At 36.6% G+C, this 144,179-nt stretch overlaps 3 protein-coding genes across 3 annotated transcripts; all 3 read left to right on the top strand.

The window, feature by feature from the left end:
* The first annotated feature begins 28,523 nt into the window (after positions 1–28,523).
* LOC141674448 (uncharacterized) lies at positions 28,524–29,171 on the top strand. Its single transcript, XM_074481157.1, has one exon. It carries the CDS (start codon positions 28,524–28,526, stop codon positions 29,169–29,171), a length of 648 nt encoding a protein of 215 aa, XP_074337258.1.
* An 842-nt stretch (positions 29,172–30,013) lies between these two features.
* On the top strand, positions 30,014–31,379 carry LOC141674447 (uncharacterized). The gene is made up of 4 exons (XM_074481156.1): positions 30,014–30,320; positions 30,372–30,766; positions 30,827–30,895; positions 31,152–31,379. Exons 1-4 carry the CDS (start codon positions 30,014–30,016, stop codon positions 31,377–31,379), a joined length of 999 nt encoding a protein of 332 aa, XP_074337257.1.
* A 12,107-nt stretch (positions 31,380–43,486) lies between these two features.
* On the top strand, positions 43,487–138,545 carry LOC141674446 (uncharacterized). The gene is made up of 2 exons (XM_074481155.1): positions 43,487–44,082; positions 138,431–138,545. The coding sequence occupies exons 1-2, from the start codon at positions 43,487–43,489 to the stop codon at positions 138,543–138,545; spliced, it is 711 nt and encodes a 236-aa protein (XP_074337256.1).
* Positions 138,546–144,179: the final 5,634 nt, after the last annotated feature.

Below are 144,179 nucleotides of genomic sequence, written 5' to 3'. Positions count from 1 at the left end.
TGTTATCCGTCGAATGATGAAAATCCTCATCCGTCGGCTGTGAGCAAACCCATTAGCAAAACCAAATTAATCAAGCTAAATGAGAAGTATGGGTCTGTTTCCAAGAATTTTGTTTCAGGAGAGTCAAGTCAAGCTAAGAAAGGGAAAAAGGCTAATGTTGGTCACATGACTGTCAAGCAGTTAAGTGACAGACTTGAGAAAATTGAGGTAAAAACAGAGACTAAAAAGAAAAACAATAGGAATGGTAAAGTAGGGATTAACAAACACAATAACTACACACCTGATAAATATGCTCCTAGAAAAATCTGTGTCAAGTGTGGTAGTGTCAATCATTTGTCTGTTAATTGCAAATCTGCCATGCCTACTCCCATGTCTGTTCAATCTCAATTTCCAAACATAAATGCCATGCCTGTTAATGCTATGCCTACACAGAATATGAATGCACAGTTTGCTAATATGCCATTTGCACCTAATCCATATTATGCTGCATATAATATGCCTCAAATGCCATTCAGCATGCCTTACTGGAATAACATGTTTGCACCAAGCATGTCATTTCCCGTTAGCCATAATATGCATGATAATTCTGTTGCATTAAATGGTTTCAAAGGCCCAACCCAAATGACTAAGGAAGAATCTGAAATTCCTAAGTCAAATGAGTTAAGACTAAGAAACAGAAGAAGAAAGCTAACAAGGCAGGACCCAAGGAAACTTGGGTACCAAAATCAACTTGATTTGATTTTGATGTGTGTAGGGAAACAGAAAGAATCTTTGGTAGTTGGATAGTGGCTGTTCAAGACACATGACTGGTGATTCTACCCTGTTTACAGAGTTTAAGGAGAGAGCTGGCCCAAGTATTACTTTTGGAGATGACAGCAAAGGTTATACTGTGGGATATGGCTTGATTTCAAAGGACAATGTCATCATTGAAGAGGTTGCCTTAGTGGATGGTCTCAAACACAATCTGTTGAGTATCAGCCAGCTTTGTGACAAAGGCAACTCAGTAACCTTCAACAAAGAAGCCTGTGTTGTGACTAATAATGAAAGCAACAAAGTGGTTCTCACTGGTGTGAGAAGAGGAAATGTGTACCTAGCTGACTTCAACTCAACTAAAGCAGAATCTGTAGCTTGTCTTCTCAGTAAAGCAAGTCAAGATGAAAGTTGGCTATGGCACAAGAAGCTATCCCATTTAAACTTCAAGACCATGAATGAGCTGGTAAAGAAAGAACTAGTAAGAGGCATTCCTCTAGTGGAGTTTACAAAGGATGGACTGTGTGATGCCTGCCAAAAAGGGAAGCAGATCAAAGCATCATTCAGGAAGAAACTTGATTCAGCAATTGAAGAGCCTCTGCAATTGCTTCACATGGATCTGTTTGGACCAGTCAATGTATTGTCAATTTCAAAGAAAAGATTTTGCCTAGTAATTGTAGATGATTTTTCAAAGTTCTCTTGGACATATTTCCTAAAGTCTAAAGATGAGGCTAGTGAAATCATCATCAATCACATAAGGCAAGTTAACAATCATCCTGATTTCAAAGTTAGAAGAATCAGGAGGGACAATGGAACTGAGTTCAAGAACTATATCATGAGAGCATTTTGTGAGGAAAATGGAATCTTACATGAGTTCTCAGCAGCAAGGACTCCACAACAGAATGGAGAAGTGGAAAGAAAGAACATATCACTTATTGAAGCTGCAAGGACAATGCTTGAAGAATCAAAATTACCAACATATTTCTGGGCTGAAGTTATAAACACTGCATGCTACACTCAGAACATCTCTCTGATTAATCAAGCAAGATGCATGACTCCTTATCAATTGTTCAAGAACAAGAAGCCAACTCTAATCTTTCTTCATGTCTTTGGCTATAAATGCTATATTCTGAGAAATCAAACTGATCAAAATGGGAAGTTTGATGCTAAAGCAGATGAAGGAATTTTTGTTGGATATGCTGTTGGTAAAGCATATAGAGTCTACAATCTAAGAACCAACATTGTTGTGGAATCTATACATGTTGTGTTTGATGATAAAAAGATTGAAGGAATGAAAGATGGAGATTACCATGAGAGCCTCAAATTCGACAATGTTGAGATGGTCAGTGATGAAAGTGATGATGAGAGTGATCAAGAAACAGTTTCTAAAGATAATGCAGACAAATCTACCACCAATGAAGCACAAAACTCAACATTCGTCGAGTTGCATAATGCTTCATCCGTCAGAAGGCAATCTATGTTATCCGTCGGAAGACAACCTGCCTCATCCGTCGGTACTCAAAATTCACCATCCGTCGGGTTATCAAAAGGAGCAGGAAGTCAAGGTAGATCACCCATAGAAAGTACCCCTTTCTCAAATCAAAGATCCACAAACTCAGGAGGAGTTTCTAGCAATCAAAACTCAATCACACATCAAGACAACATTGAGGTCTCTTCATCTAGAGCTAATCTACCTCAACCAAGGAAATGGACAAAAGATCACCCCTTTGAACTGATTATTGGTGATATTTCTTCTAGAGTTCAAACAAGGAGAGCAACTCAGGAAGAATGTCTATACAGCAGCTTTCTGTCAAAGGAAGAACCAAAGAAGGTAGAAGAAGCCTTGTTAGATACTGATTGGATTTTAGCTATGCAAGAGGAGCTAAACCAATTTGAAAGGAATAAAGTATGGAAGCTGGTACCCAAGCCTAAAGGAAAGAATCCAATAGACATCAAATGGGTATTTAGAAACAAGATGGATGAAAATGGCATAGTAGTAAGGAACAAAGCCAGATTGGTTGCTAAAAGCTATTGCCAGCAAGAAGGAATAGATTTTGATGAAACATTTGCTCCTGTTGCAAGACTTGAAGCCATCAGAATCTTCTTAGCCTATGCAGCCCATGCCAATTTCAAGGTCTATCAAATGGATGTCAAAAGTGCCTTTCTGAATGGAGATTTGGAGGAAGAAGTGTATGTTAGTCAACCTCCTGGCTTTGAAGATCCAAATTTTCCAGAGTATGTCTATTACTACTGAAAGCACTTTATGGACTGAAGCAAGCACCTAGAGCCTGGTATGACACTTTATCAAAGTTCCTTTTGGAAAATCACTTCACAAGAGGTACTGTAGATAAAACTTTATTTTTCAGAAATGTTAATGGCTCTAGCATACTTGTCCAAATTTATGTAGATGATATTATTTTTGGCTCTACAGATGAGAAACTTTGTAAAACGTTTGCCAAACTGATGCAAAGTAAGTATGAAATGAGTATGATGGGAGAACTAACTTACTTTCTTGGTTTACAAGTTAAACAAGTTAGTGATGGAATATTCATTAGTCTAACTAAATATATTTTTGATCTTTTAAAGAAGTTTGATCTAATGGATTGCACATCTGCAAAAACTCCCATGGCCACTGCAACTAAGCTTGAATTAAACACTATTGAAAAGTCTGTGGATATTTCAAGCTATAGAGGCATGGTTGGCTCACTTCTGTACTTAATAGCTAGTAGGCCAGATATAATGTTTGCTACATGTTTATGTGCTAGATTTCAGGCTGATCCTAGAGAATCTCACTTGATAGCTATTAAGAGAATTTTCAGATATCTCAAGGGGACACCAAAACTTGGCATTTGGTATCCTAGAGATTCTGGTTTTGATCTAACTGGTTATTCATATGCAGATTATGTAGGTTGCCGAATTGACAGAAAGAGCACAACAGGAACTTGTCAATTTCTATGAAACAAGCTTGTGTCCTGCTTCAGTAAAAAGCAAAATTCAGTTTCTACTTCTACAGCTGAAGCTGAATATATTGCTGCTGGCAGTTGCTGTGCACAGATTTTATGGATGAAAAATCAATTGCTAGACTATGGTTTGCAAGTTGAGAGGATTCCTATTTTCTGTGATAACACAAGTGCAATTGCCATCACTGAAAATCCAGTGCAACATTCAAGGACAAAGCACATAGACATCAAGTACCATTTCATAAGGGAACATGTAATGAATGGTACTGTAGAGTTACATTTTGTTCCAAGTGAGAAGCAACTTGCAGATATCTTTACCAAGCCACTGGATGAATCCAACTTTTCAAGGTTGGTAAGTGAGTTAGGTATGCTTAATTACTCTTGAATTTATCTGAGTTACTTTGCAAGTTGAAATGTAGCCAGAAATTTAGCTGATTTTTAGTCATGGATGAAATTTTGGCTGTCAAAATTTGCATCTCGACGGATGACCATTATCCATCGAGTTGAGTCATCCGTCGATATACTATTTGTAAATAAAAATCAATTACTTTTCTGGAATCTTTTAAAACTCGATGGATAACAGTTTATCCTCATCCGTCGAATTGTCTAAATCTTAACCGTTAATTCCCTGAACATTATCCATCGAGTATACTTACAGTTTGTAAGCATTACACGACGGATAATGGGTGGAATTTTTACAGTTTATTTTTAAACGGCTATTTTAAGAAATTTCTATTGGGTAATTTACTTTTCTTTATTATTTTCATCCGTTGTTTTTGAGATAGTATAAAAGCTTATTTCATTCCAATTATTTTCTTTTATCATTCTCAAATTCAACTGTTTTTATTTCATTCTCTCTCAAGCAAATATCCTCTTTCTCTTCAAGGTTTCATTTTCTAACAATGGCACCTGTAGTAAAGATTATGTCTCAAACTGGGTTCATTTATGAGAAGAACAACTTCACTGCTTTGGTCAATAAGGGTATTCAGCAATCAGAAGACTATCACAAGATGATGGACTTTGTGAAGAACTGCAAGTTAAGTTATGCCATGCTTGAATCACCCACAATTTTCTGTGAAGTTGTTGAAGAGATGTGGACCACTGCAATCTACAACTCTACTGACAAAACCATCACTCTAACTATTAAAGGTAATGAGTTCTGTATCAATAGTGATGTGATAAAAGCATGTTTCAAAATTCCTGATGATAATGTAACTTCACCACACAATGACACTGATATTATCAATATGCTTAATTCTATGCATTATGCACTTCCTACTACTAAGCTAAGTGATATTAGAAGATTAGGTCTTAGGAAGGAATGGAGTTTCATGTGTGATGTTGTGACTAAAGTTTTCTCTGGAAAAATCAGTAATTTTGACTCTGTGAACATTTCCATGCTTAACATGCTATACATGCTAGTTACAGATAAATTTTGCAATTTCAGAGACCTTGTCTTGTATGAGTTAGGTTTTAAACTAGGTGAGTTAGCCAAAAGGGGAAATAATGTATATTATGCTAGATTTTTCATGCTATTGGCTAACCATCTTTGTCAAGAGATTGTACTTGAGAACCCAAATAACAAATTGACTTGTTGGGTTCAAGAGAGAAGAATTATTGCAGATTTGAATAGAGCCAACCATCATAGGGATGTGCCAATGTTCTACTTTCCTGTAATGCAGACACCTCAGGTAAGTGAGGTAAGTTCATCCATACCCTCAACTATTCCAATCTCCTCAATTTCTTTGAGTTCAGGAGTAGCTATGACAACTGTGACAATGACCAAACAGTTGCCTACCAAAGCTACCAAAACAACTGTAATTTCTAAATCCAAGTCAAAAAAAACCCCCTCTGGTATCTCTCAAAAGGTACCAGTTGAAAAATCCACCAAAGCCAAAGAGGGGAGTGTGAAGGAGGGTCAGTTAGGTGAGGGAAGGGGTGAACATCAAAGAAACCCCAAGGATAAGGTTGGAGAGTTGAGTGAATCCCAGCCTAGCCACACTGCATTTCCCAACAAACTGCAGTGCTTAAAAAGGACAAAAGCTCACTTCTAGCTACATCCTCCCAAAAGGATGTGGCTATTGAACAAAGCTCTCAGCCAAGAGCACAGGCCAAAAGGGTTAGAGACACAAGCTCACCCCAAACTTACACAAGAAAGAAGAAATCCAAAACCACTGGGGATGCACAGGGCATACACACAGTGCAAACTAGTGCTAAAGACATAGTCCCTGCACTTTCTCAAATTCAGTTTGATGTGGCTCCAATAAATATGGAGTCACAGCCAAAATCTCTTATAATAGAAGCCTCTGAAACACCATACTCACCAACAAACTCTCTGGAAGTGGATATGATAAACACTTCAATTCCTGATTCCCCTTCTTTAACTCTGTTGGGGAAGCCAAAATCTAGTACAAGTGAGCATCATCTTTTAGATGATTTGTTGGCTCACTTGCCAATTCTTTCAGATACTATTATGACATATGTGCCTCAAATAACTTCAATCAACACAAAGTCAACAATAGTTTCTCTTCTCACCTCAGTCATTCCTACTCTCTCGATGGATATTGCTCATCCGTCGAGTAGTGATTGTATCCCGATGGATAAGCTTAACAGTAGTTATCCGTCATATAGCTTTACCACTCACCCGATGGATATCACTTATCCATCGAGTGTCTCTGCACAACTTCAACCATCAATTATTTCTAGTGCAGAAAATTTAGTGGTAATACAGTCACTCTTAGGACTGAGAGAGGAGAGTGCATTGAGTGAGAGGCTGGGTTGCTCTCAGGCAAAAGGAGAGGAAAAGAGTGAATCTCCGCAATCCATTTATTCAGGATTGGCGAAAGTGAGTGAGAGGAGTCCCACCTTAGTAGGTGAAGGTGAGGGTGGGGAGCCAGGGTGAGACCCTGATGCAACAAAAGAGAGATTATGAGAAAAAGGAAGGTACATGAGAAATAAGGGTGGATCCAACCATTGCTAGTGAGTCAATGATTGTGGGTGATGCTGAAAAGGAAAGACAATTTCAGCAACATTACAAAGCTGAAATTGATAATATTTCCTTGGATGCTGACACTTTTACTCATCCTGTGTCAGCCTATCAATTGTTGGCTGCTCAGGGCAATGTGGAGGCAGAACAGACTTTGAATTTAGTACACACCTCAGAATCTCTTCAAAGAGATAAAGCTGCTGTCAATAGGATGCCTTCTCAAGCTGGTGAGCCATCTGAAGAATTTGGAGTAAATTCTAATGATGATGACTCTGTTTCTTTGGATGGAAGCATGAACTTAGGGGGAGATGAAGGCCCAAATTCTGTTTCAAATTTACCTGGATGGGCATGGATAAAGGAATCTATACCAGGACAATTTGGTGTATCTTTGGTCAAGCAAGTGATGGTTATTCAAAAGGCCCTTCAGGAAACTTCAGATGTTGGTACCAAGGCTATTCTTCAAGCTCACCTAGACTCTCTACATCTCATGAAAATCCAGCAATTAAGACAGAATCTGAGTGTGGATGAACTAAAAAGAGATATAGCTGACTTGAAGACCTACAATTCTGAGAAGCTGGATTCAGTAATGCCATATGGTACCATGCAAGATCTATTACTAAGATTGAGGAGAGAATCAGATTCTGAAAAGAAGCTGGCCAAGCTGGAAGACAGAGTTCAAGTTATTGAGAATTCAGTGGCTATCCTTCTTCAAAATCAATAGACTCAGATAAATCTTCTCATGCAACTGGCTAAAGCACAAGGCCTAACTCCTCAACTTGATGATAACAAAAAGGGGGAGAGAGAATCAAGTAAGGGAGAGAAAGGACCAACTGAGGGGGAGAAACTTCAAGTACAAATCAGCAAAGTAATTGTACCTTCAATTACTGTCTCCAAGCCAACAGTTGCAGATGGTATAGATCTAATTAAAGCAGCAACAGCAGAGTTGAAAGTTGCGGAAAAAGGAAAGTTGAGTTTGATCAACTGGGATAAGATTGATGAGGATATACAGAAAAAGTTTGAACTAGTCAAGGAGCCAGTTAAGTCAGCCATCCATCACTCTCATGTCAAGCCAATCAGTGTGAATGAGATGAGCATGAACTATCTGGAAAAAGGACAATCTTCCTGCATCAAGTCTCCAAAGGCTGAAACAATTCTTAAACCAAGGGCAAATTATCCAAAATCATTTTGGAAGAACCCTATGGACACTGTGTATGAGACACCCAAGCCTGATGAAAAGAAGCTTCTGTCAAGATCTATTGTCTTCTATAAAGATCCAGCTGATTCAGCTTCAAAAAGGAGAATTGCTAAGATATTTAGAAATGGAAAGGAAATTTGTTTGGTAGCTGGACATCCACAATTTGCTCAAGCAAAGAAAGAAGAAAAATCCAGATTAAAGCAGGAAAAGAGGCAAGCTGCTCTAGATGCAAAGAAGTCTAAACAAAAGAAAGAACAAATTGCTATCTTGGCCAAGCTATAGGCTGTAAACTCTTCTCAACAAATTCCCTCTCAACCATCTGAAGCTGCTGAATCAAAGAAGAAAATTAAAGAACAGAAGAAATCCCCAAGGAAGAAAGAATTGGCTAGAAGAACAAAAAGGAAACTGGATGTTGTTGACAAGGAATTGGAAGATCAATTTCCTAAGGAATCCACACCAGCTACAACTCAAGCATCAAAGCCCTCTGTGGTATTTGAAGACATAAGGGTGGTGGATCCTTACAGGAATATACATGGTGAACCTATTGTGCCAAAGGATGAGCCAGTAGAGTGGGATAACATATCAATTCCTGACTTCAGCTTACCAATCCTTAGCAAGACAAAAAGGACAAAGTCAAGGGCAGTCAAGAAAGTGAAGCTGTCACCTCTCAAATCCAAGTCAGTAGTTAAAGCTCAACCCAAGGTCAACAGGGGAGACTACTTGTACTTGTGTGACATCAAAGAATTTTCAGATCTAAATCTTTATCTGGATGAACTGGATGAAGTAAGGGCAATTAATGCATACAGAAACCTACCTGAAAGGTTGGTGTTCAAGTACAAAGGAGGAAGGGAGATTCAGTGGCCACTTCACAGGATTCTTCAAGAGAGCCAAGCTGTGCTGATAAAAGTTTATTCATCCTTCAAGAAAAACTTTGGGTTCAATATAACTGCAAGAAGATTAGTATTGAAGAAGATTGAAGAACTAAGGAGTGTTAGAGCTAAAGATGCACTCCCAAAGACTCTAATCATCCCATACACAGGGAGAAGAGTGCATCTAAGGCCCTGCTGGCTGATGGAATTCGAGGATGACAAGGGTGTGAGAAGATTCTTCAGATTAGAAGACCAACTGAGCATCTCTAGCAATGAGACTCTCTTGGAAGTGCAAGAAAAGCTAGATCTCTCAGAATCTGATGAACTGGAATTCCACAGGAAGCTCCAGAATCAAATTAAGGAAAATAACAGAAAGCTTGGAAGAAGATCCAGACCTTCAAGGAACTAGAAAAATCTGCTCAGGCTAGAGGAGCATCTTGAATTGAATGTGAGCCAAACCTTGTACATTTTGTTTAATTCAAGCACTTTCAGTTTATCTACTTATCTTTAAAGATGTATGTTCGAGATGTTTTGTTATCATCAAGTATCTCTTAATTTATGGCTACAATTCCAGTAGACATAAATTGGGGGAGATTGTTGTGCATATGTTGTGTACTTGATGATTACATAAACAAAACATCTAAGTAGATTTTACTTAGTGAAATTATGTAGCACTCGACGGATAAGAATTCAGTCCCGACGGATAACTCATTATAGTCCCGATGGATGATTAACTTATTATCCATCGAGTGAGTAACTTATGTAATAATAAGTCTGTAGCACAGTTATGTATGCACCTTTGTATAGAATCTGTAGTAGCATATAAGTCATGTTGACTTTAAATAGATATGCAGAATAGGTTGATTAATTGTACATAAATGATGTCTTGTAATTCTGCATAAGTGAAATAGAGTCAAGTGCCAAAATAGCTACCGACGGATGATTAACAAAGCCATCGACGGATGATCAAATGACTATTAATGGATGTTTAATATAGCAATCGACGGATGTTCAATTAAACCATCAACGGATGTTCTGAAAGTCGATGGATGATCATATGAAAAATTCAAACAACAGTTGAACAGTGAAAGCTGACACACAGCCGTCGAGAAGTATACAAACACACTGTGGAAGCCCATTAACTGGGTAATAGAGGACGAAAAGCAGCAAAGCTTAAGATTGATAGTTTTTATATTTGTTCAGTCTTTTTGACTTTGTAATCTTGGTGTTATATAAACCAAGAGTATAGCAAATAGAAAAATAACTGAGATAGCTGAGAAACATAAAAACAGAGAAATCTTTGTAAGCAGAATTATTAGCATTTCCTGTATTCTCAGTAGTTCTATTTGTAAGCAGCTGTGAGCATTCCTGCACACAGAGTCCTCTCGATATATTATATATCTCTGGTGGAATTGTTTAAATCCACCAGAAAGTTTTTAAAGACTCTTGTTTTAATTACTTATGTTTTAATTCAATTAAGTTTCTACTCCGCATTGTGCTAATCAAAACATTATATCTATATTCGAGTTGAACATTTTTATTTCGAGAAAAAGGTTCAAGAATTCCATTCAACCCCCCTTCTGTAATTCTTGCTATATTGTTAAGGGACTAACATAGATCTAGGGGTAATCCTGAAAAATCTCTAGATAGCTCCTAACATTTGAACCACAAAAAAGTCTATAAATCTAGATTTATTCAAACCGATTTGACAGGTAAGCAGGAGAACTTCCTTGTAAAAAAGGTGCTGAATTAGAGAACTGCTAGCCTAATCACCAATCCAAATTGGCCAGGTAAGTGATATACTTGTCTTGTCACCAAAAGTTCGAATAATTCCAAATTTTCTTCCTCTTTTAGGTACCTTCCTAATTGAGCTCGAAATCTTAGGGGCTAATGTCTACTTAATTTTATTAAGGTATGTGAATGTAAGATGAAGGAATTAGTGATTTGTGGGCCAAGGAAAGGGTGATGAAATCCCTCGCATTATCTTATAATGGGGTGGCACCCTTAAGATTGATTAGATGATGCAACACACAAAGAACGAGATAATAAACACTTATGGATGCACTACACTATTATTCTAAATTGTACGTACCTCTTTCCTCCAGCAATCACCACAATTGTATAAGATGGAAAGTAATAAATATAAAAAGAAAATCTAGATAATGTGATCCTATGTGAGAGAATGAATTATTCAACAAATTAGTTTTAAAAATTAAATAACTACTAGTTTTGGCATTTTTCAAATATTTAATTTTTGTTTTGGATTTTTCAATAATAAAAGTGAGGAAAAGATAGAGAGGTGATACGGAATAACGAAAAGCGCTTTCAAAAATTCCAAAAGAGATGGTGAGGCTTTCTTACGATCTTCTTGTCCAAGCTTTCCTCCGCTTTACGATTCCCTAAGATAACAAAGAGAAAACAAAAAAACTAGTCCGAAGGATTAAATATCAAGGAGTGAAAATTAACACTAGTCCCCGGCAGCAGCGCCAAAAACTTGATGTATAAAACTATAAGAACTGCAAGCGCACAGTGTTTAGTTGTAACAATTACAGGTCGATCCACAAAGACTACGAATTTTCAAAACCCTAACCATTTAAATCAGGTGAACTAGACAAATAGATTTGAGATGAGATTTGTTTAACCTAATTAGAAAATAACATATAATATGAAAAACCTAGGAATCCGAATCCGTTAATCAATCACAATAAATATCAACTTGCCCTAAAATCAATTTTCTTTTCTTCACAAAAATATTGTATATCAATTAACGAGACAATCATATACTATGAAATTTGTTATCAAACAATAACCCATCAAAAAAATTCATGGAGCAAGGATAGGCTATGAAAATAAATTCGGTAATAATAATATATCAAAATCACTTTGTCAATTGAATAATTAAGCACCAAGAGAAATCACGAGAATCAAATAATAGGAACGAGAATATATCAAAACAATTAAATTAACTTAATCTTCATCCTAGGGAATAAATTTAGCTACACATGACACAAAGTTGAACAAAACAAATAACTAATTGGGTGTCTTGGGGTGTGTAAAATACAAGAGGGGAGACCCTTATATATAGGGAGAATATGAGAGTTTGGGTCTTGGAATACAAGTAGGATTCTTAAAGTATTTCCTTCTTCTCCAATAAGTATTCTATTTATCTTCCAATTCCTTTGACTTCAAGAATAGTCCACCTCATTCCCTATTTGCACATTTTCCAACTCAAATTCTGATTTTATTTATTTTCCTAAAAAATAGAGTAAAACAATTTATTTATTAATAAAATTATGAAAATGGACATAAAATAGATATTAAAAATATGCAATAATATAGACCTATCATAAATCATATGATACCTATCAACAAGCACTCGCTTGGGACACTTGAATATAAACTTCAAAAATATGATAGGATTCTTTAAGGACTAGGAGGGGTATACTTCAGTACTACGTGTGCTATAGCGACTAGTAGTGTGCCACATGTAAACATGTGAACTATGTGGAAAACCCGGATGTATGGACCACACATAATATGCCCGAATGCGGCAAGGGTCATGTATGAGATTCGTCATTCTACTAGTAGAAAACAATGAATAATTACTGTTATACGAATGATCATCGTATCTCAGGGACTCCGGTGAACATCTTATTCTTCCAAGTGGAATTGTTATGCAATACTGTAACTCAAGGCTAGGTGCTGGGTTTACTGAAAGTATTCGCAGAATATGTGAGAAGATAAAATATGTTATTTTAAAAAGAGGTACATATCATCAAGAACGCTATTTCCCAAATATATATTATTATACGAGATTATATAATTTCTTTAACAAAATTTTCATATTGTTGACTATTATTGCTGAGCATTATTGCTCACTCTTGCTTTCTTTAACTGTCACAACACAACAGATAACTAGTATGCTAGTGAGGGAATTAATCACCTAGAATCATGGGAAAAACACATAGGCTTTCCAAAAGTCCTTGCCACTTTTTCTCAGGTGGGACAGAGCATTCAGATAGTTATAAGATATTAGCAGAAATTATTGTAACTTCATGTAGAGGTTATGAATAATAATTTGAGATCTTGTAAAGTACACTTGAGTTGTGATGACAGATGTTACATTTTGTAAATAATTTCTAAGACTATAACTTATGTGTGCTAGAGATTGGGGGCCTGGGATGTGAGTTGTTGGAGTATTAAGGTAATACAGGTTTCAGATGATTGGATGATTGCGTGACAACCCAGATTCCTGATCCCGGATTTTGGGGTGTTATAAATAAGTACAAAGATGTTTCTTTGTATGAAGGATATGTGTTGTGTATTTCCTAAGTCGGGATCAAGGGCTTGAGATTTTGCCTCAAGTCCTTGACATAAACAAAAGCATTCTAAAGGCATTGACCTACGGAATCAACGCCTTGACTGGAACGATCTAAAGGCCTTGAGTTCCAGAGTCAAGGATTTGACCTGAATAGACATATAGATATATAAATATTGATATTAATATATGGAAGGATATTATTATATAAATAATAATAACTGGGTTCTAAATTATAAACACATACACACACACACACACTCCTTGATAGAAAAAGAAAAAGGATTGAAGGGAAAGAATAAGAACCTTAGCTAGCCTATCTTTTTCTCTCTCCCAAAATATGCATACATTTAAATAGATTTTCTAGGCGGATTGAGGTGTGGTCGCTGTTGAGCTTTTACGATATGTGACGAATTGCTCTGTTATTGTTTTATCCTAGAAGTGATTTCGCGGTATCTCAACACAACATATGTGGGGCGAATATCTCTTCAAGAACCGTCGTGTCTTTTACAAGATTCGACGACAGCTATTATACAGTATTAAAGATACAAATTGATAAACTTTTTTTCTCGTTATTGTTTAATATTATTGTTTTTATTACTAAATTTTTTGGACCTTCGTGATTTATTTTATTAATTTGTTTTGATTTTCTTTTCTTGAATTTTTATTTGTATAAAATATAATTACCCTTTTATAGCGTTTGGTAAAAACACATGTAAATAAATCTAGTAGGTCTAGTAATTAGTAAACTGCAAAAAAAATAAATGGCCCTAACATATTGCTCTAAAAACTAATGCCAAATGTAGGTTGGACATGTGACGGAGTGGCGAGTGAGTCTATATATCATCATGAGATAAAACTTGATGTCAATGTCTTTCGAAAGATCCATGGAGAAGGTAGTACTTCTTTACTAACAACCCTGAGATGTAGCAGCCTAGCGGGTTAATTCTAGAATCATAAAGATTAGAGTAACAAGGAAATAACTTTCTAGACTAAGCAAAAATGTTTCAAGCAATTCTTTTCACTATTCAATCATAGTGTATCGGTGTTGGACAAATTCTCAATTAAGAGAATCAATAAAAGAAAAATAGTTGATTTTAACATACACTTATAGTTTCTCATTTTAACTTTTATCAATAATAAATTTTGTACTTTTAGCATGAACTAGCTCTATATCCCGTGCAAAGCGCGAACATTCTCTAAATTCCACGAATATGTTATTTTAATTTGAAGTTGTTGATGGTATATTCTGTTAGGTCACACAACATTAGAGAAGGGGGTTGAATATAGTGTTCATATAATCAAATCAATTTAGAACACAGGTAAGTAACAGTAATCAAGTTTATTCAATATAATAAGCTCTGTTACAAAGTAGGTTAAACTACTCTCTCAGTGATGAACAATATCACTAAGAGCTGCTAGGTTATAATGAATAATATTCTCGTTAATGATAACACTTATAGTGTAAATCCTAAGCTGTGTTTATATAGTACACAGTTACAAGATATCTTCTAATTGATATGGAATATAATTCTGTCTCCTAAAATATATCAATCAGATATTATCTTCTACAAGTCTTCTAGTTGTACAACTCTTCATGCATATCTTCCTTTGTATTAGTCCAGATCCTCTCCTGTAAATCAGCCGCATTCCTTATCTGAAGTACCCGCAATTAAGTCCTGATATAAATCCTGACGGCCTTAAGTTCTGATATAAGTTCTAACTTCAGTAAGTTCTGATTTCCAGTAAGTCCTGATATTAAGTTCTTAACTAAACACAACAGATTAGACATGACATCACAAATATATCTAACAATCTCCCCCAACTTGTAACTTATGAAAAATATACAAGTTAATAGATTTGATGATGTCAAAAACATTTAAGTACAAATGTAATGAGAGTTTATTTAAACAACTAACTACAACTTACAATCCTTGCAGCTTTTACCAATTTTACTGAGTCAATCTTAATCCAACGTAATTCTTGATAAAGTTTGATATCAGCTTCTCTTCTGCATTTCTCAGGACTTGAGCTAATGTAGCCTTGACTTGCTTCATTTCTTCATCTTGACTTCCAATCTGGTAGATTGCAGTCCTAAGTGCTGAGATGTGATTTCTTTCTAATCCATCACCAAGTCTGATTACCCTTGGGTGAGATGAGTCTTCATTATAGCACAGATATTTCTCTTTCAGAATAACTTCTAGCTTAGCAGAATTTTTCTTCATTGGAATTTCACATCCATCATCTTCAACTATATTTGGAATAAATTCTGCAACCCTTGATCCAGAGATTCTGGCTTTATCCCTTATGGTCTTCATTATGAAATTTGACCATCTTCTGGTATTCTCAGACTTTATCTCCAAAAGATAATGAAAGAATTGAAGTTCTTTCAGAGATTTGTTTAGCACATCTGATCCCGACATTCTGTATGTTCTTCCATCTTCAAGAAATAGAATCAGCTTTTCTTTTACATTACTCTTATCATGAGCATCCAGTACCACTTGAGCAGATATAACCTTGTCAAGGTGTTTCTGTGTAACTTCCTCAAAAGGTTTGTCAGTTAGTAAGAATGGATCTCTGATAATTACTTCAACTCATGTTTTGATCTCGGCTTCTTTAGAACCTAATCCAGCTATGTCTCTTGCTTCTATGGCTTTCAATCCAACAGTCATGAAATCAGATAGCAGTTGACTTTTCTTAGGATCTGATGGTTTAACATTCTTCCATAGGAGTTTCTTCTTATCAGTAACTGTCATCTTGTTCAAATCAACTTGAGCTCTGTCAGAGGTTGATGTCTTGATGACTTATTCAGGATTTGCAGATTCTTCTGTAGCTTGATATTCTTCACTCTAAACAACTTGAGCTATGTCAGAGGTTGTCTTAGATTCTTCTGTTACCTTTCTTCTTTTCAGAGTTTCAATAGTTTCATCTTCTGCAGCTGTATCATCAAAAACCTGAACCATTTTGCACACAGGTTTCATCAGGATTTGAGGAATCTTTATCTCCCGTTTCTTTGTTGGTTCATCAATCTTTCCTTTCCCTTTTGCCTTGGGATCAATTTAAACTTGTGATCTTGTTTTGGGCTTTGAAGCCTCAAAAATTGACATTTCCTTGATCACAATGCCTTTTGCCTTAGGCCTTTGAGGTTTCTTTGCATTAAAAGCTTTAGATTTAAGATTTGTCTTCTCAGCTGCAAATCTAGCTTCTTCCTCCTTTAGAGTCTCTAAATCCATTCCAGGATTATGCTTGAGAAATAACCTTTTAGCAATTTCTTCATCAAGTGTCTGAATCTTGGGATCTTTATAGTAGACAGTAGTCTCCCTTCCCTTAAGCTTCAGAGTTTGTAAAAACTTCTGAGAGTCTTGACTTTCTCCTTGAATGAGAATATTAGAACTTGATATCAGACTTTGATTATTAGAACTTGATATCAGAGTTTGAGCATTTACAGCTTCAGAACTTGAATTCTTCTGTGTAGAAGATTTGCTAGAATCAGAAATTAGTTTCTTTGAAGAAACTTTGCTGCTTTCCCCTTGAATTGACCTTTGCCCTTGCTAGGGTTTCCCTGGTCATCTCCTGAATCATCCTTTTTCTTCATAATTTGACTAGTTGAGCATTTGGACTTAACTACCTTCTCCCCCTTTTTGGCATCATCTGATAGGAGTAGAGAGAGAAGAAGTTCTACTGAAGATTGGATCTCAGTCAATTGAGTCTGTTGAGCAGCTTGATTTTGCAAGACCTCATCCAGTTGGGCCTGCTGCTTTTCTTGAACCTTTTCAATAGCTTCCACTTTCTCATGAATTGGTCTGATAAACCTATTCTTGTCTAGCTTGAGCATCAGGTCCAGCTTATCAGCATTTTCCTGAAGTTTATAAACCTTGGCATGAGTAATGGAGTGTTGACCTTGAAGACTTTTAGCACTGAGAGCTGTGACTTTAAGTTGAGTTTTGAAATCAGAACTTGTCAATAACTCATCAGCTTTTGCAATATGATCTGACAGAACTTTTGAGCTGGGAATGAAGTCAGATTCATTCCACTTATTGGTCCATTCAACTCCTCTGTGAGTTTCTTCCCAAGGAACAGGAGCATCTTCTTCAACAAACTTTTTAAGCAGTGCCTCCTTTCCAAGAATTTGAGCTGGAGTGTTTACTGGAGATGACTCTCCAGAACTTGCTAGAAGCTCATCATCTTCTTACAACACAAGAGTGTGTGTAGCTGTTGGAGATTCTGGTACAACTTCATCTATTTCCACATCCAGAATTGGAGTACTTGGTATTTCAGCATTTAATGGAGAAACAGGTGGAGTTGTTACTTATCCTTGTGGTGCTTCCAGAAACAAGATAGATGGAATGTTCAGCCTATGAATGTCAATTTCAGGACTTAATCCTGAATCTTTAACTGTAACAGGTTCTTTGAGTGGAGAGACAGGAGGTATGATCACTATATCTTGAACAGTGTCTGCAGCTTGAGGTAGAGGTGGCAAAGCTTCAATCACTATTGGTTCTAATGAGATCAGAGATTCTTGATCCCCTTCCTCAGCCTCTTTAGCATCCTTAGATTGAGGTTGTGCCATATGCCTACCTGCTCTTATCTTCTTTGATCTTTCGGATGATGGAGGAGTTGCTTGAGCAGCATCAGAACTTGAAGTTCTTTTCCTTTTCTGAATTCCAGACCCTTCAGCTTCATTTTCTTTCTGAAGAGTTGACTCTTCAGCTTCTACCTCCTTCTGAAAAATTTCTTTTTCAGCTTCTACTTCTACAAGTTCGGATAGTAGGCTGTGGTTGTGGTTGAGAGGATTGAGCTGGTTGAGTATTGGTAGTAGGTGTTGATGGTTGTGAAGATTGTGCAATATCAGGAAATTGGGTTGTATATGTGTTGGGGTCAGAGTTTACTAAGAACTGTTTTACTGATGTAGGAATTTGAAGGGGTCTTAGTATCTCTTTCTTATTATCAGTAGATAACAAGTCTGTGAAGGCCCTTTTAGCAAGTTTAAAAGGTTAAATTATCTCACTAAAGTTTTGGGGCTTATCAGGACAACAAAAACTGTAAATGAGTTGATAAAATCTAGCAAAGTAAACAATATTTAGGTCCTCCTGCATCCTATCCCCAATAAAACCCAAAATAGTAGTAGCATAATCAAAGTGAGTTTGATTTAGAAGTGCATACCCTATCTGCTGACTCAGAATGGGAATGACATCAAAGTTGGAGCATTTGTTGGCAAAAGCTCTGGTGATGCAGTCAAAGAAGTAGCTCCACTCCCTTCTGATGTATGGCCTCTTCAGCTGTCCCAGCTTGGACAGATTTTTCTCATAGCCAAGATTGTCCATCATACCCTGTAGAAGTGGTTCTCAAATCTGAGCATTAAAAGTACAATTTTCTGGCAAATGCAGAGCTTGTCGAATAGTAGATAAGGTAACCAAATGCTCATCTTCCCTAGTTGTGAAAATAATACTTGGGGACCCAGCTTCACCACCATCATCATAAACGCCACTCCTCCAAAACTCCAGTATCTGTGTTCCTGAGAATAATTGTGGTTGGGTCAAAGCATACCCAATCTCACTGTTAGCCAGAAAATCTTGAATAAAATGAAGATCTGATGGAGCATCATCCTTGCTGAGAATAACCATGTAGTTATTGGGGACAAACTTGACTCCATTAAAGATGATGTCCTTGGATGCCATTTCTGTAAAAAATTAAGTGAAAAGTTGTGTGTATGAATGGTGTTTGATAAAATGCCTGTAAGAGAGTCCGTCAGAAAATAGAGAGAAAGAGAGAGAGAGAGAGAGAGAGAGAGAGAGAGAGAGAGAGAGATAGAGAGTACAAGAAATAATAGATAAAGTAAGAGTAGGTAAAAGATTGTGAAATCTTTTAACTCTAATATTTATACTCTTTCCACTCAACGGCTCTTTTCGGAAGTAGAACAAACATTTTACACCTGGCAGCATGAAAACAGTCAAAACATTATTAGTGGGCACGGTAAACATGTAGTAATTATTGCTCACATGTGATTACCAAAACAAACACGCAACTCATTAACCAAATGATTAGCAATGTTTTTATCTCACTTAAATATTTTCTGATAATATGACTGTTACAGTAAACAAGTCAAGTAATTAAATAATGCCACATAAGCATCAAAGTTTCCATCAGGATTTGCATTAGAACTTGACTATTATCAGAATTTAATGGTCATCAGAGAATGGCTTCTGTACTCAAAAAGTGAATGACTATTTCTGTGATTCTTCATACAAATACTGACTGGTTTCTTCAGATTTTAATCATCAAAACTTTCATCAGAACTTGTCCTCAGAATTTATGCAAATAATATCTAACTGTTTATCTGAAACAACTTAATCACCACATTAATTTTCATAATTCATATGGAGTGAGAGTGTGTGTGTGTGTGCAAATGATCAGATAAAGATTGAAGTCTGATAAACTTCTTTATATCTTAGAAATAAGGCATAACTAAGAAAAGTGCTTAAAATTTGTCTTGAATTGTGAAGTCTGCTATAGAATAAATTTATGCAAGAGTCCACCTCAACTGTTTGTGCTCATTTTATGCATCTTTTGAAATTCTTTTCACAGTGGCTTCTCAGTTTAAATGAGTTACAACTGCTGTCATAATTTCTGCTGTTATCAGAATATTTCTCCAGTAATCAGAGAATGTGAAAAGTCACCAAGAAAAATTTGCCTTTCTAATGCATATTACTTAATACCAGCAATGCACTTGGGTCTTCCCTGTCGCATATTTACTCTAGATCTCAAAGGAGTACCTGATTTCAATTTTTCTGTTCTTTTGTTTTCTTCAAATAAGTGAGGCTTATCAAGCATGTAGTTCATCCTTAAGATTTACTGACATTAGAATTTGACAGATAAGAAGCAATAATCTAGTTTGTTACTTAGTAATAAGATACACAAAGTAAATTTGACTAAGATCAAAATCATAATTTGCTTTTGTTATTAATTTCCATATAAATAACTAATTCAAACATGGGATATATAGTTTGTTAAAGATTATTAAGTCAACATCTAACAAGATAATCCTCATTGGATTGAATAGTCATAGAACATTCAAAACACTATCAGAGTATATAGAATCACATCAGATAACAATCAGTATTTAATATGTAACAATTTAAGCACAGATTACATTGAGATAAAACAATCTGTAAACACTGATCATAAAGTCTGATGTATGAGAACAAAAGCTAAGCAGATTTTGAGAAAGAACCTGAAACCATTCCAAGTTCATTTACCAGTCTTGTAAAAGTAGCTTCACATAGTGGTTTTGTGAAAATATATGCTAGTTGTTGATCTGTTGGGACAAAATGCAATTCCACTGTACCTTCCATCACATGTTCCCTTATGAAATGGTACCTAATGCTGATGTGCTTTATCATTGAGTGTTGAACTGGATTACCTGTCATTGCAATAGCACTTTGATTATCACAGTAAATGGGTATTTTAGAAAATTCTAACCTATAGTCCAGTAACTGATTCTTCATCCAAAGAATCTGTGCATAACAGCTTCCTGCAGCAATATATTATGCTTTTACAGTTGATGTGGAAATTGATTTCTATTTCTTGATAAACAAGAAACCAATCTGCCTCCAAGAAATTGGCAGCTTCCACTAGCGCTTTTCATGTCAATTTTGCATCCTGCATAATCTGCATCTGATTAACCTATTAGCTTAAAATCTGATTCCCTAGGATACCACAATCCTAGATTAGTTGTACCCTTGAGGTACTTGAAAATTCTTTTCACAGCTATTAGATGAGGTTCTCTTGGATCAGCTTGAAATCTTGCACAAAGACAGGTAGCATACATGATATCAGGTCTACTTGCAGTTAAATAGAGTAAAGAGCCAATCATACCTCTGTAGTTAATAATATCTACTGATGCTCCAGTATCTTTATCTAACTTGGTGGCAGTGGCCATGGGAGTTGATGCAGTTGAACTTTCTTGCATTCCAAATTTCTTGAGTAAATTTCTGGTGTACCTGGATTAATTTATAAAAGTGCCTTCTTCAGTTTGCTTGACTTGAAGTCCCAGAAAATAGCTAAGTTATCCCATCATACTCATTTGATATCTTGACTGCATTAGCTTGGAAAATCTTTCACAAAGCTTTGTATTTGTAGAGCCAAAGATGATATCATCAACATATATCTGTACCAAAAGTAAGTCCTTTCCATGGTTGAGGTAGAACAGAGTTTTATCAATTGTGCCTCTGGTAAATCCACTTTCCAAAAGGAATTGAGCCAAAGTCTCATAACATGCTCTTAGAGCTTACTTAAGGCCATAAAGTGCTTTGTCAAGCCTGTAGACATGATTTGGAAATTTTGGATCTACAAAGCCTGGAGGTTGTTCAATATATACCTCTTTTTCTAATTCTCCATTGAGAAAAGCACTTTTCACATCCATTTGAAAGACTTTGAACTTCTTGTGAGCAGCGTAAGCTAAAAAGATTATTATGGCTTCCAATCTAGCAACTGGAGCAAATGTTTCATCATAGTCAATACCCTCATGTTGAGAGTAACCTTTAGCAACCAGCCTTGCTTTATTTCTTGTAATTATGCCATCACTATTAGTTTTGTTTCTGAACACCCATTTTGTGCCAACAATGGATCTGTTCTTTGGTCTTGGCACTAGGGTCCAGACTTTATTTCTTTCAAATTCATTTAACTCTTCCTACATTGCTTGCACCAAATCAACATCTTGAAGAGCTTCTTCCACTTTCTTTGGTTCAGCCTGAGATAGAAAAGAATGAGAGAGACATTCATTTGTTGTTGTTGTTCTAGTTCTGACACCTGCTTCAGGATCTCCAATTATTAAGTCAGGTGTGTGTGATTTAGTTCACTTCCTTGCAGATGGAAGTTGATCTCTAGAACTGGATCCTCCCCCATGATCCATGCTGTCTCCATCAACATTTTCTGATGCTCCCCCTGAAGTTATGCTCTCTGAAATTTCAGAATTTGAGTTGGATCCTTCAGGAATTGAAGAATCAGAGTTTCCAGAATTATTAGAAATTGGCTCATCAGAACTTGATGAATCAGAACTTGAAGAGCCAGTGACTGGTTCTGATGCTTCTTGAGAGTCTTGATATGTGGTATGATCATCAGATTGCTCCCCCTGAAAAGGTGCATTTTTCTTTGGAGCAATTACCACTGTTTCAATGACATCAGAATTTAATTCGTCAGAACTTACAGGATCAGGATTTAGGTCATCAGAATTTACAGAATCAGAATTTACATCTTCATTTTCAAGTCTCAGCTAATCTGATCATTGAAATCTTCAAGTTCAGTAATCTTTTTATCATCAAAAGATACATTGATAGATTCTATGACAACCCTTGTTCTTAAATTGTAGACTCTGAAGGCTTTTGTGGAAGTGGATATCCAACAAAAATTCCTTCATCAGCTTTTAGATCAAATTTTGACAGCTGTTCATGATGAGTCTTAAGAACAAAACACTTGCATCCAAATACATGAAAGTATTTTAGGTTTGGCTTCTTTTTCTTCACCATCTCATATGGTGTTTTTCCATGCTTGTTTATGAGTGTAGCATTCTGTGTAAAATAAGCAGTCTGTACAGCTTCAACCCAGATATAGGTTGGTAGCTTTGCTTCATCAAGCATAGTTCGTGCAGCTTCAATAAGAGTCCTGTTCTTTCTTTCTACAACTCCATTCTACTGTGGAGTTCCAGGTGCAGAAAATTCCTGCTTTATTCCATGCTCTTTGCAGAACTCTTCCTTGATTGAATTCTTGAACTCAGTGCCATTATCACTTCTTATTATTTTAACAGAATCTTTGACCAACTTATCCAGCTGTCTGACATGATCACTTAGAGTAGATACAGTTTCATTCTTCTTGTGCAAGAAATACACCCAAGTGTATCTTGTGAAGTCATCCACTATAACCATAGCATATTTCTTCTTTGCAATGGACATGACATTAACTGGACCAAATAGATCAACATGCAGTAAGTGATAAGGCTCAAGAATTGAGGATTCAGTTTTGCTCTTGAATGAAGATTTTCTTTGTTTTGCATTTTGACATGAGTCACAAAGATCATCAAGAGCAAATATTAATTTTGACAGTCCTCTCACAAGATCTTTCTTTACTAGCTCATTTATGTTATTGAAATTTAAATGAGAGAGTCTCATGTACCAATTCCAGCTTTCTTCAATTGATGGTTCTGTAATGAGTTTGTTGAAAGTCTGGCTTCATATATGTTACCATATCTGTAACCTTTCGGAAACCACTTTTCCTGTAGAATTACTTACAACTTCACAGTGTTCTTCAAAGAAATCCACATGATAACCTCTACCACAGATTTGACTTACACTTAACAGATTGTGTTTAAGTCCTGAGACAAGAGCTACTATTTCAATTATGACATTCCCAAGATTGATATTTCCATATCCCAGAGTCTTTCCCATGTTGCCATCTCCGTAAGAAACTCCTGGGCCAGCTTTCTCCACAAAGTTTGATAGCAGGGCTTTATTGAGTTTGATGGAATATAACTAATTCTTTTTCTAAGTAGTCATTTCTGTCTTTAAGAGCAAGTCTTTCAGATTTTAATCTCTCATTTTCTAAAGTTTGATCTCTAAAACTAATGAACATGGTTTTCAGATATAATCTTAGCTCAGAAATATCATCAGTATGAAAAGCAAGAGTTGAATGAGGTACCTTCAATACATCAGTTTGAGAACTTCTACCAGCATTTGCCATCAAGGCATAGTTCACCTCTTCTTCAGGAATCTGAAGTGTCTGCCCAGTTTTTCTTCTTTGTGTTAAGTGCCTGGCCTTTACCACTTTTTCCTTTCTTGCAGTCAGGAGAGATGTATCCTCTTTCACCATAATTGTAGCATTTAACATTTGAGTTGTCTCCTCTGTCAGAGTTTCCTCCTTTTCCTTCAGACTTTCTGAACCCTTTCTTTTCAGAACTTCCACCTTTCCTGGAAAACTTCTTGCCCTTTCTGAATTTCTTGTAGGCTATCTTTGTGATACCCTTCACCATAAGAGCACACAGTTGCATCATCTCTGCATCAACATCTACTTCAGATAAATTTTCAGATTCTGAATCATCATCATCAGAATATGATGACTCTGAATCAGACTGTATGATGAGAGCCTTTCCTTTGTCCCTCTTTGAGACAATCACTTTAGGAGATTCCTCCTCAGCTTTAAGTGTAACTGTCTTTGACTTTCTTCCATGCCTTTTGCTCCTTTGATTCATCTCAATTTCATGAGTCTTGAGCATACCATAAATTTTATCAAGAGTAGTTTCAGCAAGGTCATAGTTGTCTCTTATGGTAGTAGACTTCAAATCCCAATTTTCAGAAAGAGCTAAAAGGAATTTTAAATTTGAATCTTCAAGATCATATTCCTTGTCCACCAGTGACAGGTTATTCAAGAGTTTGGCAAACCTGTCATATAAATCAGTTAATGACTTATCAGCTTTTGAGTCAAAATGCTCATACTCTTGTGTGAGTATAATCTTCCTGTTCTTTTTGATGGCTTCAGTTCCCTGGAATCTTGTCTCCAAAGCATCCCATATTTCCTTTGTAGTCTTGCATCCAATTACCCTGTTTGACATGACATTGTCAATTGCACTATGAAGCAGATGCATTAGCCTTGCATCCTTGGAAATAGATGAGATGTCTTCAGGTGTGTAATTACCTTTCTCTTTTGGTATCATCTTTGCTGGTTGATCAGCAACTGCAACAGAGAGCTTGGTAGGCTTATATGGCCCATCATTAATTCTATCAAGGTATTCTGGATCTGTGGCTTCCAGAAACATAGCCATCTTTACCTTCCATATAGGATACTCAGATGCTCTTAGTGTGGGAACCTTAATACTCTCATATCGACTGTGTGTTTGATTGTTTTGAGTATCTTGAGTTTTGGCGGGCTTAGGTGGAGTTTGTGTTTCTTCATACATGATTGTAAACTGGATCTCACTGTTTGTATATCAACAGAGAGGCTCCGATACCACTTATTAGGTCACACAACACTATAGAAGGGGGTTGAATATAATGTTTTTACAATCAAATCAATTTCGAACACAAGTATGTAACAGTAATCAAGTTTATTCAATATAATAAGCTCTATTACAAAGTAGGTTAGACTACTCTCTCAGTGATGAACAATATCACTAAGAGCATCTAGGTTACAATGAATAATGTTCTCGTTAATGATAACACTTATAGTGTAGACCCTAAGCTGTGTTTATATAGTACACAGTTACAAGATATCTTCTAATTGATATGGAATATAATTTTGTCTCTTAAAATATATCAATCAAATATTATCTTCTACAAGTCTTCTAGTTGTACAACTCTTCATGCATATCTTCCTTTGTATTAGTCCAGATCCTCTCCAGTAAAATATACACAGTTACATTTGATACAAAAATCTTACTATAATTATTTGTTTTAATCCTTACCATTCGTTCACGTTATGGCACGTAGGGACGCATTTAAACACGAATATAAACCAGCATGATCACATATTTAATGAATACTATAAGTTAAACCATATATATATATACACACATTCATACTTAATACATATTTTTTCAGTTGATATTTTAATATTTAGTGGATCTTAATATTAAAATTAATATGACATACAATATATCTCATCAAATCGTGTGATAAATTATCATAGAAACGATGTGATGAAATTCATTAAAATTTATGACAAACAATTATATTTTTGTAATAATAAACTATAAAATCATTTAAATGTATTGCTATTTATTTATAAAATAAGAGAAAATAGCCAATATTCTCATTTTTTTGTTATACTTTGACCCAATATACATGTTGTCAGTTTGTTGGTTATAGATACACATGTAAAGCTCTAACCACAATAGCGTATTTAATTTATGTAAATATATACAGAAATTTATACTCATATCTCCGCTCAACCTCATACCTTTACTTTTTGCGTCATAGCCGCCTTTAACGACCTATGTCCAGGTGGTTCATTCTATCTTCTTTTTCTTTTCCATATTTAGGCTTAAACTTATTAACTTTTTTTACAAGTCATTAAAAGAATTGAGTCAATTTAGACCTCAATTAGCACAATTAATTCTCCACTATGTACAGTTGATATTCTTTTTTAACATTCTCTTGTACTCGTAGATTTGTTGGATGATTTAAGTACTCAAATGATAAATTTACATAAATTTATTGGAATGGATATAAACTTCATTGCCATATCTTATATACATGTGTACCCCATCCTAAAGTAGCATTCTGCATTTCATGTGTACTCTGTTACCTCTAATGTTTTGAAATTATACATGATTATGTTTAGCGTATTATTGATGTTTGCATATGAGAGTTGTTCGATATTTGAATTTGTGTGATACGAATATATGTTATCTGGTGTGACGTATTTAGTTGATACGAAATTTGATTAATTTGTTATATTTGCTTAATATTTTGGTCACTTGCACCCTGATCCAGCAATTTGGACAACTTTTATTTGTTATTATTATTTTAGTTATATAGAGACATCACTCATAAAATATCATGATTTATAATCAAGTTTCTCATATATAGTTACTATGTATTAGTATTGTTATTGTTATTATTATTGTTATTATTCTTATTCTTATTCTTATTCTTATTCTTATTATTTTTCTAATTATATAGACCTACTATTCAAATAAAAATCTAATTCAAATCATGTATTTTTAGGTCTCAATGAAATTTAAATTTTTAAATATTAATATTTATTTGTACTTTTCATTTATAATTCACTTATTTATATTATTAATTTCATAATTAATAATGTTAGAACTCGTGTTCAAATATTAAACTAAGGTTAAAGATAAGTACAATTTTATTTAATATCATAAAAAAATCATTACCTAAAATGTTATTATATATGTATATATTTATGTATGTATGTATCAATGTTAAGTGTATGTATGCATGCATGTATGCATCTATATATGTATGTATGCATGTATATATATATGCATGCATGTATATATGTATGTATGTAAATATATATGATTATGTATATATGTATGCATATATGTATGTATATATGTATGTATGTATGTATGTATGTACGTACGTATATATGTATGTATGTATAAGTATGCTGATATGGATAAAAATACGTCCTAAAGACACATTAATATCGCATTAATCGCACTTGGACTTCTTGTCCGAAAAGTCCAACACAGGCCTGTCTGGTCCAAGCTTCGTAGCAGGCCTGTCTGGTTTAAGCTTTGTAGCAGGCCTGTCTGGTTTAAGCTTCGTAACAGGCCTACGACGGCCCAAGAAACCAAGGCCCACCAGCGGAGGTCATCCAAGTCCACGAACACGAGCTATTCACGGACTAGGCCCAATACGGCTGGAAAAGTAGAGACATGTGGTCTAAACGGACTCAAAGTCCTACAGAGAAGGTTCTGGATCACCTTCCCCAAGAGGACTCCTATTCACCATCTAAGTTGGAGACTTGTCCACCAAGTCTCCCAACAGAAGTCTAACCCTAGACTCACCACTATATAAAGGGCTCTACCCCTCAATCTAGAACTACGTTTTTGGCTTGATTCTCTACAACACAAAGATACGTAGGCATCTTGCAAGGACCGATAGTCCCGAACGCAAGAGCAGCCATTAAAGCTCGAAGCTCACCAACCCTAGAATTAAATACAAAAGTAATTAGGTTTTTATTCCACAATATTTGGCGCCGTCTGTGGGAAGCTTACAACAACCATGGTGAATACAAGGTGAAGAAACAATAGTGGAATAGACACTCCTGTTCCACAACGAATGATCGCATCAATGGTGGAGGTACCATCACACTCAACTTATGCCTCCCCCCAAGGAGGAACCCTGGTGGGGGCAACTGAGGCTCAACCACAAGGGTTGGATCCCCCGACTCCTCAAGGGACGAATCCCCAATTGCAACAGGTGCATGCACCTGTGAGCTCTCAGCCCATTGGGTATCAGTACTCGACAATCGTGACCACTAACCCCCCTTACGGGATGCCTCTATATCCTGAAGTAGGAGGGAGTGGACACTCTGATAAGGGTGAAGCACAAGGGCGGACGCCCCAATACATACATGGCTTAGCTCCTATTTCAGAGGATCAAGAATTCTCCGGACCTTATACTGAAAGAGACTTTGAGTCATCTGATGATGATGTCGCTCCAAGAAGGAGACATGCTGGCAAAGAGCCGATGGCTGATACAGAACTACGCTCAAGGAGGACTCAATGGACGATTTCCCAAGACGTTCAAGAGAGGATCAGGGCTCATGAAGCTGAGATCCAAAGGTTGAAACGTGACCTAGAGGCACAACTGACTCCAAGACCTCCACTTGCTCAAGAGGAAGAGGTCCTCCCCCAATCATAGACCTGGATGGTCCAATACCAAGAAGGGCAGTTGCTCCAAGGGCTGATTCAAGTGATCTTATGCCCCTAGGAGATCCCGATGATCTAAACCCACCATTCACTGATGAGATAATGAACGCTCACATCTCGAAGAAGTTCAAGATGCCCATCATCAAAGCATACGATGGTATTGGCGACCCTGCTAACCATGTTAGGACGTTCTCTAACGCCCTGCTCCTACAGCCCGTGAACGATGCTATTAAGTGTCGGGCCTTCCCTCAAACCCTATCAGGGATGGCTCAAAGGTTGTACAGTCGTCTGCCTCCGAACTTTATTGGATCCTTTAAGGACTTGAGCCAAGATTTTATCAAGCAATTCATAAGTGGCAGAGTACACGAGAAGAGTTCAGCCTCTCTCATGGGCATAATCCAAGGAGCAAAGAAGTCCTTGAGAGAGTATCTGAATCGATTTACAAAAGAGGCTTTGAAGGTCCCTGATCTTGATGATAAGGTAGCTATGATAGCCCTACAGCAAGGGACTAGAGATGAGTTCTTTAAGATGTCCCTGGCTAAACGCCCTCCCGAGAGTATGTTACAGCTCCAGGATAGGGCCGAAAAGTATATCAAGGTGGAGGAGAGCATGAAGAAGACAGTTGTGAATAATGAACCTACTGGGAACAAGAAGAGGAAGACGGATCAGGAGTACGACGCTAAGGAAAAATATCTATGAATTAGCAAAAACTCTGACTCCTCCTCTTCTAAGAAGAATCAGCAACCAAATTTTGCTGAGTATGCGAGATTGAACGCTCCAAGGAGCCACATCGTTATGGAAATTGAGAAGGACAAAGACTTCAAATGGCCGAAGCCACTAAGGGGGGACCCCGAGAAAAGAGACAAGAATAGGTACTGCAGGTATCACAAAGATATCGGTCATGATACTGACGATTGTAGGCAACTCAAGGATGAGATTGAGTATCTGATCCAAAGGGGAAAGTTTGGACATTTCACCAAGGGTGAAGAGGCCGGAGGCCAGAAGAGAGATAATGATCGAAGAGATGATGATCGGAGGGGTAACGACAGAGATCACAACCCACAGCCTCGAGGGCCAGTAATTAATATAATATCAGGGGGGGGGGTCCTACAGTAGCTGGCACTACAAGGAACTCCCGAAAAGCATATGCAAGATAATTAATGAGCATAGTTGGGGAACCATCTAAGCGTTCCAAGTCAGAGATGACACTTGAATTCGGTGACCCAGACCTTGAAGGTTTGAAATTTTCTCAGGATGATCCTCTGGTTATCACTCCGATAATTGGAAATTGTCCTGTTATGAGGGTCCTAGTGGACAATGGAGCTTCCGTGGACATCCTGTTCCATGATACATTCATAAGGATGGGCTATAATGACTCTCAGCTAACTCCATCTGACGCACCCATCTACGGGTTCAACCATGTGGAATGTAAAGTCGAGGGAGCAATACAACTTCCTATAACTATCGGGGAAGAGCCCAGGGAGGCCACACAAATGTTGAACTTTCAGGTTGTCAAGGCAGCCTCTACCTAAAATACCATCATGGGTAGGACAGAGATCCACGCTTTTAAGGCTGTGACCTCCACTTACCATATGGTAATGAAGTTCCCAACTAAGAACGGTGTTGGAGAAGCAAGAGGAGATCATAAAATGGCCCGCAGTTGCTATGTTGCAGCACTTAGGCCCGATAGAACCGGGGGGCAGGATCTCCCCATAGAAGACATGGATGTCCGAGAAAATGATGAGTTACGAGGAAAGCCAGCTGAGAACTTGGTCCCAATTCCCTTAGATCCCTTAGACCCAGAAAAGGTCACATACATTGGGGTAACTTTGGAAAAGCCTTTGAAGGGTCGGATAACAACTTTCCTCTAAGAGAACAGTGATGTATTCGCTTGGACAGCAGCTGATATTTCTGGCATTGACCCTAACCTGATAACTCATAGGTTGAACGTTGATCCAACTCAAAAAGCTGTAAAGCAAAAGAAGAGAACTTATGCCCCTGATAGGCTGGAAGCCATTAAGCAGAAGGTCGGGAAGCTTTTAGAAGCAGGATTTATTGAGGAAGTGCAATTCCCTGAATGGTTAGCCAACCCCGTAATGGTTAAGAAGGCCAATGGGAAGTGGAGGATGTGCATTGACTTCACTGATTTGAATGATGCATGTCCCAAAGACTGTTATTCCCTACCAAGGATTGATACCCTGATCGATGCCACTGCTACACATGAGATGCTAAGCTTTATGGATGGTTTTAGTGGTTACAATAAGATAAGAATGCATAAGGATGACACTCCTAAGGTATCCTACATAACTGACTTTGGTGTATTTTGTTATCTTGTTATGGCTTTTGGACTTAAGAATGCAGGAGCTACTTACCAAAGACTGGTAAATAAGATATTTGCCCATCTAATTGGGAAGACCATGAAGGTCTCTGTCGATGACATGTTAGTCAAAAGCCTAAGCAAGGCCGATCTTATTAGCCACCTCAGAGAGGCATTTGAAGTGTTGAGACACCACAAGATGATGTTAAACCCAACCCCGACAAGATCAAAGCCATCCTAGACATGGAGCCACCACACTCCATCAAGGACATTCAGAAGTTGACAGGAAGAATTGTAGCTCTAGGGAGGTTCATCTCCAAGTCTGGAGATAAATGCCTACCCTTTTTAAAACCCTTAAGAAGGTGAAGGACTTCGAGTGGACCGCTGAGAGCCAAGAGGCCTTCGAACAGCTGAAGAAGTACATGACTGAAGCCCCGTTGTTGGCTAAACCAAGTCCAGAGGACACTCTCTATTTATACCTCGCGGTATCTGAGCAAGCCGTGAGTGCGGTTCTCGTGAAGGAAGAGCAGAAGCTCCAAAAGCCTGTATACTATGTAAGCAAGGTGCTCCATGGAGCAGAATTGAATTAATCCACTATGGAGAAGTTCGCACTTGCTCTCATCACAACCTCGAGGAAGTTGAGACCATACTTCCAGGCTCACAAGATTGAAGTCCTGAAGGACTAGCCATTGAGGAACATTCTTCATAGCCCAAAAGCCAGTGGAAGGCTCATCAAGTGGGCAATTGAGTTAGGATAATTCGATATTAAGTATAAGCCTCGAACGGCCATCAAGGATCAGGCCTTAACAGACTTCGTTGTCGAATGTACTATTAACGACCAAGAAGTCGGGGGAAAGATATAGTAACCCCGGGAGAAGGGGAGAAGGATGAAGAAGCAACTTGTTATGGATAAAAAACCAAGGTTATTACTTGCTGTATTTAATACTAAGATTCGGGAGCTCAAGGCCTTTAATGGCTGCTCTCGTGTTTCGTGACTCAATCTGCCTTTACGAGATGCCTACGTATCTCTGTGAATTAGAGAATCAAGCCAAAAAACGTAGTTCTGATTGGTGGGGGTGAGACCCCTTATATAGATGTTGGGAGTCCTTGAATTGGACTTGGTATAGGAGACTTGGTGGGCAAGTCTCATAATTGGAATGGACTTTGGAGTCCTAGATAGTAGGAAACTGATTCCTTATCCTTTTAGGTCCCCTTGAGGCTAATCTCCAAGGATTTATATCCTTATCGGGACTCTTTTCAACATCTGATTTATCCCTTATTAATCAATTACGAAATTAATTAATAATCAGGGCTTTTGGGCCTTTTTTATTCCATCAGGCCTGATCTGGTCCATCAGGCTTAACCTTTCTGGTCTGAGTATCATATATCTTTTTATTGGGCCTGGCAGCCCACAGTTTGTATAATTAATACAGTATTTAATTATACAAACATAATTTATTTATCCCTATCATTTGCCCCCCAACTTTTGGGAAACATTGATTAGGTTTTGCAGAAGTTAAGTCTATTTGTTCCCTTACAGGGTTTCGTTTTTCCGTAAAGTGTGGAGCGACCTACACATTTACAACGAATTTTTCCTTTTATTCATGAATTATCTTAATTTCCAGGAATTTTTCCCTTATTTCCGGGATTTTTCCCTTATTTTCTGGAATTTTTCCCTAATTTTCTGGGATTTTCCCTAATTTTCTGGGATTTTTCCCTAATTTTCTGGAATTTTCTGGGATTTTTCTTTATTTTCTAAAATTTTCCCTAATTTTCTGGAATTTTCTGGGATTTTTCCTTATTTTCTGGAATTTTCCCTAATTTTCTGGGATTTTTCCTTATTTTCTGGAATTTTCTGGGATTTTTCCTTATTTTCTGGAATTTTCAAATTTCCAGCCCTTTTTTCGACCAGGATCCAGGTCGAAATTTCGACCAGGATCCTAGTCGAAAAATGGGGCCAGCCTTGTCATCCTGGTCGAAGGAATTCGACTAGGATCCACGACCTGGAATTCGACCAGGATCCTAGTCGAAATTTCGACCTGGATCTAGGACCTGGAATTCGACCAGGATCCTAGTCGAAAATTCGACCTGGATCGAGGTCGAAAATTCAACCCCTTTTTTTTTTTTTTTTATAAGCCTATCGACTAGGATTTCGACTAGGATTCTAGTCGATATTTCGACCTGAATCCTGTTCGAAAATTCTTTGGTTTTCTTGCTTCCTGGTCGAAGGATTTCGACTAGGATCCACGACCTGGAATTCGACCAGGATCCTAGTCGAACTTCGACCTGGGTTTTTAATCCCTATTTTTTGAAAGATGCTTGGTTTTATTCGACCTCATTCCTGGTCGAAACTTCAACCTCAATTCAGTTCCTTTATTCCAGCTATTTTCGGGTGTCTGCTCGAAAGATTTCGGGCAGGATTCACGACCTGGAATTCGACCTGGATTCTGGTCTTTTTTACCCGCTATTTTCGGGTGTCTGCTCGAAAGATTTCGGGCAGGATTCACGACCTGGATTTCGACCTGGATTCTGGTCTTTTTTACCCGCTACTTTCGGGTGTCTGCTCGAAAGATTTCGGGCAGGATTCACGACCTTGATTTCGACCTGGTTCCTGGTCTTCCACTAGCCTTCTTTATTTAGCTTTAATTTAGGGTATTGTATTTTCCAAATCCTAATTGGATTTGGGCCTAGCCTTTTTTGTTGGGCCTTATTAAATTTTTCTGAGCCTCTATTATTGGGCTTTTCCAAATCTTATTGGGCCTCTTTTATTGGGCCTTTTCAAATCTTATTGGGCCTCTTTTATTGGGCCTTTTCAAATCTTATTGGGCCTCTTTTATTGGGCCTTTTCAAATCTTATTGGGCCTCTTTTATTGATATGGGCTTAATACACCCTGTTAAGAATGCTCTAGAATTCCTTGGAATATTCTGGAATATTCTTTTTTCTGGGCTTTTTCTTATGGGCTTTTGTCCTCAATGGGCTTTTCGTCCCTTCAACTTCCTTTTCCTCTTATATAAAGGAATGAGGAAAGGCTATTACTCCTCACTTTCTCATTTCTTAGTTTTCTTCTTCATCTTCCTGCTAAGATTCTCAGAGGAATAACAGCAAGTCGGAGCTCAAAGCCTTTTTTTTCAGGAGCGCTTCTTCAGGTAAGATTCCTCCCTTTGCTTTTCATTATTTTTCCATTGTGTGCCATTTTAAGATAGCCTATTTACGTGCCTCATACTTTTTTTCAGATGGCTGACAAAAGAATGACTCGTTTGGCCAAGATGAACGTGGCTAGAAAGTCCAATGATTTTCCTATTCGATCGAGGTATACTTCCTTAATCGACATGATCAACACTCGAGGGGACGAGTATCCGTCTGATGCGCATCTGGACACGCACGATCACATCAGTGCTTTACGGGATCCCAAGGAGCTGGAAAAGTTGAGCAGCTGCTTCAAAATCAAGGAGCCTTTTAGGCTGGTTCTTGCGGGTCCGGCCGACAGGGCCTGTCAGTGGAAGAAGGACGCGCTATGCGTCTATAGGGATACTCTGAGGGCAGGTATTAGACTCCCTTTTCATCCATTCATTCCTTTGCTACTGGCTGATGTGGGCATCAGCCCTTGCCAACTTCCCCCTAATTCCTGGAGGTTGATTCTGTGTTATCTGTCGCAATGCGCCAAGCACAACGTCCCCACATCTGTTGCTGTCTTCAGGAAGATTTTTCAGTTTCAAAACAGCCCTGATAAAAGTCCGGGTTGGGTTTCTATCAACCAGCGCCCCACTATCCCCCATATCGTAAATGGGAAGTCCATCCCTGACAACAACTTGGGGTGGAAGAAAGATTTTTTGTTTGTTATTTGGGAAGGTGGAGATTGGGGCTCCCTGTTTCGATCATCCTTTGGGCTGGCCGTAGACGGGAGCCCGAATGACATAACTTTGTCTGAGGAGGAAGCTAGAGGTTTCAACCTCCTTACGCAAGACAACGGCACTTCCCATTGTTGGGACCTTATCCGGGAGACCGTCCTGGTAGAACGCGGCCTTTCGCCCGTTAATAAGAAAAGTAAGTTCCCTTTCTTATCTCCTTTATTTCCTGCACTTTTATTTCATTGATTTTCAACTGACTTTGTTTCTTGCAGTGGCTGAGAAGATTGAGGAGGCTACCAAGCCGAAGGACCTGGAGACAACCAGGATGAAGAGGGCCGGGAAGATCTTTAAGGACCCTCGACTGGGTGACCGCTTCCCGGAGTTCCTTCTTCAGGCGACGGAGCCAGATGAGGAAGGCCCCAGCCAAGTTCTGCGCACCAAGCAGAGGCCAGGTGCCTACTTTCAACCTGCTTGGGGGATCCGGGGCAAGGACTCAATTGTGGGCAGCACGGCCCTGTCCAAGGAATGGTCTAAGCATTCCATTTCCCCGGTGGATTATCAAGATTTTGTCCTTCAACAGGACTTGGAGGGGAATGAGCTGTTTGGAGCCCAAGCTCTGGCGACGGTATGTACTTTACTTATGCTTTTTACAATTCTCTTTTCTTTCTTTTCTAAACCTTTGCTATTTTCTCCTGCAGGCTAACGCCCATTTTCAAGGGGCTATTCACCAAGCCAAGGCTTGGAAGGTTGGCCTGGAAGATGCCAACAAGAAGTTGGAGGAGGCCAATCAAAAAATTGAGGCCCTTGAAGCTCAATTGGCCTCTTCCACTTCTGACCTGGAGACGGCCCGGGCTGAAAATGTCATCTTGAAGGCGCAGAAGGAAAAAGCCTTTGATGGCTGGATGGACACTCAAGAATTTAAAGACTTGATGGTGGAGCATGACGCCCTTCTTCATCCTGTTAGCTATAAGGAAGGCTGGGACGCTGCTGTGGAGGCCATCCAGGATGAGTTTCCCGAGGTCCTTGAGCAGTTGCCCTTTCCTTGCCCAGTGCGGGTTCCAAAGCTTGGAGGTGTTACTGAAAAGCTTGCTGGTATGATCAAGGATGGAGAGGAGGAAGATTCCCCCGATGAGGAATTCGAGCCTGTTGCTAAGAAGGCCAGGGTGGAAGAATCTCCCAAAGCAGCGCCTCAACAGCCATCATCTTCTGCCGAGGGAACTTCTACAGGGACTTCGGAGGGGACGACCGAGACGTCCGAAGAAATGACTGAAACTTCCGAAGAGACTTCGGATAGTGGTTCTGAGGAATCTCATCCTTCCAAGGCCTAGCTTTTTGTATATCTTCTTTTTGAACTTTATTTGTATCAGAACTTGTTACCCTTCGGGGTTATGTTTTATACGTTGCTTTTCTTGCCTTTTTCTGTTTTATCTTTACAATCTTAATATGCATTTGAACCTTAAACATCCTTAGATAGAAATAATTCCAAACTCTTTAATATGAAGTCTGGTTTTCCAAAACCTTACATAGCATGGGTTTGACCCTAATCAACAATAACTAGACAATGTAAATTCTACTGGAATATAAAATCCTATGCAAGCAAAGCTTCAAGGTGCTTTTAAACCTACTTGTCAATGACAAGTGAGAATCATACTTCTCCTATCTTACATATAGTAAACCTTCAGGTTTTGTGCGTGCCAGGTCCTCGGGACTTCAAAACCTTCCATAGTTTCCAGCTTGTAGGTTCCTCTACCCTGAACGCTCTTGACTCTGTACGGCCCTTCCCAATTTGGGGCAAGCTTTCCTTTCTGTCCAACACCAGAAGCCTCTATTTTTCTCAAGACTAGATCTCCTTGTTTAAAAAATCTCTCTTTAACCCTTAGGTTGTAATAGAATGAAGCCTTTTTCTGATATTCTACTATCTTTGCATGTGCCTCATCTCGCACTTCATCAATTAGATCCAGGGCTAACCTCTGCCCTTCCTCATTTTCTACAGCATTGAAAGTCTGAATCCTTGGAGAGGAATGCGATATCTCCACGGGAACTACTGCTTCTGCCCCATATGCCAACATGAAAGGAGTTGCTCCTATCGTGACTCTACAGGTAGTCCTATAGGCCCATAATATTGGAAGTATCTCATCCACCCAATTATTTCTTGACTTCTCGATCCTCTTTTTTAGTCCATCCAGGATTATCCGATTTGCTACCTCTGCTTGCCCATTGGCTTGCGGGTGAGCCACAGAGGTGAATCGTAACTCAATTTCATTTTCTTCACAATACTTCTTGAATTCCTCATTGTTGAATTGTGTTCCATTGTCAGTGACGAGGATACGGGGAATTCCATATCGGCACATAATGTTTTCCCACAGGAATTGTGCAACCTGCTTAGTTGTGATTTTTGCCAAGGGTTTGGCTTCGATCCACTTGGTGAAATAATCAATGGCTACAATCAGAAATTTCCTTTATGCCGTGGCCATAGGAAAAGGCCCTAGAATATCCATCCCCCACATGGCAAAGGGAATAGGCGAGTTGATAGAGGTCAGCATCTCGGGGGGTTGTCTAACAACTGGTGCATGCTTCTGACAGCGATCACACTTCTTCACATATTCTTTGGCATCAGCCATCATTTCTGGCCAATAGAAGCCTAAACGGGTTATTTTATGAGCCAAGGCCCTGCCCCCCAGGTGTTGTCCACAAATACCTTCATGCACTTCTTCAAGAGCCAAGCGTGCCTCATCGGGCCTGAGACACCTCAGGTAAGGAACCACGAAAGATCTTTTATATAGAATCCCATCTATCAAAGAGTACCTTAGTGCTCGAACAGTTAACTTCCGTGCCTCAATTGCATCGCTTGGCAACCAACCGGTCTGAATGTGAGCCTTGATGGGATCAATCCATGACGTCCCCAAGCCTACGGGAGCCACAAGCTTAATATCTATGCTTCGTGTCTTCAAAACACGGAAGTACACACTTCCTGAATTTTCTTCAATCTCAGATGAAGCAAACTTTGATAGCGCATCTGCTTTAGCATTTTCTTCCCTTGGAATGTGTTCAACATGGCATTCATTAAATTGGGTCATCACAGCCCTTACTAGGCGAACATACTTAGCCATCGTATCATCCCTTGCCTCAAATTCTCCCTTTACCTGGGATATGATCAGCTTCGAGTCTCCACGGACCTTTAAGTTTTTGACTCTAAGTGTCCCAGCTAGACCAAGGCCAGCAATCAGGGCTTCATACTCTGCCTCATTGTTTGTTGTTGGGAAGTCTAGCTTCATGGCATACTCAATTAAGAATCCATCAGGGCTTTACAAAACCAACCCTGCTCCACTAGAATTTGTTTTTGATGCTCCATCAAAATAGAGAACCCAATATTCTTTCTCCTTGTCCCCATTGTCGACTCCCTTGTCTTGAGGTATGGTATCTTCCTGCCCCCCGACTTCTTGGTTGGGTATGGTACATTCCACCAGGAAGTCAGCTAGTGCCTGGGCTTTTATGGCCGTACGTGGCTTATACTTGAGATCGAACTCTCCCAACTCTATTGCCCACTTAATCAGTCTCCCACTTGCCTTGGGACTGTGAATGATATTTCTCAGTGGCTGATTTGTTAGCACTTCAATTTGGTGAGCTTGAAAATAAGGACGCAGCTTTCTTGAAGCCATTACCAAGGCTAAAGCGAATTTCTCAATGGCTGAATAATTCAACTCAGCACCATGCAAAATTTTGCTGACATAGTATACGGGTTTCTGGACTTTCAGTTCCTCCTTAACCAACACGGCGCTCAAGGCGCTCTCTGAAACAGCCAAGTACAAAAATAAAACTTCATTCAGAACTGGCTTGGCCAACAACGGGGCCTGGCCCATATACTTCTTTAACTCTTCAAATGCCTTCTGATTTTCCTCATTCCATACAAAGTCTTTGATGTTCTTCAATGACTTGAAAAATGACAAGCACTTGTCTCCTGACTTGGAGATGAATCGTCCTAACGCAGCAACCCTTCATGTGAGCTTCTGAACATCCTTGACAGTTTTGGGGGGTTCCATGTCCAGGATCGCCTTTATTTTATCGGGATTTGCCTCAATTCCCCTCTTCGAGACTATCAATCCCAAGAATTTTCCAGATCCTACTCCGAAAGCACACTTCGTCGGATTCAACATCATCTTGTGGTACCTCAGGACCTCAAAAGCTTCCCTTAAATGGGCTATATGATCAGTCTTTACTAGACTCTTGACTAACATGTCATCAACATAGACTTCCATAGTCTTACCAATAAGATCCTTAAAAATTCTATTCACCAACCTTTGATAGGTGGCTCCTGCATTCTTGAGACCAAACACCATAACAAGATAACAATAAACACCAAAGTCAGTGATAAATGATACCTTTGGAATGTCATCCTTATGCATTTTGATCTGGTTGTATCCGCTAAACCCATCCATGAAACTCAGCATCTCATGTCCAGCGGTAGCATCAATCAAAGTATCAATTCTAGGCAGCGGAAAACAGTCTTTGGGGCATGCATCATTCAGATCGGTGAAGTCTATACACATCCTCCACTTTCCATTAGCCTTCTTCACCATTACAGGGTTTGCTAACCACTCCGGAAATTGAATCTCCTCAATGAATCCAGCCTCTAAGAGCTTTTCCACTTCCTGCTTTATAGCCTCTTGTCTTTCCGGGGCAAAATTTCTTTTCTTTTGTTTCACTGTCTTCCGGCTTGGATCTACGTTTAGCTTGTGAGTAATTAACTTCGGGTCTATGCCTGGCATATCAGCTGCTGACCATGCAAACACATCACTATTTTCTTGCAAAAATTTCACTAACTTCCCTTTAAGGGGCTCCTCTAATGTGGCTCCAATGAAAGTCGTCCTCTCAGGATTCTCGGGGTATAAAGGAACCGAGACCAATTCTTCTGCTGGCCTTCCTCTATTCTCATCATTTTCTCGAACATCCATATCTTCAATAGGAAGAACCTGCCCCCCGACTCCATCTGCCCTCAAAGAGGCCACATAACAGCTTCTAGCCATTTTTTGATCTCCTCTCTCTTCTCCAATCCCGTTTCGGGTGGGAAACTTCATGACTGAATGGTAGGAAGAGGGGACTGCCTTGAAGGCATGTATCCCTGTTCTCCCCATGATAGCATTATAAGTTGAACTAGCCTTTACCACTATGAAATCCAGCATCTGCGTTGCTTGCCTTGGCTCCGTACCTATGGTGGTTGGCAACTTGATTATCCCTTCCACAGGACATTCTACTCCAGCAAATCCATATATCGGCATGTCGGTTGGTGTTAACTGGGAGTCGTTATACCCCATCCTTAGAAAGGTGTCGTGGAGCAAGATATCCACAGAAGCACCATTATCCACAAGGACCCTCTTAACCGGGCTATTTCCTATTATTGGTGTTATGACCAGCGGGTCGTCATGGGGAAACTTCACACCCTCTAGGTCGGAATCATCAAAAGCCAATGTTACTTCTGTCCTGGCCCTCTTTGGGGCTTCTCCAACAATATGCATAACCTCTCTAGTATATGCCTTTCTGGAATTTTTGGACAATCCAGCAGCAGTTGGACCTCCAAAGATCGTGTTTATCACAGGCCCTCGAGGTCTCGGCCCTCCACAAATGGTGTTTATAACTGGTCCTCTAGGCTGGGGGTTTCGTCCCTGATCGTCTTGGTCCCTCCTACGATCTTCAAAGTTCTTCCTTCCATTATTATTTCTATCCCCTCCATCTCCAGTATACTTGTTCAATCTTCCTTTTCGAATCAAAAACTCAATTTCATCTTTCAATTGCCTACACTCATCGGTGTCATGGCCAACATCTTTGTGAAACCTGCAATACTTGCCCTTATCTAGCTTGGCGGGATCAGCCTTCAAGGGCTTAGGCCAGCGAATATCTCTGTCTTTCTCAATCTCCATCAAAATCTGACTTCTGGGAGCATTCAACTTAGCGTATTCAGTGAACTTTTGCCCAGGTCCTCCCTTCTTGGGGGTTGAATCAGGGTTTTGTTCGGTTCTAGGATATTTGTCCTTAGCGATATACTCCAAATCAGTTTTTCATTTCTTGCCTCCAGTGGGCTCATTACTTACTACGGTCTTCCTCATACTTTCTTCAACCTTGATATACTTCCCTGCCCTCTCTTGGAGCTGCAACATGCTCTCAGGGGGTCGTTTGGCCAAAGACATCTTGAAAAACTCATCCCTAGTTCCTTGTTGCAGTGCTATCATGGCTACCTTATCATCAAGGTCTGGGACTTTTAAAGCCTCCTTTGTAAAACGATTCAGGTAATCTCTTAAGAATTCCTTAGCTCCCTGCACAAGACTCATAAGAGATGCTGAACTTTTCTCATGGACTCTTCCACTGATGAATTGCTTAATAAAAGCCTGACTTAATTCTCTGAATGATCCAATAGAATTTGGGGGTAGGCGACTGTACCATCTTTGAGCCATACCCGACAGGGTTTGAGGAAAGGCCCGACATTTTATAGCATCGTTCACGGGTTGCAGCAGCAGTGCATTAGAGAATGTCCTAACATGATTAGCGGGGTCTCCCGTGCCATCATAGGCTTTGATAGTGGGCATCTTGAATTTCCTTGAGATATGGGCATTCATTATCTCTTCTGTGAAGGGTGGAGTTGGATCATCAGGATCTCCAAGGGGAAGGAGATTGCTTGGATCAGTTCTTGGGACAGCAACCCTTCTTCTTACCGGACCATCCAGGTCTATGATAGGAGGAGGATTTCTCCCCCTAGGAGGTATGTGGGTTCTGGTGGCTTGGTGAGCCTCCAATTCACGCCTCAGCCTTTGGATTTCAGCCTCATGAGCCCTGATCTTTTCCTGCACTTCTTGGGGATTCGCCCCTGGGGTGCTTTGGGGGCGTTGCCTTCCATCGGCCATTGGCTCTTTTCCAGGACGCCTCCTTCTCGGGGCCACTTCATCATCCGAAGATTCGGAGTCTCTCTCAGTGTATGGACCAGAAAATTCCCGATCCTCAGGGATATGATCCAAACCTCGTATATAGGGGGGCGACCGCCCTCGTGCTTCGCTTCGCCCAGCATATCCGCTTCCTCCAACCTCAGGATGAAGGGGCATCCCATAAAGGGGGTTAGTAGTAACAATAGTTGAATATTCATACCCGACGGGTCGAGAATTCACAGGTATATGTATTTGTTGAACTTGAGGATTCGTACCTTGAATAGTCGGGGGAGTTGTCCCTTGTGGCTGAGGATGAGTTGCCCCTTTCTGGGCTTCCCCCTGAGTAGATGCATAAGTTGAATGGGGAGGAACCTCCACGGTTGATGAAATCACCTGGGTTGCCTCTAATGGTGTTCCTTCCTCTAGAGCTCCAATTGTTCTCCGTGTTCTCGCCATGGTTGTTGTTATGTTTCCCACAGACGGCGCCAAATGTTATGGATAAAAAACCAAGGTTATTACTTGCTGTATTTAATACTAAGATTCGGGAGCTCAAGGCCTTTAATGGCTGCTCTCGTGTTTCGTGACTCAATCTGCCTTTACGAGATGCCTACGTATCTCTGTGAATTAGAGAATCAAGCCAAAAAACGTAGTTCTGATTGGTGGGGGTGAGACCCCTTATATAGATGTTGGGAGTCCTTGAATTGGACTTGGTATAGGAGACTTGGTGGGCAAGTCTCATAATTGGAATGGACTTTGGAGTCCTAGATAGTAGGAAACTGATTCCTTATCCTTTTAGGTCCCCTTGAGGCTAATCTCCAAGGATTTATATCCTTATCGGGACTCTTTTCAACATCTGATTTGTCCCTTATTAATCAATTACGAAATTAATTAATAATCAGGGCTTTTGGGCCTTTTTTATTCCATCAGGCCTGATCTGGTCCATCAGGCTTAACCTTTCTGGTCTGAGTATCATATATCTTTTTATTGGGCCTGGCAGCCCACAGTTTGTATAATTAATACAGTATTTAATTATACAAACATAATTTATTTATCCCTATCACAACTCTAAAAGAATATTGGGTTCTCCATTTGAACGGAGCGTCCAAAACAAAACTAGTGGTGCAGGCCTAGTGTTGCAAAGCCCTGATGGGTTTATGATTGAGTATGCTCTAAAGTTGGATTTTCCAACTAAAAACAACGAAGTAGAATATGAAGCATTGATAGCTGGCTTAGGCTTGGCTAGTGCCGTGAGGGCCAAAAACCTGAAGGTCTATGGAGACTCGAGACTTGTAGTTGCTCAAGTTAATGGGGAGTTTGAGGCCAAGGATGATACAATGGCCAAGTACCTAAGAGTCGTAAAGGGAATACTGACTTAGTTCGATTGGTACGCAGAAAATGTTCCGAGAGAGGAGAACACTACGGCGGATGCCTTATCTCAGTTCGCCTCATCCGAAATCGAGAACTATCCAAGGAGTATTTACTTCAAGGTCTTGAAGACCCCTACTATTCATGTCATAAATCTGATAGCACTGGTCGGTGTGGCTAGCTGTTGGATATACCCAATCAAAACCCACTTAGAAATTGGGTGGCTCCCCGACGATGCCCAGGAGGCTCGTAAGTTGTCGGTTAGAGCATTGAGATACTCACTGATTGAAGGCCTTCTTTACAAAAGGTCCTTTGTTATTCCGTACTTAAAATGCTTATGACCTCTTGAAGCAGAGGAGGCAGTAAAAGAAGCCCATGAAGGGATATGTGGACAGCACTTGGGGGGCAGGACCCTCGCTCACAAGATAACTCGGTTGGGGTTCTACTGGCCAACTATGTTAGCCGATGCGAAGGCTTATGTGAAAAAAAATGACAGATGCCAGAGGCACGCTCCAATAGTACGATAGCCCCCAGAGAGGCTTACGTCGATCAGCACACTAATCCCTTTTGCAATGTGGGGAATGGACATACTTGGACCATTTCCTGTAGCATCGGGACAGAGGAAGTTCATTGTAGTAGCACTAGACTACTTCACGAAGTGGATTGAGGCTAAGGCACTAGACAAGATAACCACCAAGCAAATTACTCAATTCTTCTGGGAGAATGTGATATGCCGATATGGAATCCCCCGCATCATTGTCACAGATAATGGGAAACAATTCGATAATGCAGAGTTCAAAGAGTACTGCGATGATAATAGCATAGAAGTTCGCTTCATCTCGGTTGCACATCCTCAGGAAAACGGGCAAGCGGAAGTTGCTCACAGAATCATCCTTGATGGACTTAAGAAGAGGGTGGAACGCTCAAGAAACACTTGGGTGGATGAGTTGTTTCCTATACTATGGGCATATCATACCACCTATAAAGTGACAACTGAAGCTACCCCATTCATGTTGGCTTACAGAGCCGAGGCAGTGGTGCCCCTTGAGATCACTCATGGATCCCTTAGGATCGAAGCTTACGAGCCAGAGATAAAAGAAAAAGGCATGAGGCTCACCCTCGATCTCATTGACGAGGACATGGACGAGGCCAACGCCCACAATGCAGAGCATCAACGAAGAGCCTCCCTCTATTATAATAGACGGGTTAAAGAAAGGTTCTTTCAACAAGGAGATTTAGTTTTGAGGAAGATTGAGGCATAATGAGTAGGGGAGAGAGGAAAGCTATCCCCTAACTGGGAAGGACCTTACAAGGTCAGAAAGACATTGGGATGAGGATCCTACAAGTTAGAGACCCTGAATGGTGATGAAATGCCTCGTACTTGGCATGCTTCGAACCTGAAGGCTTATTATGTTTAGGACATGAAAGACATGTTCCTAGTACTTAGTAGTAAATGGAGGAATAAGGTCTACCAATGCACGGGCATCTAATGAATAAAAGTCCATGAAGGACCGTAAATAGATAAAATCCACACACGGCAAACAAAGCCATGCAAGGCCTAAACACTGAAGGACAATCCATAGTCCAAAATCAGATGATTGGCCAATAGTGGCAACCTCAGAAACAACCCAAAGGCTAGGAAAGCCCCACAAATTTATCATATTTGGGTAATAGCTATGAATAGAACCAATGGACATATTAACAGAGTGCACCTCATCATCATGTGTGTCCATCATCTTGAATAAGTCTTCCGGCTATTGATAAAAGCTAAGAGAGCTCTAGAATCCCAATCCTGAAACTTTTTCTCAAGATTCTTCATCAATGCCTCCAAGGCCATGTGATCCCTCCTTCATTTTTCATTCTTAGTGAAAGAAGCTGCGAAGTAGGTGTTGAACTAATAAGAAAAAAGATATTAGAAATCTAACTTCACGAAATGTATTTGATCGACTAAAGTCTACACTGCAGAGTCTAGCCTACCAAAGGAGGTTGATCAGCCTCCATAAAGGCCCTTGACCAACTGGATATCCCTCGGAAAGGGCTCCAGCAGACCAGCCTCCAAGAAAGGTTTTAAGCCAGCCAGGCTCCTCCTTAAATTTGATGTGTTGAAAGTTCCAAAATGAAGAGGTGTACCTCATACAAGGCATGAGCCCCACACATCTCCATTTCAGGAAGCTGTTCGTCTAATTGGAACAAATTTAATCAATGATCAATTAGGAGGAAGATAGGAACCCTCGACATAGAAGCCTCTAAGGCCATCTTTAACAAGCTTTCTTTGAATTATAAGGACCCATCAAGAAGACGAACATGATAGTTTATGTTCGAGGCCCGTCATGAATGTGATCGAGACGTGTTGTCCAAGAAAGCAAAAATATTTTCCCCTGACCGACCAGAGGGATCATGAATGGACCCCTTGGCCGACCAGAGGAGGCCGAGTAGCTATCCATGAAGATCTTTGACCATCTAAAGGGTCCTCTGATGAGTCCCCCACCCGGAAAGGCACTCCTCGAACAAAAAAGAGAGAAGAAAGACTAAGCCATGACTTGATATTGAGAAAATTGAAGTTCAAGAACTTCCACGAAATAAGGTCCCGAAGGGCCAAGAAGCTCTAGAAATTGAGGTTACGGTCGACTAGGGCCTCAAGTGCTTGGTCTCTATGGCTGACCAAGAGTCCTTGAAGCTGACTCCTCCACATGAAGGGGTTAGGCCGACTAGGACGTCCTCGAAAGAACGTCTCCAGACATCCGGAACTAATAGGGATATCCCCCAAATGAAGGTTCTAAGAAAACCATGAACTAGAGCCAAGGGATGCTCCTGGTGAAGACAAGAACTTCCACGGAAATAAGTTTCGTAAAGAACAGAATGTTCACGAGAACAAGTTTCATGAAGAGTAAGATGCTCACGGAGGTGAGAATCTGGCATACCAAGAGTTAGTGATGCTTAGTCCTCCACAAGGAAGGATTAGGCCGACTAGAACCCCCACGGAGGGAAATATGTTTCGTGAAGAGTAGAACACTCAGGAGAACCCTGTAGGTTGATTTAGACCCTCCTGAAGGATTTTCGGTGTAACTCATTTGAAATTCCTTGAGAATTCTTGAAAAAATAGGCGCCCAACGAGAACAAGTTTCGTGAAGACTAAAACGTCCACGAGAATAAGTTTCGCGAAGGCTAAAGAATTCATGAGAACAAATTTCATGAAGACTAGGACGTCCATAAAAGCAAGTTTCATGAAGAAAAGGACGTTCAATAGGAAACGATCAGAAAAGCATGGTTGAGGCTAAACACAAGTCGTTAGTCTTATTTGAGGATTGATTACACTAATCACCATGATTATCAAAACTTATAGAAGTTAGAATAAGATTATATTTTCAGCTAAATAAGTTCCATGAAGGCCAGAGTGCTCACAAGCAGTGGACATAACGTTCTCCTCCTGACGGATCAGACTACCCTGCAGGAGGCTCCCAAGGTTTATTAAGACCACTCCCGGCCGACCAACCCACAAGTGGGGGCATATGGCTGACCAGGAGCCTTCCTATCAGAGCCATGACGGCCACAACTTACGTGCGGGGAAGCCACGGCCGACCAGGCAACAAATGGAGGCCTTTTGGCCTACCAGAAGCCCCTGTATCAGAGCCGTGATGGCCACAACTTACGTGCGGGGAAGTCCCGGACGACAGGCAACATTTGAAGGCCTTTTGGCCTACCAGAAGCCTCTCTATCAGAGCCATGACGGCCACAACTTACGCACGGGGAAGCCTCGGCCGACCAGGAAACATTTGGGGGTCTTTTGGCCTACCAGAAGCCTCTGTATCAGAGCCTTGAAGGCCACAACTTACGCGCGGGGAAGGCCCGGCCGACCAGGCAACATTTGGGGGCCTTTTGGCCTACCAGAAGCCTCTGTATCAGAGCCTTGACGGCCACAACTTACGCGCGGGGAATGGCCGGCCGGCCAGGCAACATTTGGAGGCCTTTTAGCCTACCAGAAGCCTCTGTATCAGAGCCTTGACGGCCACAACTTATGCGCGGGGAAGCCCCGGCCGACCAGGCAACATTTGGAGGCCTTTTGGCCTACCAGAAGCCTCTGTATCAGAGCCTTGATGGCCACAACTTATACGCGGGGAAGCCCCGGCCGACCAGGCAACATTTGGAGGCCTTTTGGCCTACCAGAAGCCTTTGTATCAGAGCCTTGACGGCCACAACTTATGCGTGGGGAAGCCCCGACCGACTAGGAAACATTTGAAGGCCTTTTGGCCTACCAGAAGCCTCTATAGCAGAGCCTTGACGACCACAACTCACCTCCGTTGTGGCATTGGCCTATCAGCCAACAAATTAAGGTCTTTTTACTCACTAAAGGCTCTTGTGGAAGAGCCTTGAGACCCTAAAAAAACTTCTCTAGAGGCCTCCTTGAGTTGTCCTGTGGAGATGTTTGGAAAAGGATAACTCCCAGTGGAACTAAGTTTCGTAAGGACTAGAACGTCCACGAGAACGAGTTGGTTGGAGTGCATAAACATCCTGCAAGATAAGTTTAAGCAAATTTAGTGAAGCACAAGACTTCCTACAAAGGAAAAGTTCGGTAGAACATAGAGAGGTTGGCAAGAACGAGTACAGAACTTCCATCAGGATGAGTACACAACGTTCGTTGAAACAGCCGTCGCTGAACCCTGAGGAACTCAAAGGCAGCTTTGAAATTAATTCCATGGGCTATCAAGGACCACAAGAGCATAACAAGGTTAGTAGAAACCTAGTACTCTTAGTGAGAAGTTAAAAAAAAGTGGGGGGCAGGAACCCCTGGGCAACCACCTCCAGGCCAACCAAGAACTGGCCGACCAGGAGGTGGCCGACCAGAACCCTCTACCCCAAAGTGGCCGAGCAGCCCATTTTAGGGGCTTGAGGCCGAGCAGAGCCTCTTGCCCCAGGAGTTTCTGCTCGACCCCGAGGCCCCCTTTCGAAATTTTTTGAAAAAATAAGAACAAAATAAGAAAAAATCAGAAAAATTTTGAAATTTTTTAAATTTTCAGGATTTTGAGATTAAGCCCAGATTAGTGCCGATTAGTGAAATTAAGCCCCGGTTAGGGCCGATTAGTGTATATTAAGCATAATTACCCTAAGTTAGGGAAAATTAGTGATTTGTATGATTGAATTAGCCCCGATAAGGGCCGTTTAACCCATTCACTCTTATAATTAGTATGAATTAGGGATAATTAGTATCTCATACATACTGATTAGTCTTGATTAGCCCCGATTAGGGCCGATTAGCCTCGATTAAGGCCAATTAGTGCATTATAGCTTAAAATTAGGCTCTTTTGAGCCTAATTAGCAACTTGTACATGGAAATTAACCCCTATTAGGGTCAATTTGCCCCGATTAGGGCCGACTAGCAGCTTTCACCCTATAATTAACCTTGACGAAGGTTAAGGGGTGATAAACGCTCGCATTATATTCCCGATTAGGACCGTTTAGTGTTGAACACCATCCAAATAGTCCCTACGTGGCCCTTAAGTGTGTATTCACACGATAATAAGCCATTGTAAATGTGTAGGTCGTTCCACACTTTACGATAATACGGCGATACCCATGAAGAGCCGATACCCATGAAGGGCCGATACCCGAAAAGGGCCAAAAGTACCCGAGTCGCGATTAGACCATTATAACTTCCACGAAAACTTGAGCAGTATTCACGGAAGTTGAGGGGCAAATGATATGGATAAAAATACGTCCTAAAGACACATTAATAACACATTAATTGCATTTGGGTTTCTTGTCCGAAAAGTCCAACACAGGCCTGTCTGGTACAACCTTTGTAGCAGGCATGTCTGGTTTAAGCTTCGTAGCAGGCCTGTGTGATTTAAGCTTCGTAACAGGCCTACGATGGCTCAAACAACCAAGGCCCAGCAGTGGAGGTCATCCAAGTCCACGAACATTAGCTGTTCATGGACTAGGCCTAATACGGCTGGAAGAGCAGAGACATGTGTTCTAAACGGACTCAAAGTCCTACATAGAAGGTTCTGGATCCCCTTCCCCAAGAGGACTCCTATTCACCATCTAAGTTGGAGACTTGTCCACCAAGTCTCCCAACAGAAGTCTAACCCTAGACTCACCACTATATAAAGGGCTCTACCCCTCAATCTAGAACTATGTTTTTGGATTGATTCTCTACAACACAGAAATACGTAGGCATCTTGCAAGGACCGATAGTCCTGAACGCAAGAGCAGCCATTAAAGCTCGAAGCACACCAACCCTAGAATTAAATACAAAAGTAATCAGGTTTTTATTCCACAACATATGCATGTAATAATAAATGTATGCATGTGTGTATTTTTAATCACTATATAATATGTATAAGTATGCATGTACTAGTAAATGTATGCATCTGTGTATTTTTAATCACTATACAAAATGAGTAATAAACAACTATTCATATTATTTATGCAACAATGAATAGATTTTTAATAAATGAATGATTAGATGAAATAAATATTAATGTAATATTAAAGATTTGAAATAAATATATGTATTTTTGATCAAATATATAATAATAACTTAGATATAAATTTGCATATTAATGATGTGTTAATTAAGGGAATAAGTGTGAAATAAATTTTATATAAGTAATAATTTTTGAAATAATATTTATTAAATATTAATGAAATTATTAATAATTAATTTTGTTATATAGTAATGAGTTTGAATAAATATAAGCATTAAATATATAATAATGAATGTGTACTAATGGTTGAAATGAATATTTTTATAGATATTAATTAGAGTATTTATGATTAAATTTGTCCACTAAACCCCTAAATTGTTGTATTATAACTCAATAGCCCGTGCACAGACATACTCTAGATTGTGCTAATTGAAACTATTTTCGCTGTAATTATTGACGATATATTTATGTTGTTACCTAATGTATGAATAATTTATTTGTTTATGCATATAAGCACAAGTGATTGAGTTATGTTTGTAATGGTGCCTTCGCAGGAAGTAACAAATTATGTTAGTATACATTTTTTTCACTTCATAATTAAATGGTAACTATAACATGTTTATTCTTAGAAAGTAAAATAAATACAAGTGATTATGTGTGTCTGATGTATATCAATCACTTTAAATATAAATAATTAATAACTTATTTATGTAATATACCTTAATTTTTAGAATTAGATTAATAATTGAATAATAGAATAAAAGGATTAAAATTAGATAAGGACTAGGATTTAAAATTGAATTAGATTTATGGGCCTAAATTTGGATCAGATTCTAATATAAATAACTTGTAGGTTAAGATATAGGGTTTTGTATCGTTATAAATGCATCTTTTCGTCTTCCATAAAATTCGTAGGGCTCTTCTCAGCAAAAATCAACAATCTTGTAAAATCCGTAGAAAATTTATCGTAAGTCAGAATTCGTTGATTCTGGACTTTTCGGAAAGATCTTTTCATTATCTACAACTTTCATGTTTCGTATTTTCCAATAAAACATCGTTTAAAGGGTCATAAAGAGTAAATTCAGATATGATCAGGTTTAGAGGTAAGTTTTCGATCAATCTTGCTAGTGTTTTCAAAATTGTGCGATACATGTATTTTTGATTATCAAAACTTGGGCTAAGTGATGATATATTTGAAAGTATTATGTGTTACAAGTATACGTATTGTTGTATCTCGGTGGTGTCTAGATGATAATTCTGGATCTTTGATTTGTGCCATGGTTTGTGAAAGTATCGAATAAGAACTTAGGACCGGAGTCACCGGATTGTAGTGATAGCTTTCAGAAAATTTAGGACCGTTATCACCGGGTTGTAGTGGTCGTGCATGAGTTATTGATTTTGAATTATTATTGTTTATGTGGTATGGATATTGTGTGTATCGAATAAGAATAAGAATATGTATTAAAAAATTTTGTTTTGTATATCGTATCGTATAGATTATCGTATTTGTTATATGTGTACAAGTTACTTGGCCAACTAGGATCGATTATTTTCTTGCTGGGTTATATAGCTCATTACTTATAATTTCAGGTTTCGCTTAAGAGTTCGAGTTTGATAGCATTGGAGTTCGAGGACCTTAGATTCATAGTAGATTAACTTTTGGACTTCCGCTTTTACATGTGCTTTTATAATAGTCACCATTGTAATAGAATTTTGTATTAGTAAATTTGTTTTATATTAGTTTTGATATAGAATTAATAGTTCGGAAGTGCGGGCTGTTACAATTTATTAACTATTTAACATATTTATGTGTTAGAAATGTGATTGATGAGTCATACTATAGAGGAAATTGACGTCAATATTGTAAGTTTACTCACTGAATGACACATGATACTTTCCGTCCCAATAACTTCCTATTTTGGGATGTTCCAACAAATTGTTAACGTTTCCTAAAATAACATATTATCTTTATAATGACTCCAAAATTTACCTCCGCTTTCTTAATTTATCTTCAACATAATTCATTTTTTTAATCTCCGTGTTTAACAACGATGTTAACAATCTATGAGACCGTGGCAGTATATGATATATGTGATAAATGATTAATAATGAAGTATAAATCATACATATATGTATAAGTAATTTATTTTATTTTTTATTTCATTGAATTTAATATAATATTTTGCTATTTCATTATGTTTGAGGACGAGGTTAGATTGATGACAAAAAAGAATATACGAGTATGTATGTGTGTGTATGTCCCTATATTGTATTAATTTTTATATATGTATATATTTATTGTATACATGTATATATGTATGCATATATTAATTATACAACAATTGATAAGTTTTAATAAATACATGATGAGGTAAGTTAAATATTATATAGATATTAATATAGGAGTATAATTGTCATATGAGTTAATTTATTCAACAAACCCTTCTTACACGATGTTAACAACCTATGAGACGACGTGGAGTATATAATATATGTCACATAATTATTAATATTGAAGTATAAATGGTACATATGTGTTTAAATAATTTATTTTATTTTAATTTCATATACTTTAATATAATATTTGGTCATTTCATTGTGCTAGAGGAAGATGTTAAATTGATTACAAATAAGAATATACGAGTATGTATCTATGTGTGTATATGAATGTATGTATACGTGTGTATGTGTGTGTATGTTTGTTTGTATCCATGAATGTATGTATATATGTATGTTTGTTTATTTGTATGTATGTATATATGTATGTATGTATATATTATATATATATATATATATTTATTATATGTATGTATATATATATGTATGTATATATTAATATATGTATGGACATATTAATTAGACAATAATTAATAATTTTTAAAAAATGAATGAAAGTGAAATAAATGTTATATAGATATTAATGTATATTAATGTAGGGGTATGATCATCATATAAATTAAATTGCTCATGAAACCCCCATATTGTTTTATTATGTATATAATAGATAGATATGAACAATCTATATAAACAAATCATACGTTATACCCTTATAAAAACTAATAAATTAATATTAAGTAAATATAATTAATTCATGTAGATGTAAATATCATTAATAAATATTATTTAAATATATAGTGTTAGATATAGTTGATGATATCAGGATATAAACTATCAGAGTTTATTATCAGGACTTAATATCAGTATTTACTAAAGTTAACGTCATCAGTACTTGTCTATTAGTACTTGATGATCAGCATTTTCGATCAGGATTTAGTCACTTCAGTAGATATCCAAGAAGAAAAGGCATTGCAAAATTCAAGGCGGTAAAGGACTTTATTTCAGAAGCAATCATACATGGATATGTATTAGGTTTCCTTATTGTAATAGAATATGATTCCTTACTAATTGTGTAACTGTGCAATATATAAGCACATATTAGGTTTACACTATATGTGTTACGAATTAATATATCTCACTGATAACCTAGAAGTTCTCGAGGATAATTGTTCATCCTTTGAGAGAGTACTTTTGTAATCAGTTTTTATCTGTTAATATAAAAATTGTTGATATCGTTAAGCTTTATCGAATTGTTTGCATAAAATATATTCACCCCTCCCCAGTTATTTCACGGACCTAACAATTGGTATCAGAGCTTTCTATTGATATACAAATAGTTTAAGATCTAAAAATCAATCTTTAATGGTAGAAAAAGAATAACAACAGAATCCACCACCACCACCCCTAGCTGTAACGCCCTTCAGACCCGGGGTATAAGTTTGGGGGTTACTAGCTAATCACCAAACCTGTACAATCTGATTAACACATAATCAAGAAATGAATTGAAACCCCTTTAACACTAACTAGGATCTTTTTAGGTTGAAGTATGAAAATAAGAACCAGTAATTACTTTTATTACAAACCAAATTCAAAATCTCACAAACTCTCTTTATTACAAACCATTGTCTAATCAGTTTTAAACTAAGTTCATCTTTTATTCAAACACACACTAACTATCTACACGCCACCTATTCGGGAAACTCAAAGCTTTCTTCCTGGATTGGGATCAACACCTTGGGTATGAGAGGATCCCGAGGCTTGACCCGCTTCTTTACCACTCGAGTCTGATGGGTTTCATATTCCTTCTTAACTGAAAACAAGAAGGTGGATAACAATAAAAAGGGTGAGCCAAAAATTGCTCAACAAGTCCGCAAAATATAAATAGTGTTAAAGCAATTTAAATGAATCCGTAACTCGGGTATATCTGCAAAGATATAACCCCGCGAGAATAGAAAGAAGGCCATTACTGGCGAATATAAACGAACTAAACTGGACACAAGTTCGCATCTATACCCTGCTGATCAGCCAGGATACAAGGCAGATCTATATCCCACTATATAGATATTATCGGGTACCCAGGAACTACGGCCCATCTCAAGGATCCGGTTATGTCCCGGTCCTTAGGATTAAGTAAACTTAATCCCCAAGTATCATTATCCAGTCCACGGAATAGCAACCGGAACCATCGGTATACTTTGATATATTCTAATCACCAGAATATATCAATAATTGTGAGTAACAATTGGAGTATGAACAATGAATTCAAATGAAAAGGATAAATCAAGAATCGAAATGAAATATGAACAAGGGAATCAAAAGAGTACAAGCGTGATAAAAATCTGAAGAAATATATCACTATTCTGAAAGTAGAATATGGGAAAAACTTGCCTTCTGTGCGACTCACTGCAATTAAGTCACCTTCGTCTATCACTTACTTGACCTGCCTTGTTGGCTTAGCTTCTGTTAGCAAAAATAGACTGGTTAAGTCATTTCGTACTTCAATTGCATCTTGAATCGACTTTACATCGTTCCTATTATCTACCCATGCGCTTATGACTGACTCGTATATTATATATTAGCAAGTAAGACTCGATTAACCACATAATACACATAAGCACATAATCATTTTTATAGTTAAAATAATTTTTAGAATCAAAATCGACTTGCTGATCGCTCAACTGATCACCATCTGACTCATTTCCCATTTTTCCGGAATTTTTCGGACTCGTCTCGGTACGCACTTCGACTAATATTCAACAAATAACAAAGTCAACTAATTTCTAGAAGAAATTAGACTTTAATATTATTTTTAATGAAAAGAATTCATTTTTCTGAGTCAAAGGGCTTTCGTTTCGCTCAAATCGGTCTAACGGTCTAATTAATATCAGTTAAACACTGATAATTCAATTTATTATTCAATATAAATAATTATTATTAATTTTTAGAACCCTAAAATGATTTTGAAATAATTATTTAAGAAAAATCAGAGTCAAAAATGATTTTTCTATAATTTTTGGAATTAAAATGAATTTGTTATGATTTATTGAAATTATTTGATTAATTATCGAAATAGTTAATCATTTTTAAATAATTAATAAATAATAATTAACTAATAAATAATTAATAAGTAATTATTCAATAATTTAAAATAATTAATCCCTAATTATTAGGATTAATTACAATTTATTACAAATATTTACAATTTATTATTACTTACTCGATTAGATCGATTATTTACAAATAAATAATCGATACAACTAGCTGTTACGTTATTTATCGAATAATCAGTTGTTATTCGAATCATATTCCAACTCAACGATCAACTACTTGTATAATTACGAGTTGTTCACCTTTCTCGTATAATTATTGTATTATTACGATTATTATTACAACTTATACGATTTAATCGATCATCTGTATTTAATTATTCGTTACGAATAATTATTCTGATATTCTTCGTATAATTAACTATCGCTCGAATAATAATAAGAATCTAACTCGTCGTTCAATTATTCATTTGGATACGAGTTACTCGTTTTATTCGACTAATTATCGAACCATTAAGTATATGATTCAATTATTTTTATTCTTATTTATTAATTAATTATTTAATTATTAATTAATAGACAAATAAATAAATTATTAAATAAATAATTAAATAATTACATAAATAATCAATTTCGACTTTCTAAATTAATAAAATAATTTAGAAATTAATTATGGAAATTTTCAGAATTGAAAACTAATTTTTAATAGATATTTAGAATTAATAAAACTGATTTTTAATTTTATAAAATATAATTAAATAATAAAAATTCAGAAACAGAAACAGGAACAGGAAACTGATTTGGGGCTTTTTAGGATCAAACCCGGGTCGTTTCCCGGGTCGTAACCGGGTCGACTCGGGTCGCTCAAGAACAGCGGCGGGTCGTCGGCCGGAGAAGCAGATTCCGGCGACCCCTCCCCAGTTTTCGGCAGCCATCAAATCTCGACCAAAACGAGATGAAATCGAGTGATTCAAAGAGGGCTTTCACTCAGTTTCATCCCAGGAACTCGACCCTAACGTCCAAAACAACCGGCGATTGCTGAATTGTCTTCTCCGACCAAAAGCAGAGCTTTTCTGACGGGTTAAACCGGAAAAACGGATCTTCTTAAAATGGAAACTAAACTCGATGATTCGGATGTTAAATCAAAGCTTAAAACATTTACAATCGATCCCCCACCACCACAACAGTCACAGATCAATCAATAATTCAGAAAATTAAAAACAAAATCATCAAAATTTCAAGACTTCGTTTATCACTTTCAGGGAATCGTGGTCCAAATATATACTCGAATCGATTTTACACAACCTAAAGAAGCTATATCAATCATCAATAACATCTAATAACCCCTGGAATTAAAAGCCCTAATTCGATGCATAAACCCTAAAAATTAAATTGAAAAATGATGCAGTTAAACATGAAATTGATAGTAAAATCAGATAGTAGAGCTCAAGAGATTTCGATTGACTACTTACATGTCTGATTTGGAGGTCGGAATCACGATCAAATCTCCGGTTGAAATTAAGAACACCAAACCCTAATTTCTGGAAGTTTGGGGAAATTGCAGAATTTTTCTGATTTTTAATTAAATAATTAAGAATAATTAGGGTATTTATAATATGAAAAATAATACCCCTAAATAAAATTAAGGGGCTAATTACACATCTAATAAAAATATTTGGCCCTAATTTTTATACTTTTTGAGTATTAAAATTTAATTTATAAATATTTTATATATACAATATATATGCCAAAATTTCCCAAAAATTGTGAATAATGCAAAAATACAAAGAAATGGTATAAATAAAAGTCCTATAATTTTATAAAAATAAAAATGTGATTTTTGTGGGGTTTTTAACACCCAATGGGGCCCGGAAAAGTCATTTTTCGTAAAACGAGAAAATTTATAAAATACCTAGATATTCAGAATAATATGATGTTAAAAGCCGTTTGATGAAAAATAAGGCCCATTATTTTATTTAAAATACTTGCTTTAAAATCATGGTTTGGGTCGTAAGACGTTTGAAATGAAAGCGATATATGCAAAATAAAATATCTGAAAAATATCTTAAAAATACCGGAATGACACAGAATGCACGTAACATATAGCAATTAGGGTTTGACAGATAATTACATATAATGACACATTAATACACATAATTTATTATAAATATGATATAATACATACATAAATTTCTTAGACGTTACATCCTTCCCCCCTTAATAGGATTCTGTCCTCAGAATCTCACTATCAAAACAAATGAGGATAATTCTCTAATATTTCACTCTCAAGTTCCCAGGTTGATTCTTCAACCATAGGGTTTCTCCACAAAACTCGCACTAAAGATACAGACTTATTTCTCAACACTTTCTCTCGCCGATCTAAAATTCTTATCAGCTGTTCTACAAATGAAAAATCAGGTTGGATATCTATCGGTTCATACTCGATTACATGTCTAGAATCAGGATGGATATCTATCGACACGTGAAACTGTAATATCTGGGATATATCGTGTAATTATTTTTGCTAAATAAATAATTAATATATGTGTTCAGTATCTATTCTGTGAATTAATTGTTAAGTGTTAAATGTGTTTGGATGTTTAAAAATATTATTAATTGAGTATTTTAATTTTGATATGTCCAAAATAAAATATAGATAATTTTCATATCTTCCTAATTATTTTTATGTTGATTTATGGATTTATAAGGATCATATGAAATTTATAAAATCTTTTTCCGAGTATTTAAAATCTATTTTATAAAAACGGGAACCAATCGACGTCATCCGTTGTTACGTTTTTGGAACCCGAAACTCTTCCGGGAACTCCTTCCTAACCTAATTGTAATATTCCGAGCATATTCCATGTTTCGACTTTTTCGATCCGGCGTACGGTTTGTCCTGCGCGGGTCCCCGCGCAACATTTTCGATACAATATTTATTTCGGTAAATCAATAAAACTCGTATTTTCGATAAACGGGAGCTTTTTATTAACCTATCCCAATTATCACCTCGTAGTACGTGTAACTAGGCGCTGAGACCAAGACCGCAGTACAAATTGTACTGGTTTGGAGAATTATCCCGAAAATCGATACCGTTTGGATCAGTTTTTATAAATAAACGTACTGTTTTATATCCGGAATGATCCAACGGGATACTAATTTTCCGTAATTATAAATAGCCTTTACCGTATTTTATTTCGTATCAAAAATCATTTGCAGTCAGTAATTATATAAATTTCCAGAGAAAATTCATATATTCATAAACCTTTCTAAGAATCAAACCAACAATCGGAGGTGTTACCGGAGTCCGTTTGAAAAGCTCGAGTACTCAATCCAAAGGTCTTGAGGTGTTATATCAGATTCTGTGTTCCAAATCACTGCAGAAATCAAGGTTTATTTTCTGAAAAATTATTTATTTTTGAATTAATTTTATTAAAAATATGAATTTTTGTTTGGATGATTGTTTGTATGATTTGATGCTTGCATGTTGTAGAGCTTGTTTTCCTGATGATTTTCATATGTCATACGTCTAATTTGGAGTTCAATAACATGTTCAAAATTGAGTTTGATTTTCGAATTTTGAAATTAGGGTTTATAACCCGTATGAATGTTTTCAATTGAAATTTGAGGGTTTTTGATTTAGGGGTTATTAGCTGTTGATTTATAGTGGATTATGTTCCTTATGAAAGAATGAAAAGTTTATATGGAACGACAAGTGCGAAGAAAGTTTTCAGAAATTGAAGCAACGATTAATCACATCACCTGTTTTGTCACTTCCAGACGATCAAGGGAATTTCGTAATTTATAGCGATGCTTCTCATAAAGGACTAAGATGCGTTCTTATGCAGCACGATAAGGTGATTGCGTATGCGTCAAGGCAATTAAAACCACACGAACAGAAATATCCTACTCATGATTTGGAGCTAGCAGCCATAGTTTTCGCTTTGAAAATTTGGAGAATTATCTATATGGAGAAAAGTGCGAGATTTTCACGGATCACAAAAGCTTAAAGTACATATTCACACAAAAGGAACTTAATATTAGGCAAAGGAGATGGTTAGAATTGATCAAGGATTACGACTGCTCGATTAATTATCATCCTGGTAAAGCGAACGTTGTAGCAGACGCGTTAAGTCGGAAGGAAAAGTTAAATGTGTTATCAGTACCTGAAGAGATATATAAGGAGTTTCATAAACTGGAATTGGAGATTAAAGTTTGCAGGCCTAATAAAGCAAAAGTGTACAGTATGACTTTTCAGCCGGAGTTGCTAGAGAAAATAAATAAATGTCAGGGAGATGTAATGGATCAAGATATAAATCCTTTGGTAGGTGAGGAATTGTGCACGCAGAAGGATCATCAAGGTATTCTGAGGTTTTTTCTAGAATTTGGATTCCACCGGTGATGGAGCTGAAGAATGAAATTTTACAGGAAGCACATAATTCAAGATATTCCATCCATCCAGGGAGTACCAAAATGTACAGAGATTTAAAGGAAAGTTATTGGTGGCCAGATATGAAGAGGGAAATTGCGGAATGGGTTAGCAGATGTTATATATGTCAGAAAGTTAAAGTCGAACATCAAAGACCAAGTGGATTTCTACAGCCATTGGAGATTCCAGAGTGGAAGTGGGAACATATTGCCATGGATTTCATAGTTGGATTACCAAGGACCAGGGCTAATCATGATTCCATTTGGGTTATAGTGGATAGACTTACCAAGTCAGCTCATGTTCTGCCTATAAATGAAAGATTTTCGCTCGACAAGTTGGTCCATATGTACCTAAAGGAAATTGTAGTTCGTCATGGAGTTCCTGTGTCTATCGTATCTGATCGAGATCCAAGATTTAATTCAAGATTTTGGAAAAGTTTTTAAGAATTTTTGGGAACGAGATTGAAAATGAGTACGGCTTATCACCCCCAGACGGCCGACCAAAGTGAATGAACGATTCAGACGATTAAGGACATGTTACGTGTTTGTGCTATTGATTTCAAAGGAAGTTGGGACGATCATTTACCTCTCATAGAATTTGCTTATAACAACAGTTATCATGCCAGTATTGGGATGCCACCCTATGAAGCCCTTTATGGACGTAAATGCAGATCTTTAGTGCATTGGGATGAAGTAGGAGAACGCAAAATATTTGGACCGGAATTAGTACAACAAACAAAGGAAGTGGTTGAAATTATCCAGAAGAGATTAATAGCCGCACAGGACCGTCAAAGGAAATATGCAGACCAGTCCAGGAAAGATTTGGAATTCGAAGAAGGAAACTTGGTATTACTAAAAGTATCACCGTGGAAAGGACTAACGAGGTTTGGAAAGAAAGGAAAGCTGAGCCCAAGATATGTCGGACCTTTTGAGATTCTAAAGCGTGTTGGCAAAGTAGCTTACGAGTTGGCGTTACCTCCGCACATGGAGCACATTCACAATATTTTTCACGTATCAATGCTTAAGAAATATAATCCAGACTCCAGGCATGTAATAGAATATGAGCCAATAGAGCTTCAGGCAGATTTGTCATATGTAGAGAGTCCGATAGAGATTTTAATGAAAAGAGAGAAGGTATTGAGAAATAAAGTGGTGAAGCTAGTAAGAGTGTTATGGAAAAACCCAAAGGTTGAAGAGTCAACCTGGGAGTTGGAAAGTGATATGAGAGAAAAGTACCCTCATTTATTTTCTTAGGAGATTCTGAGGACATAATCCTTTTAAGGGGGGAAGGATGTGAAAGGTATATGTCCTAAGTCCAATCATGTATTAGGATTTAGGAATAACTTCCTGTGTAATCTGTTTTAATTTCATTGATATTAATAAAAGACTAGTTTTGTTTTTATTACGGGCTCTATCTATTTAAGTGTTTAAATAAGATATACCATAGTTTAGAGTAAAGCTTTTTATGGATTATGATGAGATTATAATAGTGAGACCTAAAAGATGATAACTATAAACTTAAATAGTTCCTGATCATAGGATTACTAACAGGTAATTAATAATCCGCAAAGATCGGTACATACTATGCTTGCTTCATTATGAAGGATGTCTGTTCTCATAGACATTTGTGTGGTGACACTATAGCTAGTATGTAGGTGCTTATTATAGAATAAGTTTACTAAACATGACTTGCACAGCTGAACAACTGATGGAGTTCACTCACGTGTCAGCAGTTGTTCACATAGTGATAGTTGTACAAGTATCCTTAGACTTGAGGTCATCATAGTCATCTTCTGTACACTGAACTATGCTTTGGTTTAGTTCTTAGTCTCTAGGGACAATTATTAGGGCTCTACTGGGTATAGGAATTTGTACACGAAGATAGTGTATGATCAATAAAGGATCTACCCCTTCCAGTGAAGGAAGCGAATGTTCAAGGCTGATCCACTTATGCTAGTTCAGGAATCTCTGGCCAGAGTAAATGAAATTAAAAAGGAGTTTCTGATTTGCATAGAACTAAGCATAGTAAATGGTAAGCAGGTGATTAAATTAGATAGGCTTGACACGAGATCCATGCCTTGTATTTAATCGGGACATTGTAGGGTAGAAAGAGTTTATTGTACGGTAACTATTCACTAAATAGGTTCTTGGTATTCTAAGTAGTGAATTCGTATTATCCAGATAGTCGCGATATGCTGAGAAGTATCCCTCACGATGTAGAATAAATATGATTAATTAATTAATCATATTTAATAAATTTGAGAATTTATATAAATAATGATAAAATAGTTTTATTATTATTTATTTCTACTACCGGCTTAATATTGAACCTACAGGGTCACACCATAAAAAGAGAATAATTTACTGGTGGAGGAATTAATTAATAATGGCTAATAATTATTTATTTATGAAATAAATAATTAATTGGAAAATTTAATAATTGATTAAATGAGATTTAATTGATTATAAATTAATTAAGAAAAGTTCTTAATATTATTAATTAAATGATTTAATTTTTGGAAATTAAATCAAGAGAGAGAATTATTTCTAAAGTGTTTAGAAAAAGGATTAATAATTAAAAGGTGTTTTAATTATTAATGAGAATAATAAATGGGATAATAATAATAATATTTATGGGAAAATTTCAGCTGCAAATTTTGCCTATAAATATACTATTATAAACCCTATTTTGATTCCAACCCCAAAATTTTATAAAACCTAATTCTCTCCACCTCCTTCTCCTCCTTAACGTCGTTTTCTTGGTGGATACCGGTGGAGTGCTTCACGTTTGAGGAGCAACTGCTAAGGATCTCCGATCGTTGCTTTTGGATCGCATATTAAAGGTTAGTAATCGATCCCTATGTTTTTAATCATGATTTATATGCTTTTATTTGGATTTTATATGTGTAAAAGTGTTTTACCATGCCTCCGGTGCGATTAAAATTCAACAATGGTATCAGAGCATAGGTTGTATGCATATAGATCTGTGGTAAAAATTTCAGAATTTTATATGCTTGTATGAATTAATTATGATTTTTACAAGTTATATCATGGATTAATTTTGTCTGATGTGAAATCGTTTCTCAGAATAATTTTGAATGTTGATCTGGGTTCTACAAGTGTTGTAGATCGTCTGGATATTTTTTTCATAATTTTATGATGTATAGATTTTTTATTATGAATTTTTGAAGTTCTTACAATTAAATTCAAAATTTAATAAGTATAAATATATGTATATATAGTATATATATATATATGTTTGTATTGTCTGTGTGCTGTGTTGAATGCACGGAGAAAGAAGACAGAGCACAGTACGGCGACACAACACTCGAGGAGAGAAAAAATGGCGACTGAGTGAAAAAGGAGGGAGGACCGCGCGTCGACCACGCGCGCGTGGGGCTCACGCGCTGGCGTGCCACGCGCGGCGCGTGGTAGACACGCGCTGATGACGTCAGCATAGGTGTTAGGGCGCATGGGGCGCGTGGGGCGCGTGAAGCGCGTGGTTGGTTGTCAGACACGCGCTGTCAGACGCGTGTGCGCGTGGCCGCGCGTGAGGGAACTTGTTTCGGCGCGTGCGGGCGCGTGGCGGCTCAGAATTGGGCGATTTTGGTGTTGTTGGATTCGTCTTTACGAGACGCTTCTAATGGTATATTATATGATATTTTATGAAATTGTTTCGAACTGTTTATAGCTAATAGAAGTGTTTTAAAGCTGTTTTTGATCGTTTGAATTGATTTTAAATGCTTCATGTGATACATAGAGATGTATAATGGTTAGACTAATGTGCTAGATGATATAACATGCCTATCTTGATGTTTATTCATATTTATATATGTGATATATGCTTAGTTTATCATGTGATGATAGTTCTAGGTGAACTTAAATGAACATAAGGCATTTGTTAGACAACCTAGTATAATGAAATTGTTTCATAACCTTAATAATAATATTTTGAATACAATCATGAGATTCTTGTGTTTATGAAACACGTAATTGAATATGAATTTTCGATATGAGAGAAAGGATGATTCTGTCAACAACAGATTTCTATCTGTAAGAAAGGGTTATTAAGTGACGCCTCTTGACAATGCTCCACCCGATCTGGGAATCATCTGATTATTGATTATTGATTTGAAATATTTAATTTAAAAGGAAGAATCTCTTTATAATATGATTATGATTGTAACGTAATATAATCCCTCTAAAATTAAATAATATCAAGTAGAAATTGGCCAATGACACAACGGGCTTGTGTCGGTCATAGCCTTCCAACATGATAGAAAAGTAGTTCTTATTTTTGAATCATTGTCGTTTCGTGCTACAGCCGAGGGCTTTGATTTCGAAATAATAAATACTTGTCTATTACATAGAGATGTGTACATTGAATAAAAATCTAAAGGTCATTACGTGCCACAGCCGTGGGCCTTTGGGGACTGATTCAATTGTACGGAATGTTGGGTTAGACTTGACTTAGAATATTGAGTTTGTCGTGCCACAGCCGTGACTCAAGTATTCAAGAGGCTAAAGTTTGATTAGGGAATAACATAAGATGTAATTGACAAGAGTTGTCTGCCTATTGAACATTACATGGCGGTTTGTGCCACATCCGGGGTTGTGTAATGGAATGTAGGATCCCTATTCCCACTAGCATTATGAATGCTTAATTTTTCACATAGGGGGTTGAATAAATTAGATAAACTAGTGGGAGCCACTTATGAATAAAGACCCGATTCATATAGTGTTTTGAAATGAAATTGAATATTTGCTAAGTGTTGTTATGTGTTTATCATTTACAGATTTACAATATACATTATGTCTTCTGCACTATCACTCAGGAGCATACTAGATGCTCACAAATTGACTGGTCCTAATTATGCTGACTGGCTTTGAAACTTGAGAATTGTTCTCAGGATTGAGAAGCTGGAATACGTGATTAACTCACCTAAGCCTACTGAACCTGCTAGTGATGCACATAATGATGAACATGTTGTGTATCGTAAGTGGGTAGATGATGCAAATGTTGCTCAATGCATCATGCTAGCTTCCATGAACATTGAGCTACAGAAGCAACATGAGCATATGGATGCTCACACTATCCTCATACATCTATAAGAGTTGTATGATGTGGCAGGGAGGACAGCTCGATATGAGATATCGAAGGAGTTGTTCAGTTTTAGGATGTCTGAGGGAACATCTGTGAATGACCATGTACTAAAGATGATCAATTTGATTGAACGTCTTGGACAACTTGGTTTTGCCATGGATGGGGAGCTGAGCCAAGACTTGGTCTTGCAATCGCTTCTGAGTTCGTTCTCGCAGTTTGTTGTGAACTTTCACATGAATAAGTTGGATGTCAGCCTGCCTGAACTCCACAACATGTTGAAGACTGCGGAATCGAATTTTCCCCCTAAGAAGAGTTCTGTTCTTCTAATTGGTGAAGGTTCCAATCCTAAGAAAAGGAAGAGGAACTCTTCCAAGAAGAAGAAAGTAGGTGAGAAAACGCCGATTCCACCAAAAGCTGAAGACCCCAAGAGCAAAGTTGTTATGCTTTCACTGTAACAAGTTAGGGCACTGGAAGAGAAACTGCAAGGTTTACCTTGCAGAATTGAAGAAGAGGAAGGGTAGTAAGACTACCGCTTCTGATTCAGGCATGTTCATGATCAAAGTTAATATGTCACTAGGTCAAATTTCTACTTGGGTATTAGATACCGCCTGTGGTTCTCATATTTGCAATTCATTGCGAGGACTAAAGGGAAGTAGGAATCTTGAAAAAGATGAGGTGATTCTACGTATGGGCAATGGAGCAAGGGTTGCGGCCATAGCTGTAGGATCATTTAGTTTACATATGCCTACGGGCAAGACTATTATTTTGAATAATTGTTATTACGTTACCTCTATTGTGAGGAATATTGTTTCTATCCCTATGTTGGGTTTGGATGGTTTTTCATTTATTATTAAGAATAATGAATGTTCTATCCTCAGAGATAATGTTCTTTATGGATGTGGAATTTTAAATAATGGTCTGTATGTATGTGACGTAGAGCATGATCTACTTCAGATTGAACAAACTAATAAAAGAAAACGAGATGATGAAAATCTGACCTATTTATGGCACTGTAGGCTAGGTCATATTAGTGAAAATAGACTTCGGACATTGCATAAGGAAGGGTTACTAGACCCCTTTGATTTTGAATCATATCCTACGTGCGAGTCTTGTCTATTGGGTAAAATGACCAAATCTCCATTTAGTGGACATGGAGAGAGGGCTGCAGATTTGCTAGGATTGGTACACACAGATGTATGTGGACCAATGTCTACGCAAGCCATGGGAGGATTTTCGTACTTCATTACTTTCATAGATGATAGATCTAGATTCGGATATGTGTACTTGATGAAACACAAGTCTGAAGCCTTTGAAAAGTTCAAGGAGTATAAGTATGAAGTGGAGAAACAAACCAAACGTAGTATTATAATTCTTCGATTAGATCGAGGTGGTGAATACTTGAATGGAGAGTTTCTGGATTATCTCAAAGTAAATGGTATAGTCTCCCAGTGGACGCCTCCAGATTGGTATCTGAAAGGAGAAATCGAACTTTGTTAGACATAGTTCGGTCCATGATGAGCTATGCAAATCTTCCAGTATTCCTATGGGGTTACGCATTGGAAACCTCAACATATTTACTGAATAAGGTGCTTTCCAAATCTGTTCCTCAAACTCCGTATGAGATATGGAAAGAAAGGAAACCGAGTCTTAAACACGTTAAGATTTGGGGATGTCCAGCTTATGTCAAGTAAGTTGACCCAGATAAGCAGGAATATCGATCCGTAAAATGTAGTTTTGTGGGATATCCTAAAGAGACTTTAGGGTATTACTTTTACACCGATCATCGGGTGTTTGTCTCCAGACATGCTACCTTCTTGGAAAAGGAGTTTATCCTTGAAGGAAACAGTGGGAGCAAAATTGAACTTGATAAAGTTCAAGAAGCACAAACTACTACGGATCAAGTGAAAACACCTGTTCTGACTGAACAACCTTTTGTGGAACAGCCCATTCATAGAACAGGGAGAGTGTGTCGCCAACCTGAGAGGTAATATGGCCTTGTCATTAAGAATGACAATGAGTTGTCGATCATTGATGATGACGACCCTGTGACCTATAATGAGGCTCTGAGTAGTGTTGACTCAGAGAAATGGCATAGTGCCATGAAATCCGGAATGAAATCTATGTATACGGGATACAAAAGAATGATTAGAGCAAATGGCCAGGTGGAGACCTTTAAGGCCAGGCTTGTGGCAAAAGAATTCAAACAAAGGCAATGGATTGACTTTGATGAAACCTTTTACCTGTAGCCCTGTTATAATCAGTTCGGATTTTGCTTGCGAATGCTGCTTACTACGACTATGAGATCTGGAAAATAGCCAGATGGTTTTCTTTCCAAGAGAAATGAAAACCTAGTGTGTAAGTTGCTGCGAACCATATGTGGTTTAAAGCAAGCTTCTCGTAGATGGAACATCCGTTTTGATGAGACAATCAAAGAGTTTGATTTTATCAAAAACGTAGATGAACCATGTGTCTACAAAAGGGTTAGTGGGAGCGCGGTAACATTTCTTGTATTGTATTGAAATAGAGTTGACACACATAACAACATAGCAGACCCACTCACAAAGCTACTTTCTGAAAGTCACTTTGAACGTCATAAAGACAAGATGGGTATTAGATACTAGAGTGATTGGCTTTAGTACAAGTGGGAGATTGAAAGGAATATGTCCTAAGTCTAATCATGTATTAGGATTTAGGAATAACTTCCTGTGTAATCTGTTTTGATTACATTGATATTAATAAAAGACTAGTTTTGTTTTTTATTACGAGCTCTATCTATTTAAGTGTTTAAATAAGATATACCATAGTTTAGAGTAAAGCTTTTTATGGATTATGATGAGATCATAATAGTGAGACCTAAAAGATGATAACTCTAAACTTAAATAGTTCCTGATCATAGGATTACTAACTGGTAATTAATAATCCGCAAAGATCGGTACATACTATGCTTGCTTCATTATGAAGGATGTCTATTCTCATAGACATTTGTGTGGTGACACTATAGCTAGTATGTAGGTGCTTATTATAGAATAAGTTCACTGAACATGACTCGCACAGCTGAACAACTGATGGAGTTCACTCACGTGTCAGCAGTTGTTCACATAGTGATAGTTGTACAAGTATTCTTAGACTTGAGGTCATCATAGTCATCTTGTGTACACTGAACTATGCTTTGGTTTAGTTCTTAGTCTCCAGGGACAATTATTAGGGCTCTACTGGGTATAGGAATTTGTACACGAAGATAGTGTATGATCAATAAAGGATCTACCCCTTCTAGTGAAGGAAGCGAATGTTCAAGGCTGATCCACTTATGCTAGTTCAGGAATCTCTGGCCAGAGTAAATGAAATTAGAAGGGAGTTTCTGATTTGCATAGAATTAAGCATAGTAAATGGTAAGCAAGTGATTAAATTAGATAGGCTTGACACGAGATCCATGCCTTATATTTAATCGGGACATTGTAGGGTAGAAGGAGTTTATTGTATGGTAACTATTCACCGAATAGGTTCTTGGTATTCTAAGCAGTGAATTCGTATTATCCGGATAGTCGCGATATGCTGAGAAGTATCCCTTATGATGTAGAATAAATATGATTAATTAATTAATCATATTTAATAAATTATAGCGATGCTTCTCATAAAGGACTAAGATGCGTTCTTATGCAGCACGATAAGGTGATTGCGTATGCGTCAAGGCAATTGAAACCACACGAACAGAAATATCCTACTCATGATTTGGAGCTAGCAGCCATAGTTTTCGCTTTGAAAATTTGGAGAATTATCTATATGGAGGAAAGTGCGAGATTTTCACAGATCACAAAAGCTTAAAGTACATATTCACACAAAAGGAACTTAATATGAGGCAAAGGAGATGGTTAGAATTGATCAAGGATTACGACTGCTCGATTAATTATCATCCCGGTAAAGCGATCGTTGTAGCAGACGCGTTAAGTCGGAAGGAAAAGTTAAATGTGTTATCAGTACCTGAAGAGATATATAAGGAGTTTCAGAAACTAGAATTGGAGATTAAAGTTTGCAGGCCTAATAAAGCAAAAGTGTACAGTATGACTTTTCAGCCGGAGTTACTAGAGAAAATAAATAAATGTCAGGGAGATGTAATGGATCAAGATATAAATCGTTTGGTAGGTGAGGAATTGTAAACGCAGAAGGATGATCAAGGTATTCTGAGGTTTTCTTCTAAATTTGGATTCCCGGTGACGGAGCTGAAGAATGAAATTTTACAGGAAGCACATAATTCAAGATATTCCATCCATCCAGGGAGTACCAAAATGTACAGAGATTTAAAGGAAAGTTATTGGTGGCCAGATATGAAGAGGGAAATTGCGGAATGGGTTAGCAGATGTTATATATGTCAGAAAGTTAAAGCCGAACATCAAAGACCAAGTGGATTGCTATAGCCATTGGAGATTCCAGAGTGGAAGTGGGAACATATTGCCATGGATTTCATAGTTGGATTACCAAGGACCAGGGCTAATCATGATGCCATTTGGGTTATAGTGGATAGACTTACCAAGTCAGCTCATTTTCTGCCTATAAATGAAAGATTTTCGCTCGACAAGTTGGTCCATATGTAGCTAAAGGAAATTGTAGTTCGTCATGGAGTTCCTGTGTCTATCGTATCTGATCGAGATCCAAGATTTAATTCAAGATTTTGGAAAAGTTTTCAAGAATGTTTGGGAACGAGATTGAAAATGAGTACGGCTTATCACCCCCAAACGGCCGACCAAAGTGAAAGAACGATTCAAACGATTGAGGACATGTTACGTGTTTGTGCTATTGATTTCAAAGGAAGTTGGGATGAGCATTTACCTCTCGTAGAATTTGCTTATAACAACAGTTATCACGCCAGTATTGGGATGCCACCCTATGAAGCCCTTTATGGACATAAATGCAGATCTTTAGTGCATTGGGACGAAGTAGGAGAACGCAAAATACTTGGACCGGAATTAGTACAACAAACAAAGGAAGTGGTTGAAATTATCCAGAAGAGATTAATAGCCGCACAGGACCGTCAAAGGAAATATGCAGACCAGTCCAGGAAAGACATGGAATTCGAAGAAGGAAACTTGGTATTACTGAAAGTATCACCGTGGAAAGGACTAACGAGGTTTGGAAAGAAAGGAAAGCTGAGCCCAAGATATGTCGGACCTTTTGAGATTCTAAAGCGTGTTGGAAAAGTAGCTTACGAGTTGGCGTTACCTCCGCACATGGAGCACATTCACAATATTTTTCACGTATCAATGCTTAAAAAATATAATCCAGACTCCAGGCATGTAATAGAAATGAGCCAATAGAGCTTCAGGCAGATTTGTCATATGTAGAGAGTCCGATAGGGATTTTAGAGAAAAGAGAGAAGGTATTGAGAAATAAAGTGGTGAAGCTAGTAAGAGTGTTATGGAAAAACCCAAAGGTTGAAGAGTCAACCTGGGAGTTGGAAAGTGATATGAGAGAAAAGTACCCTCATTTGTTTTCTTAGGAGATTCTGAGGACATAATCCTTTTAAGGGGGGAAGGATGTGAAAGGAATATATCCTAAGTCCAATCATGTATTAGGATTTAGGAATAACTTCCTGTGTAATCTGTTTTGACTTCATTGATATTAATAAAAGACTAGTTTTGTTTTTATTACGGGCTCTATCTATTTAAATGTTTAAATAAGATATACCATAGTTTAGAGTAAAGCTTTTTATGGATTATGATGAGATCATAATAGTGAGACCTAAAAGATGATAATTCTAAACTTAAATAGTTCCTGATTATAGGATTACTAACTGGTAATTAATAATCCGCAAAGATCGGTACATACTATGCTTGCTTCATTATGAATGATGTCTGTTCTCTTAGATATTTATGTGGTGACACTATAGCTAGTATGTAGGTGCTTATTATAGAATCAGTTTACTGAACATGACTCGCACAGCTGAACAACTGATGGAGTTCACTCATGTGTCGGCAGTTGTTCACATAGTGATAGTTGTACAAGTATCCTTAGACTTGAGGTCATCGTAGTCATCTTGTGTACACTGAACTGTGCTTTGGTTTAGTTCTTAGTCTCCAGGGACAATTATTAGGGCTCTACTGGGTATATGAATTTGTACACGAAGATAGTGTATGATCAATAAAGGATCTACCCCTTCCAGTAAAGGAAGCGAATGTTCAAGGCTGATCCACTTATGCTAGTTCAGGAATCTCTGGCCAGAGTAAATGAAATTAGAAAGGAGTTTCTGATTTGTATAGAACTAAGCATAGTAAATGGTAAGCAAGTGATTAAATTAGATAGGCTTGACACGAGATCCATGCCTTGTATTTAATCGGGACCTTGTAGGGTAGAAGGAGTTTATTGTACGGTAACTATTCACTGAATAGGTTTTTGGTATTCTAAGCAGTGAATTCGTATTATCCGGATAGTCGCGATATGCTGAGAAGTATCCCTCACGATGTAGAATACATTTGATTAATTAATTAATCATATTTAATAAATTAGAGAATTTATATAAATAATGATCAAATAGTTTTATTATTATTTATTTCTACTACCGGCTTAATATTGAACCTACAGGGTCACACCATAAAAAGAGAATGATTTAATGGTGGAGGAATTAATTAATAATGGCTAATAATTATTTATTTATGAAATAAATAATTAATTGGCAAATTTAATAATTGATTAAATGAGATTTAATTGATTATAAATTAATTAAGAAAAGTTCTTAATATTATTAATTAAAGGATTTAATTTTTGGAAATTAAATCAAGAGAGAGAATTATTTCTAAAGTGTTTAGAAAAAGGATTAATAATTAAAAGGTGTTTTAATTATTAATGAGAATAATAAATGGGATAATAATAATAATATTTATGGGAAAATTTCAGCTGAAAATTTTGCCTATAAATATACTATTATAAACCCTATTTTGATTCCAACCCCAAAATTTTATAAAACCTAATTCTCTCCACCTCCTTCTCCTCCTTAACGTCATTTTCTTGGTGGATACCGGTGGAGTGCTTCACGTTTGAGGAGTAGCTGCTAAGGATCTCTGATCGTTGCTTTTGGATCGCATATTAAAGTTTAGTAATCGATCCCTATGTTTTTAATCACGATTTATATGCTTTTATTTGGATTTTATATGTGTAAAAGTGTTTTACCATGCCTCCGCTGCGATTAAAATCCAACAGGATGTAATATTTGGGATATATCGTGTAATTATTTTTGCTAAATAAATAATTAATATATGTGTTCAGTATCTATTGTGTGAATTAATTGTTAAGTGTTAAATGTGTTTGGATGTTTAAAAATATTATTAATTGAGTATTTTAATTTTTATATGTCCAAAATAAAATATAGATAATTGTCATATCTTCCTAATTATTTTTATATTGATTTATGGATTTATAAGAATCATATGAAATTTATAAAATCTTTTTTCGAGTATTTAAAATCTATTTTATAAAAACCGGAACCAATCGACGTCATCCGTTGTTACCTTTTTGGAACCCGAAACTCTTCCGAGAACTCCTTCCTAACCTAATTGTAATATTCCGAGCATATTCCATGTTTCGACTTTTTCGATCCGGCGTACGGTTTGTCCTGCGCGAGTCCCGGCACAACATTTTCGATACAATATTCGTTTCGGTAAATCAATAAAACTCGTATTTTTGATAAACGGGAGCTTTTTATTAAACTATCCCAATTATCACCTCGTAGTACGTGTAACCAGGCGCTGAGACCAAGACCACAGTATAAATTGTACTGGTTTGGATAATTATCCCGAAAACCGATACCGTTTGGATCAATTTTTATAAATAAACGTACCGTTTTATATCCGGAATGATCCAACGGGATACTAATTTTCCGTAATTATAAATAGCCTTTACCGTATTTTATTTCGTATCAAAAATCATTCGCAGTCAGTAATTATATAAATTTCCAGAGAAAATTCATATATTCATACACCTTTCTGAGAATCAAACCAACAATCGGAGGTGTTACCGGAGTCCGTTTGAAAAGCTCGAGTACTCAATCCAAAGGTCTTGAGGTGGTCTATCAGATTTTGTGTTCCAAATCACTGCAGAAATCAAGGTTTATTTTCTGAAAAATTATTTATTTTCGAATTAATTTTATTAAAAATATGAATTTTTGTTCGGATGATTGTTTGTATGATTTGATGCTTGCATGTTGTAGAGCTTGTTTTCCTGATGATTTTCATATGTCATACGTCTAATTTGGAGTTCAATAACATGTTCAAAATTGAGTTTGATTTTCGAATTTTGAAATTAGGGTATATAACCCGTATGAATGTTTTCAATTGAAATTTGGGGGTTTTTGATTTAGGGGTTATTAGCTGTTGATTTATAGTGGATTATGTTCCTTATGAAATTTGCAATCGATTGATATATAGCTCGTTAACAGAGGATGTCTGAATCAAAGGGAGTTGTGTTTTGAAAATTCCCGATATTCGCCGGAAACCGGCGATGTTCTTGGTCATTTTCCATCTAGAACAGGGATGATTGTTATGTTTTGATTGCATGAATCAATTCCTGGTTGCCCGAAGATCATATCTGGAGCTTGTGGTGGGGTGAGGATGCCGGGAATGTATTCTCCGGCCATCCCCGAAGTTTTTCCGGCGACCCTTGTAAAATTACAGTTTAGTACCTGAATTATTGGGGAAGAAATAGTTAGGTCCCTGAACTTTCCAGAATTTGCAAAAATAGGATTCCTGTTTTAAAAATATTCAAAAATCATATTTCCTATTTATTTTAATTAAAAAAATTCGATTTTAATTTCTGAAAATTCCAAAAATTATTATTTTAATTCCAAAAATTATATTTAATTCAAAAATAAATCTGAATTAATTAGTTAATTAATTTCAGTTAATTTTTAATTGATTAATTAGTCAATTAATTCGAAAATTAATTGATTTAATTAATTATTAATTGATTTTAATTAATTATTAAATTAGATTTAATTATTTAAAAATGATTTAAAAATTCCGAAAAATAAATTCGAGTTTTAAAATACTATTTTAAATTGTTTTCAAGGCTCGATAATTATTATGAAATTGTTTTGAAGCCAGAATTGGGCAACCGAACCCTGTTTATTACTCTATAATTGATCTAATGACTCATTTTAATTCCGAAAAATGTTTTAAAAAGCATTTTAAATACCAGAAAGCTTATTTATGACCCGAGATTTATTTATAAATGATATATTATTGATTATATGACGTGCTATGTGTTATATGTGACTTGTTGGTTAACTGTCGGTCTGTATATTCGATATTTACTTGTTTATTGCGTATCTTTCAATTCGTTAATCGGATTTGGGTGAAACGAAGGGCAGATAAAAGTATGTCTCGAATATAATCGTATGAGTTAAATATTGATAGATGCTTATGATATATGAGCAGAAGAGGCAAGGCGTAGGAAAGGGAAACAAATAGTCAAGGAGTAAGACAGTGGTGATTGAGAGCAAGTGCAGTGTAGTAAGCTAGTACCAGGCAAGTGTTCTGAACTTTCTCGAGATATTGTAGTAATTGATATTCCTGTTTTATATTGCAAGTGCTTTGAAGCACTGAACCCTAAACCTTGATTCCAGTTATTGATCTTGAGCCGTAAATCTGATTCTTTCTAGACCATTGATTGTTGTATACCCAAATACGAACCTCAAATATACGATACTACTCCACAAATACATACAAACTAAAAATTAAACATTGAACCAGATTGCTTACACATTCAAACCATTGTATCTTATGCTTTGAAAGACCAAATCCTTGAAACCTGAAATGTTGATTCCTTTGTTACCCAATTCTTTCATTACCTAACAGCCAAGCTTTGAAAATGCCATATGGATCTTTATACAGATTGAAACCATTTTCATTATTGAATGTCCAATATTGTTAATGATCCTGTTTATTGTTTATTACTGCTTATTCTGTTATTATGGTAGAATTGGATTGTTTTTATAAAATTGTGGACCAGATTCGTGGTCAGACCATTTAATGGTCAAGTTAGGCCAATGTGTGCCTTGGATGAAGTAGTTAGAGCAGTGTTGTGTGCTCTGCTCGGGGTTACTGCGTGACTGATCAGCAGCCTAACCTTGGTTTTTAAAATGGAAATATAATATCCAATTCTAAATCATAATCCATTGTTCACTTGATATCGTATCCATATTTCCCTGATGATCATTATTGTCAGTTTTGTCATTGTGACTTGCTGAGCTAGTTAGCTCATTTGTGCGATGTTGTTTATGTTTTTTTCAAGTTAAGAAGGAACCGGTTGGTACCGAGGATCCCCAGTCCAGCGCGAGAGCTAGGGGTTCAGGTTGATCGAGTTGAGCTAGTAGGCTTCTTTTGGCATAATTTTAAGTTTGTAAAAAGTTTGTAATAATGTTTAATACTCAGTTCTGAGTTGGATAGTTGGGATTTGAACGGTTTGTAATATAAGTAAGTGTGGTTGGCTTGTGTGCATACTTTAACCTGTTGCGATCCGTGGTAGTTGGTAAGTAGGGTCACTACATATTATTATTATTATCTTTATTATTGTTATAAGCAGGTTATAAATAGTGTGTGTGTGGACCCCAAACTTCTGACCCGGGTTTGGAGGGCCCCACAGAAACACATTGTGAATATGTTGTATATGAGGCGGTAAAGCTAATTCGTACGCAACTTTTTCCACTTTCTTCAAAATTTTAAACGGTCCGACGTATTGTGGTTTCAATTTACCCTTGTTGCCAAATCTGATCAATCCTTTCCATGGCGATATTTTGAGTAATACGTGTTCTCCTTCCTGGTAGTCCATATCCTTCCTTGCTTGGTCTGCATGTTTGCGTTGCCTGTTTTGTGCTGCATCGAGTCGTTTCTGAATAAGTTCTATCTTTTCTTTAGTCTGTTGGATTAATTCTGGACCCAAAACCTTGCGTTCTCTAACTTCATCCCAATGTACTGGTGATCTGCATTTTCTTCCGTATAATGCTTCATATAGTGGCATTCCAATGCTTGCGTGATAGCTGTTGTTATAAGAAAATTCAACCAAAGGTAAATTTTCATCCCAGCTTCCTTCGAAATCAATCGCACAAACTCGTAGCATGTCTTCTATTATTTGGATAGTTCTTTCACTTTGCCTATCGGTTCACGGATGATAAGCGATACTCATGTTTAATTTAGTTCCAAGACATTCTTGAAATTGTCTCCAAAATCTTGAATTGAAACGGGGATCTCGATCAGACACGATAGATATTGGAACTCCATGTCGCATCACAATTTCCTTGAGATACAAGGGCACTAACTTTTCGAGTGAAAATCTTTCATTAATTGGTAGAAAATGTGCCGACTTCGTTAGTCTGTCAATGATTACCCATATCGCATCATGATTAGCTTTAGTCCTTGGTAGTCCTACCCCAAAATCCATCGCTAGATGTTCCCATTTCCATTCTGAAATATCTAATGGTTGTAATAATCCGCTCGGACGTTGATGTTCCGCTTTAACTCACTGGCATGTATAGCATTTACTTACCCATTCTGCTATCTCCTTCTTCATGTTCGGCCACCAAAAGTTTTTCTTCGGATCGCGATACATTTTTGTACTTCCTGGATGAATGGAATACTTCGAACTGTGCGCATCTCGCAATATTTCTACTTTTAATTCTGCCACGTTAGGGATCCAGATTCTTGATGCAAAGCGTATAATTCCTTCATTATCCTTTTGAGTTGTGATTTCTTCTCCGGTTAAGTCATCATCTTGACTCATCACTTCTTCTTGGCAACGGCGAATCTTTTCTAATAACTCCGGTTGAAAAGTCATAGCGTAGATAGCTTCTGTAGATTCATTAGGAACACGAATTTTGATTTCCAACTTGTCGAATTCCTTTGCCAATTCTTCGCATGAGGTTAACAAATTCAATCTTTCTTTCCTGCTCAGCGCATCTGCCACAACATTTGCTTTCCCTGGATGATAACTGATCGTAACCTCGTAATTTTAATCAATTCTAGCCATCGATGTTGTCTCATGTTCAGTTCATTTTGCGTAAAGATGTACTTCAAACTTTTATGATCTGTGTAGATTTCGGATTTTTCACCGTAGAGATAGTGTCTCCAAAATTTCAACGTAAATACGATCGCTGCTAGTTCCAGGTCATGAGTAGAATATTTCTGTTCATGAGGTTTGAGTTGTCTCGAAGCATATGCAATGACGTTACCGTGCTGCATCAGTACACATCCTAATCCGCGATATGAAGCGTCGCTGTAAATGACAAAATTCCCATGCTCGTCTGGTAATACGAGTACCGGTACGGTTACTAACCGATTCTTCAGCTCTTGAAAACTTCCTTCACATTTGTCGTCCCATACGAACTTTTCACTTTTTCGAGTTAACTTGGTCAACAGCGTTGCTATTTTCGCAAAATCTTTAACAAATCTTCTATAATATCCTGCCAATCCCAAGAAACTTTGAACTTCTATCAGTGTCTTTGGTCTTTCCCAATTTAACACAGCTTCAATATTTACTGGATCGACTTGGATGCCTTCTCTACTAATGATGTGCCCTATAAACTGTACTTCTTTTAACCAGAATTCACATTTCGAAAATTTCACGTACAGTTGCTCTTTCCTCAGAATTTTTAAAGCTATCCTCAAGTGCTCAGCATGCTCTTCTTCCGCCTTGGAATAAATCAAAATGTCATCAATGAATACGATCACGAATTTGTCCAAGTATTTCTTAAATACCCTGTTCATCAAATCCATGAATACTGCTGGCACATTGGTCAAACCGAATGCCATTACTAGAAACTCGTAATGTCCATATCTCGTACGAAACGCAGTCTTGGGAATATCCTCAGCTTTAATCTTCAATTGATGATAACCTGATCGCAAATCTATCTTCGAAAACCATGCGGCTCCTTTTAGCTGATCGAACAAATCGTCAATTCTCGGTAAAGGATACTTATTCTTAATAGTTAGCTTATTCAATTCTCGATAGTCAATGCATAATCGCATGCTGCCATCTTTCTTCTTCACAAATAATATCGGTGCACCCCATGGGGATACACTAGGTCTTATGATGCCTCAGTCAAGAAGATCTTGCAATTGCGTTGATAATTCCTTCATCTCGACTGGAGCAATTCGATATGGAGCTTTCGAAACTGGTTCTGTACCTGGTGCTAGATTAATTGTGAACTCAATTTCTCGATCTGGCGGTAACCCTGGAAGCTCGTCCGAAAAGACGTCCCAAAACTCACATACAACTGGAATGTCTTCTATGTTGAGACTCCCTTTCTCAGTATCTAACACGTAAGCTATGTACATCTCACATCCCTGTCAAAGCAATCGTTTGGTCTGCATCGCAGTCAGAAATTTCTTCCGCTATTTTTGGCCTTTGAATATTACCGTTGCATTTTCCGCAGTTCGCAATTTGACTTTCTTGTTCGCACAATCGATCTGAACATTATGACAAGCTAACCAATCCATTCCCAAAATGACGTCAAACTCTCCTAACTTAAAAGGAATCAAGTCTACAGAAAAAATGATGTCCAGCTATTTCTATATCGCACGCAGGAAATACTCGATCTACTGGAACTTGGTCGTCATTCGCTAATTTTATAATTTACGTCTCGCCCAATAATTCGATTTTGCAATGCAATTTATCAAGAAATTCTTCAGAAATAAATGAACGGGTAGCTCCAGAATCAATTAATAATTTTGAATCTACGGAATTCACCAAAATCGTACCTGCAATTACACTAGGACTATGCACTGCTTCTGTCATTGTCATGTTAAAAGTTCTTGCTCTGGGTTGATTAGGCGGCGGTGGCGGAGGTAATGCCAATACTTTCGGAATACTTGCTGGAATTGCTGGTCCTTTTCAATTCCTAGCGATATACCCTTTCTTTCCGCAATGGAAACAAGTTATTTATGCTGTCTTTCCCGTTGGACATTCGTTAGAATAGTGCCCTTTCTTCTTGCATTTGAAACATGTCACATCCGCTTTGATACATACGCCGGTGTGCTTGCGTCCACAAGTTCTGCAGTACAGCACTGGGATTTTGACAATTCCCTACTGTTTGGGGGCTTGGAAACGATTACCTTTTTCTGGATACCTGGTCCTATCCTTTTAAAATTCAAATTTGTCTGGGCTTGAAATCCCGGCTTCCTGCTGGAGCGGTCTTGGAAACTTCCCTGTCCTCTATCCCTTTGAGATCTTTCACTTTCCCCTTCGATGATCAAGGCTTTCTGGACTACGGCGGTATACGTCGTTAACTCAAAAACTGCAACTTGTCCACAAATCCATGGTCGTAATGCTTCTTGAAACCTTTGAACTAGCTTTTCTTCAGTATCAACCTGTTCTGAAACAAACCTAGCCAACTCAGTAAATTTAGCCTCATACTCTGCCACGGACATACTTCCCTGCTTCAGTTCCACAAACTTTATCTGCATTTGATTTCTCACATAGCGAGGAAAATATTTTTCTAATAACAACTCTTTAAACCTATCCCAGGCAATAATAACTTCACCCTCTAAAGCCTTTTTAGATTCCCACCAATAATTTGCTTCTCCTTTCAACAAATAACAAGCAAAGTCAGTCTTCTGGTCTTCACCTATCTTCACTAGTGCAAACGCTTTCTCTATTTCTTTTAGCCAAGTGGTAGCCTTAATAGGATCAGTTGTCCCATCAAATTCTGGAGGTTTAACCGACTGAAACTGCTTAAAAGTAACAACATGTAATGCTAGTGGTATTTGGGGCTCAGGACGAAGTGGCTGTTGTAATATCTGCTGTTGAATCTGCTGTTGCTGTTGCTGCATTTGTTGTTGCATCATTACCATCTGTTGTTGCATCAGATGGAACATTTGGTTCATGGTCTCATTAGTCTGTCCTTCAGAATTGCTGTTAGAAGTCTCAGTCCTAGTCTTTCTTTTTGGTGCCATCTTCTGATAATTAAACAAGTGATGTTTCTTTAACAGTTTATTACATAATTGCCAGTAGGTAATAAAACAATTTATCCTGTATGGTTCAAATAAAGAAAACAGTTGCTTAATATAAAAATAGGAAATATAAACAGTTAAATAAAATGGTTGTTCTCTCTCTTTTTTTTCCGACAGAATTTATAGTATGAAAAGCTGTAAAACAATAAAGTGAAGGTAAATGCTGTAAAACTGTAAAGACTAAAATTTAAATAAAAGAAATTTGAAAAGGTTCATTTTATATATATATGACACCAGCCTCAGGTGTAAATGCTTGATACAAAAAGTCTCGCTCTGCTGGTTATCACCGCGGCCACAAGTTACACTAACTACTATCAGTCAAACTACTACTATAGGTTAAACTACTAATCCACACATACACACTACTCACTATATTATACTAGTCTGCATCTATATACATCTGCATTCTATAGTCACTGTCTCAAAACCCAGGCAGAATACGCCTCAGCTCCTCCCTAAGTGCCTGAACCAAAGTCTGTGTCAAGCGGAATATCCTGTAGAACTCTGCGAAAGAAGGCGGTCCCTCATGGGTCAAATCATCTAGCTCCCAAGTGGTACTCATCAAAACCGACTATAACCTCTGCCTCATATAGTAATCCGGCTGTAGGGCGGCTAACGGTCCTCGATATCTCTGGTCAAATATATGCATGATCTCTATGTACTGTGCTCTCCAATACTATACATCATCTCTCATAACCCTGTACTCATGGTATGGTACCATATGTGGCTGTGCATGTAATATCCGGGATATATCGTGTAATTATTTTTACTAATAAATAATTATTATGTATGTTCAGTATCTATTCTGTGAATTATTTGTTAAGTGTTATATGTGTTGGGATGTTTAAAAATAATATTAATTGAGCATTTCAATTTTTATATGTCCAAAATAAAATATAGATAATTGTCATATCTTCTTATTTATTTTTATGTTGATTTATGATTTTATAGGAAATATATTGATTTTATAAAATCTTTTTCTGAGTATTTAAAAACTATTTTATACAATCGGGAACCAACCGACGTCATCCGTTTTTACATTTTTATAACCCGAAACTCTTCCGAAAACTCCTTCTTAACCTAATTGCAATATTCCGAGCATTTTCCATGTTTCGACTTTTTCGATCCGGAGTACGGTTTGTCCTGTGCGGGTCCCAGCGCAACATTTTCGATACATTATTCGTTTCGGTAAATCAATAAAACTCGTATTTTTGATAAACATGATCTTTTTATTAAACTATCACAATTATCACCTCGTAATACGTGTAACCAGGCGCTGAGACCAAGACCGCAGTACAAATTGTACTGATTTGGATAATTATCCCGAAAATCAGTACCGCTTGGATCAGTTTTTATAAATAAACGTACCATTTTGTATCTGGAATGATCCAACGGGATACTAATTTTCCGTAATTATAATAGCCTCTACCGTATTTTATTTTGTACCAGAAATCATTTGCAAACAGTATTCACAGAGTTTTTACAGAGAAAATACTATAATTATATTTTGTTCTTCGTAATCAAACACAAATTTGGAGGCGTTATCGATATCCGATTTTGGCGTACATATACTCAAAACGAAGCTACTGAAATATGGAATCCAAATCTTTCATCAATTTCAACCCAGAAACATCAGGTGATATTCTATTTAATTATTTATATTCGAATTTCTTGGTATTTAAATTATGAATTTTTGTTTGAGAGATTGTTTGTATGATTTGATGATTGTATGTGGTAGAGCTTGTTTTCCTGATCATTTTAGTATATTATACTCTTGATTTGGAGTTCAATAACATGTTTAATTTTAGGTTTGATTTTCAGAATTTAGAAATTAGGGTTTATATTACTTTGAATGTTTTCAATTCGATTTGGGGGAATCTTTGTTAGGGGTTTTCAGTCGATCTTGATGGGTGCTTTGTGTTCCTTATCAAATTTACAATCGAACCATGTATTTACATATCACAAACGATTTCTGATAAGCACATAGTTGTCTTTTAAAGTTTTCGCCGGTTTTTATGAACTTTTAGCCGGATTTTGAATTCCAGGCAGCGTTTGAATTGATGGTGAGTTGATTTGAGTTCCTGGAGTGAAATAAAATGAAAACCCCATGAGAACCAAGTCCAGCAACCCTGTTTTTGTTGAAATCGAGCCTCGCCGGATTATTTTTCGGCCACCGGATTCTGCAGTTCGTCCGGCGGGTTCTTCAGTTGTTGGGTGACCCGTTCGGGTCGATTTTGACCCGGGGATTGACCCGGTTTCGATCCATTTCCGTTCTAAAAAATTTCTGAAATTCTGTTCTTGCACTTTAACTCCTGAAGTTTCCAGAACTTTACAAATTCTGGATTCCTGTTTTATATTCTTTTAAATTTCGGATTTCTTTTTATAAATTATTCTCAAAATTGTTTTTAATTTCAAAAAAATCCGAAAATGATTATTTTAATTCCAAAAATTATTTTTAATTCAAAAATAAATTTGAATTAATTAGTTAATTAATTTTAGTTAATGATTAAATGATTAATTGGTCAATTAATTCAAAAATTAATTGATTAATTGATTTAATTATTATTAATTGATTTTAATTAGATTTAATTATTTAAAAATGATTTAAAAATTCCGAAAAATAGTTTCGAGCTTTAAAATATTATTTTAAATTATTTTCAAGGCTCGATAATTATTATAAAATTGTTTTGAAGCCAGATTTGGTCAACCGAACCCTGTTTATTACTTTAAATTTGATCCAACGACCCGTTTTAATTCCGAAAGATTATTTTAAATACCCAAAAGCCTGTTTATGGCCCGAGACTTCCTTATAAATGAAATTTCATTGATTGTTTGACGTGCTTTGTGCTATATGTGACTTATTTGTTTTACTTTCGGTCTATGTGATCAGTGCTTACATGTTTTGGTATAACTTTTAATCCGTAAATCGGATTTGGGTAAAATGAAGGGTAGATGAAACCTTATGACTTCCATGTGATGATTAGAATAATGTGAGATGAATATTGATAGATACTTATGTTGCCTAGCAGAGTAAGCAAGGCGTAGGAAAGGGAAACAGGTGATCAGAAAATGGAATCGACATGTGGAAAATATAGAAAGTGATCAGAAAATTGAATCGAGGCATAGGAAAAGTAGACGAGTGGTTGTTGAAGAGAGTCATTTGACGAGTACAAGTGAAATTGGAATTGATTATGATAAGGCAAGTACTTCTAAACCTTTTTCGAGATATAATGCAAATATTTCTAAACTTTCTCGTAACATATTGTTAAGTGTTCAAAATAGCTCTGTTTTATATTGTAAATACATTGAATCATTCAGCCTTGAACCTGAGCCACATCATTTGATCTTTGAGTCGTAAGACTTATTCCTTGTGAACCATTTCTTGTTGATTTCCAGATACTAAACCACGTAAATATGACACTACTCTCCAAATATACAACAACCAAACACCAAACACTGGAATAGAATTGTTTGAACATCCAGAAACTTTTATACTCAGCCATACCTTGTGACATCAAAGAACTAAACCTTGTAAACCATTGTTCATCTAATACCCGATTCTCCTACAGGCTGAAGGCCATTTATTATACATACTTCGATACCCCTTGTGATACTCATGAAATGCATCATGCCTTTATACAAATATTTCATCACTGTTGATTATGATCTTGTTTTATTGAATTATATTGTTTATCATATTGAACTACTTTAGAATTGGATAATTTTTTTTATATAGGGACCAGATTCGTGGTCAGACCATATCAATGGTCAAGTTAGGCCAATGTGTGCCTTGGATCCAGTAATTAGGGCAATGCTGTGTGCTTTGGTCGGGGTTAGTGTGTGACTGATCAGCAACCTAACCTGGGTTTTAAAACTTAAAATGAATATCCAATTCTAATGATTGTTAAGCAATAAATTTGATTCCTCTGAACCATTTCGTTTGATCATTGATTAACCTCAATTATTGTCATTGTGACTTGTTGAGCTAGTTAGCTCACTCTTGCGAATCTTTTTATGTATTCTACAGTTAAGAAGGATACGGTTGATCGCGAGGTTTTCCCAGTTCAATGTACGAGCTAGGATTCGAGATTATGTTGGATCGAGCTAGCAGGAGCTTATTGCAGTAATGAGATAGTAAGATTGTAAGAATAATTTCATTATCAGTTGTAAGTTAAATTAGTTGGAATTTGGTAAGTTGTAATAAAAGTTAAGGTTGTGGCCTGTTTTCATACTTTAACCTGTTTCGATCCGTGGTTATGTAAAGCAGGGTCATTATAAATAATATTTCATATACAGGTTTATATATTGTGTATGTGTTATGGACCCCAAACTTCTGACCCGGATTTGGAGGGTGCCACAGGTTGGTATCAGAGCTACAGGTTATGAGTCACTGAGATAAGCCTAGATTGTCGGGATTGGGTAGAGGGTTAGGATTAGGAATAGGAAATAGAAAGATAAGTCATCGTGAGGTTGAGTGCGACTGTATAGTAGGTCTCCGGCACGGTTCGTGTTGTGATTCAGGATTCTTAGCTTGCGACGTAATTTCCAGACAACGACATTGGTAGATCCTGATTTCCCTGCATCATCTAATCATTTGGAGCCTTCCGTTTAAGGATCGTCATCTTCTTCTAAATTTGATTTGCACTTTGTTCTTCCATCGGTATTAATGGTATTACCATCTGTTATGACAGTTGCGCCTCTCCAAGTTATTCCACGCTATTCTATCACCTCTTGATAAGAGACTACCTATTCAAGAACCTCAATTTGCTAATTCTTGTTCTTCTGTACATTCAACTATGAATGTATCTTTTCAGTTTACTCTACACCATGTTCTATACCCCCAGTTTAAAAGCCTATCTTATGGAACAACAGTATTTACGAGAAAGGATACGATATCTACAGTAAATGGTAAGTACATGAGATATTAATAAAGGTGAGAAGGAGTTTAGAAAGAAGATTCACGTGTTTCGGAGGATGGCTTCTACCAGATTAAATGAGGCCACTAGTGAATAGACCACCCTTGATTAGTTGTGGAATGGACTAGAGGAATTTTGAAAGAGTTAGAGAGAAAAGTATAGATCTGGAATTTTCGTAGAATTAGATGATGGTGCTATGATAAATGTGATATATAAGTAGTGATGTGACGTGATATAAGCAAACTTTGTTCTATGAAATAGACTTGTTGGCTGTTGGATAGACCTGTTCCACTTAATGACTGCAAAGATGATGATAGGCGTACTACTAGTATGGGAGCTTTGAAATGAAGCTACGAATAAGACAATATGCAACGACAGCTAAAGTTTTCATCGATTAAGGAAGGTAATAGACCCAAGGAAGGAGAGGAGATAAATGGAAGTGAATGGACCTTTGCGTGATTGTTTCTTTAACTTGGTATCTGGTTATAAGAATGAAAACAACCAACTCATATAGTAAGGACAACCAGATGTGTGATTTTCAACATTTTTTTTTAAAACAAGTTTTCGAAAAAGATTTTTCCCTTATAAAAATTTCTAAAAACCTTTTTGGAATAAAATAAGTTTTAAACATCGGTTGTCAAGTTACTACTTGAGTTTCTTGTTTGTTAAAAGACCCGGATTACCTGGAAGGATGTTGTTTCAGACTTAGTATTGCTAATTCGGAGAACGAAGTAACCTGCGATTATGAAGAAGTTGATTATTCCAAACAGTAAGGTGCAAGTATTGTTTGATAAGATTAACAACAGAACCAGCGTACGGAGTATCTATTCATGCAATTACTGGGACTATTAGAGTTCAAGGAATTCATTGATTTAACGGAAGCCTGAGCATGACCGAAGAAGATCAGGAAGATTTCCAGACTTTTCTAAAAGAAGAATACATTTAACAAAAGGATTGTTATGTTGAATGATTCTTGGTTATTCTAAATTAAAAAGAGGAAACTCGAGGTTATCTGATAAGAATGCCATTATGATCAAATTGTTAAAGTATTATACGTGTAGATACGATGTTACAGACGCAAGACTTAACAAGTAAGAATTTACCATAATACTTAGTTCGCGAAGGCATTTCTGCGTACCTTCTAAAAGTTGCTATAGGACATAATTGGGATATAATTGAACAAGCTCGAAAGATGAATACAAGTGAAATGTGGATGGTGACCAATGGTATCATTCTTGTCCCCAATATTACAGCGTATATCCATTTTTAATTCCTAAAAATGTATGAACTTCTTTTCTTAATAAATTCTTTCTGATGATATCAAAAAGGAGGACGTTGCATTCCTTTCAAATTTAATTGTTCCCCTCAAGTTTTGCTCTCTGATTGGGACAAATAGTGTTATGGTGAGATGCTTTGTCGGAATGACGAAGAGTCAGGTGGGACGCCACCTAATCATGTGCTGTATGCCATATGGTATGAAAGACTGGCCATCTTAAGTACCAATATGGTTGTCTCATTCATATTCAAATCATTACTTCTTCTTTCTTTTCAACTCTAAGAACTCAAATGGATCAAACATCTCTATAGGGTCATGGACTATCCCCTGTACTAGAGGTAATGGCTCTTGTGGTAATGGTGGTGGAGGTGGTAGAGGAGGAAACATGAACTCAGATACTGGAGGTACAACTGGTGCTACTAGCCTGGTGACAGTCCTCTCAGAAGAAGCCGAATAACCTGACGACGCCATCTGATAATATAAAGAAAGAAGAAAGGTCACTAAACAATCCTAAGATTTATACTTTCCTATTCTAATCTGACCTGCATCCTAACACTACTCTTCATATCTGACTATTCCTATCCTATGCGATCTTCCTATCTTATCTTAACTCTAATGTTCTTGTTTTCAGGGACCAAACCTACAGCTCTGATGCCAAACTGTAACACCCTCCAGACCCGGGGTATAAGTCTGGGGGTTACTAGCTAATCACCAAACCTGTACAATCTGATTAACACATAATAAAGAAATGAATCTAAACCCTTTTAACACTAACCATGATCTTTTTAGGTTGAAGTATGAAAACAAAAACCACTAACTACTTTTATTACAAACCAAATTCAAAATCTCACAAACTCTCTTTATTACAAACCATTATCTAGTCAGTTTTAAACTAAGTTTTGTTGTGCATATGTTGTGTACTTGATGATTTCATAAACAAAACATCTAAGTAGATTTTACTTAGTGAAATTATGTAACACTCGACGGATAAGAATTATAGTCCCGACGGATAACTCATTATAGTCCCGACGGATGATTAACTTATTATCCATCGAGTGAGTAGCTTATGTAATAATAAGTTTGTAGCACAGTTATGTATGCACCTTTGTATAGAATCTGTAGTAGCATATAAGTCATGTTGACTTTAACTAGATATGCAGAATAGGTTGATTAATTATACATAAATGATGTCTTGTAATTCTGCATAAGTGAAATAGAGTCAAGTGCCAAAATAGCTACCGACGGATGATTAACAAAGCCATCGACGGATGATCAAATGACTATCAACGGATGTTTAATATAGCAGTCGACGGATGATCAATTAAACCATCAACGGATGTTCTGAAAGTCGACGGATGATCATATGAAGAATTCAAACAGCAGTTGAACAGTGAAAGCTGACACACAGCCGTTGAGATGTATACAAACACACTGTGGAAGCCCATTAACTGGGTAATAGAGGACGAAAAGCAGCAAAGCTTAAGACTTATAGTTTTTATATTTGTTCAGTCTTTTTGACTTTGTAATCTTGGTATTATATAAACCAAGAGAGTAGCAAATAGAAAAATTACTGAGATAACTGAGAAATAAAAAACAGAGAAATCTTTGTAAGCAGAATTATTAGCATTTCCTGTATTCTCAGTAGTTCCATTTTGTAAGCAGCTGGGAGCATTCCTGCACACAGATTCCTCTCGATATATTATATATATATCTGGTGGAATTGTTTAAATCCACCAGAAAGTTTTTAAAGACTCTTGTTTTTAATTACTTATATTTTGATTTAATTAAGTTTCTATTCAGCATTGTGCTAATCAAAACATTATATCTATATTCGAGTTGAACATTTTTATTTTGAGAAAAAGGTTCAAGAATTCCATTCAACCCCCCTTCTGTAATTCTTGCTATATTGTTAAGGGACTAACAATTGGTATCAGAGCAAGCTCTTAATCTACAAAGAGTTTAAAGATCAAAACAATTCAGCAAGATGAACAAGAAAGATGTTGGAGTCAAGATTCCTTTTTCTTGATAAAGATAATTACCATCATTGGAAGGTAAAGATGCATCTTCATATGCTTTCTCAAGATGAGGCCTATGTGGACTGCATAGAAAAAGGCCCTCATGTTCCAATGAGAGCTGCAACAGGAAACGAGCCATCTATTCCAAAGCCAAGGCATGAATGGTCTGATCCTGCCATTGAACAAGTCAGGAAAGATAAAAAGGCCATGAACATTCTGTTCAATGGAGTTGATGCAGACATGTTTGATAACATTATCAACTGCAAAACTGCCAAGGAAGTTTGGGACACAATACAGATAATTTGTGATGGCACTGAGCAAGTAAGAGAAAATAAAATGCAGCTCCTGATTCAGCAATATGAGCATTTTCACAATGAAGAAAGTGAGTCACTCACTGACATTTTTAGTAGATTCCAAAAACTACTAAATGTTCTTAAGTTGCATGGAAGAGTCTATCAGACTAAAGACTCCAATCTGGAATTTCTCAGATCTCTTCCAAAGGAATGGAAACCAATGATAGTCTCATTGAGAAACTCACAAGATTATAAGGAGTTTACTTTGGAGAGACTGTATGGCATTCTGAAGAACTATGAGCTTGAGATAGAGCAGGATGAAAGAATGGAGAGAGGAAAGAAGAAAGGAGGATCTATTGCACTAGTTGCTGATCTGGAAAAGGAGAAGGAAGTGAAGATGAAAGCTGTAGAATCAACTTCAAAGGTCTGTGAGAATAAGGGTAAGGGGCTTGCAGCAGAAAGTGAAGATTCGTTGAGCCAAGATGACATGGAGGACATTGATGAGCACCTAGCATTTCTTTCCAGAAGATTTTCCAAGCTCAAGTTCAAAAGAACTTTGGAGCAGCCAAGCCAAATAGAAACATGGTGGATAAGTCAAAATTCAAATGTTTCAAATGTGGCTTGGCAGGGCATTTTGCAAATGAGTGTAGAAAGTCAGATTCCAGTAAGAAAAGGTTTGATTCTGTGGATTATAAGCAAAAATACTTTGATCTACTCAAACAAAAGGAAAGGGCTTTTATTACACAAGAGAATGACTGGGAAGCAGATGGTTTGGATGAAGATGAAGATGTTAGCTATGTCAATCTAGCCCTAATGGCCAAGTCTGATGAAACAGAGACAAGTTCCTCAAGCAATCAGGTAATCACTACAAACCTTGCACATTTATCTAAAACTGAGTGTAATGATGCCATAAATGATATGTCTACAGAATTATATCATTTGCGTGTTACACTTAAGTCTCTCACTAAAAAAAATGCTAAAATCAAAGAAAACAACTTGTTTTTAAGTGAGAGGAATAATGTGCTTGAGTCTCAGTTTGTTGAGTTTGAGAAACTAAAAATTGAGTGTAAGATTGCCAAGGAGGAATTAACTGAGTCCTTGAAAAAGGAAGAAATTTTGAAGAAGCAACTCGAGCGTAAACAAGAGGTGATTAAAGCATGGAAAACATCTAGGGATGTTCATGCTCAAATCACAAAAGTTCAAGGAATTGAGTCTTTTTGTGATGAAGCCTGGAAAAGGAATAAAGAGAAACTAGAACCTATTTTGGTAGATGGGTTGCTGACAGATGTAGACTCGGCGGATGATGAGGACTATCCGTCGGATAACAAAAAGTGTTATCCGTCGAATGATAAAAATCCTCATCCGTCGGCTGTAAGCAAACCCATTAGCAAAGCCAAATTAATCAAGCTAAATGATAAGTATGGGTCTGTTTCCAAGAACTTTGTTTCAGGAGAGTCAAGTCAAGCTAAGAAAGGGAAAAAGGTTAATGTTGGTCACATGACTGTCAAACAGTTAAGTGACAGACTTGAGAAAATAGAGGTAAAAACAGAGACTAAAAAGAAAAACGATAGGAATGGTAAAGTAGGGATTAACAAACACAATAACTACACACCTGATAAATATGCTCCTAGAAAAATCTGTGTCAAGTGTGGTAGTGTAAATCATTTGTCTGTTAATTGCAAATCTGCCATGCCTACTCCCATGTCTGTTCAGCCTCAATTTCCTAACATGAATGTCATGCCTCCCATGCCTGTTAATGCTATGCCTACACAGAATATGAATGCACAGTTTGCTAATATGCCATTTGCACCTAATCCATATTATGCTGCATACAGCATGCCTCAAATGTCATTTAGCATGCCTTACTGGAATAACATGTTTACACCAAGCATGCCATTTCTTGTTAGCCATAACATGCATGATAATTATGTTGCATTTAGTGGTTTCAAAGGTACAACCCAATTGACTAAGGAAGAATCTGAAATTCCTAAGTCAAATGAGATAAAACCTAAGAAACAGAAGAAGAAAGCTAACAAGGCAGGACCCAAGGAAACTTGGGTACCAAAATCAACTTGATTTGATTTTGATGTGTGTAGGGAAACAGAAAGAATCTTTGGTACTTGGATAGTGGCTGTTCAAGACACATGACTGGTGATTCTACCCTGCTCACAGAGTTTAAGGAGAAACCTGGCCCAAGTATTACTTTTGGAGATGACAGCAAGGGTTATACTGTGGGATATGGCTTGATTTCAAAGGATAATGTCATCATTGAAGAGGTTGCCTTAGTGGATGGTCTCAAACATAATCTGTTGAGTATCAGCCAGCTTTGTGATAAAGGCAACTCAGTAATCTTCAATAAAGAAGCATGTGTTGTGACTAATAATCAAAGCAACAAAGTGGTTCTCACTGGTGTGAGAAGAGGAAATGTGTACCTAGCTGACTTCAACTCAACTAAAGCAGAATCTGTAACTTGTCTTCTCAGTAAAGCAAGTCAAGATGAAAGTTGGCTATGGCACAAGAAGCTATCCCGTTTAAACTTCAAAACCATGAATGAGCTGGTAAAGAAAGAACTAGTAAGAGGCATTCCTCTAGTGGAGTTTACAAAGGATGGACTGTGTGATGCCTGCCAAAAGGGGAAGCAGATCAAAGCATCATTCAGGAAGAAACTTGATTCAGCAATTGAAGAGCCTCTGCGATTGCTTCACATGGATTTGTTTGGACCAGTCAATGTATTGTCAATTTCAAAGAAAAGATTTTGCCTAGTAATTGTAGATGATTTCTCTAAGTTCTCTTGGACATATTTCCTAAAGTCTAAAGATGAGGCTAGTGAAATCATCATCAATCACATAAGGCAAGTTAACAATCATCCTGATTTCAAAGTTAGAAGAATCAGGAGTGACAATGGAACCGAGTTTAAGAACTATGTCATGAGAGCATTTTGTGAGGAAAATGGGATCTTGCATGAGTTTTTAGCAGCAAGGACTCCACAACAGAATGTAGTAGTGGAAAGAAAGAACAGATCTCTTATTGAAGCTGCAAGGACAATGCTTGAAGAATCAAAACTACCAACATACTTCTGGGCTGAATCTGTAAACACTGCATGCTACACTCAGAACATATCTCTGATTAATCAAGCAAGATGCATGACTCCTTATCAATTATTTAAGAACAAGAAGCCAACTCTAAACTTTCTTCATGTCTTTGGCTGTAAATGCTATATTCTGAGAAATCAAACTGATCAAAATGGGAAGTTTGATGCTAAAGCAGATGAAGGAATTTTTGTTGGATATGCTGTTGGTAAAGCATATAGAGTCTACAATCTAAGAACCAACATTGTTGTGGAATCTATACATGTTGTGTTTGATGATAAAAAGATTGAAGGAATGAAAGATGGAGATTACCATGAGAGCCTCAAATTCGACAATGTTGAGATGGTCAGTGATGAAAGTGATGATGAGAGTGATCAAGAAACAGTTTCTAAAGATAATGCAGACAAATCTACCACCAATGAAGCACAAAACTCAACATTCGTTGAGTTGCATAATGCTTCATCCGTCAGAAGGCAATCTGTGTTATCCGTCGGAAGAAAACCTGCCTCATCCGTCGGTACTCAAAATTCACCATATGTCGGGTTATCTAAAGGAGCAGGAAGTCAAGGTAGATCACCCATAGAAAGTACCCCTTTCTCAAATCAAAGATCCTCAAACTTAGGGGGAGTTTCTAGCAATCAAAACTCAATCACACATCAAGACAACATTGAGGTCTCTTCATCTAGAGCTAATCTACCTCAACCAAGAAAATGGATAAAAGATCACCCCTCTGAACTGATTATTGGTGATGTTTCTTCTAGAGTTCAAACCAGGAGAGCAACTCAAGAAGAATGTCTATACAACAGCTTTCTGTCAAAGGAAGAACCAAAGAAGGTAGAAGAAGCCTTGTTAGATCCTGATTGGATTTTAGCTATGCAGGAGGAGCTAAACCAATTTGAAAGGAATAAAGTATGGAAGCTGGTATCCAAGCCTAAAGGAAAGAATCCAATAGACACCAAATGGGTATTCAGAAACAAGATGGATGAAAATGGCATAGTAGTAAGGAACAAAGCCAGATTGGTTGCTAAAGGCTATTTCCAGCAAGAAGGAATAGATTTTGATGAAACATTTGCTCCTGTTGCAAGACTTGAAGCCATCAGAATCTTCTTAGCCTATGCAGCCCATGCCAATTTTAAGGTCTATCAAATGGATGTCAAAAGTGCCTTTCTGAATGGAGATTTGGAGGAAGAAGTGTATGTTAGTCAACCTCCTGGCTTTGAAGATCCAAATTTTCCAGAGTATGTCTATTATCTACTGAAAGCACTTTATGGACTGAAGCAAGCACCTAGAGCCTGGTATGACACTTTAACAAAGTTCCTTTTGGAAAATCACTTCACAAGAGGTACTGTAGATAAAACTTTATTTTTCAGAAATGTTAATGGCTCAAGTATACTTGTTCAAATTTATGTAGATGATATTATTTTTGGCTCTACAGATGAGAAACTTTGTAAAAAGTTTGCCAAACTAAAGTAAAGTAAGTACGAAATGAGTATGATGGGAGAACTAACTTACTTTCTTGGTTTACAAGTTAAGCACGTTAGTGATGGAATATTCATTAGTCAAACTAAATATATTTTTGATCTTTTAAAGAAGTTTGATCTAATGGATTGCACATCTGCAAAAAGTCCCATGGCCACTGCAGCTAAGCTTGAATTAAACACTACTGAAAAGTCTGTGGATATTTCAAGCTATAGAGGCATGGTTGGCTCACTTCTGTACTTAACAGCTAGTAGGCCAGTTATAATGTTTGCTACATGTTTATGTGCTAGATTTCAGGCTGATCCTAGAGAGTCTCACTTGATAGCTATTAAGAGAATTTTCAGATATCTCAAGGGAACACCAAAACTTAGCATTTGGTATCCTAGAGATTCTGGTTTTGATCTAACTGGTTATTCAGATGCAGACTATGCATGTTACAGAATTGACAGAAAGAGCACAACAGGATCTTGTCAATTTCTAGGGAACAAGCTTGTGTCTTGGTTCAGTAAAAAGCAAAATTCAGTTTCTACTTCTACAACTGAAGCTGAATATATTGCTGCTGGCAGTTGCTGTGCACATATTTTATGGATGAAAAATCAATTGCTAGACTATGGTTTGCAAGTTGAGAGGATTCCTATTTTCTGTGATACTACAAGTGCAATTGCCATCACTGAAAATCCAGTGCAACATTCAAGGACAAAGCACATAGACATCAAGTACCATTTCATAAGGGAACATGTAATGAATGGTACTGTAGAGTTACATTTTGTTCCAAGTGAGAAGCAACTTGCAGATATCTTTACCAAGCCACTGGATGAATCCACCTTTTCAAGGTTGGTAAGTTGAGTTAGGTATGCTTAATTACTCTTGAATTTATCTGAGTTATTTTGCAAGTTGAAATGTAGCCAGAAATTTAGCTGATTTTTAGTCATGGATGAAATTTTGGCTAAGTCAAAATTTGCATCTCGACGGATGACCATTATCCATCGAGTTGAGTCATCCGTGGATATACTATTTGCAAATAAAAATCAATTACTTTTCTGGAATCTTTTAAAACTCGACGAATAACAGTTTATCCTCATCCGTCGAATTGTCTAAATCTTAACCGTTAATTCCCTGAACATTATCCATCGAGTATACTTACAGTTTGTAGGCATTACACGACGGATAATGGGTGGAATTTTTACAGTTTATTTTTAAAACGGCTATTTTAGGCAATTTCTATTGGTTAATTTACTCTTCTTTATTATTTTTTTATCCGTTGTTTTTGAGACAGTATAAAAGCTTATTTCATTTCAATTATTTTCTTTTATCATTCTCATATTCAACTGCTTTTATTTCATTCTCTCTCAAGCAAATATTTTCTTTCTCTTCAAGCTTTCATTCTCTAACAATGGCACCTGTAGTAAAGATTATGTCTCAGACTGGGTTCATTTATGAGAAGAACAACTTCACTGCTTTGGTCAATAAGGGTATTCAGCAATCAGAAGACTATCACAAGATGATGGACTTCGTGAAGAACTGCAAGTTAAGTTATGCCATGCTTGAATCACGCACAATTTTCTGTGAAGTTGTTGAAGAGATGTGGACCACTGCAATTTACAACTCTACTGACAAAACCATCACTCTAACTATCCAAGGTAATGAGTTTCGTATCAATAGTGATGTGATAAAAGCATGTTTCAAAATTCCTGATGATAATGTAACTTCACCACACAATGACACTGATATTATCAATATGCTTAATTCCATGCATTATGCACTTCCTACTACTAAGCTAAGTGATATTAGAAGATTAGGTCTTAGGAAGGAATGGAGTTTTATGTGTGATGTTGTGACTAAAGTTTTCTCTGGAAAAATCAGTAATTTTGATTCTGTAAACATTTCCATGCTTAACATGCTATACATGCTAGTTACAGATAAATTTTACAATTTCAGTGACCTTGTCTTGTATGAGTTAGGTTTTAAACTAGGTGAGTTAGCCAAAAGGGGAAAGAATGTATATTATGCTAGATTTTTCATGATATTGGCTAACCATCTTTGTCAAGAGATTGTACTTGAGAACCCAAATAACAAATTAGCTTGTTGGGTTCAAGAGAGAAGAATCATTGCAGATTTGAACAGAGCCAACCATCATAGGGATGTGCCAATGTTCTACTTTCCTATAATGCAGACACCTCTGGTAAGTGTGGTAAGTTCATCCATACCCTCAACTATTCAAATCTCCTCAATTTCTTTGAGTTCAGGAGTAGCTATGGAAACTGTGACAATGACCAAATAGTTGCCTACCAAAGCTGCCAAAACAACTGTAATTTCTAAATCCAAGTCAAAGAAAACCCCCTCTAGTATCTCTCAAAAGGTACCAGTTGAAAAATCCACCAAAGTCAAAGAGGGGAGTGTGAAGGAGGGTCAGTTAGGTGAGGGAAGGGGTGAACATCAAAGAAACCCCAAGGATAAGGTTGGAGAGTTGAGTGAATCCCAGCCTAGCCACACTGCAGTTTCCCAACAAACTGCAGTGCTTAAAAGGATAAAAGCTCACTTCTAGCTGCATCCTCCCAAAAGGATGTGGCTATTGAACATAGCTCTCATCTAAGAGCACAGGCCAAAAGGGTTAGGGACTCAAGCTCGCCCCAAACTTACACAAGAAAGAAGAAATCCAAAACCACTGGTGATGCACAGGGCACACACACAGTGCAAACTGGTGCTAAAGACACAGTCCCTGCACTTTCTCAAATTCAGTTTGATGTGGCTCCAATAAATGTGGAGTCACAGCCAAAATCTCTTATAATAGAAGACTCTGAAACACCATACTCACTAACAAACTCTCTGGAAGTGGATATGATAAACACTTCAATTCCTGATTCCCCTTCTTTAACTCTGTTGGGGAAGCCAAAATCTAGTGTAAGTGAGCATCATCTTTTAGATGATTTGTTGGCTCACTTGCCAATTCTTTTAGATACTATTGTGACATCTGTGCCTCAAATAAATTCAATCAACACAGAGTCAACAATAGTTTCTCTTCCCACCTCATTCATTTCTACTCTCTCGATGGATATTGCTCATCCGTCGAGTAGTGATTGTATCCCGACGGATAAGCTTAACAGCAGTTATCCGTCGGATAGCTTTACCACTCACCCGATGGATATCACTTATCCGTCCAGTGTCTCTGCACAACTTCAAACTTCAATTATTTCTAGTACAGAAGATTTTATGGTAATATAGTGACTCTTAGGACTGAGAGAGGAGAGTGCATTGAGTGAGAGGCTGGGTTGCTCCCAGGCAAAAGGAGAGGAAAAGAGTGAATCTCAGCAATCCATTTATTCAGGATTGGCAAAAGTGAGTGAGAGGAGTCCCACCTTAGTAGATGAAGGTGAGGGTGTGAGGGTGGGGAGCCAGGGTGAGACCCTGATGCAACAAAAGAGAGATTATGAGAGAAAGGTAGGTACAGGAGAAATAAGGGTGGATCCAGCCATTGCTAGTGAGTCAATGATTGTGGATGATGCTGAAAAGGAAAGATAATTTCAGCAACATTACAAAGCTGAAATTGATAACATTTCCTTGGATGCTGACACTTTTACTCATCATGTGTCAGCCTATTAATTGTTGGCTGCTCAGGGCAATATGGAGGCGTAACATACTTTGAATTTAGTACACACCTCAGAATCTCTTCAAAGAGATAAAGCTGCTGTCAATAGGATGCCTTCTCAAGCTGGTGAGCCATCTGAAGAATTTGGAGTAAATTCTAATGATGATGACTCTGTTTCTTTGGATGGAAGCATGAACTTAGAGGGAGATGAAGGCCCAAGTTCTGTTTCAAATTTACCTGGATGGGCATGGACAAAGGAATCTACACCAGGACAATTTGGTGTATCTTTGGTCAAGCAAGTGATGGCTATTCAAAAGGCCCTTCAGGAAACTTCAGATGCTGGTACCAAGGCCATTCTTCAAGCTCACCTAGACTCTCTACATCTCATGAAGATCCAGCACTTAAGACATAATCTGAGTGTGGATGAACTAAAAAGAGATATAGCTGACTTGAAAACTTATAATTCTGAGAAGCTGGATTCAGTAATGCCTTATGGTACCATGCAAGATCTATTACTAAGACTGAGGAGAGAATCAGATTCTGAAAAGAAGCTAGCCAAGCTGGAAGACAGAGTTCAAGTTATTGAGAATTCAGTGGCTATCCTTCTTCAAAATCAACAGACTCAGACAAATCTTCTCATGCAACTGGCTAAAGCACAAGGCCTAACTCCTCAACTTAATGATAACAGAAAGGGGGAGAGAGAATCAAGTAAGGGGGAGAAAGGACCAACTGAGGGGGAGAAACTTCAAGTACAAATCAGCAAAGTAATTATACCTTCAATTACTGTCTCCAAGCCAACAGTTGCAGATGGTATAGATCTAATTGAAGCAGCAACAACAAATTTGAAAGTTGCTGAAAAAGGAAAGTTGAGTTTGATCAACTGGAATAAGATTGATGAGGAGATACAGAAAAAGTTTGAACTAGTCAAGGAGCCAATTAAGTCAGCCATCCATCACTCTCATATCAAGCCAATCAGTGTGAATGAGATGAGCATGAACTATCTGGAAAAAGGACAATCTTCCTGCATCAAGTCTACAAAGGCTGAAACAATTCTTAAACCAAGGGCAAATTATCCAAAATCATCTTGGCAGAACCCCATGGACACTGTGTATGAGACACCCAAGCCTGATGAAAAGAAGCTTCTGTCAAGATCTATTGTCTTCTATAAAGATCCAACTGATTCAGCTTCAAAAAGGAGAATTGCTAAGATATTCAGAAATGGAAAGGAAATTTGTGTGGTAGCTGGACATCACCAATTTTCTCAAGCAAAGAAAGAAGAAAAAGCGAGATTAAAGCAGGAAAAGAGGCAAGCTGCTCTGGATGCAAAGAAGTCTAAACAAAAGAAAGAACAGATTGCTATCTTGGCCAAGCTACAGGCTGTAAATTCTTCTCAACAAATTCCCTCTCAACCATCTGAAGCTGTTGAACCAAAGAAGAAAATTGAAGAACAGAAGAAATCCCTAAGGAAGAAAGAATTGGCTAGAAGAACAAAAAGGAAACTGGATGTTGTTGACAAGGAATTGGAAGATCAATTTCCTAAGAAATAACCTGACGACGCCATCTGATAATATAAAGAAAGAAGAAAGGTCACTGAACAATCCTAAGATTTATACTTTCCTATTCTAATCTGACCTGCATCCTAACACTACAAACTAACCATGATCTTTTTAGGTTGAAGTATGAAAATAAGAACCACTAACTACTTTTATTACAAACCAAATTCAAAATCTCACAAACTCTCTTTATTACAAACCATTGTCTAGTCAATTTTAAACTAAGTTCTGTTGTGCATATGTTGTGTACTTGATGATTTCATAAACAAAACATCTAAGTAGATTTTACTTAGTGAAATTATGTAGCACTCGACGGATAAGAATTATAGTCCCGACGGATAACTCATTATAGTCCCGACGGATGATTAACTTATTATCCATCGAGTGAGTAGCTTATGTTATAATAAGTTTGTAGCACAGTTATGTATGCACCTTTGTATAGAATCTATAGTAGCATATAAGTCATGTTGACTTTAACTAGATATGCAGAATAGGTTGATTAATTGTACATAAATGATGTCTTGTAATTCTGCATAAGTGAAATAGAGTCAAGTGCCAAAATAGCTACCGACGGATGATTAACAAAGCCATCGCCGGATGATCAAATGACTATCAACGGATGTTTAATATAGCAGTCGACGGATGTTCAATTAAACCATCAACGGATGTTCTGAAAGTCGACGGATGATCATATGAAGAATTCAAACAACAGTTGAACAGTGAAAGCTGACACACAGCCGTCGAGATGTATACAAACACACTGTGGAAGCCCATTAACTGGGTAATAGAGGACGAAAAGCAGCAAAGCTTAAGACTGATAGTTTTTATATTTGTTCAATCTTTTTGACTTTGTAATCTTGGTATTATATAAACCAAGAGAGTAGCAAATAAAAAAATAACTGAGATAGCTGAGAAATAAAAACAGAGAAATCTTTGTAAGCATAATTATTAGCATTTCCTGTATTCTCAGTAGTTCCATTTTGTAAGCAGCTGTGAGCATTCCTGCACATAGAGTCCTCTCAATATATTATATATATCTCTGGTAGAATTGCTTAAATCCACCAGAAAGTTTTTAAAGACTCTTGTTTTTAATTACTTATGTTTTGATTCAATTAAGTTTCTATTTAGCATTGTGCTAATCAAAACATTATATTTATATTCGAGTTGAACATTTTTATTTTTAGAAAAAGGTTCAAGAATTCCATTAAACCCCCTTCTGTAATTCTTGCTATATTGTTAAGGGACTAACAAGTTCATCTTTTATTCAAACACACACTAACTATCTACACACCACCTGTTCGGGCAACTCAAAGCTTTCTTCCTGGATTGGGATCAACACCTTGGGTATGAGAGGATCCCGAGGCTTGACCCGCTTCTTTACCACTCGAGTCCTGATAGGTTTCATATTCCTTCTTAACTAAAAATAATAAGGTGGATAACAACAAAAAGGGTGAGCCAAAAATTGCTCAACAAGTCCACAAAATATAAATAGTGTTAAAGCAATTTAAATGAATCCATAACCCGGGTATATCTGCAAAGATATAATCCCACGAGAATAGAAAGAAGGCCATTACTGGCAAATAAAAATGAACTAAACTGAACACAAGTTCGTATCTATACCCTACTGATCAGCCAGGATACAGTGCATATCTATATCCCACTATATAGATCCCGTCGGGCACCCAGGCACTACGGCCCATCTCAAGGATCCGGTAATGTCCCGGTCCTTAGGATTAAGTAAACTTAATCCCCAAGTATCATTATCCAGTCCACGGAATAGCAACCAGAACAATCGGTATACTTTGATATATTCTAATCACCAGAATATATCAATAATTATGAATAACAATTGGAGTATGAACAATGAATTCAAATGGAAAGGATAAATCAAGAATCGAAATAAAATATGAACAAGGAAATCAAAAGAGTACAAGCGTGATAAGAATCTGAAGAAATATATCATTATTCTGAAAGTAGAATAAGGGAAAAACTTGCCTTCTGCGCGACTCACTGCAATTAAGTCACCTTCATCTATCACTTACTTGACCTGCCTTGCTGGCTTAGCTTCTGTTAGCAAAAATAGACTGGTTAAGTCATTTCGTACTTTAATTGCATCTTGAATCGACTTCACATCGTTCCTGTTGTCTACCCATGCGCTTATGACTGACTCGTATATTATATATTAGCAAGTAAGACTCGATTAACCACATAATACACATAAGCACATAATCATTTTTATAGTTAAAATAATTTTTAGAATCAAAATCGACTTGCTGATCGCTCAACTGATCACCATCTGACTCGTTTCCCATTTTTCCGAAATTTTTCGGACTCGTCTCAGTACGCACTTTGACTGATATTCAACAAATAACAAAGTCAACTAATTTTTAGAAGAAATAGGCCTTAATATCATTTTTAATGAAAAGAATTCATTTTTCTGAGTCAAAGGGCTTTCGTTTCGCTCAAATCGGACTAACGGTCTAATTAATATCAGTTAAACACCGATAATTCAATTTATTATTCAATATAAATAATTATTACTAATTTTTAAAACCCTAAAATGATTTTGAAATAATTATTTAAGAAAAATCAGAGTCAAAAATGATTTTTCTATATTTTTGGAATTAAAATGAATTTGTTATGATTTATTGAAATTATTTGATTAATTGTCAAAATAATTAATCATTTTCAAATTATTAATAAATAATAATTAACTAATAAATAATTAATAAGTAATTATTCAATAATTTAAAATAATTAATCCCTAATTATTAGGATTAATTACAATTTATTATAAATATTTACAATTTATTATTACTTACTCGATTAGATCGATTATTTACAAATAAATAATCAATACAACTAGGTGTTACTTTATTTATCGAATAATCAGTTGTTATTCAAATCATATTCCAACTCAACGATCAACTTCTCATATAAATACGAGTTGTTCACCTTTCTCCTATAATTATTGTATTATTACGATTATTATTACAACTTATACGATTTAATCGATCATCTGTATGTAATTATTCATTACGAATAATTATTCTGATATTCTTCGTATAATTAACTATCGCTCAAATAATAATAATATAACTCGTCGTTCAATTATTCATATAGATACGAGTTACTCCTTTTATTCGACTAATTATCGAACCATTAATTATATGATTCCATTATTTTTATTAATTAATTAATTAATTAATTATTAATTAATAGAAAAATAAATAAATTACTAAATAAATAATTAAATAATTACATAAATAATCAATTTCGAGTTTCTAAATTAATAAAATAATTTAGAAATTAATTATAGAAATTTTCAGAATTGAAAACTAATTTTTAATAGATTTTTAGAATTAATAAAACTGTTTTTTAATTTTATAAAATATAATTAATTAATAAAAATTCAGAAACAGAAACAGGAAACGAGAGCAGATTCCGGCGACCCCTCCCCAGTTTCCGGCATCTATCAAATCTCGACCAAAACGAGATGAAATCGAGTGATTCAAAGAGGGCTTTCACTCAGTTTCATCCCAGGAACTCGACCCTAACGTCCAAAACAACCGGCGATTGCTGGGTTGTCTTCTCCGGCCAAAAGCAGAGCTTTTCCAGCGGGTTAAACCGGAAAAACAGATCTTCTTAAAACGGAAACCAAACTTGATGATTCGGGTGTTAAATCAAAGCTTAAAACATTTACAATCGATCCCCAACCACCACAACAGTCACAGATCAATCAATAATTCAGAAAATTAAAAACAAAATCGTCAAAATTTCAAGACTTCGTTCATCACTTTCAAGGAATCGTTTGGTCCAAATATATACTCAAATCGATTTTACACAACCTAAAGAAGCTATATCAATCATCAATAACATCTAATAACCCCTGGAATTTTAAGCCCTAATTCGATGCATAAACCCTAAAAATTAAATTGAAAAACGATGCAGTTAAACATGAAATTGATAGTAAAATCAGATAGTAGAGCTCAAGAGCTTTCGATTGACTACTTACATGTCTGATTTGGAGGTCGGAATCACGATCAAATCTCCGGTTGAAATCAAGAACACCAAACCCTAATTTCTGGAAATTTGGGGAAATTGCAGAATTTTTCTGATTTTTAATTAAATAATTAAGAATAATTAAGGTATTTATAATATGAAAAATAATACCCCTAAATAAAATTAAGGGGCTCATTACACATCTAATAAAAATATTTGGCCCTAATTTTTATAATTTTTGAGTATTAAAATTTAAATTATAAATATTTTATATATGCAATATATATGCCAAAATTTCCCAAAAATTGTGAATAATGCAAAAATACAAAGAAATGGTATAAATAAAAGTCCTATAATTTTATAAAAAATAAAAATGGGATTTTTGTTGGGTTTTTAACACCCAATGGGGCCCGGAAAAGTCATTTTTCGCAAAACGAGAAAATTTATAAAATACCTAGATGTTCAGAATAATGCGATGGTAAAAGCCGTTTGATGAAAAATAAGGCCCATTATTTTATTTAAAATACTTGCTTTAAAATCATGGTTTCGGTCGTAAGACGTTTGAAATGAAAGCGATAAATGCAAATTAAAATATCTAAAAAATATCTTAAAAATACCGGAATGACACAGAATGCACGTAACACGTAGCAATTAGGGTTTGACAGATAATTACACATAATGACACATTAATACACATAATTTATTATAAATATGATATAATACAGACGTAAATTTCTCAGACGTTACACTAGCCACATCACAGATTAACAACAATATGAGTAGGTATGAGGCTATAAAGGTTCCAATCCTGAAGATACATGAATATCCAATCTGGAAGGTTAAGATGACTATGTGTCTGGAAGCAACATATCCTGAATATTTGAGCATAATTTATGATGGTCCACACAGGCCAATGAAACCGGCTGTTGCTATTACTGGACAAGATGAAAAGATGGTTGATAAAGATAAGAAGGAATTTTCTCCTGATGATCTTTCAACTATTATGAAAGATGCAAAAGTGAGACATATCTTGCACAACAGTCTTTATAGTGTTATGTCCAATATGGTTATTGGATGTAAAATAGCAAAGGAAATTTGGGATGCTTTAGAAGTAAAGTGTCAAGGTACTAATGCTATCAAGAAAAACAGGAGGACAATACTTACTCAGGATTATGATCACCTTGACTCAAGAGATAATGAGTCCTTAACTGTGATCTGTGATAGATTTCAAAAGCTGTTGAATGACTTATCTCTTGTCAACAAGGAATATTGTAATATCCGGGATATATCGTGTAATTATTTTTCTATTAAATAATTATTATGTGTGTTCAGTATTTATTCTGTGAGTTAATTGTTAAATGTTATCTGTACTTGGATATTCAAAAATAATATTAATTGAGTATTTTAATTTTTATATGTCCAAAATAAAACATAGATAATTGTCATATCTTCCTAATTATTTTTATGTCGATTTATGGATTTATAAGGATCATATGAATTTTATAAAATCTTTTTCCGAGTATTTAAAATCTATTTTATAAAAACGGGAACCAATCGACGTCATCCGTTGTTACGTTTTTGGAACCCGAAACTCTTCCGAGAACTCCTTCCTAACCCAATTGTAATATTCCAAGCATATTCCATGTTTTGACTTTTTCGATCCGGCGTACGGTTTGTTCTGCGCGGGTCCCGGCGCAATATTTTTGATATAATATTCGTTTCGGTAAATCAATAAAACCCGTATTTTTGATAAACGGGACCTTTTTATTAAACTATCCCAATTATCACTTCGTAGTACGTGTAACCAGGCGCTGAGACCAAGATCGCAGTACAAATTGTACTGATTTGGATAATTATCCCGAAAACCGATACCGTTTGGATCAGTTTTTATAAATAAACGTACCGTTTTATATCCGGAATGATCCAACGGGATACTAATTTTCCGTAATTATAAATAGCCTTTTTCCGTATTTTATTTCGTATCAAAATCATTTGCAGATAGTTAATTCTATAATTTTCAGAGAAAACCCCTAATTACAAAAACTATTCTAAGAATCAAACAGCAAAACGAAGGCGTTACCGATCTCTGTTTTCAAAGCTTGCGTAACCAAAACGAAGGATTTGAAGTGTTCTATCAGATTCTTAGCTTTGTTTCACTGCAGAATCAAAGGTTTATTTTCTGGAAATTTATTTATTTTCGAATTAAATTTATTAAAAATATGAATTTTTGTTCGGATGATTGTTTGTATGATTTGATGACTGCATGTTGTAGAGCTTGTTTTCCTGATGATTTTGATATATTATACGTCTGATTTGAAGTTCAATAACATGTTCAAATTTGAGTTTGATTTTCGAATTTTAAAATTAGGGTTTATAACCCGTATGAATGTTCTTAATTGAAATTTGGGGGTTTCTTATTCTGAAATAGATTGATGTTGTGGTATAGTGTATTGTATTATCTGTGAAATTTGCAATCTAGTCGTACAAGTTTTATGAATCAACGAGGTCTGTAGAGAAGGGAGTTGTGTTTTGAAGTTTACGTCGAACCCGCCGGAAACCGGTGAGTTTCTTGATCAAATTCCGGCCAAGTCTGGGGTTATTGATGAATTTTGATTGCAGATATAGGTTCCTGGTGTTGTGTAGTTTAATTCTGGAGGTGATGGAGGTGGGAGGATGCCGAAGGTGAATTCTCCGGCCACCCCCGACTTTTCCGGCGACTAGAACTGCAAAATTGCAGTTTGGTCCCTATACGTTTGAAAACGATGAATTTTGGTCCCCAGGTTTCCAGACTTTGCAAAAATTGGAATCCTGTTTAAAAAATGTTTAAAAATCATATTTCCTATTTATTTTTATTATAAAAATTCATTTTTAATTTCTAAGAATTATAAAAAATTAGTATTTTAATCCCGAAAATTATTTTTAATTCAAAAATAAATCTGAATTAATTAGTTAATTAATTTCAGTTAATTTTTAATCGATTAATTGGTCAATTAATTTGGAAATTAATTGATTAATTGATTTAATTAATTATTAATTGATTTTAATTAATTATTTAATTAGATATAATTACTTAAAAATGATTTAAAAATTCCGAAAAATAATTTCGAGCTTTAAAATATTATTCTAAATTATTTCCAAGGCTCAATAATTAGTATAAAATTGTTTCGGAGCCAGAATTGGCCAATCGAACCCTGTTTATTAACCCGAAATTGATCCAACGACCCGTTTTATTTCTGAAAAATGTTTTAAAAATCATTTTAAATACCCGAAAGCCTATTTATGACCCAAGACTTCTTTATAAATAATATATCATTGAGTACGTGATGTATTATGTGCTATATGTGACTTGTTGATTAACTATCAGTCTATATATTCGGTGTTTACTTGATTATTATATAACTTTCAATCCGTTAATCGGATTTGGGTAAAACGAAGGGTAGATAGAAGTATGTGTTGAATAGAACTCTATGAGTCGATTATTGATAGATGTTTATGATATGTGAGCAGAAGAGGCAAGGCGTAGGAAAGGAAAACAGGTAGTTGAGGAATAAGACAATTGTGATTGGAAGCGAGAGCAGAATAGTAAGCTAGTACCAGGAAAGTGTTCTGAACTTTCTCGAGATATTGTGGTACTTGATAATCCTGTGATATTGCAAGTGCTTTGAAGCACAGAAACCTAAACCCTGATTCCAGTTATTGATCTTGAGCCGTAACCTGATTCTTTCTAGACCATTGATTGTTGTATACCCAAACACGAACCACGAATCTATGATACTACTCCACAAATACATACAAACTAAATACCAAACGCTGAACTGAATTACTTATATACTCAATCCATGATATCTTATGCTTTGAAAGACCAAATCCTTGAAACCCTGAAACATTGATTTCTTTTGTTATCCAATTCTTTCATTACACAGCATCCAAGCTTTGAAATTACCTTATTGATCCTTACAAGGATTGAAACCCTTTCATTGTTAAACACTCATTGTTGTTAATGATTATGGTTATTGTTTATTATTGCTTAATCAGTTATTATGTTAGAATTGGATTGTTTTTATAAAATTGTGGACCAGATTCATGGTCAGACCATATAATGGTCAAGTTAGGCCAATGTGTGCCTTGGATCCAGTAGTTAGAGCAATGTTGTGTGCCTTGCTCGGGGTTAGTGCGTGATTGATCAGCAGCCTAATCTTGGTTTTTAAATTAAAAGTATAATATCCAATTCTAAATCATAATCCATTGTTCACTTGATATCATAATCATGTTCTATTGATGATCATTATTCTCAGTTTTGTCATTATGACTTGCTGAGCTAGTTAGCTCATTTGTGCGATGTTGTTTATATTCTTTCCAGTTAAAAAGGAACCAGTTGGTAACGAGGATCCCCAGTCCAGCGCGAGAGCTAGGGGTTCTGGTTGAGAAAGCTGAGCTAGTAGGCTTCTTTTGGAATAATTTATGTCTGTAAAAGTTTGTAATAAAGTTTAATACTCAGTTTGAGTTTGAATGATTGGGATTTGAACGGTATGTAATATAAGTAGATGTGTGGCTTGTGTGCATACTTTAGCCTGTTGCGATCCGTGGTAGTTGGTAAATAGGGTCACTGCATATTATTGTTATCTTTATTATTGTTATAAGCAGGTTATAAATAAGGTATGTGTATGTGTGTGTGGATCCCAAACTTCTGACCCGGGTTTGGTGGGCGCCACAGGTTTGGTATCAGAGCTACAGGATTATAAGAAACTGACACAAGCCTAGGTTGACGGGAATGGGTAGAGGGTTAGGATTAGAAGTAAGGAATAGAAAGATAGAACGTCGATAGGTTGAGTGCTTCGGTATATCAGGTATTAGTGTTATTCGCGTTATGGGTTGAGATTCTGATATTGCGATATGATTTCAGATAGCAGCGATGGCCGACTCTTTTATTCCCGTATCAGCTGATCACTCAGAGCCTTCAGTTGGAGTGCCGTCTTCGGATGCACGTCCTGTTGTTCCACCAGTGTTGGCTATACTACCTCCACCTGTGTTGCAGCCCGTACCATTGCAGGCTATTCCACCTCCAGGCATGAGGCCACTTGTCAGAGGACCCCCACCTGCTGATTCAGGCTTTACTAGTCATTCAGTCACAGGAGTACCTTTCCAGTTCTCTTCCTATCCTGTCCCATGTAATCAGTTTGAGGCTTGCCTTATGGAGCAGCGATTCCTACAGGGTCAGATCCAGGAGTTATTGCATATCATGCGTACCAGAGAGATGGGGAGTGGTGAGAGGCGACTTAGGGAGAGGCTCCAGGCGTTTCGTAGAGCAGCTGCTGTGAGGATTGCTGAGGCTACACATGAGGACATCACTCCTGATTTCTTAGTGGAGTGGGCTAAGTGGGTTCTAGAGGAGCTTGAGGAGATTGGAGGTCCAGATTTGCCATGAGTCAGAGATTTAGAGATGGAGATGCTGAGCAGTGTTGTTATGGTTATGTAGTATGTACAGTAGTGTGTAGTGTGTATCAGTAGACTTTTGAGTTGTCTTTATAGACTAGCTATGATGACTAGTGAGTAGGTTGTTGTACCCTTTTGCTTTTACTTCCGAAGCATCTTTACGCTTGTACTACCTAAAACTTTTGATCTATATATATCAGTACCTTTTTCCTTTCCAGCACTGTCATTTATTTTATTGCACCTGTTTTACCTTACCTTATCTATTGCACCAGTTATACCCCTGTGATACCATGTACCCTGTTTTCCATGACTGTTTATATTCTGTAAAGAAGCATGCAATTTACTTAGTTACAACTGTTTTCAAAAAAAGATACCTCTATTTTACAAAACTTTTCTTTTATACAAAGATTTGATTCAAAAGCTGAATAAGTTGTTTGATTCTTTACAGAAAATGCCTCCCAGAAGAAATACCCGCTCCAACACCCAGATGAAGGAACCAACAACAATAACAACCAAGATGATACAAACCCAAATGTGAACCCAGGACCCATAGACCCAGCAATAGCCCAGATTCTTCAAATCTTGGCCCAACAAACAGTTCACCTGGCACAACAACAACAAAGGCAGACCAACCCCCAGGTAACTGTAATAACCCCAAAATTTTGAACTTTTTTTGTAACCCTTATGAATAGTGTTTTTGCTGATATTGCTGAATAAGAAAACTTTTCATGCCACACTATGTAGGGGTTCTTTTATTGTTATTCTGAGATCGTATTAGTACTCTTTATGATAAATAAGTGTATGTAAAGATCGTCAGAATCCAAATCCGAACACTTTGATTTTTCCCGAAAATCCACCAGATATCGAAAGAATTAAGTATAAGGTAACAGGATAAAAAGGATTTAAATTCAAGGATTTTAAGAGAGGATCATAAAAGGAATATAATGTATTGAGAAAGGTTAAGGGAACCCAAGTAATAAGATCCCAGGTATGATCCCTCAAACGATAAACGAAAACGAAAGTTAAGCGAACCGTATAACAGATCAGCGGTCATTAGCCAAATAATTAGAAGCTAATCAAAGAGGTTAGTGGGGATGATGTCATCAAACCAATAAGAAGAGGACAAAGGTGGGAGGGTGACATCACATGGTGACATAAGCGTGACCAAAGCAAAGTGTGTTGTTGGTCGATTTAGAACCACACAAAAGTTACCATGGTAAAAGGTAATAAAACAAAACAAAACAAATAAAAAGCAACCAACCAAGCCAAAACAATTCATTTTCACCAAAAACACAAAGTTATTTCACATTCTTCATCCAAAAGCTCTCGGCTTTTTTTCTTCTTCAAAGAAAGAAAATTCAAAATCCTAGTTCCAAGCTTTGTTAATTAGCAAGGTAATTATCTAAGACTCCTTATACATAGATATAGCTATCCCATAAGTTTGAGCTTCCAAATCACTCTCAATCTCTTCCTAAAAATCATGGAAGAAGAGGGTGAATAGTGTTTTTCAAGAACTAAAATTTTTGTTCTTGAGTTTTTGTTTAGATTAAGCTTGGATAAGGACTTTTAAGGGTGATTCCAAGCTAATTACTTGATTCTCCACTCTCCAAGGAAGGTATAACCCCTCAAAACCCTAACTTTACTTGAGTATTAGGTTTAGTTTTGTTGTTATAATTCATGAGAGGCTTGATTGTTGTGTATGTAGAGGTTAGTTGGTTTTGTGAAGTTTTTGGAGTTGTAATTCTTGGATTGTTGATTAATGAACTTAAGTATAGTTTAAATTCATATTTGAGAATAGTATAAATTGATAATGTTGAGTTTTTGGGGCTGTTATGGTGAAGTATGGATGGAGTTTTGATTGGGATGTTGATTGTGGGTTGATTGTGGGTTGATTTGGAGTGGTATAAATTTGGGTAATCACGTAAACATAGCCGTCGTAATGTCTGATTTACTTTAGACTGTTTTTGTTCTTAACATTAGGTCCCGTGAACTCACTGCTAGGTTTTGACCATTTCCATTATTAGATAGTTCATGTTACGAGCTTCGTTTTGATATGTAGTTCGTTTGATTCCGATGTACGGTTTAGGAGAAACGACCGTTTTAAGTAACAGCGTTTCGCGAACGAACCATTACCCCTCGCCTTACTTTGAAACATAGGTTCAAGACCTAAAAGGACTAATTGGAGTATGAAACATTTATGTAAAGTGTATTAGGCAGTTGGTAAGACACTCGCGAAAGAATCGCCTTAAAACTTTTAATGGTTAATTTATTAAAAATGGTGGAGCCGAGGGTACTCGAGCGACTTAAGAGAATCAGTAAGTGCAAAGCGAGCGTTAGAGTCTAAATTGGTTAAAGTATAGATTTATAAGTGACTTTGGTTTAATTCTAACTTATATGTTATTTATAGGTTACCAGACTTGTCCCAAGCCATTTATAACCCCCAGTCGCTCAGACAAGTTTTCTACCCGTTATACTGTTGTTGTGATGTATACATATGTATATGCATTATCTTGTGATAGATGCATGATGGTTAAATTAGCAAATTCTTGCGATATATTGTAGCATGTGATATGGTATATATGCATGCCTGTTTCGCAATCTTGATACATATATCTGTTGATTCAGTTGATAATACCTATGCTAGAGATAAGCAGTAATTACATATACCCTTAGTACAGGGGACCCAAAGGTGAACATTTTTCTAAAATCGGGAGTCGATGCTCCCGAGTATATTATATATATATATATATATAGATATAGTTTCTAAAACGATGAATCGAATAAGGTTTATTCGATAACTTTATTTTATTAATGAATATTATTTTGAATATTCATTCGAAGACATATGACTCCGTTTATTTTATTAATGAATATTATTTTGAATATTCATTCGAGGGCATATGACTCCGTTTATTTTATTAATGAATATTATTTTGAATATTCATTCGAGGACTTATGACTCCGCTTAATTTATTAATGAATATTATTATTTGAATATTCATTCGAGGACTTTTGACTCCGATTATTTACTAATTATTATTCTTAATTTTATTAAAGAATAATGTGTCGATAATCAAACTCACTTTTGATTATTCAAATAAAGATAGTACTTTCGTATAAGTATATCTTTGGTTATTTAATATACATTGCAAGTATAATTTTTAAAACTTTTACTTCAATTATTTTTATAAAGATTATTCTTTATGAGAATATTATTTAAATAATAATATTCAGATATTTTCTAATAAATTGGGACTGATTTATTTCATTAAATTAACATTACTCCAAACATTCTTAAAAATGTTTGCGAGTCTTCAAAATGATTTTAAAAGTTAGAGCGGATCCCAAAACTCATTTTTTATATATTTAAGATCTTCCTTTCAAAGGGGATTTAAATATTCGCTTAAAACCTGAGGGATCCGGCTCTGTGGTGTGTTTTATATTCGCAACAAGGTTGCTATTTTGATAAAAGAGTTTTTGATTACTTACCCAATACTCGGGAAGTAAAATTCTTGGAACAAGTTAATCCATTAACAGGCATCGCCTGGGAAATATCGGTGAGTTTTCCTTTCTAACTAGATACGACTTCTTGGTGGAGCCGTATCAACAAGTTTCTACTTGGGGAAAGTGGGGACGAGCTTTACGTTTCAGAGTCATGGATTTCATCTGAACTAGGAGTAGCGTAAGTGGTCGAGTGACGCCGGCCCAGCCTTATTATATTGGCTCAAATGGCCTGGAAGTTCCGCAAGACGGTACATTCCTTTGGAGTCCAGTGTTCGGTTGACAAGTAAATCCGACAGGTTCTCCTCTACATGTAGAAAATGGTGGGGTTGTACTATTGCGACTGATCATCGTAAGTGGTCTTCCTGGCGTGACAAACTCCCATAATGAGTTCATCATCCAGTTGGATAATTCTGCAACACTACCCGTAGCATTTCGATCGAAAGGCTACGAATGGGTGGTTGCCGAAGCATTGACAGGGTCAAACAGTTATAATGGTGTTTCCATTGAATGAAGTATCTCGTAACTTCATTTCCTTTAAAAATATTTCAAAGATTGAATCTATTCAAGTTTTAACTTGTGGTCTCATCTATGGGATGACCTTTTGAAACTTATTATACTTTGAACAGTAGTAGTTCAAGTAGATTTCTAAAAATGGTATAAGTATAGTGAAGTAATTGGTAAATTCATCTTCCTTTAAGCTTATATCCAGTAAGTAATTACGTTACACTTGATAAAGGATTCTAGTAAGTTATCCATTTAGATACTTGCATTATTGTTTACACTATATATTATCTTGCGAGCTATAATGCTCACTCTTGCTTCATTTCTTCATCACACAACAACAGTTAGGAAAGATGGCCAGACTCAAGCAGACCCAGCGCATGCGCGCGGGAAGCGTCCCGCGTCTTCCCGTTGATGTTGTAGCTGATATAGCTGCAGAGGTAGATCTATTGGTAGATCAGGCATTCTACTTTTGGGAACCAAATATTGTATAATTATAACTTGTGGCAGATAATGGCAATTAACTGTAAATTTATCAAGTAATCATTTTGGGTTGTAATAACTTTTAAATTGTGGATTCAAGGACTTGTACTTATTTCAATTTCATCTCTGAGACTATAACGGGTTGTGGTGTGTGTTAGTGTGGGGTCACAGCATGAGGTTATTTATTATTAATTAAGTGAAGTGATATTATGGAAAGAAAGACCGTGACGACCCGGATCCCTGACCCCGAATCTGGGGGTGTTACAGTAACTTTCAAAACTTTTCAGGCAGTAAACCCACTAGAATTCAAGGGTTCCTTAGAGCCAATTGAAGCAAATGTGTGGTTAAAGGAAATAGAGAAGGCATTTGCCTTAGTCAAAGTAAAGGAGGAACATAAGGTTGAGTTTGCAAGTTACTATCTGAAGAATGAAGCCACCTATTGGTGGGAGATGGTGAAGACATTGGAAGGTACAGATGTTATTACTTGGGAAAGGTTTAAGGAATTGTTTTTAGAAAAGTATTTTCCTCAGTTTGTCCAGGATCAAATGGAGCTGAAGTTTTTAGAATTAAAGCAAGGGAACATGTCGGTAACAGATTATGAGGGTAAATTTGAGGAATTGTCAAGGTATGTACCGTCGTATGTGGATATTGACAGGAAGAAGGCTAAAAGATTCCAGCAAGGTTTGAAACCCTGGATCAGAGGGAAGGTAGCCATTTTTGAATTGGATACCTATGCAGGAGTAGTACAAAAGGCTATGATCGCAGAGACAGAGAGTGAGATGTTCCAGAAGGAGAAAGAAAGCAAGAAAAGGAAGGTTGAGGGAAGTGAGGGTCAGTCACAACCAGGGAAGTTTCCAAATTTTAAGAAGGGCAAGTTTCAGCCAGGGAGAAATTTTAATTTCAGAAAACAGAATGCAGGAGACGGAGGCCAGAGCAACCGTCCAGTTAATACAAATCAGCCAAATCAGTTGAGACTAAGTTTTCCAGATTGTCAAGTATGTGGAAAGAAGCATAGAGGAGTTTGTAGTAAGTTGAATGTGGTATGTTTTAAATGGAACCAGAAAGGGCACTATTCGAGGGAGTGCCGAAATCAGCCAGCAAGAGAACCAGCAAGTAAGGATCAGCCTATCCGGAATCCAGCAGTAAAGGTTCCAGCCATTGGATTTACGTGCTTTAAATATGGAAAGCCAGGACATATGGCCAGGGATTGCAAGACATCAACCCCAGTCAGTAATGCATTAAGGATTATGGGATCTACCCCAGCAGTGAATGAGACTCCAAGGGCTAGAGTTTTTGACATGTCGGTGAAGGATGCGATCCAAGATACGGATGTCGTGGCAGGTACGCTTAATGTGAATTCTTTATGTGCCAAAGTGTTAATAGATTCGGGAGCAACTCGATCATTTGTTTCACAAGATTTTGTTAGTAAGTTAAATTGTCCAGTTGAGTGTTTAAATGAAATAATAACTGTGGAATTAGCAAATCAAGAACGTGTATTTGTTAATCAATTTTGTGGGAATTGTGAGATTGAGATTTCTGGTAGTAAGTTTTGTGTAGATTTGATACCATTTAAGTTAGGAGAATTTGACGTTATATTAGGGATGGATTGGTTATCTAAGCACGATGCCCAGATAGATTGTCGAAATAAGAAGGTAATGGTGAAGACGCCTGACGAAAGGATAATAACGTTCAAGGGTCAAAAATAAGTAAAGAAGTTTTTAACGATGATTCAAGCCAAGAAGTTACTACGACAAGGATGTGAGCATTTCATGGCATATGTGATTGACAGAAGTCAAGAACCAATAAAACTTGAAGATATTCCAGTTATGAATGAATTTCCAGATGTATTTCCCGACGAGTTATCAGGACTTCCTCTAGATAGAGAAATTGAATTTGCGATCGACTTAACACCTGGAACAGAACCAGTATCCAAGGCCCCGTACCGAATGGCGCCTGTTGAGATGAAAGAGCTAGCGAAGCAATTGCAAGAGCTGTTAGAGACAGGAGTAATCAGACCCAGTGTATCCCCGTGGGGAGCCCCGGTATTATTTGTCAAGAAGAAAGATGGAAGCATGAGACTGTGTATTGACTATAGGGAGCTCAACAAGCTGACAATCAAGAACAAGTATCTGTTACCCAGAATTGACGATCTGTTCGACCAGTTGAAGGGAGCCAAGTATTTCTCCAAAATTCATTTAAGATCAGGATATCATCAACTAAAGATCAAGCCAGAAGATATACCAAAGACAGCTTTCAGAACAAGGTATGGACATTACGAGTTTTTAGTGATGTCTTTTGGATTGACCAATGCCCCGACAGCGTTTATGGACCTGATGAACAGAATTTTCAAGGAGTATTTGGATAAGTTTGTTATTGTGTTTATAGATGATATTTTAATCTATTCAAAGACGGAAGAGGATCATGCGGAACATGTGAGAACGGCTTTGGAGATTTTAAGGAAAAAGAAGTTATATGCTAAATTCTCGAAGTGTGAGTTTTGGCTACATGAAGTTCAGTTCTTAGGGCACATAGTTAGTAATAAAGGGATCAAAGTGGACCCGGCAAAGATCGAGGCAATTACGAATTGGGAGAGACCGAAAACACCCACCGAGGTAAGAAGTTTCTTAGGATTGGCGGGATATTATCGTCGATTTGTTTAAAATTTCTCGAGGATTGCCACACCATTAACAAAGCTTACACGAAAGAATGAGAAGTTTATATGGAACGACAAATGCGAGGAAAGTTTTCAGGAGTTGAGTGACGATTGATCACGGCACCTGTTTTGTCACTTCCAAATGATCAAGGGAATTTCATAATTTATAGTGATGTTTCTCACAAAGGATTAGGATGTGTTCTAATGCAGCACGAAAAGGTGATTGCGTATGCGTCAAGGCAATTGAAACCACACGAACAGAAGTATCCTACTCATGATTTGGAGCTAGCAGCCATAGTTTTCGCTTTGAAGATTTGGAGACATTATTTGTATGGAGAAAAGTGCGAGATTTTCACGGATCACAAAAGCTTAAAGTACATATTCACACAGAAGGAACTTAATATGAGACAAAGGAGATGGTTAGAGTTGATCAAAGATTATGATTGCTCGATTAATTATCATCCCGGTAAAGCGAACGTGGTAGCAGACGCATTGAGTCGGAATGAAAGGTTGAATGTGTTATCAGTACCTGAAGACATATATAAGGAATTTCAGAAATTGGAATTGGAGATTAAAGTTTGCAAGCCTCAGGAAGCGAAAGTATACAGTATGACTTTCCAACCAGAATTATTTGAGAAAATAAAGAAATGTCAGGAAGATGTAATGGATCAAGATATAAATCGTTTGGTAGGTGAAGAGTTATGCACGCAAAAGGATGATCAAGGTATTCTGAGGTTTTCATCTAGAATTTGGATTCCACCAGTGACGGAGCTGAAAAATGAAATTTTACAGGAGGCACATAATTCAAGGTATTCCATCCATCCAGGGAGTACCAAAATGTACAGAGATTTAAAGAAGAATTATTGGTGGCCAGACATGAAGAGGGAAATCGCGGAATGGATTAGCAAATGTTATACCTGTCAGAGAGTTAAAGCAGAGCATCAGAGACCAAGTGCATTGTTACAGCCATTGGAGATTCCAGAGTGGAAATGGGAACATATTGCCATAGATTTCATAGTTGGATTACCAAGGACAAGGGCTAATCATGATGCCATTTGGGTTATAGTGGATAGACTTACCAAGTCAGCTCATTTTCTGCCTATAAATGAAAGATTTTCGCTCGACAAGTTGGTCCATATGTACCTGAAGGAAATTGTAGTTCGTCATGGAGTTCCTGTGTCTATTGTATCTGATCGAGATGCAAGGTTTAATTCAAGATTTTGGAAGAGTTTTCAAAAATGTTTGGGAACAATACTGAATATGAGTACGGTCTATCACCCCCAGACGGATGGCCAAAGTGAAAGAACGATCCAGACAATCGAGGACATGTTACGTGTTTGTGCTATTGATTTTAAAGGAAGTTGGGACGAACATTTACCTCTGGTAGAGTTTGCTTACAACAATAGTTATCATACCAGCATTGGGATGCCACCCTATGAAGCCCTTTATGGACGCAAATGTAGATCTCCAATATATTGGGATGAAGTAGGAGAACGCAAGATACTTGGACCTAAACTGGTACAGCAGACAAAGGAAATTGTTGAAATTATCCAGAAGAGATTGATAGCCGCACAAGATCATCAGAGGAAATATGCAGATCAGTCAAGGAAAGACATGGAATTTGAAGAAGGAAGCTTGGTATTATTGAAAGTATCACCATGGAAAGGACTAACGAGGTTTGGAAAGAAAGGAAAGCTAAGCCCAAGATATGTCAGACCTTTTGAGATTTTAAAGCGCGTTGGCAAAGTAGCTTATGAGTTGGCGTTACCACCGCATATGGAGCACATTCACAATGTTTTTCACGTATCGATGTTCAAGAAATATAATCCAGACTCCAGGCATGTAATAGAATATGAGCCAATAGAGCTTCAAGCAGATTTGTCATATGTAGAGAGTCCGATAAAGATACTAGAGGAGAGAGAGAAAATATTGAGAAATAAAGTGATAAAGTTAGTAAGAATATTGTGGAGAAACCCAAAGGTTGAAGAATCAACCTGGGAGAGAAAAGTACCCTCATTTGTTTTCTTAGGAGATTCTGAGGACATAATCCTTTTAAGGGGGGAAAGATGTAATAACCGGGATATATCGTGTAATTATTTTGCTATTAAATAATTATTATGTGTGTTCAGTATTTATTCTGTGAGTTAATTGTTAAATGTTATCTGTACTTGGATATTCAAAAATAATATTAATTGAGTATTTTAATTTTTATATGTCCAAAATAAAACATAGATAATTGTCATATCTTCCTAATTATTTTTATGTTGATTTATGGATTTATAAGGATCATATGAAATTTATAAAATCTTTTTCCGAGTATTTAAAATCTATTTTATAAAAACGGGAACCAATTGACGTCATCCGTTGTTACGTTTTTGGAACCCGAAACTCTTCCGAGAACTCCTTCCTAACCGAATTGCAATATTCCAAGCATATTCCATGTTTCGACTTTTTCGATCCGGCGTACGGTTTGTTCTGCGCGGGTCCCGGCGCAACATTTTCGATACAATATTCGTTTTGGTAAATCAATAAAACCCGTATTTTTGATAAACGGGAGCTTTTTATTAAACTATCCCAATTATCACTTCGTAGTACGTGTAACCAGGCGCTGAGACCAAGACCGCAGTATAAATTGTACTGATTTGGATAATTATCCCCAAAACTGATACCGTTTGGATTAGTTTTTATAAATAAACGTACCATTTTATATCCGGAATGATCCAACGGGATACTAATTTTCCGTAATTATAAATAGCCTTTTTCCGTATTTTATTTCGTATCAAAATCATTTACAGATAGTTAATTCTATAATTTTCAGAGAAAAACCTTAATTACAAAAACTGTTCTAAGAATCAAACAGCAAAACGAAGGCGTTACCGATCTCTGTTTTCAAAGCTTGAGTAACCAAAATGAAGGATTTGAAGTGTTCTATCAGATTCTGAGCTTTGTTTCACTGCAGAATCAAAGGTTTATTTTTTGGAAATTTATTTATTTTCGAATTAAATTTATCAAAAATATGAATTTTTGTTCGGATGATTGTTTGTATGATTTGATGACTGCATATTGTAGAGCTTGTTTTCCTTATGATTTTGATATATTATACGTCTGATTTGGAGTTCAATAACATGTTCAAATTTGAGTTTGATTTTCGAATTTTAAAATTAGGGTTTATAATCCGTATGAATGTTCTGAATTAAAATTTGGGGGTTTCTTATTCTGAAATAGATTGATGTTGTGGTATAATGTATTGTATTCTCTGTGAAATTTGCAATCTAGTCGTACAAGTTTCATGAATCAACGAGGTCTGTAGAGAAGGGAGTTGTGTTTTGAAGTTTACGTCGAACCCGCCGGAAACCGACGAGTTTCTTGATCAAATTCCGACCAAGTCTGGGGTAATTGATGAATTTTGATTGCAGATATAGATTCCTGGTGTTGTGTAGTTTAATTCTTGAGGTGATGGTGGTGGGAGGATGCCGGAGGTGAATTCTCCGGCCACCCCCGACTTTTCCGGCGACTGGAACTGCAAAATTGCAGTTTGGTCCCTGTACTTTTGAAAACGATGAAGTTTGGTCCCCCAGGTTTCCAGACTTTGCAAAAATTGGATTCCTGTTTTAAAAATTTTTTAAAAATCATATTTCCTATTTATTTTTATTATAAAAATTCGTTTTTAATTTCTGAAAATTCTAAAAAATTAGTATTTTAATCCCGAAAATTATTTTTAATTCAGAAATAAATCTGAATTAATTAGTTAATTAATTTCAGGTAATTTTTAATCGATTAATTGGTCAATTAATTTGGAAATTAATTGATTAATTGATTTAATTAATTATTAATTGATTTTAATTAATTATTTAATTAGATATAATTACTTAAAAATGATTTAAAAATTCCGAAAAATAATTTCGAGCTTTAAAATATTATTCTAAATTATTTTCAAGGCTCGATAATTAGTATAAAATTGTTTCGGAGCCAGAATTGGCCAATCGAACCCTGTTTATTAACCCGAAATTGATCCAACGACCCGTTTTAATTCCGAAAAATGTTTTAAAAATCATTTTAAATACTCGAAAGCCTATTTATGACCCGAGACTTCTTTATAAATAATATATCATTGAGTACGTGATGTATTATGTGCTATATGTGACTTGTTGATTAACTATCAGTCTATATATTCGGTGTTTACTTGATTATTACATAACTTTCAATCCATTAATCGGATTTGGGTAAAACGAAGGGTAGATAGAAGTATGTGTTGAATAGAACTCTATGAGTCGATTATTGATAGATGTTTATGATATGTGAGCAGAAGAGGCAAGGTGTAAGAAAGGAAAATAGGTAGTTGAGGAATAAGACAATTGTGATTGGAAGCGAGAGCAGAATAGTAAGCTAGTACCAGGAAAGTATTCTGAACTTTCTCGAGATATTGTGGTACTTGATAATCCTGTGATATTGCAAGTGCTTTGAAGCACAGAAACCTAAACCCTGATTCCAGTTATTGATCTTGAGCCGTAACCTGATTCTTTCTAGACCATTGATTGTTGTATACCCAAACACGAACCACGAATCTATGATACTACTCCACAAATATATACAAACTAAATACCAAACGCTGAACTGAATTACTTATATACTCAATCCATGATATCTTATGCTTTGAAAGACCAAATCCTTGAAACCCTGAAATATTGATTCCTTTATTATCCAATTCTTTCATTACCCAGCATCCAAGCTTTGAAATTACCTTATTGATCCTTACAAGGATTGAAACCCTTTCATTGTTAAACACTCATTATTGTTAATGATTTTGGTTATTGTTTATTATTGCTTATTCAGTTATTATGTTAGAATTTGATTGTTTTTATAAAATTGTGGACCAGATTCGTGGTCAGACCATATAATGGTCAAGTTAGGCCAATGTGTGCCTTGGATCCAGTAGTTACAGTAATGCTGTGTGCCTTGCTCGGGGTTAGTGCGTGACTGATCAGCAGCCTAACCTTGGTTTTTAAATTAAAAGTATAATATCCAATTCTAAATCATAATCCATTGTTCACTTGATATCATAATCATGTTCTATTGATGATCATTATTCTCAGTTTTGTCATTGTGACTTGCTGAGCTAGTTAGCTCATTTGTGCGATGTTGTTTATATTCTTTCTAGTTAAAAAGGAACCAGTTGGTAACAAGGATTCCCAGTCCAGCGCGAGAGCTAGGGGTTCAGGTTGAGAAAGCTGAGCTAGTAGGCTTCTTTTGGAATAATTTAAGTCTGTAAAAGTTTGTAATAAAGTTTAATACTCAGTTTGAGTTTGAATGATAGGGATTTGAACGGTATGTAATATAAGTAGATGTGTGGCTTGTGTGCATACTTTAGCCTGTTGTGATCCGTGGTAGTTGGTAAATAGGGTCACTGCATATTATTGTTATCTTTATTATTGTTATAAGCATGTTATAAATAAGGTATGTGTATGTGTGTGTGGACCCCAAACTTCTGACCTGGGTTTGGAGGGCGCCGCAAATATGACTTAGAGGACTCAAAGTTGAAGTTTCTACTTGCACTCCCTGAAAAGTGGAACTTTAAGGTCACATCAATAAGGGATAATTATGAACTTGAGGATATATCTCTAGATGAGATCTATGGCATGTTGAAGACTTATGAACTAGAGATGGAGTAAAAAAGCAAGAGAAAAGGATTAAAGTCAAGACTAGTTGCACTTAGAGTTCAAGAGAAGCCAAAGGAGAAAGCTAGGAGAAAAGGTCACTCCAAAGGAAAAGCTATGATTGTAAAGTCAAATAATGAGTCATCAAACTCTGATGATGATTTAAACACTGATAGTGAATCATATACTGATAGTGATCATGATAACAATGAAGACAGGGAACAAATGGCCGCTCTATTGGTTAAAAGCTTCAAGAAGATGGTCTAAAAGAACTTCAAGAAAGGGAAAAGATTTTCCATAAAGGGTTCCCATTCCTCAAACTCTAATAAGAGGAATGACAAAAGAAATACTGATTGGAAGGAATCAAAGTCTGGAAAATATGACAAGTCAAAGGAAATGTGCTATAACTATGATGGAATATGACACTTTGCAGCTGATTACAGAAAACCAAAGGCTGAGAAAAAACAAGCCTTGATCACAAAGAAGAAAAATTGGGATGATTCATCAGATTCAGATGATCGTGTTAACTATGCCCTCATGGAAAATGCTGAAACTGAGGATGACACTACTGAATTAAAGGTACCTCAAACCATCCTTTCTTTTGATATTGATGATATCTCTGAATTAAGATTGTTTCTTAAATCTCTGCATGTTAGTTATAGGGATCAAACTTTAGAGAATAATAGAATCAAGAGTGAAAACTCTAAGTTATTAAAAGGAATGATCACCTAGAAATTGAGTTGTTTTCCATGCTAGAAATTCAAAATGAAAGAGATAATGTTGATTATGTTAAAGAAAAACTATTGGAAAAGTATTCTTATCTAGAAAAGGAGTTAGCTAAAGAAAGAGAGGCTTGGACTAACTCAAGTAAAACAACTCAGGAAATTTTAGAAAATGGCTGTTGGGGATCAGGATTAGGATATGCTAGTAGATCTAATTCTGATAAGAAAAATGGAAAAGAAACTGATAGAACTAAACCAGTAAATGTTGGTACTAAGGTTATACTGAACAAGGTTCAGATGAAGCCTATTAAGTTTAATTCAAGTGCTGATGCTGTTAAGTTAATTCATGAGGTAGATTCAACCTTAGCACCTAAATTAAACTTAAATACTAATAAGAGTGAACAGGTTCACACAAGATCAGTAAACATTGGTTTAATGTCTCATAAACAGCTTAAGCAAAAGATGAAGGAATTACAGATGAAAGACAAAGAGAAAAAGCCTAGGAAAAATAGGAATGGTAAAGTAGGTGTTAATGAAAATGGTACTTATAAAACTATTCCCAATGCTCCTACAAAGACATGCTTGAACTGTGGTAGTACTAATCATCTTGTTAATTCTTGTAGGAAGAATAAGAAGATAAATATTGTTCCTCCCAAATCAGAGTTTAGGAATAAAACAGTTAGATATAAACCACAGAATCCTTATTTTCATTGTGATAGTGCGTGGCACTCTATTTATACATGTAAAGAGTATCACATTTTATATTATGATTACTATGAACTGAAACACTCTTTAAATAAAGCAAAATCTATTTTTGCATGCGTAAATACTGATAGTAAGAATGTTAACATAAACTCTGATATGAAGTCTTCTACTGCATATGTTAACAAACTTAAAAAGACCAAATGATCCAAGCAAGTGTGGGTCCTTAAAAACACTAACTGATTTTAATTACTGATTGCAGGATAACAGGAGAAATTCTCTAGTTTTGGACGGTGGATGCTCAGGCCATATGACTGGTTATAAATCCCATCTATCATATTTAAGGAGAAGGCTGGCCCAAATGTTTATTATGGAGATGGAAACTTAGGGAAAATCTTGGGATATGAAAAAATCAAAATTGGGAATGTCAACATTGAAAATGTAGCTCTGGTTGCAGGAATCAAGCATAATTTGATCTGTGTGAGTCAGATTTGTGACAGAGGTTACCATGTGAACTTTTATGAAGAACATTATGAAATTGTCAGTAAGTCTAATGGCAAAATTGCAATGACAGGTGTAAGATATGGTAACTTATATGAAGCCAGTCTCTCCACAAATACTGATGGATCAGAAGTTTGTCTAATTAGTAGAGCATCTGTGGAAGACAACTGAAATTGGCATAAAATAATTTCTCATCTTAATTTCAACAACATCAATGAACTTGTGAGGAAAGATCTTGTAAGCGGATTGTCAAATGCAGTATATACTCCTGATGGCTTATGTGGCTCATGCCAGAAAGCCAAACAAAGGAAAACATCTTTTAAGAGTAAAACTGAATCCTCTATTCTTGAACCATATCATCTACTTCATATTGATCTCTTTGGTCCAGTCAATGTTATGTCTATTTCCAAGAGGAGGTATGCACTTATAATTGTTGATGAATATACAAGATACACATGGGTGTACTTTATGCACACCAATGATGAATCTCCATCCATTCTTCTTGATCATGTGAGAGATCTAGAAAAAGGATCAACATACAAAGTGAAGATCAACATAAGTGATAATGAAACTGAATTCAAGAACAGTTCTATGGAAGAGTTCTGCAAATACATGGCGATAAAATAAAACTTTTCTGCTCCTGGAACTCCATAACAAAATAGAGTTGTTGAAAGAAAGAATAGAACTCTCATAGAAGCTACAAAAACCATGCTAGAGGAAGCAAGATTTCCTACCTACTTCTAAGCTGAGGCTGTGCAAACTGCTTGCTTTATATAAAATGCAACATTGATTAACAAGCATGGTAAAACACCATTTGAGATGGTGAAGGGAAAGAAGCCAAATTTGAAGTACTTTCACGTTTTTAGCTAGAAGTGTTCGGTTCTCAAAACTCATCCAAAACAACTACCAAATTTGATCTAAAAGCTGATGAAGGCATTTTTGTGGGATATCCATTGTCAATAAAAGCCTTTAGAGTTTATAATATGAGAACAAAGACAGTCATGTAATCCATACATGTATCTTTTAATGACAAGAAAATCACAGGTCTAGAAGATGAAAATAACCATGATGAGTTGAGATTTGAAAATGAAGTACCATATGTGGAACAGTTAAATCCTGATATACTGACAAATCCTGATATCACTCTAAACTCTGATGATCCACATGACAGTGGAAATTCTGCAAATACTAAAGCACATGTTGAGGGGGAGCAACATGATTTACATCAATAGTCTACTACAAGTAATTCAACTCAAGGAACATCAATAAATAATTTATCAGACTCTGATTCCTTAATTGCCGATGGGTCAAATACTGATAGCACTGGAAATACTAATTCAGGGGGAGCATCAGAAAGTGATAGTGGTACAAGTCAAAGAGATACTAGAGAGTTCATGGATCAAGGGGGAGGTTCTAATTCAAGGAGTCAACTTCCATCTGCAAGAAAATGGTCTAAGTCAGACACACCTGACTTAATCATTGGAAATCCTGATATTGGGGTAAGAACCAGAAGAGCCACTCAAAATGAATGTCGCTACCATTCTTTTATATCTCAAGTTGAACCAAAGAAAGTAGAAGAAGCTCTTCAAGATGTTGACTGGGTTACATCAATGCAAGAGGAGCTTAATGAATTTGAAAGGAACAAAGTCTGGACTCTTGTGCCAAAACCAAAGAACAAATTAGTTATTGGTGCAAAGTGAGTGTTCAGAAACGAAACTGATAGTGAGGGCATCATTACAAGAAATAGAGCAAGACTGGTTGCAAAGGGCTATTCACAGCAAGAAGGCATTAATTATGATGATACTTTTGCTCTAGTTGCAAGGCTTGAGGCCATCAGAATTTTTCTACCCTGTGCTGCTCACAAGAAGTTTAAAGTGTTCCAAATGGATGTGAAGAGTGCATTTGTAAATGATGAACTTGAAGAGAAAGTTTATGTTGAACAGCCTTCAAGGTTCAATGATCCAAAATATCCTGATCATATCTATAAACTGGATAAAGCACTATATGGACTAAAACAAGCTCCAAGGGTCTGGTATGAAACACTTGCTCTATTTCTATTAGAATGCGGTTTCACAAGAGGTACAATTGACAAAACTTTGTTTTAGAAATACCATGGTAAGGACTTGTTATTAGTACAGATATATGTTGATGATATCATTTTTGGATCTACTAATGATAAACTATGTTAGAGGTTTGCAAAGATAATGCAGTCAAGATATCAAATGAGTATGATGGGAGAATTGAGTTATTTTCTGGGTTTACAAGTAAAATAGACCGATGAAGGGATCTTCATAAATCAATCCAAATACACCAGGATTTTTCTCAAAAGATTTGGAATGCAAGATAGTTCAACTGCAATAACTCCCATGGCCACTGCAACCAAGTTAGATTTAGATACTGGTTCATCAGTAGATATAACTAACTATAGAGGTATGATTGGCTAACTCTTATATTTGACTGCTAGTAGACCTGATATCATGTATGTTACCTGTCTCTATACAAGGTTCCAAGCTGATCCAAGGGAACCACATCTATTAGTTATGAAAAGAATTTTTAAATATCTCAAAGGCACCATGAATCTTAGATTATGGTATCCTAGAGATTCAGACTTTAAACTAATTGGATATTCAGATGCTGATTTTACAGGATGCAAACTAGACAAGAAAAGCACTTCTGGAAGCTGCCAATTTCTTGGTGGCAGGTTGAGTTCTTGGTTTATAAAGAAATAGAAGTCAATTTCCACATCAACTACAGAAGCTAAATATATTGCTGCAGGAAGCTATTGTGCTCAAATTCTATGGATGAAGAATCAGTTACTGGATTATGGGTTAGAGTATTCTGTTATTCCTATATATTGTGATAATCAAAGTGTTATTGCAATGACAGGAAATCCAGTACAACATTCTATGACTAAACACATCAGTATTAGGTACCATTTCATAAGGGAACATGTGGAAGAAGGTAGAGTGGAATTGGTCTTTATTCCAACAAATTATCAATTAGCAGATTTATTCACCAAGCCTCTCTGTGAAGCAACCTTTACAAGATTGGTGAATAAATTGGGAATGATATCAGGACATTTCTCAAACTCTGATAATTAGGAATAAATACTGACAATTAGAGCGTGGTGTCTTCTTACTATGTATTAGTAATTATTAAATAATGATTATAGTGTTAAACTCTGATGCCATGAAAGCATGTAATTAGCTTTTATTACTCACAGCCAAAAGATGCATGTTAAACTCTGATTATCTGTATATTGCTCAAACTTGTGTTGATTGATAAATCCTTACAGTAGTTATTAAAGTCTGATGTTAGTCAAACTCTAATTGACAGATAAATCCTGATAGTTGTTACTTTAATACTGATATTGGTCAAACTCCGATTAACCATTATATTTAGATGATAATTTTTGAATTTATTCAAATATTATTTTAATCAGTATTTTAATTACAGGTGTAAAGTTATTTTCAAGTGGGTAATTTTTGCATGATTACAGTTGTTTATTGATGGCGTGATGATATGTAAAAAACTTTGAGTATATGCACAATATTATTCTAGGGAACTATACGCATAGTAACTACCATTACTACATATTTACATGATTACTTTTACAGTCAATTATATACTGCCACGTGTCCCACTAAAATGAAACGTTACTGAGTTAGTGGAGTGATGTGTTGTAAAAAATCAATTTTTGATTTCAAATTAACACTTTACTCATCCCTATCATCTTCTTCTCAGCTACTTTACTCTCTCTCTTGCCTTCTCTCTCACCCGTAAACTCTGAAACCCTAATTTATGTTTGATTTTTTTTCTTGCAAATTCAAAATGACTTCACCAGTTGCTTCCTAACCTTTTAACTATGGTGGTGCAAAGTTTGTCACTAACAACTATTATGATATTTTGGATAACAACAGTGTGAATATCAATTTTCATATTTTTCAGGACTTTCTTAGATCTAGTGAGATTGAGTTTGCTCTTACAGCTCCACCCACTATCTCAGGTGACCAGGTACTCTCTATCTGGAAAACTGGAGTCCATGATTGTTAGGAATATATTGTGTACTTGATGTTAACTCAAACAAAACACTAAGTAGATTTTAATTAAGTGATTTTGTAGCTTTCAACGGATAATCATTTCAACATCCGTTGAAAGAGTAGCTTATGTACAATAAGACTAGTAGCACATTTCTACATACTTAAATGGCTTAGTGAGCTAGGTGTTGTAAAATGTTTAAGTCATGTTGACTACTAGATTGATATGCAAGATAGGATGGTGAATTGTAAATATTAGATGGCTTGTAATCTTGTATAAATGAAGTAGAGTTAACTGCCAAAAAGACAGTCTCAACGGATGATTCACAAAGCTTCAACGAATGATCAACATAAGTCTTGAAGGATGATCAACCAGAGTTTCGACGACCGATAATCAATCTAAGTTCTAACGGATGTTTAAATTCAAAAGAGCAGTTGATAGTGACTTGACAGTCATATGCGTTGGTTGTATGCAAATGGAATGTGGCAGCCTGTTTGAAGGATTTAGAGAATAAAGAAGCATTTCCATTTTCATGCTAAACAGATGATATTCAAAGATGTTGGAAAGAGATGTGTAGCAGCATGAAGTTAGACCATATTCAGTTTGTCTTATTATCTTGTCTTTTTATCAAGTAACTTGGTGATATATAAACTAAGGGTAGCAAGTTGAATTGTATCCATGAAAGTAAGCAATTACCTGAAAAAAAGATGAGGCAAAATCTATAAAGAATTTTGCAGTTCTTGTATTTGAACTTGTAAGCAGTTGTGAAAATTTTTGTTACACATAATGTTTTTTAAATACTTGTATTTGATTACTTTGTGATTTGATTTCTTTACTACTTTCATTCCGCACCATTGCTAAATTAAACAAAGTTATATATTTATAGTAGAACTGTTCTTAAAATTAAAAAGAAGCCAGAATTACATTCAACCCCCCCTTTTGTAATTCTAATTTAGATTGTTTGAGAATAACAATTAGTATCAGAGCAAGCTCTTGAAGAACTAAGAGTTTAAAGATCACAGCAACTAACAAGATGAGTAGAAAAGATGTTGGAGTAAAGATTCCATTTCTGGACAAGGACAACTATCACCATTGGAAGGTGAAGATGCACCTGCATATCCTATATTCAGATGAAGCATATGTGGACTGCATTGAGAAAGGTCCACATGTCCCTATTAAAGCTGCTACAGGAAATGAACCATTTGTCCCAAAGCCTAGAGCACAATGGTTTGATCCTGATATTGAACAAGTTCATAAGGATAAAAAGGCCATGAACATTTTGTTTAATGGTGTTGATGTTGACATGTTTGACAACAACATAAACTTCAAGACTGCTAAGGATGTCTGGGACACAATTCAAGTTATATGTGATAGAACTGAGCAGGTAAGGGAAAATAAAATACAACTCTTGATTCAGCAATATGCGCATTTCCATAGTAAAGAAAGTTAGTCACTCACTGACATTTTCAGTAGATTTCAAAAATTATTGAATGCTCTAAAACTGCATGGAAGAATCTATCAAACAAAAGATTCAAACCTCAAATTAATTAGATCTCTGCCAAAGGAATAGAAGCCTATGATAGTCTGATTGATAAATTCTCAAGATTACAAGGAATTCACCTTGGATAGACTGTATGAAATTCTAAAGACTTATGAGCTTGAAATTGAGCAAGATGAGAAGTTGGAGAAAGGAAGAAAGAAGGGAGGTTCCATTGCATTGGTTGCTGAACAAGAAAAGGAGAAAGAGACAAAAGGTTGAAGTTGTTGAATTTGTATCAAACCATAGAGTTTGTGAAGGCAAGGGAAAAGGACTAGTAGCTGAATATGAGGAAAATCTTAGTCAAGATGACATGGATGACATATATGAGCATCTTGCTTTTTTATCCAGAAGATTTGCCAAGCTCAAATTCAAGAAGAATTTTGGAGCAGCTAAGTCAAACATAAATATGGTTGATAAGTCCATGTTCAAATATTTCAAGTATGGCTTGGCAGGTCATTTTGCAAATGAATGCAGAAAGTCTGATTCTGGTAAAAAGAAGTTTGAGCATGTTGATTATAAACAGAAATATTTTGAGTTGCTCAAACAAAAGGAAAGGGCTTTTATCACACAAGAAAATTACCGGGCTATAGATGGATTAGAAGAGGATGAAGATACAAGCTATGTCAATCTAGCACTTGTGGCCAAATCAGATGAAACAGAAGTTAGCTTATCCAGCAATCAGGTAATCACCACTAACCTAGCACATTTATCTAAAGCTGAGTGTAATGATGCTATAAATGACATGTCTACTGAATTATACCATCTGCGTGTTACATTCAAATCTCTCACTAAAGAAAACACCAAACTTAAAGAGAACAATTTGTTTTTGAGTGAAAGAAATCATGTGCTAGAGACTCAGTTTGTTGAGTTTGAGAAATTAAAGATAGAATGCAGGATTGCTAAAGATGAACTAATTGAATCCTTAAAAAAAGAGGAGATTTTAAGAAAGCAGCTTGAACGAGAACATGAAGTAATTAAGGCATGGAAATCGTCTAGAGATGTTCATGCTCAAATTACTAAAGTTCAAGGTATAGAGTCTTTCTATGATGCAGCCTGGAAAAAGAACAAGGAGAAGCTTGATTCCAATCTGGTTGAAGGACTTTCAACGGATGTGGATTCGATGGATGATGAAAATTATCCGTCGAATAATCAAAAAGATTATTCGTCGAAAGACAATGAGCCACATCCGTTGAGTGCAAGTAAACCAGTTAGCAAAGCTAAGCTAGCTAAATTAAATAAAAAATATGGATCAGTTTCTAAAAACTTTATTTCAGGAGAAACTAGTAAAGTGAAACAAAACAAGAGAATCAATGTAGGGCATCTGTCTATCGAGCAATTAAATGGCAGATTGGAGAAAATTGAAGTGAAAGCAGAGTCTAAAAGGAAAAATAGTAGAAATGGGAAAGTGGGAAATAACTAACATAACAACTACACACCTGATAAATATGCACCAAGAAAAGTATGTGTTAAGTGTGGTAGTGTTAATCATTTGTCTGTTAATTGCAAACTTGCCATGCCTACTTCCATGTTTGCACCTCCTTCATTTCCCAGCATTCCTATAATGCCTGTGAATATTATGCCTGCACATAATTTAAATGCACAGTTTGCTAATATGCCATTTGCACAAAATCCTTACTATACTGCATTTAGTATGCCACAAATGCCATTTAGCATGCCTTACTTGAATAACATGTTTGCACAAAATATACCTTTCCATGTTGATCAGCATGTGCATGATAATTCTGCAATGATGAATGGTTTTAAGAGTTCTACTCAGTTGACTAAGGATGAACTTCAAGTACCTAAGTCAAATGAGGACAAACCTAAGAAACCTAAGTAAAAGGCTAACAAAACAGGACCCAAGGAAACTTGGGTACCGAAATCAACTTGATTTGATTTTGCTGTGTACAGGGAAACATAAAGAATCTTTGGTATTTTAATAGTGGGTGCTCAAGGCACATGACTGGAGATTCTACCCTGCTCACTGAGTTCAAGGAAAGAGCTGGCCCAAGTATCACTTTTGGAGATGACAGCAAGGGTTATACTGTGGGATATGGCTTGATTTCAAAGGATAATGTCATCATTGAAGAAGTTGCGCTAGTGGATGGACTCAAGCAAAATTTGTTGAGTATCAGCCAGTTTTGTGACAAGGGCAACTCAGTAACATTTAATTTTAAAGCCTGTGTTGTGACCAACAAGAGAAGCAACAAAGTGGTTCTCACTGGAGTGAGAAAAGAAATGTGTACCTAGTTGATTTCAACTCATCAAATGCAGAATCTGTCACTTGCATATTTAGAAAGGTAAGTCTAGATGAAAGTTGGATATGGCATAAGAAGCTGTCCCACCTTAACTTCAAGACTATGAATCAACTAGTTAGGAAAGATTTGGTAAGAGGTAATCCTCAAGTGGAATTCTCAAAGGATGGACTGTGTGATGCATGCCAGAAAGGAAAGCAAATCAAGGCATCATTCAGAAAGAAGCTTGATTCAACAATTGAAGAACCCCTAGAGTTACTGCACATGGATTTATTTGGACCAGTAAACATATTGTCAATCTCAAAGAAAAGGAATTGTCTAGTAATTATGGATGATTTCTCAAAGTTCCATATTTTCTCAAGTCAAAAGATGAAACTAGTAAAATCATCATCAATCACATAAGACAAGTTAACAATCATCCTGATTTCAAAGTAAGAAGAATCATGATAGTTTAAGAATTCTGTGATGAGATCATTTTGTGAAGAGAATGGGATCATGCATGGATTCTCAGCAGCAAGAACCCCATAACAAAATGGTGTGGTGGAAAGGAAAAATATATCTCTTATTGAAGTTGCAAGGACTATGCTAGAAGAATCAAAGTTACCAACATATTTTTGGGCTGAAGCTGTAAATACTGCATGCTACACTCAAAATATTTCTTTGGTTAATCAAGCAAAATGCATGACTCCCTACCAATTATTCAAGAATAGGAAGCCAACACTAAACTTTTTTCATGTCTTTGGCTGTAAATACTATATCTTAAGGAATCAAACTGATCAACATGGGAAGTTTGATGCCAAAGCAGATGAAGGAATCTTTGTTGGATATGCTGTTCGAAAAGCATATAGAGTCTACAATCTCAGAACCAATATTGTTATGAAATCTGTACATATTGTGTTTGATGATAAAAAGATTGAAGGACTGCAAGATGGAGATTTCCATGAAAGCCTCAAATTTGACAATGTTAAGATGGTTTGTGAAGACAGTGATGATAAAAGTGATCAAGAACCAAATTCTAAGGAAAATGCATAAAAATCTACAACTAATGAAGCACATAATTCAACATCCATCGAAAGACCAAGTGCATCATCCGTTGGAAGACAATCTGTATCATCTGTCGAAAGGAAAAACTAAACATCCGTTGAATCATCAATAGAAATTGAGGGTCAATACAGATCACAATCAGAAAGGACCCCAACTACAAGTAAAAGATCCATAAACTCAAGGGGGAGTTTCTTCTAATCAAAACTCGTTCACACATCAAGACAACAATGAGGCCTCTTCATCTAGAGCTAATCTGCCACAACAGAGAAAATGAACTAGAGATCACCCATTTGAACTGATAATTGGTGATGCATCTTCAAGAGTGCAAACAAGAAAAGCAACTCAAGAAGAATATCTATATAGGAGCTTTCTATATCAGAAAGAGCCTAAAAAGGTAGAAGAAGCTCTGTTGGATCCTGATTGGGTTTTAGCTATACAGGAGGAGCTAAACCAATTTGAAAGGAATAAAGTATGAAAGCTAGTACCCAAGCCTAAAGGAAAGAATCCTATTGACACTAAGTGGGTATTTAGAAACAAGATGGATGAAAATGGCATAGTAGTCAGGAACAAAGATAGATTGGTTGCTAAGAGCTATTGTCAACAAGAAGGAATTGATTTTGAAGAAACCTTTGCTCTTGTTGCAAGACTTGAAGCCATCAGAATCTTCTTAGCCTATGCAGCCCATGCCAATTTCAAAGTCTATCAAATGGTTAAAAGTTCCTTTCTAAATGGAGATTTGGAGGAAGAAGTCTATGTCAGTCAGCCTCCTGGTTTTGAAGACCAAAATTTTCCAGAATATGTATACTATCTTTTGAAAGCACTTTATGGATTGAAGCAAGCACCTAGAGCCTGGTATGATACTTTGTCAAAGTTTCACTTAGAAAATCACTTCACTAGAGGTACTGTTGACAAAACCTTATTCTTTAGAAATGTTAATGGCTCTAGTGTACTTATTCAAATTTATGTAGATGATATTATATTTGGCTCTACAGATGAAAAACTTTGCAAAAGGTTTGCCAAATTGATGCAAAGTAAATATGAAATGAGCATGATGGGAGAACTAACTTACTTTCTTGGTTTACAAGTTAAGCAAGTTAGTGATGGAATATTCATTAGTCAAACCAAATATATTTACGATCTTTTGAATAAGTTTGATCTAATGGATTGTACATCTGCAAAAACTCCCATGACCACTACAATTAAACTTGAATTAAACACAACTGAAAAGTCTATGGATATTTCAAGCTATAGAGGCATGGTTGGCTCACTTTTATATTTAACAGCTAGTAGGCCGAATATAATTTTTGCTACTTGTCTCTGTGCTAGATTTCAGACTGATCCTAGAAAATCTCATTTAATAGCTATAAAGAGAATTTTCAGATATCTAAAAGAAACACCAAAACTTGGCATTTGGTATCCCAGAGATTCTGGTTTTGATCTAACTGGTTATTCAAATGCAGATTATACAGGTTGTAAAATTGATAGAAAAAAGTACGGGAACCTGTCAATTTCTAGGAAACAAGCTAGTATCCTGGTTCATTAAAAACCAAAATTCAGTTTCTACTTCCTCCGCTGAAGCTGAATATATTGTTGCTGGTAGTTGCTGTGCATAGATTTTATGGATGAAAAATCAATTGTTAGACTATAGTCTTCAGGTGAATAAGATTCCTATTTTCTGTAATAACACAAGTGCTATTTCCATCACTAAAAATCCAGTACAACATTCAAGAACCAAGCACATTGACATCAAGTACCACTTCATTAGAGAGCATGTTATGAATGGTACTGTGGAACTTCATTTCGTTCCAAGTGAGAAATAACTTGCAGACATCTTTACCAAAACACTTGATGAATCCACCTTCACTAGGTTGGTAAGTGAGTTAGGTATGCTTAATTACTCATAATCTATTTTGATGACTAAGCAAATTGAATTGCAGCCAGAATAATATTTGATATTTCTTGTTAGTAATGTAAATTTTGGCTAAGTCAGAATTTATATCTCGATGGATGTTCATTATCCGTTGAAAATGAACATCCGTCGAATTTTATTATCCGTAGAAGTATCAATTATTACTCAGGGTAATTTTGTTATCATCCGTCGAATTGTACTCAATCTTAGCCGTTAATTTTGAGCATCTTTCCGTCGAATTTACTTAGAGCCTGCATGTATATTTCAACGGATAATCTTAGAATTTTGACAGTTTTCTTTATTCTTAAAACGGCTATTTTGGGCTAATTTGATTGGTTACTTTATTTCACTTTTAATTTTTGACAGTTTACTTCTGAGAAAGTATATAAGCTAATTTTATTTTTATTCTTTACTTTTATCTTTCTCAAGCAATTTCCCTAACTATTTCTTCTCCAAAGAAAAATCTTTATCTCTCTGGAAACTATTCTCATTCTCAATAATGGCATCAGTAGTCAAGATCATGTCTCAATCTGGGTTTGTGTATGAAAAGAACAACTTCATTGCATTAGTAAATAAGGAGATTGCTGCTTCTGATGATTACCATAAAGTGATGGATTTCATTCAAAGTTACAAACTGAAGAATGCTATGCTAGAGTCTCTTATATCTATTGTGAAGTGGTTGAAGAGATATGGACCACTTCTGTTTATAACTCAAGTGATAAAACCATTACCTTTTCTCTTAAAGGTACAGTCTATTGTATAAACAGTGATATTATTCGTACCTGTTTTCAAATTCCTGAGAATAATACACTAAGACCACAGACAAACACAGATGTGAGTTCCATGCTCAGTTCTATGGGTATGCTCTTGACCCTACCAAGCTAGGCGAAGTCAGGAGAAAAGGCCTTAGAAAGGAGTTGAGCTTTCTCTGTGATTCTTTTATTATAGTATTTTCTGGGAAAATTATTAATTTTGATGCAGTAACTTATTCACTTGTAAACATGTTATATATGCTGCTTAGTGACAAGTATCATAACTTAAGTGAATATGTTCGGTTTGAATTAGGTTTTAAGCTAGGAGACATTAAGAAAAGATCTAAAAACATATATTATGCTAGATTCTTTATGTTATTGGCTAACTTTGTTTCTGAAGATCTTATTATTGAGAACCCAACCAACAAGTTTGATTGTTGGGTTCAAAAAATAAGGGTTATTGCTGACTTGAACAGGGCAAACCATCACAGTGAGGTTCCCCTGGTCTACATGTCAATCTTGGAATTGCCTCAGGTAAGTGAGGTAAATGTCTCTGTCTCTACTACTACTTCTCAACCACCTGCTTCTTTTCCATCAACGATGGCAATGACATATATGAATGTGACCAAACAGATGCCTACCCAAGCCACAAAACCAAAGGTTTCCAGACCCAAATCAAAGAAAGCCCCCTCTAGTTTCTCTCAACAGAAGCTAGTTGTAAAATCCACACAAAGCCAAGAGGGGAGTGTGAAGGGAAGTGAGGATGCTGAGGGACAGCGTGAACATCAAAGAAACCCTAAGAATAAGGTTGGAGAAGTGAGTGAATCCCAGCCTAGCCACACTATATTTTCCCAAAAAACTGCAGCGATTAATAAGGATATTAGCTCATTGCTAGTTGCATCCTCCCAAAAGGATGTAACTATTAAACAAAGCTCTCAGCCAAGAGCACATGCCAAAAGAGTAAGGGACACAAGCTCACCCTAAAGTTATGCTAGAAAGTAGAAATCCAAAACCATTGGGTATACACAGGGTGCACACAGTGTGCCTACCGCAATCAAAGACTCAGTACATGCACCTTCTCAAAGTCAGGTTGATATGGCTCCAATAAATGTGGAGTCACAGCCAAAATCTTTAATAATAGAAGCACTTATCAGACCAAACTCACCAACATATTCTCTGGATGTTGATATGATTCATACATCAATTCCTGATTCTCCATCTCTAACTCTCATGGAGGAGCAAAAAAATCCAAGCAAGTGAGCATCATCTTTTAGATATTTGTTGGCTCACTTGCCATTTCTTTCTGAGTCTACTGAAACATCTGTGCAAAATCTCAAATCAATCACCACAGATTCTACAGTAGTTTCTTCTCCAAATTCTTTCATTTCCACTATTTCAACGGATATTGTTCATCCATTGACAAGTGAGTATATCTCGACGGATGTGCTTAACAGCAGTCATCCGTTGAAACTTTCAACTACTATTTTGACGGATGTTCCTCATCCGTTGAACATCACTGCACCACTTCAAACTTCAATAATTGTTACAAGTGCAGATGATCTAGTAATTATACAATCACTCTTAGGACTGAGGGAAGGGAGTGAATTGAGTGAGAGGCTGAGTTGCTCTCACGCAAAAGGAGAGGAAAAGAGTGAAAATCTGCAATCTATTTCTTCGAGCTTGGCAAATGCGAGTGAGTGGAGTCCCACCTCAGTAGGTGAAGGTGAGGGTGAGAAGCCAAGGGGAGCCCTTGATGCAAGAATAGAGAGATCATGAGAGAAAAGCAGGTTCAGAAGAATGGGAAGAGCCCATTGTAAGTGAGTTAATGTATGTCAATGAGACTGAAAAGAAACAACTATTTCAGCAAGAATATCAAGCTATCTTAGATTCTGTTTCTTATGAAGCTGAAACATTTACTCACCCTGTTTCAGCTTATCAAGTTTTAACTGAATAGGACAATGTGGCTGCTGAAAGAATGCTCAATTTGGTGCCCACTACTGCTTCTATGCAAATGGCCAAAGATGCCATCACAGCCATGCCACCCACAGCTGGTGATGAAGTTGATTATCAAACTGGTGGTTCTGAGGATCTATTTGGGGATGAAGATGATGATGAAGGAGAATTCATGGATATAGGGGGTGAAGAAGGCCCTAGCTCAAGATCAAGTATGCCATCTTGGGTGTTTTCCAAAGCATGTTATGAATACCATTTTAAATCCACTCTTTCTCAATTCATTCAGCAAACTTAGACAACCCTTCAAACTACTACCAATGCCAACACCAAGAGACTTTTACAAGCACATTTGAACTCTCTCCAACTACATCAAATTGAATCTCTCAAACAAAATCTGGATGACACTGAGCTGAAGACAGAAATTGATCAAGTCAATAAGGATGTCAGTGAAAGATTGGATGCTAAGTTCCCTAACACAACCATGCTAGACATCAATATACAACTTAGGAAAAATTCTGATCTAGTCAGCAAGGTGGACTCCTTAGACACAGGGCTCAAAACCCTGGAGGCTTCAATAACTGCAATCCATCTACATCAAGCTTAACAAACTCAGCTACTTCAGAAACTGGTGGCTGCACAAACTTCTTCCTCCACTCAACTTAATGCTGACAAAAAGGGGGAGAAAGACTTAATTGTTCCAGTTAGTCAAGGGGAGTCAATAAGTGAGGGGGAGAATGTGCTAAATATACAAGTCAGCAATGTGATTGTTCCAGCAATTGCTTTCACTAAGCCACCAGCCTTGTACAACATTGATCTGATCAAGATAACAGCTGCTAAGTTGGAATCAAATGAAAAATCTAAGAATCTTGATGTTGTAGCAGTTGAGCAAGAGCTAGATGCAAAATGGAGGAAGCTTGATGAAAACATCAAGAAGAAATTTGGTCCAATTGAGAAGCAAGACAAGGTATTTTCTCACTTCTGTAAATTGAGATAGATTTCAGTCAATGAAATGAGCCTAGGGAACATGGAAAGGAGTCAACCTCATCAATCAAGTCTCCAAAGGCCAGTGTGATTTTTCAACCAAAAAGGAATTATCCAAAAAATTTAGACAAAAATCCACTGGACCTATCTTATGAAACCCCTAGGCTAGATGAAAACATGCTACTTGCAAGGTCTATTGCCTTATCCAAAGATCCCAGAGATACGGTGTCAAAGAACAGAACTGCTAAGATCTATAGGAATAGTAAACTAATCTGTGTGGTGGCTGGACATCCACAGTTTGCAGAAGCTAAGAAATAAGAAAATGCGAGGCTTAAAAACAACAAAAGCAAGCTGCTTTAGAAGCCAAGAACCTAGCCAAAAAGCCTGCATCCACAGAAGTTACATTGCCTGCTGTGATAACTAGAAATTTGGATGAAGGAAAGAAAGAAGATCCAAAGCAGGTAAAGAGAAATTTTGTATACAAGATCCATGCAAAGAGGAAGATAGATTTTGATGAAAACAAGGAAGATTACATGCCATTCTAATCTATAACCACATGCCAATCAGTCATACCTACTGTGAAGGAGGCTGAGTTCAAGGTTGATTCTAACATCACATTTCTTGGTGATCCTATTATTCCAAAGGATGAGCCTATAGATTGGGACAGCTTGCCTCTTCCTGATCTAAACCTTCCCATCTTTGCCAAACAAAGGAAGTCAAAAGAAAGAGTAGTCAAAACAGTCAAGCCTATCAAGCTTAAATCCAAGAAAGTGGCCAAACCCAAACCTACTGTCTACAAGGGAGATCAACTCTTCATATGTGATATCAAAGAATTTTCAGAACTAAATCTCTATCTGGATGAGCTAGAAGAAGTCAGATCTATTGATTCCTACAAGCACCTTCCAGAGAGATTAGTCTTCAGGTATAAGGGTGGTAACGAGATGACTTGGCCACTTCATAGAAGGCTATTCATCTTCGGTGACCATTTTCTCCTCAATCAAGAAAATTTTTGGATTCAACATAGTTGCCAAGAAAATGGTACTAGACAAGATTGAGGAGATAAGAAATAGCTCCTTGAATCTGGAGTTTACAGAAAACCCCAAAATCAAATTGAGGAAAATAATGTGAAGTTGGGAAAGAAGTCAAGGCAATCAAGGAAATGATTTATTTGCTCAGTCTAGAGGAACACCTTGAAAATGATCTGTAAAACACTCTACAAATCTCTCTTTGTGAAGATTTTCAATAAATTGCAGCACTTATAAATTTTATCTACTTTATTCCATTTTGTATTAATAGAATGTTTTGTTATCATCAAGTTCCTCTTAATTTATGGCTACAATTCCAGTAGACATAAATTGGGGGAGATTGTTAGGAATATGTTGTGTACTTGATATTAACTCATACAAAACACTAAGTAGATTTTAATTAAGTGATTTTTTAGCTTTCAACGGATGATCATTTCAACATCCGTTGAAAGAGTACCTTATGTCGATAAGACTAGTAGCACATTTCTGCATACTTAAATGGCTTAGTGAGCTAGGTGTTGTAGAATATTTAAGTCATGTTGACTACTAGATTGATATGCAAGATAGGATGGTGAATTGTAAATATTAGATGGCTTGTAATCTTGTATAAATGAAATAGAGTTAACTGCCAAAAAGACAGTCTCAATGGATGACTCACAAATCTTCAACGAATGATTAACATAAGTCTCGATGGATGATCAACCAGAGTTTCGACGACGGATGATCATTCTAAGTTCCAACGGATGTTCAAATTCAAAAGAGCAGTTGATAGTGACTTGACAGTCATATGCGTTGGTTGTATGCAAGTGGAATGTGGCAGCCTGTTTGAAGGATTTAGAGAACAAAGAAGCATTTCCATTTCTATGCTAAACAGATAATATTCAAAAATGCTAAAAAGAGAAGTGTAGCAACATGAAGTTAGACTAGATACAGTTTTTCTTATTATCTTGTCTTTTTATTATGTAACTTAGTGATATATAAACCAAGGTTAGCAAGTTGAATTTTATCCAAGAAAGTAAGCAATTACCTGAGAAATAGATAAGGCAAAATCTGTAAAAAATCTCAGTTCTTGTATTTCAACTTGTAAGCAGCTGTGAACAATTTTGTTACACAGAGTTCTCAACTTATTATGTATCTCTAGTGGAAAAGTTCAATCCACCAGAAAGTTTTTTAAATACTTGTATTTGATTACTTTTTGATTTGATTTCTTTACTACTTTTATTCCGCACCATTGTTAAATCAAACACAATTATATATTTATAGTAGAACTGTTCTTAAAATTAAAAAGAAGTCAGAATTACATTCAACCTCCTTTTTGTATTTTTTTAGATTGTTTGGGAATAACAACGATGATGGAGGTATAAATGGAAATCCAAGTTTGGTGTTTGAGTTTGATAGGAAGAAAAGGGTAGTTACTCCTCAAACTGTTATGGATGCATTATAGTTGCCTACTTATACCTCCTACTCTAGATTCATGGGAGATACTGAAATGAGGAGGTTCTTTACTGATATAGGCTATGACAAGGATCTGAAGAACCTTGGTCAATTGAAGAGGAATGGGCTCAGGAAGGAATGGAATATCTTCTTTGACTGCATCACAAAGGCCTTCAACAACAAATCTTCTAATTTTAATGCTCTGCCCATCATGACACGACAAATAGGGTACTCTCTAATTCATGGTTCAAATTATGATTATAGTAGAGTAGTTTTATCTTTTATAGGTGATAGAGTAACTGCTGATAGGAATATAGTGTATTATGTTAGATTCTGTCAGTTGATTTTCAATATTTGTTTCCCTGATACCCCTATTCCCTCTAATTAAGTTGTGGCAGTATTTAAGCTAATAAAAAGGGTCTTTTTTTATCATATTTCACAAGATGAAAAGAAGGATGATTTAGCTCCTTTGAGATTGCCTTTGGTTGCTAGAAACTTGCTCATTGCAATGTTCCCTGTGACTTATGGCTTACCTAACAGGAAGAGTGCTTAGTTGTAGCCCATAACTATTGGAAACCCCCTGTAGCTAACCCAAGCATAACAACATAAACACAAACCCAAACATAAACTCAACCACCACCACAACCTCAAATAGAAGCCGCCTTAGGTGTCTCCCAAAAGAAACTTGTTATAAAAAGAAAGAAACAATTGGCTAAGAGGGCTACAAATCCTGATATAGCAAAGCCAAAAGCTGATGCAACACAAGTTCCTCATCCTTCTAAACCTTCAGAATCTGTCACGAGGAAACTTGTGCTTGCTGGATTAGAATCACATTCAGATAAGGAAAATGCTACCTTATCTTCTAAATTTCCAAACCTTTCATCTGATTCTTCTCCAAGACTAGTTGTACAACAAACTAAGGAGGGCATAACTACTGATGCTGTTGAAAGTGTCAGAAATTCTGATGCATCTGTTACAAGCCCAAGGCCAAAGAAGAGGAAGGTGGCCAAAGTTTATTATGCTCAAAACTTTCTCAAAATCAAAAAGGAAATTGCTGAGGAGACACATGGGGAATTTACACCAAATCCTGATTATCAATCAAATCCTGATACACATGTGAATTTTTTTGATTCTCCTATGATGGAGTAAAGCAAGAGAGAAAGGAAGGTTTCCCATGAGCAAGTTCAAGAGACTTTCAAGAGGCTACAAGTGAAAGGTCTTTTCCCTGGATCAAGCACACAAGAACCTGTATCTCAAAGGGATACTATAGCTACAACTCCTGATCTAGTCCCACAAGAACCTGCACTTCAAAGGAGTGCAACAGATATTGAAGATGTTGAGCCTCTTAATCAATATCTAATTGAAGAATGGCATGAAGTTGTAACTGCCAAGATTCATGCAGAAGTATCTCAAATCAAGGACTTCTGTAAGTAAATAGATCCTGAAAGATTCAGTCAGACAGCTGCTTTTCATGATGAGCTTGCATAGGAGTGGCTGTCACAAGAACCTGCACTTCAAAGGAGTGCAACAGACATTGAAGATGTTGATCCTATTAATCATAATCTAATTATGGAGAGGAGTACACAAGAACCTGGGTGTCAAAGTTATCCAGCAACTCTGGATTATCTAGCCACACAAGAACCATTGTACAAAGTTACAATGAAAGCTTCACTCCTGCTGTAGTGATTTTGGTCTTAGATACTGAAGGCATAATTCATCCATCACCACCATATACTGATATCTTATCAGTCCCTCCACTGAATGTCTGCACAAGAGCTGAATCTTCAGACTCACAAGGTATAAATATTAATTCAACTTTATCAGCATTTAGTTTAAATACTAATTTTGTCTTATCAGCATTTATTTTGCATCTTATAAATCCTATTAGTATGATTATATCTAGACCTTAATTAATGAATTCCTCTAGTTGTATGACCACAAATTACCTTTCTTTAGCCACCTCTTATTTCTGTAGGATTGCATATTTAACTGAGCCTTTTCTGTGAGTTATGTGAAAAGTTTTAGAGTAAAACAAAATTTAAGAGAGGCAAGATTCTTCCTGGAAAAAGGAGAGGTAGATGAGAGTCAGGATTTGGTAATCCTTGTGAGGAACTCTAACTATTAAAAGTTATGAGCTATGTGGTGTGAGGAGTAGTGAGACTACTTTACAAGAATATAGAGATTAAGTGTTACTTGTTATATTTTGCAGGTACACAGAGTACAAAAGACACAACCGCTGAACAACAGTCTATAGACCCTCGGTTAAACTCTAATGTACCAAGTGCTGATCATCTCCCTATAGGTCTAAGTACTGATACTTTCCTGTAGTCCACTCATTCTAATATTCCATCACTTGCTACTCTCCCTGTTGTTGCTGAAGATATAGTAGCACAACAGTCCATTCATGAAGATCTATGCACTACAAGGTCACCACAACACTCCACATGTATTGAGGTCTTGGAGATAAACACTGAAGCTCCACCTCCCCTTTCTACAATTTTTTAAAGATGTGGAGTTAAATGCTGATGGTATGAAAGTTTCTGAGGAAGTTGGTTCTCATACAGCCCTGTTAGGAATATATTGTAGGCTTGATGATATTTCACCAAAACACCTTAGTAGATTTAATTGAGTGTATTTGTAACTTTCAACGGATAATCTTACTTATTCATCCGATAAAATAGTAGCTTATGCTTAAATATGTTTTTGTAGCATATTCCTGTATAATGAAATATCTTAGAGAATAAGAGGTTGTTGGATATTCTAAGTCATGTTGACTACTAAAATGATATGCAAAATAGGTTAGCTAATTGTAAATATTAGATGCCTTGTAATTTTGCATAAATGAAATGGTGTCAACTGCTATGGAAATACTATCGATGGATAATCTCCAAAGCTCTCAGCGGATGACACAAGGCAACTTCAACGGATGATCCATAACAGACTTAACGAATAATGCTGAAGTCTCAAGGAACATCAGATTCAAATAGGAGTTGAAAGCGACTTGACAGTCACATGGGTTGATTGTATACAAAAGGAATTTGGCAGCCTATAATTATGTTTATGAGAACAAAGAAGCATTTTCATTTCCATGCTTACTTGAAAAAATACAAAGATGCTGGATAAAGAGAAGAAGAAACATTTGACTAGACTTAGACATTTTGTTTTATATGTTTGTCTTTTTCATATGTAACTTGGTGATAAACCAAGAGTAGAAAGTGGATTAATAATTTTGAATTGAACTGAGAAATAGAAAAAGCTACATTTGTTAGGAATTTCTCTGTTCTTTCTTTGTAACTTTACTTGTAAGCAGCTGTGTGCATTCTTGCATCACAGAGTTCTCTATCATTATATCTCTGGTGGAAAAGATCAATCCACCCGAAAGTTTTTAAATCCTTGTGTTTAATTACTTTGTGTCTTAAATACATATATATTTCTTTTCCGTGTACTTGCATATTCAAACACATAAATATTTTGGTAAAGAGTTTTCTTAATTTCCAAAAGAAACCAAGAATTACATTCAACCCCCCTTCTGTAATTCTATTGTTAGATTGTTTGGGAATAAAAATTGGTATCAGAGCAAGATCTTGACATAGTAAGAGTTTAAAGATCAAAATAACTTATAACATGAGTAGGAAGGATGTTGGAGTGGAGATCCCTTTTCTGGATAAAGACAACTATCACCACTGGAAGGTGAAAATGCACATGTATCTTTTTTCTCAAGATAAATGTATGTTTCTTTCATTGAAAAAGGCCCTCATGTCCCTCGAAGAGCTGCTATAGATGTTGAAGGAGCTGTAGGCAATGAGCAAAGAATTCCAAAGCCATAATTAGAATGGACAGATGAAGACATTGAGCAAGTGCACAAAGATAAAAGGCTATGAACATTCGGTTCAATGGTCTTGATGGAGATATGTTTGACAATGTCATCAACTGTAAATCTGCTAAGAAAATTTGGGATACAATTCAAATCATATATGATTGAATTAAACAAGTGAGGGAAAACAAGATGTAACTTCTAATCCAGCAGTATGAGCACTTTCATTGTAAAGACAGTGAATCTTTGAGTGACATTTTTAGTAGGTTTCGAAAACTACTACATGCACTGAAGCTGCATGGAAGAATCTGCCAAACAAAAGATTCAAACATGAAATTCCTTAGATATCTACCAAAAGACTGGAAGCCTATGACTATCTCTCTTAGAAAATCTCAATATTAAAAGGAGTTTACTTTGGGGAGACTGTATGGAATTCTAAAAACTTATGAGCTTGAGTTGGAACAAGATGAAAAAATAGAGAAATGAAGGAAAAAGGGAGGATCTATTGCATTGGTAGCCGAACAAGAGAGTGTGAAAGAGATAAATGTTGAAGCTGTGGAATCTGCACCAAACTCTAGGGTTTGTGAAGGCAAAGGAAAAGGGCTAATGGCTGAGCATGAAGATCATCTTAGTCAGGATAAAATGGAGGACATAGATGAACATCTAGCTTTCCTATCAAGAAATTTTCCAAGCTCAAATTCAAAAAGAATTTTGGAGCAACCAAGCCAAATAGAAACATGGTGGATAAATATAAATTCAAGTGTTTCAAATGTGGTTTGAGTGGTCATTTTGCAAATGAATGCAGAAAGATTGCTTATGAGAAAAGAAAGTTTGAGCTTGTGGATTATAAAAAAGAAATAATTTGATTTTCTCAAACAAAAGGAAAGGGCTTTCCTCACTCAAGAAAATGATTGGGCAGCTGATGGGGTTGATGAAGATGAAGTAACAAGCTATATCAATCGAGCTCTAATGGCCAAATCAGATGAAGTAGAGGTCAGTTCTTCAAGTAATCAGGTAATCACTACTACTCTAGCACATCTTTCTAAAGATGAGTGTAATGATCCTATAAATGATATGTCAACAGAATTATATCACTTGCGTGTTACACTTAAATCACTCATTGCTAGTGAATCCCAGCCTAGCCACACCACAGTCTCCCAATAGGCTGTGGCGATTAATAAGGAAAGTAGCACATTGCTAGTTGCATCCTCCCAAAAGGATGTAACTATTGAAAATAGCACATCTCCAAGAGCACAGAATAAAAGGGTAGGGACACTACAGGCCAAACTCAAACCTACATTGGAAAGAAGAAATCAAAAACATTGGGGGAGTCACAAGGTGCACATGCAGTGCCAACTAAAGTCCAAGCCTCAGTTACTGCATGTAACACCCCCAAATCCGGGGTCGGGGATCCGGGTTGTCACGAGTTCCATTTCCCTTAATAACACCCAATCTTAATAAATAATCAACTACTCTGTACTGTGACCCCACAATAAACACACGCACCACAAATTATAGTCTCAGAGATGAACACTCAAAAATAACACAAGTCCTTATATTCCACAATTATAAACCGTTACACCCTAAAAAGGTTCTGAATAAATTTACATATTCCTTGCCATTATTACAATTCATATTATACATAAGTCTGGTTCATCAATAGTTGAAAACCTAGCCTATTGGTAGCTCCTACCTCAGCTACGGCGGCATCAACTCTTCCAGAAGACTGCGGAACGTTTTCTAACCGCTTGCGAATCGGGAGCTTGGTCCTGTTCATCTTTTCTATCTGTTGTTGTGTGATGAAAGAAGAAAGCAAGGGTGAGCAGCAAG

The sequence above is a fragment of the Apium graveolens genome, chromosome 7 (assembly GCF_009905375.1).
Source record: "Apium graveolens cultivar Ventura chromosome 7, ASM990537v1, whole genome shotgun sequence".
NCBI lineage: Eukaryota > Viridiplantae > Streptophyta > Magnoliopsida > Apiales > Apiaceae > Apium > Apium graveolens.
The sequence above is the reverse complement of the archived record's forward strand: the minus strand, read 5'-3'. Positions and strand labels throughout refer to the sequence as shown.

Coding starts and splice junctions, on each gene's coding strand:
- LOC141674446 (XM_074481155.1), top strand. CDS start 43,487: ATGTGGGGAATGGACATACTTGGACCATTTCCTGTAGCATCGGGACAG. Junction 44,083..138,430: donor GCCAACGCCCACAATGCAGA/GCATCAACGAAG, acceptor GTATTTTTTTAG/ATTGTTTGGGAATAACAACG.
- LOC141674448 (XM_074481157.1), top strand. CDS start 28,524: ATGCCCCTAGGAGATCCCGATGATCTAAACCCACCATTCACTGATGAG.
- LOC141674447 (XM_074481156.1), top strand. CDS start 30,014: ATGGGTAGGACAGAGATCCACGCTTTTAAGGCTGTGACCTCCACTTAC. Junction 30,767..30,826: donor ATAAGGATGACACTCCTAAG/GTATCCTACATA, acceptor TTTGGACTTAAG/AATGCAGGAGCTACTTACCA. Junction 30,896..31,151: donor TAATTGGGAAGACCATGAAG/GTCTCTGTCGAT, acceptor ACCCTTAAGAAG/GTGAAGGACTTCGAGTGGAC.